Source organism: Lacerta agilis, chromosome 3 (genome assembly GCF_009819535.1).
Source record: "Lacerta agilis isolate rLacAgi1 chromosome 3, rLacAgi1.pri, whole genome shotgun sequence".
Classification (NCBI taxonomy): Eukaryota; Metazoa; Chordata; class Lepidosauria; order Squamata; family Lacertidae; genus Lacerta; species Lacerta agilis.
The window spans coordinates 27,563,615-27,707,066 of record NC_046314.1 but is presented as its reverse complement, the minus strand read 5'-3'; the positions used below and the strand labels follow the sequence as shown (position 1 = coordinate 27,707,066).

The following is a 143,452-nucleotide window of genomic DNA, read 5'->3' as shown; positions in this document are numbered from 1 at the left end:
TAGCATATGGCACAAAGAGTGGCAGTTGTTGCAGGGAATGGGCAGAAACAGGCACGCCACCTTGCCCCGCGACTGGGTGTCTAGGGCATGCACGTGTCATGTTGGCAAGTGTGCATGCGGGTCACATTGGCATGCCCTGTGGCGTGCAGATGTCACTCACACACATCACAGGGGCATCTCCTCCTCTACCCCACACCCTATACCATATTGTTCGGGCAGGTCCTTTGACCTCAAGATAGGCTTTATTGAAGTTGCTTCAGGGGAGTTGGAGACAAGGGAACTTTCCCTTGCATAAATGTTAAGTCCACTTAGGATCCAAGTCGGTGTCTGCAAAGGGCCTCTCCATTCTCCATAGATGACTGTGGAGAACATAATAACTTCCCAGGTGAATCAGACTGTAAAGGTCTGTCTGTTTCAAATGGCGGCAGCCGATTGCCTCTCAGAAGTCCATAACCAGGGCTTGACTGTCTGTCTGTCTGTGTCTGTCTCTCATCTGGTTCTCAGGTAATGAACAAAGATGTCTAATCCTGTTTTGTTTATTTCAAGAGCACTCAGCAATGTGCTAAATACTTTTCAGTCACAGCCTTCAATTGCAATCTAATTTCAGAGTGCCTCAGCAAACAAACACTCTCACAATTGCACTGAAATTAGATTGTGGGTAACAAACGGCTTCCGGTTTGGTGCCGGATAATGGCGGAGTGGAGCTGAATCAGCTCCAGTCCCCGGGGGGTTTTAGGGGACTCCTTGTCTGCGCCAAGGGCCCCTTAAAGCCACGGGAAGAGCGTCCCGTGGACCGCGGCCTCGTGGGTCCCAGACGTGCCGTCTCTGCTCTTGATTGACCCTCGTAAGGGGGGGAAATCAAGCGAGCGGAGCTCCGACACGGGACTGCACCCCCCCAGGAGATCAAAGCAGCGATTCTGCCAGACCTGAGCACCAAGCTTTTCCTGCTAACTTCAAAGAAAAAAGAAGAACCCCGGCTGCTGTAAGTACGGGACTAATTGGATTTACATTTGAATAATTGGCAACCGGGAGGGATGTTAAAAGGAAGCCCGTTCCTCTCCTTTGTTGTGCAGAGGAGGTAATTAAGCTTCAAGCGGCTGCAGCTGCATCACTAGACACAATGTGCTACGAAGCACTTTGACAGAGAAGATGGATTAAATCCCAACTTGAGGGATTGAAGATTTTGGAAATATCTCTTCTGTGGCTTTTGGAATTATTTTTGGCACCCTGTCTCAGGGAAAATGGCGCTGGAAAACTAATACGCAAGATGGAAAATTACTGACATTTGACACCCTTTGTTTTCTCCAACCATGCTTGCTTTCGCTTTTAAACTGATTCTAGATCCGGGTATTACCCAGGAACAAAGAACAATCCTTCTGCAATTGGAGTTTGTGAATCGGAAAATGGACTGGTTAGGACGTAATTTCAAAGAAATTTGTTGTGGAGCAGGAGAGACCAGCCAGATCTGGGAGAATTTTGATAACTTGGAAGCAGACTTCTCCAGGGAACTGGGGGAGGTGCTGGAGAAATGGGACGAATTGATTCAGCAACCCCAGGTAAATGGACGGCCCTGGTGTAGTGAGAGACACAGGGCTGATGTTTTGACTGGAGCTACGAGATTCAGTCTCTGGAGTGGGAGTCCAGAGATGAAGGTGAGAAGATTTTTGAAGGCACAAGTGGAAGGAAATCAAAATTGCGAAATGGAGTTGCTGGGAGAGGAGAGCTGGTGCCTCTTGAGGCGCCCAAGGAGGAGATTTATAAATTATAAGATGATACTGAACAAGGACAACAGAGGGGAATGTAAAGATGAATGGTGGGGGGGCATGGGAGAGAGCAGAAAAATGGTGAGAAGGGGAATAGGGTAAAAATGATAAAAATTGAATTAGGATGGATTTATGGTACCCTGAAGATAGTGTGTTAAGATTTTAGGATTTTGATGTTAAGTTTTAAGATTTTGATGTTATGATTTTGGGAATTTTGAATTAGTGAAGAGATATGTAACTGACTAATAGCAGCAGCTTAAGTGAAAAGAAGTATAAGATTGATTTAAGAATTATTTCATGATACTATAAGATGTTAAGTTTTTATGATAGTATAAAAGGTTGGATAATGAATTGTAATGTTAAAAATGGATGTTACCAAAGTATATTAGTATTGAAGGCAGAGGAGGGAAAGCGGGGGAGGTCCCTTTAGAAGATCAGAAATTAGATTTTGTTAAGTAGTAAGAGATGGATTGGTGTTCCAGTTTAGGTATGTATTGGTTTTGGTTTTGTTTTAATTGTTTTCTTTGTCGATTGTGTTTATGTAATGTGTTTTTTATTGTGTTAATGTTGGTGTTTATGTTATGTTATGTTTTTCTCTTGTTTTATTGGAAAATAATAAAAATCTTATAAAAAAAAATAGATTGTGGGTAACAAAAAGCAGGGCTCTGTGGAGGCCACATAGCTAAGGGAGGTAAGTAGGGGTAATTAGACACGTTCTGGCATTAACTGCGGAGAACAAGGGTCACTGCATCCAGATGCAGTCATGCTTGGAGCAAAGCCATTGATTAAATCTAGAACCAACCTATTAGGCGTTCCGGGGCAAGGATGGGGAAACTGCGGCCCTACAGATGTTGGGGAACCCCACCTCCCATCATCCTGGCCTTTGGCTATGCTTGCTAGGGCTGATAGGAGTTGGGAGGAAAATAGAGACTTTTAAAAACTCTCCTCAACTGACCCTCCTCAACCCCCCATTTTTTGGTCGCTTTCCAGCAAAGCATTTCGCATCAAGCAAGCCTGCTGGGCCTGTGCGCATCTATTCAAACGCACTTCTAAAGCTCAGGCACTGGGCCTAGGGGCAACACAGCCTGTTTGGGTCCGGCAGGAGAGCAGCATGTCACAATACGTGAAGCAATTGCGCAGCCTTGGGAAGCAGGCTGACGATGGCAATTCTTTGAAAACAACACTGTATGCTCAGTCTCAAAAACAACTTTCTTCATGTAGTGATGTAACCAGCCCGTGACAAGCTGGGCACCTTGCCAAGGGCACTGTTGAACGCCAGTTGACACTCCTCTGCAATGCAGAGTTATAAATAACATCCAGATAGCACAACACTCAGATACAGAACCACACAGTCTCATTTGAATGCGGAATGTTGCAGAGAACACAGGATTTCAGGTTGTGACCAAGTACCAGTTCTCATTTATACCAGTTCTCATTTATGTCTCACAAACACCTGCGCAAACACATCCGTGTTCAGTAGACTGATATAATTCCAGGATCTATGAAAATAGATTTAAAGGCAACATCAGACCCTCCAAGTGTCCCTGTTTTACCAGGGACAGTCCCAGATTTACAGAAGCTGTTCTGTTTTTTTATTTGATCCTGGAATGTCCCATTTTTCCTTAGGACATCCCTATTTCCGTTGGAGAAATTTTGGAGGGTATGGAGTTATACGACTCTCGAGCCAAGGAGATAAGTAACTATACAACCATTAGAAGACATCCTAAGGCAGCCCTGTATAGTTTTATTGCGTTTTTATATGCTGCTGCAAGCCGCCCAGAGTAGCTGGGGCAACCCAGTCAGATGGGTGGGGTATAAATAATAAAATGATGATGATGATTTTCATCAGAGAAATGTTGGAGGGTATGCAACATGGAACACCTGTCTGCAGCAACGGGCAGCACAAAGTAACCCAAGCAATCAAAAATTTGACTAGGAAAGAACTGAAAGAGAATGAGAATCAGAAACTGCAAAGGGAGTCTTGTGTCTCCAAGAGAGACCTGGGTACAAGGGCAGAGCTCGGCATCTTGTTTCTACATGACAGATCCATATGCGGATGTGGCACAACCTGCTTTGTAAACTGAACAGCAGCTTGTCTCTTGGGCAGTAGTCACATGTTGCTTGTGTGTATTGGCACTCGTGGGATGGCGCAGCAACGGGGGCGGGGCTGCACTGCTGGCCCCACTCCTGACATCACATCCCAAGGCTAACCCCACCTCCCTGAAATCCATGCATAGCAGCTGCCCGCAGCTGGGACCACAGTCACAACACACAGGCATTCACGGCTGGGTTTGGTCCAGGGATGCGACATGGGGGTGGGACTGGCACAGACATCCCACTCTTGCTTCAACGCAAATGCCTTCTCTGTGAGTAACACATGGATGGCACTAGTGGCAGACCTGAGTAGAGGGACGTCTCTGCCCAATTCTCTCTCTCACGCACACACGCACACACAAGCCCAGCACAAAGAAGGTTTTGATTTTGGCTCAGGAAAGGGGAGAGAGTGAGACGCAGAGGGCCAAAGCAAAGGGACTTGATGGCATAATAATTCTTTGAATTATTGATTTCTGACGCAGCTGTTTTATTTGAGCATGAGGTAGGGACCACATGTCATATAGCCATTGAGAAATCCATTTGTTTTGTTACAGCAGCTACATTATGAGGAAACTGATCTCTCCCAGTTTATTAAAAACATTCCTTTGCCAAATTCTACTGTCATACCTTTCCAGCCATAAAGTTAAATATTCCTCTGAAGATGTTTCATTGAATATCCTCTCCTTGCGTAAGCCAGTAAGTGAATAAATATTGGTGTAGTAGTTATCTAACATTGTATTAGTTTATCAGAAAACAATTAATGAAACTCTAGCTGAATCAGTTTTGATGCAGAATGATATGAATTATATTAATGATCCCGGCTATTAGTGTTAATGTTTCATTCTGAGAAGAACAAAAGTATAACATTCCTAGAGTTTCAGAAATGTCCCAGAGTGAGTGAGGTAACTGATCTGATTATCAGGCTGACAATAATTTACTTATATTGTTGTGAATTTTGTTAGCAATATGTTTTTGAAACATATGGATAAAACGAGGAAAAAATCCAACAAAGTAGGCATCTATATATATAAAACGCAAGTGTCTCTGCATCCAGTCCCTGTGTCTCTGGGTTTGCGCTACTGAGCATGTGCCCCACGGACACAGGGATTGGAGCAGAGAGACAATCGGTCCGGGAGCAGCGGCAGCAGTTGAAGCGGCGGTTGAAATGGAACGCTGGCGCACCAGAGGCTGAAGGGCGGCCGAGAAGGGAGGACACGCTGCCACTCTCGCCGCTGGGCAGAAGGAGGAGGAGAACCGGGGGGGCGGGAAGCCTCCCGGGAGATGATGCCGCTGCCGCTGCCTCCACCGCCGCCTCACCCCCCTCACTTCCCCACCCACCGCCCCACACTCCGAAAGGGGCTGGGAGCCCCACACATCCGGAAGGAAACCTGTTCTACCTTCGTGCAGTAAGTATGTTTAGGACAGGAACAATAAAAGGAAACACGCCGTCATTTCTCCCCCAGGAATCTTAACGCCGTGTAGGGAGCGCATGGTTTGCCCTGCTCCCTGCACTTCAGGACTTTGGGTTTTGTGTCAGAAATGTTCTAGCGCCCGTTATTTTAATGGGTTTAAACCACTAGTGGCTTAATAGTCCTTTAAAAAACCCAGGAAAAAACAGAGTTGAATTATGTACTGAAGGACACAGAGCTGAGATCCATAAACCTTTTAGGATGGGCAATAAATTAAACAGAAAGTTGCTTCTTTAATACAATATATAGCTCCATTAAAGAGAAGTTATGGGTCCTTTAGGGTGCTGTTATTGAAATTAAAAGATGGTGAAGACTCATTTAATTATAAGGTAGTAATATATATAAATGCACTGAACAGTGAAAACCTCAGAATGCCAGACTATTTTGTTTGACAATGTGGTTAAAATAAACAAACTTGGGTTCATGGTTTCTAGAATCACTGAGTCTAGTCTTATCCAGATGTTCAAAAGGCATACAGAGAATACACACGTGGGAAGAGTGGGGAAGCAGTGACAACATCCTCAAATGACCTGCCTTTCGTGTATTCTCTGCCCAGAGCCTGTGAATATACAAAATTTATAGTCTTGGTTGCTTTTGCTGCAACAGACTAACATGGCTACCCAACAATAAATGTATACATGGAAACATGCACATACTCAGAGACTCTGCTTTGGGGGGCATACTTTGGTAAAGGGAAAATATGGGTGGGCAACTGTCATGAGCCCCTTGGCAGCCCTAGATGGACCAGGAGGAAGAGGAGGAAAGGGGAAGTTTGAGGAGATAAGGGGCTGGAAGACTTGTCCTCCCCTTGTGACTCTAGATGTCAGAGAGGGGAAAGTAGTTCTGATGGCTTTCTCCTCTGCCCCTCCAGTGGAGCACACAGCCTCACCAGGGAGAGGAGCAGACTGTGACCAGCCAGAGGGAACGGCAGATCAAGAGAAGATGGCAGCAGAGCTGCAGGCAGACGGTCTTGTCATGAAGAAAAAGGCATTGCCTTCATAGGCGGTATCAGACACATCAGCCCAAATGGAGTGTGCATGTGTGCACACAGCAAATTCTTGGGTCAGCTCACCCTGCCTCATCTTTAACAGCTTGGCAGGAGGGCAGTGTGAAATGTTGGGACAGCTTCATATCTTCTGTTACGTTATGAACCTCTTACTTTGCTCATGTTCCTTGGAATCTTCTGGAACTTGTGCTCGCTGTGGAATTTTCACCCCATCAGCCTGAATGGAAATCGCTTCCTTGCTTTCAAGTAAGAGTCCTTGTTGTGTTTTGGAATGGGAACCTGGCAGCATCCACCCCAGGACACAAGCCATTAGTGGTCAGGACCAGTAGCAAAAGGGGGTGTAAATTCCACTTTTGTATAGTAGTCTAGTTTTTTTTCTACATCCTACACATTTCTCCCACGCTACTCTTTATCCTCCATTCATGCAAGCAAGAAGCACGATCAGAGTTCAAGGGCACATTCCAGCCAGGCAAAAACCCTTGGAACACCAAACAGGACCAGAGAGGGATGTGGCCTGGAGGAGGGGTGTTGCCTAGAGGACCACATTCAGCTTGTGGGCCTGAGGTTCCCCACCCCTCACCTATAATTTTACACAGATGGACTGCAGGACCTTTCTTCCTGTTTCACTTGCTTTTACTCAGGCTAAACCTGTTCCTATCCCTTTTTAAGATTCCACACTAAGAGGAACATGTATCATCCGACTTTGGCACATACATTGTGGCCAGACAAGCCTGACAGCTGAGCTCACATCAGGTCAATGCTCATGTTTACAAGCTTTGAAGAATGGGTTTGAGATGTGAAAACACAGGCACAGGAACTCCGGGGATCACAGCACCAAGGAGGAACTCGAAACAAAAAGCACTCAAATTTGGTCACTCAAATGTCAATACTCAGCTTGTACTGTTCTGGGAACAAGCACAGTGAGCCATTTGTTTCTGCCCATGCGCACTTGATAGTAAATATGGCCATGAGCAGAGTATGAAAGCCTTGTGGAAGCTTATGGCTGGAGAGATGTTTGTCTAGATCTTCCCTGTTTTCTTGTAAACGTTTCTTTGCAATTGTGTCAGGCAAAGAATGTATCATGGGAATAAGCTGACAAGGAAGAAAAGCAGGGTGGGAGAGGAAGAGGGACCTGAGGCTGAAAACCTAAACAAGTCTTCAACAGTTTGAAAAGACCCTAATAGTATTTTCATTCAATGAGTCTCAGCCCCTGTTTAAAAAGTTGTAAACATCACAGAGGTAAGAGCATTGCCCCACCCATTGCTTGAGCTCTGGACAGATGGAGATGGCCATTCTCTAGGCAAGTTTTCTGAGCACAACTTAGCCTTACGTTACTTGACAGTGACTCTCAAAGGTCTCCAGTAAAGGACCACAAGAGCAGTGCTAGAGTCCCCTGCGGATGATGAGTTGGTTACAGCCAGCGGATCTACTGCAGCTGAGGGAGGAATGAAGCACCAAAGACTCAGTTCCCAGGTGTGGGGAACTATTGGCCCCTCCAGATATGCTCCACGCTTACTGGGGGGGGGGGTGTTGAAGAACTATTGGGAGGAGCACAGAGAAGGTTCACCACACTAACCCTGAAGGGATAAAGCTGCAAATTATAGTTTTAGTATTTTGAACCTGAATTCATTGTGTGAATTTGGAGTTCCCCTTACCAGCCTAAACCAGTTTTGTGGGTCTGGTCACCTCCTTCAGCAACTTGCATAACTTGCTAGCAAACTTTGACCCTACCACTCCCACCAATAGAGATTAAATGCGGTTTTCTTACAATCTGTGGGTGACTCTCTTGACTGGCCCATGATGCCTTTGACATCTTTTTTCTCTCTTGCGCCCAGCATTTCATCATCATAGGTGCAATATTAGTTCGGCCTATAGTTCCTGTACAGAATTACTTTCATGTTGGAGTGCTATCCTCTGAAATTGTTTTGAGGTTTTAGCTGCCTTTTCAAGGTATTTGAGGAAATGAGTTAAATCTCAGAATAAAGAGCCAGAACTAAAGATGGAAAGTTCTTTTCCACTAAGGCCCATCTCACATCCTTCCATGTTCTGTGTCTAAACCAGTCTCTTCCCCCCCCCCCCATTCATATTCTTCTAATCATTTTCTCTATTAGCAACAATAATTTGGAAGTTATGTGCTGAGAAGTGTGATTTCCACAAAACTGAAGCTTTCTCGCGAGGGAAGACATTGGGGTCCTCTGGGAAAAAATATTAACAAATCACTTCATGTTCTGTTTATTTCATATTAAGATGTTTATTATAATTTCAACACATCAGATATCAAATCCATAACATTCAATTCACACATTTAAATAAATTAAAACCAAATCTCTCTCACTCTCTCATACACGCACAGTCTCTCTCTCAATCTATGTAACATGCTAAGATGATCATTTGGAAAGGCAGGTTTCCTGCGGAATCTCCTATTCAGGCACCATGGGGATTAAACACAACTTTGAATTTCTTCCTCAGCTAGAACACAGCGCATTGGATTGCCATATATCTGCCAAATTATGCACAAAAGTCATCCAAGCCTCTTATGCTCTGTGATGTTTGGAGCTTTGAGGGTTAAAGAAGCTCAACAGTTCGCTCCTCCCACAGGGATGAGGATGTGTCACAACATCCGGGGTTATCTGCTGTATGCGATGTCTTTGTGATTTATGTGACACACCATTTATTTCCAAGTCAGTCTTCCTTTCGCTTTTGAAGAGGCCGGAGATGTCTTCTCAATCTCTGGGCAAAGCTCTGTAATTTATATGCTTGTAATAAAGCATACTTGCTTTGAAACAACCCAGACGTTGTGGGAGTTTAATTGCTGGCACGAAAGGCACACATACTGTTGCGCAAGAAGAAGTTTGAAGTTTGAACAGAAACTCTGCTAAAGCACTGGAGAAGCAGGAGAATGCAGAGGAAGCGTTGCTGGACACCACTCCAAGTGCTAAACTGGTTTTAAGGCTTTTCCAGTTAAAACCCAAAGCCGCACATGCTCCCTTTTGGACCACCCAAGCCCATCACTTCTCTCATAGACCTTCCAAGGAACTCAGACAATCTTGTTCCCACAAGAGCATCATCAAGCCTCAAACTCGATGACCTAAGTCTGGCTTTACTTTCGTCAGAGTCTCTGACAGAGACAGACTTGCACACACCTATATTACACATAGGAAATGCAGCCTGTAAACCTACAGTATAGCCTAGCATATTGCAAAATCCTTTATGTCTAAGGAAGCAGTCGGGAAGAACCTGAAGGAAGGGACAAATATAGTTGCTCAGCTGAGCGGCTGCCCAAGGAGCCAAATGTCACAACGTTTGATGCATTTCAAGTAATGAAGACCTTGGATTTAGGAGTCATTGAAAAGACAGTGTCTGTGGCCTGCAGCAGCGCTATAGAACTGCCAGTGCAATAAAGCCCAAGTGGAAAAATTGTTGAATGACTCAGCATTTCCCAGCCCTTTCTTAGATGCCTCCTATTGATCCCATTGACTCTCCTTGACTTGCAGTAGATGCATTGTGGCAGAAATATGACTTCAGGGCAAGGAAACCCTAGAGAGCTGCTTCCAGATAATATAGAATACACAATGGTGAGCATGTTGGGCTAGTGATATAAGGCAGTTTTCTAAAAGCTTTCTTTGTGGCTGATTAAAACCCAGACAGTTGTTGTGTCCATTCATTTTTACCACTCAGCAGTTAGGCACGCCGGGGGGGCGGGGGAGTTGACACTCTGCGGATGGGCACGCAATCGGCATCACCTGAAATCACCCTTAGCTTTACTTCCTCCTCAACCCTCTGTGCAATTAGCTTGCAGCTGTTAATTAACATCGGGGGGGGGGGCATTTATTGTATTTGTTTAGCATAGTTATTATCCGCGCTTCACCAAAGGCCCAGCCCGGTGTGAGTTGTGTTATAAACAAAATCTGCCCTTTGTAGGTTCTCCATCGGTAGGAAAAAAATAACAGAGGCCAACCAGAGAATATTGAGAAGCAAAGCAGCTAGTAAGCCTGATCTTTATTAAAGCTGTTGCAACAGGGTACTCCCCTCACACATAGGAGAGCGAGGGAGGACCTAGAACAAAGGTGTGCCTGCCCTTATATAGATATTTTGAAATTCCCTGTCCTGGAGCTCAAGACCACCCCTTCCATACATCATACATACATCACACAAGAGGTGGTCTACAGCAGAAATCTGAGTGCGTTGTTTATTGCCCAAAGTGGCTGGGGAAGCTCAGCCAGATGGGCGGGGTACAAATAATAAATTATTATTATTATTATTATTATTATTATTATTATTATTATTATTATTATTATCTCCTGTCTGCCAGGTTATATGATAATGCCTTATCTGATTGCCTTTCCTGGTAGTCTGGCCATTCCTTTGAGGTGGTAATCACTTAATTCCTGAGACAATGGGAAGGTTCCCTCACCCCCTCCCTCCTTGCAGAGACACATTTGGTCAGTTTTAGGAGTCAAAATGGTTTCAGGACTGTCCTCTCAGACATGTGGCCTTTACATTCATGTACGTGTTTGCTTGGTACACTTATCATAGCTGTCAACCCACTGCTATATACATAGCTGTCAACCCTCCCTGCTATTTCCCAATGCTATAATAAGGTAATTTCCTGCAAAAAAGGGAAAGGTTGACAGCTATGACACTTATGAACATTTATTATATATCCAAGACCTTAAAGTTCCTATAACAATTGCAACGCGTCAAGAAACAATTAGACACAATAGACAGTAAACGGTTAAAACAGCAACCAACTGATAAATTCGTATGCAGAAAGTAAACAAGCTTTGCACATTCCCCCAAGCCCTGGATTAAAAGAGACACCATGAAAATGAGCTGCAGTGGTGATGAAAAGAAAAGGACTTCTTTAACAGCGTTTGAAACTACAGCGGGTACAATCCTGCTGCTACGGAAGTCGGCACAAAACAACTTGTGGAATTAAAAGAAGCAGCGCTGCAGTCAAAGAAAAGGGCTTTGTAGTTGTGTCATACAAGTGTTTGTGTGTGTGTTTGCCAGGTTTTAAGATGTGAAAGGAATCTTAGGCACTTTGTCCTTTAGCTATTGATTCCTCAAGCAGAAAGAGAATTCCAAGTTTACGACCAAGCACATCCTGCATTTCTTTCCACGTATCTGAAATCTGTTCCGAACTGCTTCTGAGAAGTGGGAGGTGGCTCATCCGGGCCAATCAAAGCACACCACAACTTTGCTGGCTTGTTTAAAACAAAATAACACAACCCACTGAGTGGCCGCTGCCAACTGCAGTTACATACTTCATTATTCCATGCCCCCTTACACAGATATGCTGACTGGCTGCCTTGCCTCTCTGATGCAAATAGGTTTTCAAAACCACTCCAGGCCAGGAGAAAGTTAATACATAACAATCCAAGCAGAGAGGCAAACTGTGTTAAGGAAAGCAAACATCAGAAGGCAAGATAAAGGAACTTTCAGGCTGCACCCCATTGAAATCAGTTCCATTGAACTCAAGTGTGTTCCACTGAACTCGGCAGGCCTTTTTTCTCCTGGTCAGCACATAGAATAGAAAAATAGAATTGTAGATTACTACCACCTCTTATCACTTCTGTTAATTTTGCCAAATCCAGGAAGCTGAATAATTTTTCTTGCCATTCCTGTATACTAGGTACTTCTTGTGTCTTCCAGTAAGATGCAATCAAAATTCTTGCAGCCGCTACTGCATACAAAAACAAATTTCCATCTTCCTTTTTTACTCCATCATCTAATATACCTATTAAAAAGGCTTCCGGATTTCTTTTAATGTTATATTTCAAAATCTTCTTGATTTCTTCAAAAAATTGTGTCCAATTTTTTTTAATTTTACCGCAGTGCCACCACATATGAATGAACGTCCCTGTTTCTTTCCCACATCTCCAACATAAATTATCTTTGGTTTTATACATCTTATGGATTTTAACAGGTGTAAGAGGTGGTAGTGATCAAAAATTTAATCAAAGATGGGAGAAATTTGGAATATATATGAAAAACCAGTGCCCGAATATAAAAACTTGGATCCATTTCTAATATTCTGTATTGGTAAAAAAGGGAAGGAAAGATAAAAAGTTGATAAATTCACATGAATTTTAGTTAAATGATTGGAAAACGCAGCAACGAGTATATTAAGCAACCCAGGAGGAGGGCAGGCGGAAGCCTAAGTCAAGTTTACAACTAGGTATTATGATTTATGATTAACTTGAATCGGTTATGATTTAGTTATTTAAGTAGTGAATTTTGATATTTTGTTAATAGATAGCATGAATGAATGAATGAATGAATATGTATGATTTGTTTTGTTCAATTTTCTTTTTGATGTATTATGGTTATGTGTGTGTGTATGTTTGTTTTGTTGTGTATTGTTTTTAATGTATGAATGTTATAATTCTCAATAAAGATTTATTTTAAAAAAAAATAGAATTGTAGAGTTGGAAGGGACCTCGAGGGTCATCAAGTCCAACCCCCTGCAATGCAGGAATCGCAACTGAAGCATTCATGGCAGGTGGCTGTCCAGCCTCTGCTTAAAAATCTCTGAGGAAGGAGAGTCCACCACCTTACAAGGGAGCCCATTCCACTGTCAAACCTTACCATCAGAAAGTTCTTCCTCGCGTTAAATTGAAATCTCCTTTCTTGTAATTTGAAGCCATTGGTTTGGGGCTTCAGAGGAAGAGAAAATAGTGGTTTGGGCTCCTCCAGGGGAGGAGAAAACAAGCTTGCTTCAACTTCCGTGTACAAGGCGGACTTCAGTCATCTTTTGTAATATTGTTCCCCCCAAATGAGTCTTCTAGATTATGGATCTTCTCAATTTTACACCCCCTAGACTCGGTGCCCTGTGCAGGGGAACCACCCACACCACCCTAAATCCGGCGCTGCCATGTGTCAGCCCTTTAGATATTTGAAGATGGCTATCGTATTTCCTCTCAGTCTCCTCTTTTCTATAAAGATGGCCCAGAATTTCCCTGGCAAACCAATCAGTCATCTATAATTGTTCCATAGCTAATATGTTCACATTTATTATCAGACAATGTATTCCTGATCAGGGGCGTAGCAAGGTAAATTGGTACCCGGGGGCAAAAAAAAAATTGTCACCCCCCCCCCAGAGACATAGGAAGGTCAGGTGGTACCCGGTGCAGAAAATTTCTTGTCACCCCCCCCCATTGATCCCCACCGCAAAAATGGTTTTACGTTATTTCATATTTTCTTACAAAGGAATAATAACAAGTAATAATAATAAAAAACTTTTATTTATACCCCGCCCTCCCCGGCCGAAGTCGTGCTCAGGGTAGCTAACATCAGATACATAACATTGGTATGAAATCAAACAATAATTAAAACACCTCCTAAAAACATCTCAAAATCAAATTAAAGTCTAATTAGATGGCTTTCCATGGGGTTAGGGTTGGGAACAGTAAGTGCTCCACTAAACTGAAATTTCAGCCTTCACAACATAGGAAAACAGCCAAGTAAACAGCTTTTTTGGTGGAGGAGGGCCAAGATATTAACCGATATGCATGAAATTTCATATATAGCTTATATAATCCCTAGTATAGTAAGATAAGACCTTTGGAGCAGGCATTTTTTTTTTAAAAAATGTTTTTTATGAACCGCCCTAGTAGGGCAGTAATTGTTCCTTGATAATTTGTCACTCCCTCCATTATGGAACATGGGGCAGACCGCTCCCTATGCCCCCCCTTGCTACGCCCCTGGTCCTGATATTATCTTGTCATTAACAGAGGCCCCACTCAAGCGCCTGCAAATTTACATGATATGCATGGTTCTCTTCCTGCTTTTAATTGTCTGGGTTTGATACTATTTTTGTAGTTTGGTTTTGAAACGTGTATCTCGGGGACGTCTTTGTGTGTGTGTGTGTGTGTGTGTGAGAGAGAGAGAGAGAGAGAGAATTTCAGTCAGAACTTGAAAAGGGCATTACCAAACACTGTTAGGCTCCAGACAAAATACTGAAAGAGCAGCACCTAGTGACAGAATGTGGGGTTTACCCTGCTCCACTGAATTGAAATTTCAGCCTTCACGACATAGGAAAATGGCCAAGTAAACAGTTATTTTCGTGGAGGATGGTCAAGATATTAACTGATATGCATGAAATTTCATATATAGCTATATCATCCCTAATGTAGTAAGATAAGACCTTTGGAGCAGGCATTTTCAAAAAAAAAGTTTTTTTATGAACCGCCCTAGTAGGGCAGTAATTGTTCCTTGATAATTTGTGCCCCCCCCCTTTCCTACGCCCCTGCCAGCCAGCATGGTCCATGATCAGAGCAGTTGGGAGTTTTACTCCTACAACATCCCAGTTTGGTGGGGAAGGGGGAATGAGTCTGAATTTTGAATTCAGAAGTAAGTAAAAGGAGCTGGGTATGTTTTGGCCTGCGAAAGAGTCGACACATATTGTCAGTCTCAACCTCCTTCTAAATTGCCAAGTCGACACATATTGTCAACCTCAACTCGTTCTAAATTGTCATCAACCCGCACCTATTCTTACCTTCTCTTTCATGAGATCCAGGGGGAGGGGTGGTCATCTGTCATCATGTTACAACTAACAACAAAAGTAGCAGGTGCCAACAAAAGTAGCAAAGGTTTTAGCGAACAGGATATCACGTCAGGAGTGAGTGCACTCAACTCATCCTTCAGATTAAAGATAACTGCAAGATCTACATCAGAAGGCTTAGTTTGGTCAGAAGTGAATACACATTTCTTGAGTTAATGCAAAACACATTACTTCTGGTAAATGAGCCTGCCATAGTCTCTAGATGGTTGTGATCATTTGCGCCCCAGGCTTTTTAGACTTGTCCACCCATGTATGTAGACGGGTGGTGCTGTGGGTTAAACCACAGAGCCTAGGGCTTGCCGATCAGAAGGTCGGCGGTTCAAATCCCCGCGACGGGGTGAGCTCCCGTTGCTCGGTCCCAGCTCCTGCCCACCTAGCAGTTCAAAAGCATGTCAAAGTGCAAGTAGATAAATAGGTACCACTCCAGCGGGAAGGTAAACAGCATTTTCCGTGCACTGCTCTGGTTCACCAGAAGCGGCTTAGTCATGCTGGCCATTAAGACCCGGAAGCTGTACACCGGCTCCCACGACCAGTAATGCGAGACGAGAGCCGCAACCCCAGAGTCGGACACGACTGGACCTAATGGTCAGGGGTCCCTTTACCTTTACCCATGTACTATCTGAAACCAAAGAGCTGCATTGGTTGCCGGATGTGAAATATACGTATTAGCATTGTTTTCAGCTCTCCTATCCGGCTAACAAGGCCAAGGGGGAATCTGACCTTAAGAGAGCCGCTTTGAGATTGGGAAATCTTAATCAGCAGTTTTACTAGCCAACTGCAGAGCTGTCTAAGGCATGAAGGGTTGGGGAGTCATCCATGCATGTAACATGACACCCGAGAGTCATAAAGCAATTAAACTGAGAAGTCCACTTGATCCTGAGTGATAATGCCTTAAATGTACAGTTAGTCCCCTTGCAGTGAGTCAGAGAAGCAGTCAGGTGACATACTGGCATCGGGTAGGTCTGGTTACAAGGAGAGTGAACTAATCTTTTTTTCTTTCCTAAGGTCAAGTACTTTAAAAAAAAAAAAGCACTCGGGTTTTATCAAGCATTTACAATTGTTTTTCTCAGTAGCTAAAAATAGACAGAATCTCTTCAGGGAGACAAAATGACCCACTGATGCCTCAACATTTATCAGAAGAAACAGGGCCAGCCCAGTCTAATATGCAGTGCTGATGGTTGTCTGAGGCGTCAGAATTTACGAGCTACTGATTTTTCTGGGGGAAACGTGAAGGGGGGGTGTGCCCACACACTGCTCCAGAATCTTGGGACAAAAGGGGAAAGAGTGTCTACACACACAAACACATGAACATACACAATTCCCAACTAGAGCCACCTTCCCACAATCTAGACACTTAAAAGTAAAGGCTGCAGTCAAGAACATCTTAAGTGAGGTGCATATTGAGCATATCTTTGCATATTTGGGTTTATGAGTATACTATGATTCCTCACTAAAGCTGTTCCTGACTGCAACACCTTTAGTGAGGGGACACAGTACACTCACAACTCCGTACGAAGTATGAAGAGAGCAGCAAAATACATTTTCACCTAGGCCAACCATATATTTTGAGCCAGGGATTCCCAACACCATGCCTGTGGACCCACATGAATCCACAAAGGCCTTCCCTGGCAACCTGCTGAAATTAGGCTTTTTGCCAATAAAAGAAATTGCAGGATGTGTGTGGTGCCAACAACAGTTTATTCCATTTTCAAATGTACCCACTGGCCCAAAGAGGTTGGGAACCCCTGAGGTAACCCTGAACAGAAGTCCTCTTAAGGCAGGCCTACACAAGTTATGACCCACACTAGTCTGACGCCTGTATTGGGCCAGATATGATCTTGGCAACCTCTTTGTTTTTTAAGTCCAACTCAGCCAACAAAAACAGCAAGTTTGTCAATGGTGGACTTCCACAGACAGCTGGCAGTGGGTTGCTTTCAGCTGGGTGGAGCATGCATGATGCAGGCCCCTCTTAAGTGAATTTCAGTGCACCAGTCTTCCGTTAGCAACATATTATCTGAGCCTGGAAGATAAAATTAGACTTCCCAGTGGTAAACACTTGGGAAAAGGCACAAGCCCAATTTTGCCAAGGGCGGGCGGCACTCACCGCAGGGCCTGCAGTGCGCCCAGTGTGCGTCTTCTGTGCCCGCAGGCTCCACATTGTCGGCTCGGTGCCTCCCCCCCCCAGCTGTAGGGCAGCTGAGGCCCCGCGGTGTGCCCCATCCCTATGGGCGCTCCGTGCCCTGTCCCATCCCTATGGGTGCCATGCACCCCGTCTTGTCCCTATGGACGCCGTGTGCTCCATCCCATCTCTATGGGCACCGCGCACCCTGTCCCTGTGAGTGCCGCATGCCCCACCCCGCCCCTATGGGTGGTTCACCCCACCCCTATGGTCAGTTCACCCCAGGTGCCCGAGAGGCTTCCTCCTCCACTGGGCAAGGGGCACATGTGATGTGTTATGGGTGCATTCCCTCCTGGATGGTTCCTGAGAGCAAAGCCTTTAAAGCAGTAGTGGTCAAACTTGGCCCTCCAGCTGTTTTGGGACTACAATTCCCATCATCCCTGACCACTGGTCCTGTTAACCAAGGATGATGGGAGTTGTAGTCCCAAAACCAGCTGGAGGGCCAAGTTTGGCCACTACTGCTTTAAAGGAACCGTAAGAACCAACTACAGAATGAAATTAGTGGTGTTTTTGCACGTGACCATTAACTCCTGCAGGGACAGTGCTGGAGACAACATGTAGACCCGTGCATACTTCTTAGGGCTTTGACTTTGGTGCCAACATTTTGTATATTCTACACAAAACATTAAGAGAACGATCATGTGCACCTTTACTTGGAAATGAGTTCCACTGGACTCCATGGGACTTACTTCTGAATAGACATGCATAGGATTACACTTTAATGTTACATTTTTGTGCACTTTTACCCAGGGGTGCACAATCAAGGGGGATTAAACCTCATGTGACACTTTCTGTCACTAACACTCTTACCTATGTGCCTCCACCTTAGATTTTTCCTGATGAGCTCACTCATTTCCACCTATTACTGATTTCTCTTGGAATGACGGCTCACTGAACTCTGTGAGAATTGCTTCTGAGTAAACATGCATAGAATTGGGCTGCAAGACTATTATTTTGCTTGGAATTGTTGAGTGATGTGAAATATCTAAGATAAATAGCTCACCCCACCCCCACCCCTTCTGACCTATTACCATCATTGGAATTGAACTAGAAACTTGATCCGGCATCGCTTCTGCAGCCTCATGAAATATTGGTACAGCATGTCTGCCAAACATCTATTAATAGACAGCTTTTTTGCCTCTTCCACGGGGCAACGCCACAGTCATTCTCACTTCCTTTCAAGCCCTCCTCACTCCTCCTTTGATACTTGGTGGAATTTCAGGGAATTGATCACAGCGATATACCTGGTGATTTATGAAATGTATGGCGTTATGGATAGCCCCTGGTTCAGGTTCTGGCCTTATTCGCACCTACTTTAAAATGCATGCTATGGGGATCAATGGAACTTAGGACAACATGACTCTCAGTCTGTGGCTTTCAGTATATGCAGAGGGCCCCAGTATCCATGCAGCTATGAAGTTGCTTTTCAGTGGCACATTGCCTTAAGTATATAGCCAGCATTAACATCCCTCTAATGTGCATGGTGAGAAGTACCTGTTGGAAATGTCGCTCTCTTGGGACAGCGAACTCCAAGACCCCTGAGTGTCTTTCTGATGGCTCTCTCTGGCTGGCATGTGCCTTCAGTCCAGAGTGCCTAAAATATGCGACCCTTCTCTTATGAGAAGAACACACAATCTTCTAGCATCACACAGCAAGAAGAAGGAAACATCCATAGAACTAAACTATGTTTATTTTCAGTCAATGTACAGAGACTCCATAATCACGTCTGTGTTCTCCGAGCTCTGGCAGAACAAGAAGCAAACTGCGACACAGCAGAAGTGAAACAAAAACTTACAATAACAACACTTAGACGGAAGAGATAAGACAGTCTTCAGTTCCCACACTCTCTCTCAGTCACTCATGTGATTTCCACAAATCATAATAGCAAGCTGTAGCAGCTTAGGCTACTTAAAATCCTAACAGAACCATCTATACAAAAATAAAATAAAAAATAAAAATCTTGCAAGCTTTGATGGTGAGAAGTACCATCTATACAAAATTAAAAATAAAAATCTTGCAAGCTTTGATAGTGCTTCTCACCATGCAGATTAGAGGGCTTGGCTTGGGTGTCCAAATGGCACTCTTCACTGTAAGTACTCTGATACACTCCTTCTCACTGAAGCTGCACAAGTTTGCTTCGATGCATCATTGTGGTGGCAGCTATCCACTCTTTCCTAAAGGTTAGGTGCAAGCAGGGCTCCCCCCCCCCCCAGCCGGAACTCAGTTCCAGAACCTCTCAGGTGGGCGTCATTGCCATTCGAAGAGAACTAGGGGGAGGTGTTCATGGTGAGTTCTGGCATGGTGAGTTTTCTGTTTTAGAAAAATAGCAAGTGTTGATCCAACCCAACCATCCTTATTTTCCTGCATCTCTATAGAGAGCGCAACGATTCACTGAAGCCTTGGGCCAAGTATCTGCAATCTCAATAAACGGCTTAGCATTCTACCCACACTCAGCACAGCAATATTCTGAGAGAGAAATAATTTATGATTTGAATCTAAATCAGGTCACAACAAGCCAGCTTACTGGCATTTTTTGAGAAATAGAGATCACTGGAGAATGCCTCATGGTGCCATCTCAGAGTCTGAAGAGATCAGGCTGTTCTCTTCTAAGGTGGTTAGGTGCCTTCTAGGCAGAACAAACCAAACTAAAGCTCCATCTTAAGGTAGCTGAGATGTCCCCCTTTAAAGCCTTATCCCAGATTATTCCAATGCCCATTGTCTCACCGAAGCTTCCAATCACAGCTTCAAACCCAAAATGAACTCCAGAGCAAGTACACTTGCAAACAAACAGGGCACCACGTGGCTCACATGAAATGTGGACTGCTGCAGACATGGCATAAAAAGCATATCTTCAGGCTTTGTAACACCAAAGCTGGACTGCAGCCACAACACAAGCTGAGAATCCCTGGAAGCCTTATGAGGGAAAGGATGAGAGCTTTCAAAACTAGTTAACCCTCCTGTGGCGTTCACCCAAACTTCGGATTGGCATAGAAGGTGTTAAAAGGGAATAACCAGTAAGAACCTTGAGGGGGCGGAGTTATGTGGGATATATAAACCCCTCCCGGGGAAGGAAGGGGGTCTTAGTTCTTAGGCCTTTTGGTTCGTTAGTCTTTAGGCTTGTCGTTGGTCTTTAGCTAGGGGGCTTGTTGTGGGTATTGAGAGCCTGGTAGAAGGGTGGCAAGGGAAGGAGTAGGAGAAGGGGTGGGAGAATTTGTTGGGCACTGTTGTTAACAAGAACACAACCAAGAAAGTACTGTTTATTCAGAAACCACATGCGTATGTACTAAACTTCAAATAAAACAGTTTTGTTCCAATATTCTCCTTGACTGAACTGAGTGAAGTAAATACCAGACAAACTGGTTGGTGGCAGCGGTTAAGTAATAAAGTGGTGAGTGCAGGTATCAACGGACCGTTAAACGTCTGGGGGACCTGTGCAGGTTGAGCGAACCGCCACAAGTGGTGGCACAGCGGTGGGATCAAAAAGTCCAGTGACTGGAAAGAGAGGAGCAATACACCTGGAAGGGGGAGAGGATAAATCTGGAAAGGATATTATCCCGTCCTAGGGTGTAATTGTGGAGACTCTTGATCACCGTGAGGCTGAGAAAGAATTAAGAACTGGTGATCTCAAAAGTTATTCTGGCAGAAAGGTTTAAGTTGTGGTCGGGGGAAAGTACGCTGGAAAAGGTTAGAGAAAGAACCTTAGGCGTGACTTTGAGACCATAGTCTTGGAGAACCTAGCCCAGAAAACAGAGAGAGAAAAACGTTCTTTTCTTTAATAGACTGTTCGAACTCCTATTTTTAAGAAAATGCCACCCAAAAAGACTAAGAACCCAGTGAGAGAAATCTCTTACGAAAGCTCTGGTGAAGAGAATGGGAATCCTCAGGGGGAGGAAACTAGAGTAGAAGAAATGACTACAACCCCACCCGAGGTAGAGGTTCCACAGTTCTCAGAGGATTTTGAAAAGTGGAAATTAGTACAAGAATATAACTTCAAATTAGAGCTTGAAAAATTAAAAGCTGAGCAGGAAAAAGAAAAATTAAAAGCTGAGCAGGAAAAAGAAAAATTAAAAGCTGAGCAGGAATTAGAAGCAGAAAAAATGAAATCTGAGAAAGAGGAGCGAATGAGGGAAAAAGAAATGCAGTTTCAATTGGAGATGAGAAGATTGGATGTGACTGCAAGGGAAAATCAGAATAACAGTAACAACACCAATGGGCAAACACCTGTGAAAGTAGATTTAAAACGTTTCCCAGAATATAAAGATAAAGATAGCCCAGAAGCTTTCATCATTTCATTCGAACGGGCGTGTAGGGACTTTCAAGTTAAGGAGGAAGATAAAATGTTAATTCTGAGGGCTAGAATTAGTGGTCCTTTAGTGGAAATTTATTCACAAATGAGTGAGGTACAAGCTAAGGATTTTGAGGCATTCAAGCAGCTAGTTTATACCAGATTTGGGATCACTTCAGAGCAATTGAGAAGGAAGTTTAGGAGTGTGACCAAAGTGCGTGGGGAGACTTTTGCCCAATTGGGGGCCAAAATTTCAAATTTCCTTAATAAATGGATAGAGCAAGAAGGTGCAGACTCAGTGGAAAAAATTAAAGAAGTAATAGCACTGGAACAGTTTTATGAATCCATCAATGGTCATTTAAAATACTTAATAAAAGAAAGACACCCCACAAGCATTGCAGCAGCTGCACGGTTAGGAGATGAAATTAATGAAATCCGAGACTATGTGTATGATGGACCCAGATATGGGGGGAGGAATTGGGAGAACAATAAAAATAAAACTGAACAAAATCGAGGAAAATTTACCTCAGACTCCAATAAGGGAAATTACTCCTCAGAGAAGGGGCCCAATGAAAAGACATCCCTACAATCAGGGAGTGCTGAGGGAAAAGTTAATAAACCCAACAAGACAGATCCTCCTGAAATCTTTTGCTGGAAATGTGGGGAAAAGGGACATCGGAGGGATGAATGTTGGCAAGGAAAAGAGAAAATAAAAAGTCCCACAACTACAAAGAAAACATTTTGTGTCCAGGCTCTAGAGCAGGGCCCAACTGACTCGGTTGTCATGGCAACCAACTGGAATACAGTTGAGCAAGGGCCTAATGAGGTAGCTGAGGCCAAGGTGCTACATTGTTATACCATCCTATATGATGAACACTTATTACAAAGTGCTGGGGAAAATATTTGGGTAGAGGGAAACAAATACTGTGGGCTGAAGGATACTGGCTCACAAATCACAATCCTTCACCCTGATATAGTAAAATCGGAGGCCATCATTCCCGGGAAGACTATAAGAATAAAGGGAATTTCCAAACAACCTGAGGTACTACCGATGGCAAAAGTTAAAATTGGATATAAGAGTTGGTCAGGACAGTGGGAAGTAGCGATCTCTGAAGAGATTCCCACCGCAGTTCTTATTGGTTGGGATTTAGTAGAACATGTGCGGAGTGCTTTTGTAGTCACCAGAGCACAAGGGAAGTTATTGTTGCACAGGCCTGAACAAAGTGATACAGTTGCTGTAACCACTAAGGAAGGAGAGCAGCTGGGGGGAAGGGTGTCTATGGAAACAAGAGACGCTTCTTTATTTCCCCTGACTATTAGTCAAGCCTCAAGCTTTATGGAAAAACAAAAGGAGGATTTAGAATTAAAACCCTATTTTGAGGCGGCAGAGGTAAATAAAACCTTAACTCCTGAGAGCCCAGAACGATTTAAGTTGGACCAAGGCTTATTATATAGAGAAGTTCTTATCAACCCAGCAAGGGGTGGAGGACCGATTTTGGCAGCACCAGACTACAGGCAAGAGTTTACGGTGTTTACGGATGCATCCAACGTAGGAATCGGGGCCGTCTTATGTCAGCCGGGGCCGGAAGGAAACCACCATCCTATCGCTTACATCAGCAAGAAACTGTTACCGAGGGAGAAGCACTTATCTACAATTGAGAAAGAGTGCCTGGCAATAGTATGGGCTCTGCAGAAACTAAAGCCATACCTCTGGGGCCGAGCCTTTACCCTATGCACAGACCATTCTCCATTGATTTGGCTTCGAACTATGAAAGGCAACAGTAAGTTAATGCGCTGGGCTTTGTTACTACAGGATTTTAATTTCACCATCAAAAGCATAAAAGGTTCCCTTAACATCGTCGCCGATGCCCTATCCAGGAGACCGGAAATTGAAGAAGAAGAGTGAACTACTGGAAAACCTTAGTAAAAGTGTATATATGTTGTTTTGGGGGGGTGGACACCCATGAATAATGAGGATGTTCATGTATTGCAACTGACAGTTGATCAGGAGGTCACTTGGCAAAGTGAACCCTCCTGAATCAAACTTTCTAAAGGGGGGAGGTATGTGGCGTTCACCCAAACTTCGGATTGGCATAGAAGGTGTTAAAAGGGAATAACCAGTAAGAACCTTGAGGGGGCGGAGTTATGTGGGATATATAAACCCCTCCCGGGGAAGGAAGGGGGTCTTAGTTCTTAGGCCTTTTGGTTCGTTAGTCTTTAGGCTTGTCGTTGGTCTTTAGCTAGGGGGCTTGTTGTGGGTATTGAGAGCCTGGTAGAAGGGTGGCAAGGGAAGGAGTAGGAGAAGGGGTGGGAGAATTTGTTGGGCACTGTTGTTAACAAGAACACAACCAAGAAAGTACTGTTTATTCAGAAACCACATGCGTATGTACTAAACTTCAAATAAAACAGTTTTGTTCCAATATTCTCCTTGACTGAACTGAGTGAAGTAAATACCAGACAAACTGGTTGGTGGCAGCGGTTAAGTAATAAAGTGGTGAGTGCAGGTATCAACGGACCGTTAAACGTCTGGGGGACCTGTGCAGGTTGAGCGAACCGCCACACCTCCTCTCTCTCATCCAGTGTCCTTTCACTCACTTATTGTCGCTTGCAGTGTTTTGTTTCGTTCTGTGGACCGGAGCTTGTGTCTGTATCGGCCTTTGGACCTATACCATTTCTGTTTGTGTTAGGCACTTTTGGCACAACAAAATAAAGAGGCAATGAATGGATTCAAATTACAAGAAAGGAGATTCCAACTAAACATCAGGAAGAGCTGTTGGACAGTGGAACAGGCTCCCTCACGAGGTGATGCACTCTCTTTCCTTGGAGTTTTTAAAGCAGAGGTTGGCTGGCCATCTGTCATGTATGATCTTGTTGAGATTCCTGCATCGCAGGCGGTTGGACTAGACAACCCTCGGGGTTTTTCCAACTCTACATCCAATTCAACATGCATAAACATTGCTAGATCATAAAACGTTGCTAGATAATTTTGACAGCTGTAAACATTCAGACTCCTGTGTGCGTGTTGCAATCATCTGCCGTCGTTGTGATACCACATAGCCCGGTCAAGTGTGGCAAAGGCAGCATGGACCATTCATGGGAGGATGTCATGATCTTCTCAGTCTACTTCAGGATGTTGTTACTTCAGTAGTAACAACAGGAGGCAGGTGTGGCAGGGGATTCAGCATATTACCAACTATAAACCGAACCTTGGTGTTGTTGATGGTGATCCTTCACTGGCAGAGGAGCTTAATTTCTTCTTTGCATGCTTTGATAAGGAGCCACCAGCCCACAGTGGCCCCTCACTCACTGTAGAGGAGCATGAGGTGAGGCAGGTACTGAGGGAGGTGAATCCGAGGAAGACTGCTGGACCTGATGGCTTCACTGGACAGGTGTTGAGGGGCTGTGTGGTCCAGCTGGTGAGGGTCTTTACCAAGTTCTTCAATAAGTCCTTACACCAGTCTATTGTTCCACCCTGCCTAAAGTTGTCAACTATTGTTCCTCTGTCTAAAAAATCCACAATTAGCAGTTTGAATGACTGCAGACCGGTTGCACTTACTCCGATTATTATGAAGTGCTTTGAGAGGCTGGTACGCAGCCATATTATTTCCTGTCTTCCACCGACATTTGATAGCTACCAGTTTGCATACAGAGCAAATAGATCCACAGAAGATGCCATCACTACTACTCTCCATGCTGCTCTGTCACATCTGGAGCAACCGGGGAGCTATGTGAGGATGCTGTTTGTGGATTTCAGCTCTGCTTTTAACACTATCCTCCCCCATAGATTGATGTCCAAACTAGAGGCGCTTGGACTTTCTAACTCCATTTGTCTCTGGGTTTTGAACTTTCTGTCAGACTGCTCTCAGAGGGTTAGAGTAGGGTCATATGTGTCCAAGCCCTTAGCCTTAACATCGGCTCCCCACAGGGTTGTATGTTGAGTCCCCTGCTTTATACCCTCCATACATATGATTGTACAGCTACCCATCTTAGCAACAAAATCATCAAGTTTGCTGATGACACCACTGTGGTGGGGCTCATTTCCGAGGGGGATGAGTATGCCTATCGAGACGAGGTAGAGGGGCTCTGTGGTTGGTGCGGAGAAAATAATCTGGTCCTTAATATATCTAAGACCAAGGAACTGGTAGTGGACTACAGGGGGGGGGGGGAGACGGACATTCAGCCCTTGTATATTGGTGGGAACTGGGTGGGGAGGGTGGCTGTATTTAAGTTTCTGGGTGTTACTATAGAGCAAGGTATGACCTGGAGCGCTAATACCATTGCTCTGGTAAAGAAGGCCCAGCAGAGACTATATTTCCTCAGACTTTTAAAGAAGAACAATCTGAGTGAGAGACTGCTGGTGTCTTTCTATCGAGGCAGCATAGAGAGCATTCTTACATATTGAATCTGTGCTAGGTTTGCCAGTTGCACAGTCACCGATAGGAAAATGCTGCAGAGGGTCATAACCACAGCCCGAAAGATTATCGGTCATCCTCTCCCACCTTTGGACAAATTATATAGCTCCCGTTGTCTCAAAAAAGCAAACAACATTTTACAGGATTCATCTCATCCTGGATATAGTCTGTTTGCACGGTTGCCTTTGGGCAAGAGATATAGAACAATTAAATCAAGAACGAATAGACTAAAAAACAGTTTTTATCCAAGAGTTATAACTATTTTAAATGCTGTAACCAAATGATATGATCTTGGGGAGTCGTGATGGATGGTATGTATGTGTATGTGTGGCTGTAAATGTATAAATGCGTATATGTGGCTGTAAATGTGGGATGGCATTGAATTTCGTTGTACTATGTACAATGACAATAAAGTATCTATCTATCTATCTATCTATCTATCTATCTATCTATCTATCTAGTGTTGTAGTTTGTAACTGAGATTCCAAGGAGCATACACAAACACAGCTTGTTCACTCGACTGCTTACCTCACAGTCCCACCACAAATGCTTTCGCCAAGTTTGTGTTTGCAAGACTTTCAAAGGTTTTAGAGTCTGAGTGCTTGTTAGTGTGGGACCTCTGCAGCTATAACTTGGACTGTCTCCTCCAACATTAATCTCCCAGTATGCTGAGATTAACACCCAAGGTTCTTCTCCAGGTGTCCCCGGAATTATTATTTTTTAAAAAGGGAAGGTGGTTAAGGTGATGGCTTTTGCAGCTATGGTACCTCAGCTATGGAGAGCCAGTGTGGTGTAGTGGTTAAGAGTGGTAGACTCATAATCTGGGAAACTGGGTTCGTGTTTCCACTCCTCCACATGCAGCTGCTGGGTGACCTTGGGCTAGTCACACTTCTTTGTAGTCTCTCAGCCCCATTCACCTCACAGAGTGTTTGTTGTGGGGGAGGAAGGGAAAGGAGAATGTAAGCCGCTTTGAGACTCCTTCGGATAGTGAAAAGTGGGATATCAAATCCAAACTCCTCCTCCTCCTCCTCCTCTTCTTCTTCTTCTTCTTCTTCTTCTTCTTCTTCTTCTTCTTCTTCCCTAGGGAGATTTGTCTGTGCTCACTTTGATGCTATGTTGGTACCAAATATGGGTGAGCAAATTCATGCATTTTGGTTCCTCTCAGTTTTGTATTTTCCAAGCGTTAGGTTCATTTCTCTACATGTCCACATTGGTTTGTGATGCCTTTCGTGAGCCATCCCCCCCCCCAAAAAAAAAAGTCCTCAAGAAAATCCCTCAGGACTTCGGTGCAATTTTCCCTAATATACACCATTTTGCAAAGCAAGTTTCCCTAATATAAAGCATTTTTTCCATGTTTTTTTCAGCGATCTATGCATTTATATGCACACTCGAAACAAGTATATGCATTTTGTACAAAATCCCTGTGTGTTCAAGGGCACTGTGGAAAATTTAAAACAATAGGTGGCATCCTAGACCCCACTGCTCCTACCAGAAAAACCCATGGGCAGTGTCAGTGCCAGGCCCTGTTAAGTCTTTGCAGTCCTAGCTGTTGCCTACAGTTTCTAGATGTTGACAACAGCTCTCCATTGTAGGATATCTGCTAACATTCTGACAAACAAATCAAGGCAGACACAGACACGAGGCTGGGTTCATAAAGAAGCATTTCTGCTACGTAACACCCTGTGTAAAACTGGTATGTCCATGAAAACAGCGGATTCTGCACAGCCAAATACAGAATGAAACGCAACTACAGATTCACTTAAGGCAGATTGGAGAAAATGGCAAAGTGAGCTATGTCGCCTCCTCTAAAATCTGCCAAATATACTACCAGCCTCTTCTCCCCTAACGCTGGCATGCAAGAAGAGATTGTTCAGGATCGAAAGTCAGGCTCTCTTGCACTCTTGAGTCCCTAGGACAAGAAGCCTGCAGCTTTTTGACCATGCCAACAAGTACTTGGTAAGAAAAACGCAACACAGAAGACATTGCATCAACAAGCAAGGTATGTGGGAAGTGGCTTCTTAAACCTAACCTCTAGCAATCTCAAAGCCTTTAGCTCACCTAATGTCAGTCTCTAAAAATACAAGTTCTCTGTAGGTAGTGATAAATCATGACGGAAAAAATAAATCGGGAAGGACAGCTGTACGCCCTCCTGCTTTTCCTCTTCTTCCATTTGGTAATTATATTCTTAGGATCATATTCAACTTCTCACTTCCCCACCCCCCTACAGTTGCTGTAGGTAGCAAAGCAAATCTGGGAGTGGAGGGAATTCTATCCTAAGCAGCATGCTTTAGGGAGAGCCATGTGCAGAGGAGAGCAGTCTGTGTTTCGGGCCACATATAATTATTCCTGAAGAAGTCTGATACTGTAGTCAGGTCCATTCACTGAATGGTTACTGTCATAACTAATTCAGTAAGCTGACAGCATTGGCACAGTTAGCATTATTGCTATTATTATTGCTCAATCACATAAATGCTATTAGATCAATCGCTTCCCCTCTCCCTCCCCCCAATTAACTTTAAGATATCCAAGAATGTGCTCTTTAACACTGTTGTAAATCCACATCTCCAAAATATCTTCATTTCGGCTTCCTGATAACTGAAATAGCACCCTTTGTGTACAATTTTGCTCAGTCTATGATGGCACGGACGGATTTCAGGCACCCATAGGGCCTACTTTGTCTTGCTTTTCACCTGAACCCTAAGGACTGTCAACCAGAGCCAGATGCAAAATGGAGCATGGAGCGGTGAGGGAATACAACATACTATTACAGTTAAGGAAACTGGTGCCTCCAAGTTAAATGTTCAGCTCAGGAATTTGTTTGCAGTACCAGAACTGAGTTCCAAGTCTCATCACATGCACAAATCCATGATGGGTTTTCTCCCCAAGCTTCCTTCATCTCACCAGACTAATTTAAGGTGTGCGGGAGCCTTCTTGTAATTGCAATTGTTGAATGATTTGGAGAATTCTCACTGATCAAATGCAAATCACTCAGAGATCTACCAGTGGATTCCCAATCTGCCTTATACCAGATCTAGAATGTGTGTGTGTGTGTGTGTGTGTGTTATTTTCAGTTCAGATGAATGGGTTTTCTCTTCCACTTATATACCAGGACTGCTCTGCCTTTAAATATGTTCCCCTCCCCCCTCTGATTTACAATGCTGTGGGTAAATAAGAGAGCCTGCTCCCACAAATTCCTAGTAGAGGATTTACTGATCCATCAGAACGGTAGCGTTCGTCACAGTTGAACCAACGGGAACTCAATACCGCATCACCTGTTATGGAGTCAACTGATGGGACCTATGCTGAGGACTCTCGAGCAATTGCTTAGTTCCTAGAGGAGCAAGTTAAACTTCCAAAGCGTGTCATCATGTTAACAGAAGGAAAACACGTCTCTTCCAGAAGACAGAACATGAAATTTTAGCTGGGTTTGTTTACTGTACTCTCCAGTGCCAACTTCCCCAATCATGTCGTATAGAAGCACTTTTCACCCTTATCCATAAACAGCAAGTGTTGTTGTTGTTTTCTTTTATGTAACCATTTTTCAAAAATGTGGGATTAGATCCAAACTTAGCTGTGGGTAGAAGAGCTCCTTCTGACCACAGAAGGCTTTTGATCCAGTGGAGCGACCCCACTATCAAAAAGGGGAAGAGGTGATTTTCACTGGATCTCCCTAACACTGCAGCCCCCTCCCTGCCCTGTTCTGGAGGTTTCCTCCATTCTCCAGAGCAGATTTTCAGAAGGGAGAAAATGAATCCATGAAAACCACCTGTCCAGCACCCACCCCAACTTCTGTTGGAGGAAGCATACTCTAGATCTAAGCCATGGAAAATCAAATCTTACAAGGGCGATGATTTGAGGATGTGTCAGCTATGCAGAAATTCACACTGAAATAAAGCTGAGGCCAACAGGTGTCACAGTGATCACCACTGCTAAATGTGGGGGCAGTCATTTACAACAGTGAACAGAAGCCCATACTTCCTACTGTGTGGGTTGGATCAGCACAATGGATCTATTATAAATAACCTTTCTGCTCTCAGCTGTCCTATTCCCAAGAGACACAAAGGCTATCTTGTGGACTGAAGAACTCCTTGCCATAATTTAGGGTTGCCATACTTCAAAAAGTGTAAACCCGGACCCCCCCAAAAAATGTTGTTTGGTTTTTTTTTGTTTGTTTGTTTGCAAAATCTCGGGGAAAAATTGAGCTATTTTAAAGGAAATTTGCCAAAATCTACATTTCTGACATGGGTTGCCATACGTCCAGATTTTCCCGGACGTTCAGCGATTTCTGCCTGGACCAGTGCCAGATTTACGTATAAGCTAAACAAGCTATAGCTTAGGGCCCCACTCTCTTAGGGCCCCCAAAAAATTAAAGGAAAAAAAAACCTGGATGTACATTTCCAAAATTGTATTTCAGTTCAACAATTACTTTGGTAAAATACATATTTTGTTATGTGCAAATGGCTTTAGACACCTATTAGGTCCATAAATTACCATATAGTATATATTCAACACAAAAAAACAGCAACAATTTGTTGTTGACAAAGGACAGCTGGACATATAAAGGGCCCCATTACCTTCAGTAGCTTAGGGCCTCATCAAACCTAAATCCGGCCCTGGCCCGGACACTGTTTCCGACAGCCTAATCCCCGCTGTGTCAGGGAAATTCCGGATGTATGTCAACCCTCCTGTAGCTCCAATGTAGGGAAGTCTGTGCCGCGGCAGAGGCAGAGTTAGGGGAGCACCAACGGTTCAGCCACACTGGGCACAAAGCCTCAGAGGCACCGTAGAGGATGCTACAACTATTATTTAGAATGGAGTGGGAGAGGCAGCGGGGCGCTGCATTTTGGTGTTGCACAGGATGCCACTGAAATTTCAGTCCCCAAGGTTCGTCACTGGCCACGGATTACAATTAAAGGGCAGCAAGTGGTTGTTTGGTGGAAGCACCAAAGCTCAATCATAAGAGCATCTGCTCTGCAATCGGAAAGTCCCAGGTTCATTTCCATGCATCTCAAGGTAGAGCTGGGAATGTCCTCAGCCCCAAACCCTGGAGTCAGTATGGGCAATGCTGAGCTAGATAGACCAGTGTTCTGACTTGGTTTCCCCATCTGCTCTATTACATTTAAAGCAGTATCATACAACTTTCGTAACAGCCAGAGCTTCCTGGCAACTGTTAAGGGTGATGAGCATTATTAGGAGACCCTTGTTCCCCTCAGGAAACCATGCTGGGAACTGTAGCCCTATGTGGGGAGCAGAGGTCGCCTAACAATGCTCATCACCCTTAACAAACTGTGGACCCCAGCACTGGTGTAGGGAGGGCGGGGCGTAGGGGGCGGGGCACCCCGGGCAGCACGATCCCGGTAGGGTTCCATCTCGGCTGCCCCCCCACCCGCACTGCACGCCCCACCCCCAGAACACACACCAGCCCTGCCCCCCACGTGCTTCCCGCCCCCAGTGCCGGAGCATGAAGCTCCACCACTGGACCCCAGGATACTTTGGGGGGGGGGGAGCCATGAATGTTTAAAGTGGTACAATACTGCTTAAATGTAAAGTCTAGGCGGTGCCTTGGTCTAAAAGCTTATGTTCTGTAGTGGCGGTGGTGGTTGTTATATTTTTAGAAATAGTGGAAATGTCAGTTGGATTTTATCTCACACACACCCTTCACCCCACTGCCAGTACATTCACTAAAATGGGTCATTTCTGATTGGGATTCGGTATTTCTGTGATATGCAGAGCAGCCTCCCCCAGGCTGGTGCCATCCAGATGTTGTTCAGACTCCAACTCCCATTTGCCCCAGCCAGCACAACCAACTGTCGGGGGGTGGGGGTGGGAGGAATAATCCAACAACAGCTGGAGGGTGCAGGGTTGGCAAAGACTGATACAGAGGGACAGAGGAGTGGGTCTCTGTCTGTGAATTCTGTTAGGGGGGAGGAGAAAGAGAAAGAGAGAACATGTTTTCGGGTCTAAAGACATGTTAAACCTAGAACATGAATCAGCCCAGGTCCACGGTGCCCTTTAACTGAACCTTGGTATTATATGACCTGCCCAAATGCCTTTCCTGTTTTCCTGAGCCAGAATGGAAATAAAGAAACCAAGTGAGAGGCGCAGGTGTTTAAACTGAGCGATGTTATTGTGCATCGGTCATTCCAAAGAAAAACCCCATAGAAATGAGATGAGTAAGCCCAACATGTAAGCTTCTGACTCCACTGCTATTCGTTTCAGTTTCAGCATAAGCATCTGTACAATTGGACGTCACAGCTGTGCTTTAAAAGCTGGGCATGTCACTTTGTCATATGGGTGAAAATCCACTCAAATTGTTGGTGTGTTGCTAAATATGACAGAACAATCAGAGAGGTCATACACAACCTGCTATTCAAGTTTCTAATCTGTAGATCGTTCTATTTATGTATCTCTAACAGGGAAAAGATTATTTGTTTAAATACCATCACATATCAAGCAGTTCTTCTTCCCCAGGCACACTATAAATCCAAACAGTATAAAAATTTGTCTTTTTCAAATCTCCTTCTTTCCCTAAACTTGGACAAGTTTGGACAGGTGTTTTTTCATATACTGTATATTTTTTCGAGGGGTGTAAAACTGCAAGACGTAATTCAGTATCAAAGCCGAGCTCAGGAGTTCATTATCAAAGTAGTTAAGTTCCTAAAGAATCAGAACACAGGGAGTCCGACCACAGGTGAAAGAGGACTATTTGTTGTTGCTGTTTAGTCGTTTAGTTGTGTCAGACTCTTTGTGACCCCATGGACAACAGGCATGTAAAAGAGGACTATAGCTCTGGGAAAAGTCAAACTTCTGAGTCTGGTATCTCTGGGGATATCTCATAAAAGGTGAGACAATTCAGCAGATTAAACTTAATTCATTCCCAAATCCTAAACACTAATTTTTCTGTTAACTTGACCCTTACATAGCCCATTATGTAAGCTAACACACTGTCTGCACAGAGGAGGAATGAGCAGGGAGGTTGCTGCATTCCCCTTCCCCTAGCCTGGCCTTTATATCCCCTCCCCCTGTGAGTGGCAGGGAGACTGGTTTGGTTCTATGCGCCTCCCTCTCCGAAATGAAATGTGGCTCTCCCACCTGAGAAAGAAGGCTGGCTGCAGGACTGTATTCTTTCCTATGACTGTTTTATAAGTGGTACATAGATAGAGAGGATCACACTTCTCTGAGATGGAGAAGGTCAACACTTATGATTACCTAGGAGCAGTCCTTTCATCATCATCATCATCATCATCATCACCACCACCACCACCACCACCATCATTATCATCATCATCATCATCATTTAATGCGTAACCAACCGCTCTCTGAAGAGTTTGCCTTCTGTGTGAATGGTATACATCTTCTATGAGCAAAGAGAGCTGCAATGTTAACCCCCTCCCCCAAATTAAGAGTAAAGGAGGAAAGGCCTTCCTAACCTTTAAATCTGTGATACAGTATAAAGCCTAATCAATGCTGCGTGTCTCTTACAGCGATGTCCTACTACAATCTACCCCACATAAAATTTGGGGAAGGGCCATTTCAACAGCTGGGCTTGCCCCAAAGAATGGCATCACAAACAAAACCAAGAGGAAACCTTAAAAAAACAAAACAACTATTCCCGATTATATTATCCTATCTTTACTCAAGAAAAGAAAAAAGAAAACCAAGTAAACAATCAGATTTAAAAAAAAAAAACTTGGCTGAGGGGAATCGAACTTTCTCCCACTTCAGCATGCTATTCCTGAAACTCTAGATTAAAGACCTTACCCAAGACCAAGGTGACTCAGTGTCTTCAGACTGCATCTTGAGATGCTCTCTTTCCTCCATTACCAGAGAAATATTCTGCCCAGGGGCTGTTAAAGCTTCTGCCGGAATTAAAAAATGCTGCCTTTAAGTAATGCGTTGTTGACAACAAAGATCCAGAGAAAGTAATTTCCCTGTGATCAAGTTTGCTTGCGAATTTAGCCTGCTCAAGTTCTTGGAACCTCAGCCAGGACAAGAAACATGAGCTCTGTAAGGCAGTGCACACTCACTTCGCAACTGACGCCTCAAGTAGCCTTGTTAAGTCATAAGCCTCCCTGAAAAACGGAGGTGTTTATCTTCTTCTTCTTCTTCTTCTTCTTCTTCTTCTTCTTCTTCTTCTTCTTCTTCTTCTTCTTCTTCATACACTCAGGGGGAAGAGCTTCCAACAAGATGTACCTCAGTTAGACTGTTCAGACAGTGACGCTTCAACTGGGGGTGAGGAAGGGGTGCAAGCTTGCATCACCCAGTTGGTGGCTTCTGTGGAGTGGCAGAAAACACTTCAGCCAGCATCAGGCAATGTATCTGCGTTCCCACACACAAAAACCCAGATCCCTCTGCCCATACTGCAGCCTTCAGCACTGTATCCCATACTGTCCTGAAGTCTCCATACTCAGGAGAAGCTTTTCAGGGACTGCACTGGGTAAGGTCAGCTAAAAAAAATAAAAATAAATAAATTGGCTGACCACCTTTCACGAACAGAAATGCTTTCAGTTGGCCTAGATTCTCATACCAATGGGCCATGAGGTGGTCTGTAGAAAGATTAACTCTTCACATTATTTATTATTATTATTATTATTATTATTATTATTATTATTATTATTATTATTATTATTATTATTATCTGACAGAGATCAAGACCATTTTGGCCAGATGATCAAGCAGGCTAGCAGAGCTCTGATGTGGAGTCCATGATTTTCATAATACAGCATTTTAGCAGCCGTCTCATTCCCCCCCTTTTTGCTTCTCAGCAGGCTGATTTAGGGCCCATGATTTTCGTAATTCCTTTTGACAGTAATATTAGGGATAGTGAAGAAATTATTATTATTATTATTATTATTATTATTATTATTATTATTATTATTATTTGCTACTGGGAAGAAATGGATAGTTTGGGTCTCCATAATTCTCAGATTGTAGGGTACTTGTATCCAGATAATCTTCATGTGCTAGAAGAATCACATTTATGTCCAGGCAGCCAAGTTCCTGTGTGAGATTTTTTTTCCTAAGCACATCTGGATATTTTTAGGCATAATCAGCATGATCTTGTAAGTTAAGCACTTCTCAAGCCTCCTGGTTTCATTGGTGTACACTGTGAAGCAGCCCTAACCTTAATTTTATCCCTTTCAGCAGGCTGTTGGGCTTTCCCCTTTCCATTTTTGCTGAAATGATGTAAGCAGGATTAGCAAAAGGATTCACAGGGACTCGGTTTTCTGTTGAACCTGTTTCGGAACAACTTTCCCCTCACAACTCCCTTCCCAACACACACAATGGTGCCCAAAAACTTGAAGGAACATCCCATCGTGTTCTGAAGCTGGTCCTGCCCACGTGTCTCCCTTCTTACCAGGAACAACACAGAAAAAAATAAGTAGTGCCCCCCCCCCCAAAAAAAGATAATGATGGCGTGCACACCCGGCACCAGTGTGGCAGATGAACCTGAGGCAAAGGGCCTTCGGTCTCTGAGGGGCCTATTCACAGGGGCATAAAAGGTAAAGGGACCCCTGACCGCTAGGTCCAGTCGCGGACGACTCTGGGGTGCGGCGCTCATCTCGCTTTACTGGCCGAGGGAGCCGGCGTACAGCTTTCGGGTCATGTGGCCAGCATGACTAAGCCACTTCTGGCGAACTAGAGCAGTACACAGAAATGCCGTTTACCTTCCCGCTGGAGTGGTACCTATTTATCTACTTGCACTTTGACGTGCTTTCAAACTGCTAGGTTGGCAGGAGTAGGGACCAAACAACGGGAGCTCACCCCGTCGCGGGGATTTGAACCACCGACCTTCTGATCGGCAAGCCCTAGGCTCTGTGGTTTAGACCATAGTGTCTTTGAGGGGCCTGTTCACAGGTGCATAAATCCCTCAAAATCCCATTTGCTCTAATTCCTCCCACAGGCCTGTATAAAAAGCACCACCACAACTACTACTGTAATTGTAGAGATAACAATACACCATAAATAGTTGTCTAAATGCCTGTGGCAAAGTTTATAGAATTCCCTTGCAGCTCAAGGGCAGCATGTATGCAGACATTGGCCTCTCTTGGTTTGGGAGAAGGCAGGAGCTCGTTCCAACCTTTCAATCTTTTCCAAGAAGAGCCTAGCATGTGCAGAATGCTTCACTAACAGAGTGAATAATGTCACAATTGATTTGAGACCTGCCTTTGGAAGTATGCTATGCATCCTTAAAAACTGCAATGATTTCCTACTGGGTCAAAGCTCTCGCTGCTGAAATGCGCACATTGTGATTCTGTTTTGCACCAATTCTGGTTAAATGTCCCAGTCCGTTCTGTCCTGATGCATCTCTTAAGTCAATCAAGTCAGCTCCATAATTATAACTCATGGAAACGAAATGCAGACTGGTGCACTAATCTTTATTGATACATCTGTTGTTCCATGTGTAAAGGATGTGAAATCTTTCCACCTGGTTATATAACTACTGTTACTATTTATAGTGAGCTGTTACAAGCCGATTCCCAGAGTCAGTGCTGAATAAATAATGGTGACTGTATACACTTTGTGGAGTTCAGTATTTGACCACAATTCCCAAGCAAGTTCAGCTTGATTTTGCTTTAAAAACACACCATATTATCCTAATTTGGCAATTACTCCACTAGTGGTGCAATCAAATTGATTAGGGGTGAGTGGGAGAGATATTCATAAGTACTGATTTTAGTGTGCACAGAGACTTAACATTATTGCCTTTGAATTCAAGAGTAATCAAGATTTGGGATTAGAGATGGGAAGGCCTGGAAAAAAACTGAATTTTGGGGGGGGGGGTACCAGGTTTTTTTCCCTTTCCCCCCCAAAGCCTTTGGGAGAAAATGGGGGGGGAACCTGCCCCCCTCCCCCAAAAAATTTCCAGTTTCTTTCGAAAGGCTTCCCATCTCTATTTGGGAGTGAAGGTTAAAGGAGCATTCAGCTTCAAAAGCCAAAACTGAAAATGTTTATTAACTGAGTAACCAAACCAGGCAAAAGACAAATCACATTACATAATCTGATCAGGATGGGATCATTCTAAAACAGCTTGCTGGATAGAGTAGCTACCACATGGGTGTAGTTTTGGTCCTCCCTCCCATGAGTTGGTGCATTGTGAGGTATGTCCTGTTACCCCAGGGTATTCCTACTTCCATCTGCGGCATGGTGGCAGGCTCATTGTTCCAAGTCTAAGCCTCAAATGAAAGCAAGCCATTAGACTTCCACATGACCATTTTTATAAGGTGGAAGAGTCACTACCCATAACATTTAATCCGAGCAGGCAAAACCTAAAGCTGTCAATGTTCATTGACTTAGAGTGAGCTTTGGGGTAGACCTTCATGTTCCCCTTGGGCTAGATGCTGCCAAGTAAGAAACTCCAATTTTGTTGGAGCAAGCCTACTCCACCAGCTCTGAGAATTTACAACATGAAATAGGTGTCAGAACCATGCAATGACTGTGAAGACTCTTTCATATGTGACAATAGGATCAATGGTACTTGTCTAGATGGTCCTAACCACCCCCAGCACCCTTAATAAATACATTAGGAAGGCACAGGGATTTCTTTTCTTTATTGTTACACCAATATCCTAGATGAGGAACCATGCCATTGTCCTAGATCAGAAACATGGGATCTGAGGAGGGGAGTTACATTCCTCCTTTTGGGGGGAAAAAAGTTCCTACAGAAAAGATGTGACCATGTAGGAAAAACCCAAACTTTGGCTATATTCTATAACAACAGTGGCTGCCAGGGTGTGGAAGAGACACACAGTCAAACTTTGATAACCGAAAGAGCATTAAAAAAAATATCTAAGGGTTTATGTAAAATCAAGGCATGTTGCCTCAGCCCTCTCCCTCCTCTCAGGAACCAAAAGAGGATGCAAAAGTTGAGGATTCAAGTCACTGCAATGACGGAAAACTCTCTACAAGTGGAACGGATATTTGGACAATGTTGGACAAAGTTGGAGCGCCATAAACAGTGCATGAGTTTCAGTACAGAGGTTAAGCAGCAGGTGCATGTCTTTTGACCTATGGGGGATCCTACATACAATTTCACAGTTGTCATTCGTGTGCTTTAAGGCCAGTCCAAAATTAGTTTCCAGCTAATTTCCCTCTTTGCCTTACAAAGGATCTGCACAAATCACGGCACATGTAGTAGAGTGGAACTGCCCTTCCAATACTGGCATTGCTGCTGCTTATCTAAGGTGGGGAGGGGGGGCATGTTCAGGAATGCTCCTTCCGCTGCACTCACATGCCCCCAACCATGCCACCTTCCAACCCCAGTACCCTACCAGGTAAACAGTAGCTCTGCAGCTCTGCCCCACTGCATGGGCCCCTACTGGCTCTATGTGTTCCACTTAGTGAAAGAGGCAGATCTGAACCACTGCTGACTTCTACAGTTTCAGAGATGGGACAGCCATTGCCTCTTTGTCTCAGTACCTCTTGGTTCAATCTGCAACCCGTTTCGCACCCAGCACTATCTAATCAAATCAAGGCTGCTTTTCTTTTTATGGGGCATCTGCATGGTATCATGATCAAAACACCTTTCCCCTGTTTCCTTCCCCTCCCCCCAAGCTCAGAAACCCCCCCCTTTCTTTTAGTACAGTGGTACCTCGGGTTAAGAACTTAATTCGTTCTGGAGGTCCGTTCTTAACCTGAATCTGTTCTTAACCTGAGGTACCACTTTAGCTAATGGGGCCTCCCGCTGCCACCACACCACCACTGTGTGATTTCTGTTCTCATCCTGAAGCAAAGTTCTTCACCCGAAGTACTATTTCTGGGTTAGCGAAGTCTGTAACCTGAAGCGTCTGTAACCTGAAGCATCTGTAACCCGAGGTACCACTGTATAGTGAAAAGGCAGAAGGTGCAGTAGGTTTGGGACTGGTATAGATAGCTCCAGCCATTTCCATCTCTATGGCCCTTCTTTCCTCTTGCAGAATCAACTTTCTTGCTTCCATTTCCAATAGCATTTCTTCTTATCAATTTCTTTTCTGAAGTTGGGGAAGGAATCATGACCAGGAATCAAGTGAGTGGGGAGATGGCATTTAACCCTTCAGCCCTCCCCCCCCCAAAATCCCTCCTCCCACTTTTGGGGAAGGCGAAAAGGGGACAACCCACTTGTTTTGTTTAACATCCAGCTGTAAAAACCTCTGGGATACAGTACTTGAAAGCTTGACAAATATTTTGTGATGCTTTAGTTGGTCGTACTCAAAATTAAGGTATTACCTCACTATTATTTTTGAAAGGTTTTACTGATGGACTGATTTCTATGTATTCCCACAAAAAGAAACCTCAAACCCACCAAACAATAGACCACTTAATGAGGGGCGCTATTAAATATCAGAGAACTACTAAATGCATCCTAGGGGTTGTCTTTATTTGCACAGCAAACCTGAGATGTCTTAGGGTGGGCAGTGCAACAAACCATCTGTTTTTAAACAACAATTTGATATTAACACTTCCTTTAACTAATCACCAGTTCATTCAGACACCTTCCTACCTACTAAAATGTTCCGACTTTTAAAAACAACTCCAACCGTCTGCTTTCAATATTCTCAATAAATCAGAAAAGGTCACTATAATACATTTCTACATATTACAAAAAGTCTGCCTCTTTAAAATTATGCAGAGCAGCCAGCAGTCCTGAGGTTAGGATGGAAAGCTAGCTTTCATTATAATAAGTACATATAAGGCACTCTCCACTGGGATGTTCTCCTATGTATACCTGTCACGAAATGAATGCTTTTGAGCACATCCCATTCATTTCTATGGGGTTTGCACTGGAGAACATCCCAGTTAATTCTGCCTTTAGCACTCTGCATAGAGCAGCTTAGCAATGCTATATTTGCTAATCAGTAGCAATTTTCTAAGAATGAAACTTTCTTTTTTTACTACACTGGCACCCTAGGTTTACAACAACACGGAGGAGAGAATCTACATCTACATCTCATAATTTTGAAGCTGTGCCACAAGTGTCTGGTTTCGAAACAATTTGTATAATATATACAGCAAAAACAAAAGTGGGAAACAACAGAAATATTATGTAGTAGCTCCGTCCCACCACATCCTCAATATAACGGGAGTTACTTTCTTAGGTTCATTAAATTACAAAAAAAGGTTACTAACAAAAGTTTGGAATTATAAACATAAATTGGTCAAATAAAATATAACTTTAATACAAATATTTCAAAATTGCCTAACGTTTGTTCCTGCGAAGCAGCTCCTTTTGCAAACATTGTGTGAAGAGCTCAGTTCTTTTCCCCACCCTTCCCTCTTTTCTTTCATGCAACTCATTTTATTTGGTCAGAGAAAAGCCAGCTTCTTATGCCGCATGATCATTTCCCATCAAATGTGCCTTCCCGTCAGAAAGAAGAGGGGCTTGTCTTCTTTGGCGTTGGCTGTTTGGAACTCGTCTCTCAGTCGGAATTGCCATTCGTCTTCGAGTTCCAGTCGGACGACTGTTTGGCGCAGCGAGTTCCTGTCTTGGCATATGACACATAAAGTGGCACCTGTGGAAATTATCGTTATTATAGGTTGTTGTTGTTTTTTGTCATGTGTGCATCACTTTCTACATTTCCTGCTCAAAAAAAAAAAACTGACTGCAAAGGCCTCCCGGACTGATGTTTTATTGCAGGTATATTCTGCAACAATTAATAGCACATCAACAGTGGACTTATTCTGCTTTACTAGTCCTGTGATGCTTCCCCAGTGCTACCACATTATTGCAACCAAAGTGAGACAAAAGAAAAACCCAGAACACAGTGAGCAGCATGGATATGCACCACATATAGGATATGCACTGACTGGAAATGAAGCGGTATAACCGCCCCAAAACATTTTCAGTTACAAATAGTAATGAAAACGGGATCTTGTTTTTGGCCTCCCTGATAGCACCATGGGCACAAATAATCATGAGTGGGTGATGAAAAGGATATCTGCAGGACTGGGAGAGATTGTGGCAGAAAGGTATCAATTTTACTGCTTGTAATAGCTTAAGAGAAAACATAATGAAAATGTTATATAGATGGTATCTGACACCAGTTAAGATAGCTAAGATGAACTCTAAAATGTCAGATGTGTGTGGGAAATGTAAAGTTGCGAAAGGTACCTTTTTTCATATGTGGTGGTCATGTCCAGGGGTAAATGCTTTCTGGGATAAGATTTATAATGAACTCAAGAAGGTAATGAAAATTACCTTTAGTAAGAAACCAGAGGCATTTCTTTTGAGCATGACCAATGAAGAGATACCCAGTCAGGATAGAGTGTTTTTTATGTATGCCACGACAGCAGCTAGAATCTTATTGGCAAGAACCTGGAAGGGTGAAGAGATACCAACAGTGGAAGAATGGCAGATGAAGTTAATGGAATATATGGAACTCGCAGAACTGACCGCTAGAATCCGAGACCAGAGGGAGGAGAAGGTGTCGCAAGATTGGAAGAAATTCAAGGACTATTTATTTAGATGTGTTAAATTGAATGTTTGAATATTTGTGCAGAATTATTTAGAAGAATCGGCTTTAGCAGGTTAATATTAGATAAAATGGTTTAGAAGAAATTTTGGATGTGACAGAATTAATGGTTTAAGTAGAATTTGAGATATAGGATATAAGTTATGACCTATATTGGAATAAGTAAATTTAAAGAGCATTAAGAAATTGGGTATATGTTAAAGGGTTAAGAAATAAAACTACCTAAAGAGTATATGTGATTTTAAAGGCAGCGGAAGGAACAGGGGAAGTCCCCTGAGAGAGAAGATATAAATAAGAAGATAAACAAAGATAGGTGTTTATTAAGGTTTGTATGTGTTTCTTTTTTCTTGGTTTGTTATTTTATGTTCTCTATTGTTTATTATGTATTATGTTTTATTGTGTTTATGTTTGTGTAATGTTGTTGTTTTTTGCTTTGTTTTATTGGAAAATAATAAAAAATCTTTATAAAAAAAAAAAGGATATCTGCAGAGGTCCCAAGTGGCTTACAATCATAGAGCGCATACAGATAAAATAACTGCAAATAAAACTGAGTTGCAGCCAGGATAGCTGGTGAGAGTGTGGTGCTGGTAACACCCAAGGTTGCAGGTTCGATCCCCTTATGGGACAGCTTATTTGGACTAGATGATCCTCAGGGTCCTTTCCAACTCTACGATTCTATGCTTCTATGCAACAATAAGGTCAGTATAGATAGCAACATAGGCCTAAAATCTAACCTCTCAATTAAATAACAATTTAAAACAACAAGTGCCATTCAAAGGGGGAAAGCGGTCTTAAAGGGGATAGACCACCCAGTTTTTTTGCTCACATCTTCCAGGGGTTCCACTGGAAACTGTCTAATGCGCCCCTCCTTCTGCCCACATCTGCCATAGGATTGGAGTCACACTTTCCCCCATTTGCAAAGTAATTACTCCTATTAAATCTTCCTCCCTTTGTTGAGTAAGGCATTATGAAATTATCTTTGGAACACTCAGAGCTCTTGCTGACAACTGAAGTGAATACTTGGCCTTGTGCCATGCCCTATTTTCCTTCTCCCCAGGCAATATCTGTCCCAGCACTGAACAGCCCCTTTTCCCAGGAGCTCCTCTTTCTCATAAGCATTATGTTTGGCACCGAGGATGCAAATCTGAATTCTTAATGTTTGCTGGATTTTGAATGCCAGAAAAATGTTTGTTTATGTTCAGTCACTGGAATTTCCACTTCAAAAGGTGGGGAGGTAGGTGATGGGAAAGACTTGGGCTTCAGACCTCGAAGAGCAGCTGCCAGAATAGGCATTGGGCTAGGATCAGGGTTTCCCAAACTTGGGTCTCAAGCTGTTTTTGGATTACAGCTCCCATCATCCCTAGCTAGCAAGAGCAGTGGTTGCGGATGATGGGAGTTGTAGTCCAAAAACAGCTGGAGACCCATACTTTGGGAAACCTTGGGCTAGATAGTTTGACCTGGTAGAAGAAAGCTTTTTTAAGGATCACACATTCAAGTCTTCCCAACCGCAGCAAGGTTGTGAATAGGGGTGATGGTGGCACAAAATTTTGACCTGTTCATTTTATAACATCAAAGTATTTTAAATAACTAAAACAAAAGGGGAAAAAACTGGCATCAGTATATCTGCAAATGATAGTAAGGCATGGATCAGAAGGTCCCCTCCGCCCTCTTTCTCACAGCAAAGATGTCAGAAACAAGTCATAGCTTGTTGTGTCAGCAATACTTGGTTCTTACCTTTCAGAAAGTGGAATTTCTTCAAGAAGTTTGCTACCACAAAGGAATCACAGAGGTACAGCAGTAGTCCACTGAATACCATATCAGAGCAAGTCACATTCAGAGAATGAGGTCGGGAGCTGACATAGCAAACTGCAATCTGATTGCAAGGGGAACAAAGGCAGGCATTATGGTCCCCTCAGTCTAAAGCACAGCTAATTTTAGCATGATCAAACTACTGCGCCCAAAGAAACATCTGCAACCATTCAGAATATGAACATTTTGAAACGGCGTGTGACTCTTGTCGTGGTGAATAAAATTTGTTTTATTTTTTAAAAATCATTTATGCATTTTTATAACTTATATACACATCATACAATATCCATATTTTATCCCTTTTCCTAGGACTTCCCAGTCCATCTCTCCATGGCATTCTAAGTAAACCTTGGAACCAAAGGGGGTATTGGGTTGCTCCCAACTTTGGTTTCGTCTGGGTTTTTCTTTTTGGTTGGGCAGGGGGTTCTGAATGTCTGCTCGTGGGGGGAAGAGGAAGGGAGTATGGCAGAATAAAATAAAATTTGTTTTGCGCCATCACAATGCCGCATGGCACTGAACCCACAGCTCATAGCATGTGCACAAGGCTCCTCAGAAGAGCATGAAGGAACAGCTCATCCTCCTTGCACCTGCACTGGAACCTGATCCACTTTGACACACGTGCTTTTAAATATGTGTTGGCAGGAGAATGTCCTACAGACATGCACGGGGAGACAAAGGAAGCTGTCTATCATGCTCAATAAATGAAGAAACAAACAAACAAAAATGCATTACCTGGGGTCCCAAATTAAGGTAGCAGTCCACGGATAGCACTGGATGGCTGTAGTTTTTCAGCGAGAGAGGGAAGAAGCGATGGCTGTGATACTGGAGGTATTTTTCGAGCAGCAGCTGAGCAGGAGCAGCCAAGAAAGTGTGCTTGCTGTCGGGAGCGCATATGTACTGGGCTGGGGCGATTGAAACGGGGTTATCCGACACCTAAAGGGGAAGCGCGATACAGGGGGAGTGTGACATTCGGATTAAAAATGCAAGGGAAAGCTCCCTACAGGTTAATACAATTAACACCAGTGACAACGTTGGCCACATATGGATGGACGGCTTATAGACCGCAGACTTTCTTTGGATAAATAGAATGATATTTGGGGTGAGTTTACACAGAATGTATTAGAGTCGTTAAGAGTCGTTTAATACAAAGAAATTTCAGAAATAGACTGGAAAGAGAAGTGGCTGAATTGCAACTAATCACCAAACTTAAAACCATGGAGAAACCTGGTCTGAACAAAGACATTGGATTCTTATTTCATTATACATAACAAAGCTATCTTTAGCCATCTCACCCCTTGCCTTTCCCTGCAAGACTAATTGCAGCCGTTAAGAGTCATCATGCATGCACACGAAAGCTCATACCAAGAACAAACTCAGTTGGTCTCTAAGGTGCTACTGGAAAGAATTTTCTATTTTGTTTCGACTATGGCAGACCAACATGGCTACCCACCTGTAACCAGAATGTATTAGGTTACTGATAATTTTATGTGTATTAGGATAATGATATACACACCTGTATATTAATGTATGGTAACGTAACAGTATTTCCCCCCCTTCATTCTCTTTCTTTCTTTCTTTTCTCACTCTGTATCTTTTTATAAATGAAATTCTTCAAATAAAAAACAATGAAACATAGGGTCCTGTTCAGGTCTTCAAGACCTCTCTCGATTAGTATAGCAAAGAGGGCAGAGCGAAGACGACATGACTAGCTGGCCTATAGAATCATAGAACTGGAGAGCTGGAAGGGACCCCAAAGGTCATCTAGTCCAACCCCTTGCTAAATCATCCATGCCCTCCACCATTTACCTGTCACCTGGCCGCAGTGCTCTCCATGTATTAAGGGTGTGGGGCACGGTGAAGCTATGCAGTGGGGAGCCTCCACTCAGGCACAGGTTTCCCCACATGACTTAGAACCTCATACCATCTGGCTTCACATCGTTTGGATGCATGTGCCCTTCTAATTAAGTATGTGTTGGCAGGAGAATGCCCTACCGATGAGAGTTTTGACTTCAGCAGCACAGGCCCTTACTTGTGTCACTACCACTTCACTTAAGAACCATTCGTAGGGAGACACAGGAAGCGGACTTGTTCTGAGTCAGACCATGCATCTGTCCAGCTCAGTACTGTCCACACTCATGGGCTGCAGCTCTCCGGGATTTCAGACTGGGCCTACCTGGAGGTGCTGAGAACTGAACCTGGCCGCTTCTGCAAGCAGTACTGGTGCACTAGCATGAAGCTAACAGCCTCCCCTCTAAGAATCACTCAGCCTTTTATTTTTTTTGGAGCCAACAAGGCTCTTCCTGGAACGGTATACACTTACAAAAACAACAACAACTGCTCAGATAATAAGATTCTTATCAATTGCTGCAGAGCATGCAACAAAGAAAAACAACGATAAAATAATGCTTATCATTAGTATTCTTTGCTGTGAACTGCATAATCTGGATTCTAAATAAATACAAATGCTCCCCCCACAGCAGACTATCATCCTCTAAAACGAAGAAGAAGAAGAAGAAGAAGAAGAAGAAGAAGAAGAAGAAGAAGAAGAAGAAGAAGAAGAAGAGGAGGAGGAGGAGGAGGAGGAGGAGGAGGAGGAGGAGGAGGAGGAGGAGGAGGAGGAGGAGGAGGAGTAGTAGTTTGGATTTGATATCCCGCTTTATCACTACCTGAAGGAGTCTCAAAGCGGCTAACATTCTCCTTTCCCTTCCTCCCCCACAACAAACACTCTGTGAGGTGAATGGGGCTGAGAGACTTCAGATAAGTGTGACTAGCCCAAGGTCACCCAGCAGCTGCATGTGGAGGAGCAGGGAAGTGAACCCGGTTCCCCAGATTACGAGTCTACCACTCTTAACTACTACACCACCAGCATGGCAGGTGAGGAGGATGAAACAGAGCAGATAACAGTCTGCATTCGTCCCTCATCATGGGAGGTTTGGAAAGGCTGAACAGGATCTATCTGTTTCACATATTCCCAATGAAAATTGAAAACAAGCCGACATGCACAAATGAGTGACTTTGCCCGTTGCACCAACGTCTTTCCTTTCTCTCCCCCCGCCGCCCCACTGTATTATAAGAACAAAACAAAAAGTGGGAGATTTCGCAGAAGTTTCCGAATTCTGACCTTTGACTTAATATGAAAGGACCTTTGCCCGCCTACGGCAATTTGCTTCTTCATGACACTGAATCGGTTGAACCGACAGATCAGGAGGCCAGCGCTGTGGGCACGCAGGTTGAAGTCCACATCGTCACACACAAACCTGTCGGGCGGAGGGGACGCAGAATGCAAGAAGCAATAGGCCTTCATTAGCTGAAGTGTTTCAAACTGCACAGACATCACAATGGTGGATACAGTTTTAAAAGGAAGAGTGTAAACCAAGACATCAAGTAAATGGGATGACATTTGACAGAAAAGGGGAATCAGTGCTCTGCCAGGCAGCACTGCTGCAAGATTAAGGACCAAACCCCACATAGATAAACTGTTTATAATTCCCCCCCTCTAAATTAAATAAGCCAGGTGTGATATTGAAAACTTTTGCACATGATGCCAGTGAGGGATTCAAAGAAGTTATTTTCATCAGGACCACAGCAGGAAAGTAAAAGTAAAAACTTCCTCCTCGCCACCTGCCAAGATTCCGATAATTGTCACCTCCCCTAAGAACTGACATTTGCATTTGTTTTAATGTGCAAGTTAAATGCAAAGACACATTAATCACCACATCTGATTTGGCCCTGTTTATTTCATTTTATTTAGTTATGTTTCTCCGTTGCCCTGTGCAACGAGCCTGTAGGCGATGTGCAAAGGAAGAATTGACGACACATCAAAAGAAGAATTAGCAATATGTTAAAATACAAACTTACAATATTAATCAAGCCAAGCAGCAGAAATAAATGAATATCGACACCAACACAATCATATAAAAATTAAAAGACGCCCCCACCAGTTAAAACTGATCACTGTCAACTGAATACAGACTAAAAGCAAGATATTGAGAATATGTTAGAAGCCCCCAAAGGACAGATGAGTATGTACCTGGTGCTGAAAAGACATTAAAGGTAGGTGCTAGACAGGCATCCCTAGGGAAAACATTCCACAAATGTGGGGTACCATTGCAAATACCGTCTCTCTTGCTGCCATTCTCTACTTCAGAATGAGGAAGCACACACAGAAGGGACTCTTTATATGATCTGGGGTATGTGTGGGTACTTCTAGGAAAATACATTCCATTAAGTACAGGGGTCCCAAGCCATTTAGGGCTTGGGGTTCAAAACCATCACTTTTGACCTACAAACTGGGCCCAGAAAAGCATTAGAAGTCAGTGAAACTCTAAAACAACAGAGGGAGGTTACAGCTCCTTAGGGACTATCAGATATAGTGTGGCTTATGCTATGAGAGACAAAAAAATCTACTTCATCAGCCTTGCCTCACCTGTTCTGGTTATACTGAACGTTCTGCGTTAGGTCCACGTTCAGCATGATAAAATCGTGAACATGGCAGCAAGAGAACGGCTCCTTGATCTCTCTGCTCTTGGTTTTACTTGACCACTTCCTCATCCCAATCAAGGCATAGTGGGTGACATCTGGAGTTGATTCAATATGCTGAAGAATTTGCTTCAAGGAAATGTTCCTTTCAGTCCATGTGTATTCGCTGCAAGTGGCCAGAGAAACAGTTCAAAATCAGATCACTCGAGGGAGCCTAGTCAATATGCCATCCCAAAGAAACCGCCCTTTACCTTTTTCTGTCACCTGAGCAATCCATTTCTACAGCATTCCACATGACACAGGAGTCATCAGAGATGACGATGAAAGGCCAGATGTCTTGGGGCTTAATGCCTAGCTCCTCCTGCCGATTTCGCTCAAGCTCCAGATTGTGGTAGGACAGTTCCTTTATTAGGAAGTGAGCAGCACCTAAAACCAATCGCCAAAAAAGAAAGAAGCAAACCACACACTGTAACGGGAAATCAACATTTTATCTAGAAATCTTTTGCTGTGTCATTATCTCTCACCCACACACTCGACTTTGTTTTATTCTAAGGCTGACAGCAAATTCAAGTATTTTTAGACTGAAACATGGAAGTAAGTCCTGCTAAATGCAATGGCTTACTTTTGAGTAGCCATGTAAATGATGGCATTGCTTTTTAGTTGATTCATTACTTGATTAAATTTGAATACATGTATGTTGTTTTGACATATTGAAGGGTGAGGTTAGATTATCTTCCTCTCTGTTTTGTGCTTTGCTGGCATCTGAATACATTTTTATTTAAATAAGCTTTTGATTCTGTTGTTGCTGATTTTAATCTATTGTGTGTTACTTTTGACTCTTTGCGTTCCTGCACTTTGATGCTGTTTTAACCTGGTGATTGTGTTTCAATGGTGGATTATTATGCTTGTTTTGATATTTCACAATCCGCTTTGATATCCTGTTTGAAAATTTCCCATAGGCAGCTGGTTAGCCACTGTGAGAACAGAATACTGAACTAGGTGAGCCATTGGTCTGATCCAGCAGCCAGGCTCTTAATTCATTCTTATGCTCCCCCCTCCAAAAAGGTGCCAGGAGGCTATTGTTTTGGTTCCATCCCACCAGGGAAGCCACTCCTATAACCAACCAAGGCTTTATTTAATTATGCAAAAAAAATCATGCCATTTAGACCTCACTGCATTCACACAGCTGAGAATTTCACCATATACATACCCACTCCAGCACTGTTGAAAATACTTGGCAGAACAAGCATGATGTGATTGGGCCAGTATTTTTTATATATTGCCATTTCGTACTCTTTGACGACTAGGACGTGCAAATGGCTGGCCCCATCCATTGCATGGTAAAGGTTAAAAAGTCCATGTTCGTGACGTCCAGTTGTGGGAGTAAAAGTAGGGCTCTTTATATAATCTTGGCTCTATAAAGTTAGGAATCTGTGTTATTATGGCGGTTAATATAAGCAGCAACAACAACAAAAGCTAGAGAGAGAGGAGGGTCAACAACTAAATATATTGGCATTGTTTCATTGTAATCAACAGGCTTTCACCAATTTACACAAAGCTGAACAGCTTACCTGCTAGCTAAAAATTTCAATACGTTCATGACAAACCAAACCAAATGAAATGAAATGAATGCCTGGATCACTTCGCTTATCATATTCATTGTTGGATGAGCATTTCAGGAATTTTGTACTGAACACCCCACTTTCGTGTCACGGAAACCTCTGCTGGATCGAAGAGGTGCAATTTGATACAACCCCAGGTTGAGATGAATGAACTGAGGTCCCAGGGTCCTCTGAGGAGCATTTGGTTCCCCGGCTGCCAACCCAAAGGCCAGAGAGGTGTGTGAAGGAAGCAGGGGTGGTTTGCCTTAAGGCACTCCTTGGGAGAACTGAGCGTGGTGATGGTTCCACCATCCTCTATCCTCCTTCAAGGGATAGGGACTGTTCAGTTAACTATGGCATGACACCGAGCAGAGCAAAGTAATAAATTCTGAAGTGCTCTTCATAACGAAGCCCTTAAACCCTTTTAGAATTCTACAACAAAACTGAACTTTGACCAATCCAGACACTATGGCCTCAATACCAAGCTCCCCCCACCCCACCCCGTCCTCCCGCTTTGCTTAATTTTCAGCCTGATGAAATATTATGGTAGACTCAAAAGTTTTCTGTTTTCTGTGACATTGCAGGTCTTCATAATTTTTCCCCAAAAGAAGTGGCGGTACAATGCTTAGCCATGCCTGTTAGTGTAATATTCCATATGCTTAGCTTATGAATGGGTGTCTCTCCGATAAAAAGCCCATTTATTTGGCAGGCTGTATCCAAAGAAGAGGAAGTCGTCATCGCTGCTGTGAAATAAGGGGTGCCACTTTGTCCCTGCCCATCACTCCTTCTCTCCTCTACTACACCATTGCCTTCAAGGCAGATATCTCATAGATATCTCATAGAATCATAGAGTTGGAAGGGACCCTGAGGATCATTCTAGTCCAACCCCCTGCAATACAGGAATATGCAGCTGTCCTTTGCAGGGATCAAACCTGCAACCCTGGCGTTGTCAGCACCATGCTGTAACCAACTGAGCTATCCAGCTAAAGTCAGCATAAAAAAGAGTTATATGGGGAACTTTGTCTCTTTGGTGATCCTAAGACATGCTCCAAAGAGCTATGCAGCTCTACTAAAGGCCTATTTCAGTACTGGACAGTTTGCATGCTGCCTTCCTGTGCAGCAGAGATATTATACAGAAAGAACAGCAGGTACTTTTACAATTATCCAGAAGCACAGCCAACCCAGGGCAGGCAATTTATATCATAACCCCATACGAATGCAAAACAAAGTCTTTTAATAGCTCACACTGATATTTACCTACCTTATCAGTGACAAGAGGCAATCTCATACTTTCCAGCTGTCTTCCCGGATGACTAAAGACAAAATGGTGCTCCTTGGACTTAGGGATGATGAAGTGAAGCTGAATTTCCTCTCCAAGCATGGAATAGGAAAAAGCAAAAGCGTGCAGGGTGGATTCATAAAGCTGAGGAGGGAGAATGACAGAAGCATAATTCACCTCGCCAGCTATGGCATTGATGCACATGTAGTAGCAAATTAAATCTTGACAAGGTCAGGGAGTGCCATTTATGTAGAGATCAGTGGCCATTTATGATGATGTATTTGGAATGCAGACTCTGAAGGAATAGCGTCTGGCATTTGTGTACTAGATACTTTTGTATTTTACTAATTCTGCCACAGTTCTACTGCATCCTTAAAAAAAATTACTAGATTATATACACTTTATGTACACAGATGCTCCAGCTCTAGGGTCAAAGGTTGGACTTTGCTTAGTCTGTCATGGTGATGAGGACAATCTATGTTTCTAACATATATTAGGTTAAAAGATATAATACTTATATAAACTAAGGACAGGGACAAACAAAGATACAACTAAATTAACAAAATCTCTTTAGGGGTCTTTGCAGCAGACAAGAAAAATCTAGCAGCTCTTGCCGTTAATATTTTGCCAATAAGCAGTCAGCCAAATGCCATTCAATTGTCCTTCCTGCATATCTTAAGAGGATGGGAGTAAAATAAGGTATTTTGATCATCTTATAGAGTTATATTCCAAAAAGAGTGAATGTTTCTATTGCTCCCTTCCCACAAGGGCAGATCCATTCGTTATAGGGAGTAGCTTAAAAGCATCCGTCAAGTACAGCAGAAGGGGAACAATTAAATCTAGCCCTAACACAGGGTAGCCAATATTTGAGATCATCCAAATAATTGGCCTGACCCTTAGAAAAATCAGAAGACAAACCAAGATGAATGGGAGAACAGCTGACAGAAAATAATGTACAAAAACTAAACTAAAAGGGCTCTAACAGTCTTACCTGGTACCTGGGATTAAAGCCCATATACTGATGACACTGCTCACAGTGATGGTAAGTGTTGTAAGCAGCGTATTTGGATAATCTCATCCGTGTTGTCTGACGACGCATATACAAGTCCTCTTGTTTTCTGCTTGCTGTACTATCTGTATAAATATATTTTGATTGTGTCAGTTAAGTGAGCAATGGCCAGCGCAAAGGAATTGCCCCATCCTTGAGTATCTTCTGACTGCAAAATTACACTGGTTGCAATAAAAAAGGAATCTGAAAAAAAGTTGCTATTCTCATGGGAGTGTTGACATGTTTACTGTAAACTTTGTTCTCAATCTATCCGTCTATATGTAAATAATTTCTGTAGCCACCAACATCTTTGAAAAACATTTCTCATGCTGTTTGACATAAACCACTGCCATATGTCACTTTAACTGACGTATTTGTTTCCATTTCAGTTCAGCTTTAAAGGTAACAAACGAGGCAGTAAATGTAATCAGCTCTGAATGCTCTACAGTGCTACATATGTGCTAAGATTATTATAAATATTGATATTATTTGGAAATCACAAATTTTCCTGTAGGGCAGGCATAGGGAAACTCAGCCCTCCAGATATTTTGGGACTACAACTCCCATGATCCCTACCTAACAGGACCAGTGGTCAGGGATGATGGGGATTGTAGTCCCAAAACATCTGGAGGGCCGAGTTTCCCTATGCCTGCTGTAGGGGGTTGAACTAGATGACTCTCAGTTCCCTTCCAATTCTATGATACTATGAACTTGTTCACTAGCACCCTCTAGTGGCATTGCTAAGTCCTCCTCAGAGTGTGCTTCTTACTGCTTTATGCTATAAACTGCCCTCTGAACTTCAGATGGATGCATATAAATAGAATAGATATGTGCATGATATATGCATGTGTGTGTACACACACACACACACACACGCACACACCAAATAAGTCACAGCATTGTTCTAGTTTTAGCAAGATTATGGCCACATCCCGCACCACACATTTAAAGTGCTCTTATACCAATGTAACACACATGGCTCCCCCCACAAAGAATCCTGGGAAACATAGGGTGATGATGAAAGGTGTAAGGGGACTCTTAACAAACTACATTTCCCATGAAACCTTTGGGAGAGAATCCATGACTCTAATAGAGCGCTTTACATTGATGGTAACACCAGTGCCCAAATTACAGCTCACCAGTCTCAACAGTTCACAAATCATACCTTGTGGCAGTTTAAGAAAGAGACTTCCCATTGCTCCCTTCTTCTTCTTCTTTTTAATTTCAGCCATATGCTGGGGACTTGAGGAATCAAAAGGCAAACACTGGGAAAAGGTGGCTATGAGCAAGGTGTACTCCTTTCCCCACCCCCTTCCAGACATTGTTAGACTTCAGCTCCCAATTTTTGCTGGCCATGGGTCATGCTGGTTGAGGCTGATGGGGGTTGAAATCCAAAAAATGGCTGGAGGGACTCAGGTTCCCCATCCCTGTCATATGAGTTTTAGGACTACAGCAATCAAGGGCAGATTAGAAAGCAGAACTAGCTAGAGAGATTAGTGATCTCACTAAAGTCCATAAATACTTAATTCAGGATGTTGATGCTGTGCAGATTGTACTGAATGCCCATAATCCAAACTGAGTGCCATTTCCCACACTTCTCATCAATGGAATGCAAAGAAGAAGAAGAAGAAGAACATTCTGATCAATACATTCTAAATGAACTGTTTTATGGCATGAAAGCTCATTACCAAACAGGTGTCTGGTCAGAATAACTGAATAAATAACTAACCCTGACTTTCACTGCTTGTTTTCTGGACCCTTGAACAGATGAGACTTGCATCTTCATATTTTGGATCATGGATCGTGTAGTCGAAAGGCATTTTCTTGAATGTTTCCGGATCGGGCCACACATCCCCTGACTGGTGATAGTACGGCTCTGATTCTTCTTTAACATCTAGGAAAACAAACTCATGCTATGCACACATAGGAAAACAAACTTATGCTATGCACACTATTATACCCTTTTCAGCATTCAAAAATGCAAACTCAAAAATAATTATCTATTCAATACAGAAGGAAGGAAGGGCAATCCTTATTGTCTTTGCCTGAATGCCAGCCTTTGGTAACGGCTGTGTTAACTGAAGACTGAAATAAATGAACATGGAGGGGAGATTAAGAGCATAGCAATAAAACACTCAACTTCTCATTAACAAGAGAATTACAGATTATTCATCCAAGGTTTGACATGTAGGACATACCAGTATTGATCTCCTCTTCGTCATAAACGTCTACTTCTGTCAACCGAACCAGCATTCTAGATAAAATACTGAGGAACTGCAGATAGGCACCTGTCTTTCCTATCTGTAAAGATATACACCAGAAACTTATAGAAGTAGCTTATGAAATCTAAGCACATTAAAGTATCATATTTCAGATGCCTGAAAAGTCAGGTAACCAACGCAGCTTGATTCAAAGCCCAGGTATGATGACATTCCTCATACATGAAACGGAGAGGCAAAATTCACAATGATATAATAATAATAATAATAATAATAATAATAATAATAATAATAATAATAATAATAATAATATGGTGTCCCTGCTCTTGTTACCTACCTGTGGTGGTCCACTCAGTAGCAGCCTCCTTGGATGAAAGGTGTCCATCCTGCCTTCATTCCTGTTGTTATAGTCCATATGGATCGGTTTGGGGACGGTCCACTGGCGATAATATAGAGACTGCTCAGTGCAGGTCATCATCTTACTCATGAGCGGGCGGAAAGAACTGGCCCACATGACCGAATGGTAAGGCAAGAGGGACGATGACTTGGGAAGCCCTGTGCTGTCTGCAGAAGTAACCATGTCATGCACCAGTTTGGGCAAGTAAACGATGGGGGGCTGCTGGGATGCTTTGGTCATGGAGCACTGAGAGGCTTGCAGAACGAAAGAGCTGTGGGCAGGTGCTGAAGAGGCAGAGGGGGATGAGAAAGGGGGTGGAGACGACGAAGTGATGGAGGCCTGAGCAGCTTTGGCTGCCAGCTTTGAGTCTTTGTCTGCTTTCAGTCTCTGCTTTTCGGAGTTATTCACGCTCTCTTCGGTGCTGCTGCTGAGTACCGGATGGGGAGACTTTCCCACCTCCCCTGCAGTTACCAAAGGAGGAGATGTTTCACTGCAGAAAGCTGTGCCTATGGACAAAACCCATAACTTAATAAGAGTGCTCTGTTAAATCATTAGTGGCAACTGAAGGCTGCAATATCCCCCTGACCCAATATATAACCCCAGAGATAATTATTTATCAGTGATAAATACAAGTGGAAAGGTAGACTGTGTGGTGCACTGCTCCACTTGAGCCCAGAGAGTGGCTTTTCCCTTACTGCATCACAGTGAGGCTTCCTTCAGCACACAAAAGCTAAGGCGCAATTCACACAACCACGTCAAATGCAGTGAAGTGGAGATTTCTCAGGGGAGAGGTGAGTGTTGCCCTTATCATGTCCGTCTGTCTGTTTGTTTGGCCCCCTTTTTTGTATGAGTGATGGCAGAAGCCAAGCAACCACAGCATTAGCAACATGGGTTAAATCATTAGGATTTCGGTCCCCAATGTATATATTGTAAAGGAGTCATGCTGATGTCTTACTTGATGCTTTAGAAGAGACAGAGGAAGCTGCAGAATCGTGTGAGCCAGACCTTTCTCTTTTGACAGGGCTTCTCTTTTCCGAAGCGGAGCCTATTCCACGATTGTGAAGAAATGGAAGTTGTGTTTACGTTTGCTGGACATGATCCATCTAACTTAAAAATGCAAAAGACTAGAGAAGTAGAGTAGGGGCGAACAGCCTACCGGTATATCCTCCTCCGGATGTTGCTGGACTCCCAACTCCCATCAGTCTTGGCCAGCATGGCTAACAGCCAGGGGTGATGGAAGCTCCCAAATGTCCCCCGCCCCCTTTTCAGATCAATGGTCCTATGGATATCCCTTTACCTTCTGTTACTGTTTCTTCATCTTCGTTATCAGTACTGCTTAGCTTCTCTGGGTCACTCTCCAGGACATCATTGGCCCCTACTGCTTTTTCCACGGGGACTTCGGAACTTACAAAATAGGCTGCCAAGCCCAGTTCTTGCTCCAGGGCTGTTCTCACTAAGCAGGAGGAATTTATCAGACGTAGGTCACAGTACCTCAAGGACCTTGGTGGGACAGACAGGAAGAGAGGCAGACTGAAAGACCAGGTGAATTCTACAACATTACTGCAATCATAACTGAAAGCGCTTATCTGTTGTCGTTTCCTGTCCATCTGGGACCTTTAGATAAAGCAGCGTGGCAAAATCCTGTTGTGTTTCAATAACACCTTGACTGCTGCAATTTAGGGCTCGTCCACACTTTATTTTGAACCCTATTTTATGTGTGCTGCTTAATTCCCCTGGGTTCAAGAGATTCCTTGTTCCATGGTTGTTTCTTGCAAAAATCCAGTCTTAGCCACTGAATCCAATCTTATCTGGAAATCTTAACCAAGCTTCAAATCAGTGGGCAAGGACGGAATTTTGCAAGACACAGCCATGGAACAAGAAGAAAGCCCTCTCCTGAGAGACATGTGTGTATTTCGCATAACTATTTTCCAATTCATACGTGTGTGTGTGTGTGTGTGTGTGTGTGTGATTACCTTGGGAGTGACTCTCCTTGGGGATCCATTCCACTAAAAATCAATATGCAAGGCAGTCCCTCCAGTTCCAAATAAGTCTGAGGCTTCCATTCGGCATCTTCAATCTTCTGCCAAATCTGCCAAAACATTTGAAACACACTGTTTTATAGTTCACTCTAGAGAAAGAGCTGCTGTACATGCGAGCTGTCATAATGCGGAGTTGTGGTTAAAAACTGTGAACCATCAAGTCCCTAGTTCAAACCTCAGCTGAGCCAAGAACATGCTGAGTGGCCCTGGGCAAAGTATGGTCATTCATTCACCCTCTACTCCCATTCAAGAGTACGGTTAAGAGAGGAACATTTATTTATTTGTCTCTTTATCTACGGTACTTATAATCCATCTTTTGACAAAGTCCACCACAAAGTGGCTTACATGTTTAAAATGCAAATCCACAGATAACTTTTAAAAATATACAGTCAACAATAATAACAAGATTCCCATGGAAGAGCATGCAGCGGGAGCAGAGGTGGAGTGAGTTGTTACATTTGGCAAACTGAAAAGCTTGTGCTGCTGGAACAATCAGAAGAGAGCGATGTTGAATTCCTCCTATGGAATTTACTTCCAAGTAAACAAGAGAGATAATGGAGAGTCAGAAGGCAACAAGCCAGCCGTTGGAGTGCATCCCTTCTTGGATGCTGATATCAGAATATGTATCAGAAATTGTGGGTTGCTATCTGATTTATTCTGATATTAATCTGATTTCAGTCGATTGCTGGATTTTATGTTTTAATGTATTATATATTTTGATGTTAGACGCCCTGAGCCCAGTTTGGCTGGGGAGGGCAGGATATAAATATATTATTATTATTATTATTATTATTATTATTATTATTAGAGGCACTGGGCAACCCTAGACATGTCTACTCTGAAATAAGCCCCATCAAGTGACTTTTATTTTCTCCGGTGAGGAATACATTTTGTCAATGGACACTGCTAACCAACAGCTGTCATGGAGTGGTTGGATGCAGAGGAATGGTGGAAGGAACCAGCTGGAGAACCACCAAGGGAAGAAGGTCAGAATCCAGGGAGTGGTGGTAGGACAACAATGAGTGGTCAAAGGGAAAAGAGGGGGGAACTGGGAGGAAGAGGTGTCAGAAGCTGAAGAGGTAACAGGGCTTAGTGAGCTGGGAAAACCTGAGGCAGAGAGAAGTCCAGAATCAGAGGCAGAAGCTAAAGCAGATGAGTGGAAGGAGGGAGGCCAAGAGGCAGAGATGAGTCAGGCTGCTGAAGAGTCATGCGTGTCTCCCCCTCCTGCTGTGACAAGTTCCCCTCCTTGTCTCCCAGAACCAGAAGAGGCATGAAAAGAGCAGAGGAGAAGTTGGCTGCGCACAGGCGCAGTCTCCGATTGCTTGAGGAAAGCCCTGGAGAGAAGGGGACTTAGATGGCTTTGAGGAGGCGGGGACTTTCAGTCTCGGCAACTGGTTTTCATGGAGTAAGACCACTGGGGAATGAGCTGCTTTGCTCATTAGGCCTGACACTCAACCAAGTCTGTGGAGATCATATTTTTGCTAATGAAGAGTTAACTCCAACTTTGAGCTGTGTTATTACTGACCTGTAGGCTCCTGTGACATCTGCAGTAGTGGCTAGTCCATTAGAGAAAAAGGAACATGGACACACCAGCCTCAATCTGCCCTCAGCCACCCCACACCTGCCTGCCTTCTGACTTGCCACTGGTCCAGGATGTGACCCTGCTTGCACTGGCTCTGGCTCTGCCTACTGCTGGTTTCCTTGCCTTCTACTTCACCAGTCCCAATGGGCACCAGCCACCATGGGCATAATCTGCACAGATGAGGTTGGAACTCCAGCTGGAGCAGAGCTGTTCTGCTTATTACCTTCAGTTGCTCTATGAAGTGCTTTCCTATGGTGATCCCAGAGTTGGGATTCCCCAGGATGATTTCGAAATGGTCTTCGAGGGCTAACCTTTCCCTCACGTGGTTGAGGCGCTCGTAAGCGACCGCCGCCAAAGGTATGCACGGAATCCTTAGTACTACCATCAGCCCATGTCTGTTGGGGCACTGGCGTGAAGAATTGATGAGGTTCTGAGCGATCTCTAGAGTTTCCACCGTGGTGTAGTTTTTCATCTGGGACAAGCCACACACCGCCATCATGGCTGCGGAGTAGTGCTGAACAAGTACAAAGGTCCTTATCACAGCGCTGTGCAGCCTAGGAAACCTGAAACAAAACAGAAAGCCGTGAGAGCCTGTGCAGATGCTTTGCTTGCAAAAAGCGATGGAGCCCTTGAGCGTAATTGTGGTGTGCAGGGGGCACCGTTATTCCCTCTGATGGCAAACCTGAATGACTGAATGCTTATTGGTTGGGAAGTGAAATGGATCCACCCAAAAAGAAGGCTGTGGCTTCTATATACTTGGGGGACCCCCTCAGTATGCAGAAATATGGGGGAATGCTCCAGAAAACAAGAGCACTCAGCCAAGGAGCTTTAAAGGGCAGGCCGTGCCTGGAGAGCATGGAAGAAAGGTAAGTGTGGATAGGCCTTAAATTACTTTTTGATAATCTGCCTGACACAATCCAGCCACTTAGCAGAACTGTGATGGCAATGCATGTATATATCAGGGGCAGATCTAAAGGAACAAAGAATGCTGTCAGCCATTCAAACCTACCGTCTACCTGCCAAGCTATATTGCTTTTTTAAAATGTTAACCACACTGCAAGGCAAACACGGTACCTTTTCCCCAAAGCCATGACCATTGCTTCAAAAGAGCTGTCGTAACGAAGCAAGGGAAGGCTGTGTCCAGAAAGAGTGGATTCGATAAACTCAGACAATCCGTAGTACTTCTTGTTTTCATGGTACAAGTCCACACCCTTAAAATAAATGACAGTGACTATTAACGGGGTCATCCGTGGTGATGATTTAACAGTTCACCAATCCAGTTATCGCATTCTTGCAAATATGCACAGGGCTATGAATAAGACCCTGTCCCTTCTCTGTGGCCAATACTACCTACCTCCTCCACCATGATCCTCACCAGTACCCACTCAGGGACGGATCAACTGTGCAAGCAGTTTAGGCAGCACAATGCACAGAGTGCCTGCTGTGCCAGACACGGCGTGGATATTGGGGTGGAATTCAACACTGCGCTATTACAATTGTTCCATCGGTGCAAGTTGCCAGACGGAACCATCTCCCCTCTCTTCCCACCTGGAAGTTGTTCTGACCCCCAACCAGGGATGGAGAAGAGGGCAGAGAAGCTCCAGCTGCACTAAGCAGGACTCATTGTGCTGGCTCCCCACTAGAGAAACTGTTTAGTTGAATCCTGACCCAAGTTTTTCTGCCTTTTGCTGCTAGTGCAATCAGCATCCTCACTTACTAGAGCAGAGCTTTCCAAACTTTTCACGTCGGTGACACACTTTTTAGACATGTTATCATTTTGTGACACAGTAATTCAGTTTTACTAGCAAACCAGAGATTAAACTAACCCCCCTTTCCAGGCTTGGGAGGAGCGCAGGTTCATTCACATGACACACCTACACACTGCAGCCGACACACTAACGTGTTGCAACAGAAGCTCTGCACTAAATAATCTGTTCTGGGATAGCTCAGTCAGCAGAGCATGAAACTCTTAACCTCAGGGTTGTGTGTTTGAGTCCCACATTGCGGGGGGGGGCGGATACTGCATTGCAGGGGATTGGACTAGATGACCCCCATGGTCCCTTCTAACTCTGCAATTCTGTTATCCTTTATAGCCCAGCATTTTGGTGGCGCTGCAGATGTACTAGACCACAGAGAATATTATGTGTTTTTTTGTAATCAACAGATCCCAAATTGTGCCTTCAATAAGGTTCTGTTTTGGTAGGAATAAAAGTAGAAAGGAGAGAATCATGGGGTAATGGAAATGGTAAAGGGATTCAGAAGAGCCAAGGGAAGTGACCGGAGATCAGCAAACACGGATGTGAGCCCCATCATTCTGCATAATAGCTTTGCTTTGGAACGTAACACTGTGGTCGTTAACAGTCAGACCAGGCATTAAAGGGGGAAAAGAAAAAGCTCCCATAGATCCTAAGAGTTAACTTCTTACATTGTTGTATAATGACGGCCAGTGGATTTCATTATATGGGCTGATGCGGGTGTGTTGCGTCTGCAGGGCATAGGGGAAGGAAGTCACGTGAAGCGTCACAATATTTGGAGCGTCTTTCACCTCTCTGCAGTTCAGCAGCCTGTCCACAAGCCCCATGGCTGGATCGGACTGAGGATAAAGGCTGTGAACAGCACTGTAAAAAAAAAAAAAACAAAAAAAACAAGCAAATGAGAGTGCACAATGTTACTATATGGCCAGTGCTCTTTTTCTAGAAAAGGAGGTGCCGGAACTCACAATGAACGCCTTTCTTAGAATGGCAATGGAACCCACCTGAGAGTTGCTGGGACTGAGTTCTGGTGAGTTCCCCCTGCAAAAACCCCCTGTATATGGCAACCCCAACCTTCTCTGACCATTGGCCATGTTGATGGGAGACAGAATCCAACCTCTGGAGGGCCACAGGTTCCCCATCCCTGACACAGGGTAAAATTGATACATATGCATCAATTAAAAACAACAACAACAACTATCAAAAGAGTGATCTTTGGGTCACCTTTAATGAAATTATTATTATTATTATTATTATTATTATGAAAGCACTTTACTACTCAGACACTGTGGATGCATTTTTGACAATGACTGTAATATAAAGAACTGAAGTTGTATTAAGGAAAATTGTTTGTAGTGCAGCTGTGGTATCACACAGCCAGTGTCAAAGGAAGCAGATTTGTCTTTGGAAAAGATTGTACAATGCAATATAATTGTCTATTGCAACCGATCTCTCATTGCTAACATCATAATCTGGGAAGGGAACTCTTTCTTACCTTACAAGGTCCCAGTGAGCATGGTCATGGATCAGCACAAATAGCGTGTGTGGATTCTGCATCGAGTTTTGTAAGAAAGCTTTAAACTTAGTCTGGGCTTCTGCATCGAGTTTGACCACATGTTGCTCCACCCTCTGCTTGGTAAGGTGCTCCTTCTCCAAACCAAGTTCCAACAACACACCTAAAGGAAGACAACGAATGACTATCGGATAGTCGAAAAGCAAGCGTTGCCAACTGTGATTTTTGTATGCATTTTTCAGCAACCAGCACCTGAATGCCAGAGGTGGAACAGTGTCTGCTGGTAAGTCACTTCCGAAGGAGGGACGCAGATCAGAAAATCAACTTTCTCAAAGGAACCCAAGTCAAGGTTTTGAGTGCTGGAGTCTGCAATGGAGCAAACATGGGAAAGCAATTTCTGAGCCACTGCAAGCTGGAAGGGGCGGATCTGATGGTGCTCAAGGTTATAACCTAGAGGAGAAGAGAGAGAGAGAAGAATGGTTGAAAGAGAAAGAGAGTCAGACCTTAACTTTATTTAAATATTCACAAGTTTTTATCTCTATTATTTATAGCATGAATGTTATAGATAGCCATGTGAGATATGGAGCAGCACACCTAAGTTTGCTTCAGCTCTCTGCTCTAGAACATCGTGATCTGATCACGTGACTCCACAGGGGGAGATATGCACGGAGGAACTTGCCTTGGAGCAAGGTGCTGGGGCCGCATGGAGGCAACTAGGGGTAGTCAAAGAGCTATAAAGTATGTCCAAGAAAAATAAAAGGCCCAGTTACATAGGGGAAAGCATGAGTCCTCTATTCCCCATGCATTTTGCAGTCTGCCCTTTTGTCAGAGTTGCTTCATTCTTGCTTTTTTCTAAAGAAGGCCTGTTTGCAGAATTCTCTCTGAATATTCCCTACCATTGTGTGTGTGTGTGTGTGTGTGTGTGTGTGTGTGTGTAGCGGCCCCTGTTTTCCCTGTCCAAAGCTCCAGAATAACACCAGGTTTGCGACATTGTGGAAAATGCAAAATAGCAGACAGGGTGCAAACACAGCTGTTGCTGTCGCCATTGCCACTTCCATCACCATTAGGTGAATAAATCTCTTATGGGGGAAAGCTGTGCTCTTGCCACTACTAATGGGAGGCCCTTCTCCCAAGAAACTCTTGGCGACCTGCTCCCCACCACCAAGAGGTTTGGTGAAATGGGCCCAATTTCTCTGCCTACTGCTTCCCAAACAAAGGGTAGGAGCAAATGCAAGTGTGTACACAGACAGGGTACACAGACATGGAGCAAATGCAAGTGTGTACACAGACAGGGTCTCTGCAAGGCGAACGTTCCACTCCAAATGCCTTGGAGGAAAGGAGTGAGAGGGACACAATTCTGAAAAGGCAAGTGTCCTCATATGTTACATGCACAAACCACTTACTCGTGCAAACAGCTGTTCCAGCTGCATCCCCTGCTGCTGGTTTGTTCACTAAAGCAGAGAGTGAAGATGAAATGTGGGACCTGTTTTCTTGATAAAATTTGTCCAGCAACACATCGACATCACCATCTGGTGGAATGAAAGGGGGAAGAAACGGCCACCATTTTTTGTGTTATGAAAACCATTTAAATCTTAGCATCTCCCAAGCCATGTAACCTGTGCAAAGCAGCATGACATGCAACAAAAAGGCTAGGCCCCTGTCCTTACACAGAAAGAGAAATATTTAAAGACCGTGGACGGGTTCTGGCATGAAATCCTGCAAGTGCATGATGTGAAACTTGGGGCGAATATTCTAACGTGGCATTTGGTCAGATTTTTGATAACTGAATCAAAATCTCAGAAAGTCTTTCAGACAAATGCCTCTTTATAGATATCCCATCACGTACCTGGGCAGAGAGTACTGAAGAAGGCCCCCAGAGCCTCTACTTTCCCCGTAACGAGTTCATAACTAACTTCTTTCTGGTATTCCGCTGGACTGAGCATGCTTTCAGATAGTATTCTTGCTTGGTACTTCCCTAAGAGACATGATAAAGGGGGAAGGGGTTCACATGCAACTGAGACACTTATACATCTAAACCAGAGTTTTCAATCAGTGTGCTGGGGCACCCTGGGGTGCCTTCAATGATGGTCAGGGGTGCCGCAGGCAACATTGGCCTCTGTCCCTCCTTCCTTCCTTCCCTTCCTCTGATGCTCTCTCATGTCTCTGCCTCCCAGAGGCTTGCATGGCTGTTTATTGCAGCAGCCCTGGCTATAAGCTCCGCAGGTGAATGGTGCCTTTGGGGTGGCTGTGGGGGCAGCTCAGAGATGAGGGATGGCAGCAGCAGATGCACGGAGGACCCCCAAGGAGAGGGGAGAGGAGAGGAGGCTGAGGGAACACTCCACAAGAGACAGTGTTTGAAAAAGTGTGAGTAACTGCCAGCTCTGTAGGCAAGGGGTGACATAACTGGGCTCCTGAGCCCCACAGGGGTACCGCAGATAGAATGTAGTTGGTCAAGGGAGCCGTGGATTCAAAAAGGTTGAAAACCTCTGATCTAAACACCTAAAGGCACATAATACAGTTATCTTCCTGAAGCTAGGCCAATCTGGGTCTGGTTGGCTTCTAGATGGGAGATTACATCAGCTGCCAAGTTCCTTGGAAGAAAGGTGGGGGGGTGAACTATTCTCACTAACATCTGCATTGCCATATACTATGGCCCCACAGATTTTGTCAGAGACATGACTCAAAGAAAAGTAAGGAAAGCAATGGCCAAACACAATCTTTAGGATCACAATTTAATTTAGGTACACCATTTCTCCCACAAATGTGCGTACAGCTTTTACCAGAGATAGAAAACATGGTGACTCCCAAATGTTGCAGAACTCCAACTCCCATCAACCCCTGCTAGGATAGCCAATGATCAGGGACTGTGGGTGCTGTAGTCCCAAAAATTATCAGGAGGGCACTACATTGGCTACCCCTGCTTTATAGGGTCACTCTACCCTACTTCGCTTCACTTTCTTTGGCCATTTCAAGTGTTTCTAAGTGACACCTGACAGTCAATTCCTTTCAGAAAATTATTCAGAAACCCGAATATTGAGTAGAATCTAAAGAATTAGGGATAGAACTCATTTAGCCTGTTTGAAAGTAGCATCATTGTTGGTTAATTCTATATAATGCTTCCTCTTTAGCGGTGCACACTACAGTTTGACCACTACAGTGGCTCCATTTCTTGCCACAGGACAGTGTGGTCATCAAGCCAAACTAAAGTTGGATGAAGAGGGCAGTAAAGGCAGCCCATGTGGTGTAGTGGTTAGAGAGCTGGACTAGGACTTGGGAGACCAGAGTTCAAATCCCCACTCAGTCATGAAGCCCACTGGGTGACCTTGGGCCAGTTACTGTATTACTGCTTAACAGGGTTGCTGTGAGAATAAAACCGGCAGAGGGAGAACCATACACACCACCCACAGAGGAAAAGTGGGATATAAATGTAAAATTAAGGGCTCATCCAGACTTCCTTACCACTGAATCAGAGCACACAGCATTCCTTTGAAAACCCGAATTGACCTTTGTTCCAATTCAGTGATAAAGAGTGGGTTTTCCTAGGGAAAGTGGTAGGGCAATTAAAAAAGTGCTCAGACATGTAGCTTTAGAGTGCAGACCTGTGCGTGGCACAAAAGGAAGCCTGGGTGAGCCCATTGTTGGATGCAAACCTAAAGACTGAAGACCCAAATATGTGTGCAGTGCAAAGGCAGAATATGCTATATAAAAACAATGGATGCAAGTGTCCCTGTTTTCCAGGGACAGTCCCAGATTTACAGAAGCAGCCTGGTTTCTGATTTGATCCTGGAATGTCCCGCTTTTCCTTCGGATGTCCCTATTTTCACTGGAAAAATGTTGAAGGATATGGATTTCAGTGACCCCCCAAGTCAAGGAGATAAGTAACCTCATACAAGAAGATAAGTAACCTATACAACCTTTGGTAGGCATCTGAAGGCAGCCCTATATAGGGAAGGGTTGTTTTAAAAAATGTCCAATGTTTCATTATGTTTTATATATTCTGTAAGCAGCCCAGAGTGGCTGAGGCAACTCAGTCATATGTGTGGGGTATAAAAAAAATATATGATGATGATGATGATGATCGAATAGGACATCGCTATTTTCATCAGAGAAATGTTGGAAGGTATGCAAATGTGCTCTCGTACATCACCAGGTATATGAAATTCTACTTTGTACGTGCCAACAGTTAAAGCCTTTTGCCCATTAGCCTGCTAACAGCTGGGGCAAAATCCACTCCATAACAAGAATAGGTCCACGTATTGCTTTAGCAGCTCACCTGTTACAGCAATGCAAGAGTCAATAGTTCTGTTTCTACAAGCGCATATGATCACCACATAGTTGGTCTTCACTAGCTTTCCCTCAACGAGCATCTTAAACATTTCTGAGAGCCCCTCCGCTAAAGAATAGTTGCACTCAATGATGTGGACACTGTCATTACATGAGCTGGCTGCCAGTCCCGCCAGCCAGGGAAGCTGAGCTGATGTCACTGGGGCAATTGGGCCAGGAACCTGAGGGAAAGCTTGTGGGATGGCCTGCTGGTATTGACGAATTTCAGAAAGATGAGACTCCCGCCATGAACGCATGAAGATCTGTTCCAAGTCCTCAATCAAAGGCACCTGGTCTGAAGCTATGGAAACATCAACATGGCATCAAAAGCAGGCAAATGTTAGGACTTAAATCTACTAACACAACTAGATCTTGTTGATATTTCCACCCCTCCCATGGCGAGAATCTGGTGGTCTTATGTTATGAGAAGGAGGGGGCGGAAACTGCTCTTCTGTTCTTCCGCCCCTGCCTGCCTGACTCAGTATGAGAGAGACTCTTATCTTTGTAGTGATAAGATGGCTGAGTGAGAACTGTAACACTCATGCAAGCCTGTAGACTCTGTAGTATGTAGCATCTATTAGAAATAAAATAAGGTATGCTTCAAAACCTCCACAGCTAGTTTCCGGATTTGTACTCTGCTACAGTCTGCTAAAGTCTGGTGCTCACAATGAGCAGTTGTGAGTCCACTGCACCAGGACCTGTTCACCGGGATCGGAAGGTCGGTGACGGTGCTCCAGTTGCCTAGCCCAGGCGTGGGCAGGACTGGGCGTACTGACAGGTCTCCCCTTGCCATGCTCTGAGCATAATTAAAGGATTAATGGTTTTGTGTTCACGCATGTCATGCCACAGACTTTCCTACACTACTGCAGAAATGATCTGTTGCTTTTGCACCAGCCAAGACAAATTCTGCAGCATGAGAAAACCACCCGCAGATCTTGTGCTCTCTATGTCCTTTGTAGGCAAAATAGGTAGCCTATAAATTATATGCAATCCCCAGGTAATTCAAGAACTCCACAGTGTTCAATTTGCATCTTATTGTAAGTGATAATTCTAGTCCACATGGCAATGGATAATATCAGGAGATCATAATGCTTGGTAAAATATGGAGATACATTTATAAATATAATAATAATAATAATAATAATAATAATAATAATAATAATAATAATTGCTTCGAGAAAGTTTGCATCTTTCTCATTAGAGGTTCCACTATTACTATTTCTAATTTCAATGCAGTTACTACCAGAATTTTGACAGATACAATCAGACTTGTTCATATTGCCCTCATTTTTAAATCTGCACTGGCTGCCTATTCACTTCCAAGACATATTCAAGTTACTGATGCTTACCTATAAGTGGCTTGGGATACAAATACCTAAAGAAGTGCCTATTAGGTGAGCCAATTCTGGCTTGGGTGTGGTGGTTAGGCACTGGGTAAGCCTGGATCTTTGGTGGAGGGGAGGTTGGAACCTCTGCCTGCCCCTCCTTGGGAAAGGGTATCCTGTTAAAAGGATCCAGGAGGAGTGGCTCTGTCTGATGCCCAGGCTAGGGCATACCACTCCTCCAATGGGGAACCTGCAGGGGGTACCCCTAATTGATGTAAGTCATAGGGCTCCCCCCCCACCCCGCTGGTTTTGGTTTACCCTTAGACGCACTCCCAGCAGACAGGCTGGAGTGGAATAGGAACTGCTTACCCAATGCCTACGCCAAACCAATCTCTACTGTAACCAATAAAGCTGTGGCCATATTCAAGCAAAAAACCAAAAATGCTGTTGTCCTGTGTGTGGTTATTCATCCCTCTAGGGAACTGTGGGATCACGGGGTCTTGGCACGCAAGTGCCGATTTGCTAAGGGACTTTAACTTAGTGCAACGCTGAATTTCAAGTAGTGGGCAGGATTCACTGTTGACAGAAGCCTTGTACAAGGACTTCTGCCTGTGCAACAGGGCAATTCCCTCTCCTGGGAATTGGCTCAAGGAGGGTTCAGGAGAACCCCAGAAAAGCACATGTTTGGGAGGAAATGGAGATTGTTCCATTTGGCAAGCCTGCACATCTGGAAGAACTCTACTTTAAATGCCCCCCTCAATGTCTTTTTCAATTACCGTTTGTAGATTTGCCTATTCATATCAAAATATTTGCTCTCGTTTGAAGGAGGATAACTCACCAAGTTGAACGAGGTAATAGACTGTTAGTAAGAGCTGCATCTCCTCTGAAATTGGCTGCATTGTGGAGGCACCATATTGTTCATAAGCCCTAGAGAGAGACTGCGCGTTCTTGTAACACGTATACAAAAGAGGACTCACTATGACATCACTAAGGTTCCCGCAAAGGTAAGGAAAATTTCCATGCCCTGTGAAACAAAGTACAACTTATTAGATGCCAGGTATCCAAGGCAAGATAATTGAATGTCTTAATAGTTCAGGGGTTTTTTTAAAAAGAAAAAGTAGGCCGCACTTGTTTTGAAGTGCTTGTCGTATACACTATGTGACATGTTACCTTTAAATATGACGGGCTTTGCTTTAAATATTTTAAGCAAGTTATCAGGAACTGAAACTGGCTCTCCAGAGGCCACCACTGGAGAAGACACTGGTCCTGCCAAGGGAGCGTGAGGTAAGCAGGACAGCCCTCCTCCTCCTCCTCCTCCTCCATCTATGAATCAATTTAGAGAGTTTAACCAGAAATAAATGACTGCAGCATAGATACTTGTTAAAATGTGCTGACTGAAGCGGGAAGGACAACAATCCACTTCCACTTTCAAACCCTGTCAGAGCCAAAAGTAAAACTTAAGCACCGATTGCTCCTGTCAGTGCTGTCCTTCCCAACCCAACAACTTAATATAGCAGCTGTCAGAGCTCTTAGGTCTGCTAATTTACAAGCAGGCATGTGCCCAGAGGCATTTAAATCATCATCTCCATCATTATCATCCTCACTTACCATTTTTGCTTCTACTTGTGAGTGGTGGATTGGGCTGCAAATTCCAGGCTTCATTGGATGAGGGAGACTCAGGTGACCATCCTTTGTGGCGTTTTTTAGGAGGCCCTGGGTTTGCTAAAGTGCCTAGATAACATAAACAATCCAGAAAAACTACTATTTTAAAAGGACCCACATCTTTCAGGAAAAGCACATGCCTGAACACAGAAATAGATTATATATATATAATCGCTCTGCCTCTGCACAGACCCAAGGCAGTATGCAAAAACTAAATACATACAAAAATAAAACTCCACCCAATATCAATAGTACTCAATCTATGTTTATTCAACAAATGAAGCAGATTTTCAAAAGTTAGAAATGGCACGTTGTGTCCCCAGCACATTGTGTCACCAGCAAAAAACAGCAGAGAAGAGCATAGATCCACAGCAACTCCTAGAGAAGTACTAGAAGATACAAACAATAGTGGATGGAGATGCTTACCTGACCTCCCAACAGGTGAGTCCCTGCTGCTTATTGGGAGGGAGGAGGAGAGGAAGGCGGCGCCAGGGTGGTTAGTTTGGTGCAAACTCATCAGCCAAGACAATCTGTTGCTCCTGCCAGTGCATTTTCACCACACCACCCTCCCTGCCACCTCACTCCTCTTCTTCCCAGGAAACAGCTGCAACATCCCTGCCAGGAGGTCAGGTAAACACCTCCACCCCTCCACACTGCCTGCTACCGGTTACGAAGAATGCACAACGATATTAAACAGTATCATAGACAATATGAAGAACAACAAGACCTGGATCTACCGTTTTCACCATAGCTGTCAACCCTCCCTGCTGTTTCCCAATGCTATAATAAGGGAATTTCCCGCAAAAAAAGGAAAAGGTTGACAGCTATGGTTTTCACTGGCAGACCTCCATTGTTTATACTGTCCATTTCTGCCTTCAAACTGAGGACAGTAGCATTTGAAAAAGAAACACAGTACACCAAATGCTGCACCAGATAGCAACACCATTATTTTAAGATCAGGTGTCTGCTGCACACTCATATGATCTGCCTTACCTCTTGGGCAAGGGAATGGCTTACATTGCGAATATTCAACCTTATTTGATGGCTATTTGAGTAAAGCATGGCTTAGGTCCAAGCTGTCTGAAAGACCATATTCCCTCATACAAATCTGCCTGGGTTTTGAGATCTTTGAAGGAGGCCCCTTTCTCTGTCTCACCATCCTCACACATACATTTGATGGGGATGTGGAAGAGGACCTTCTTGGTGGCTGCTCCCAGACTCTGGAACTCCCTCTCTAGAGAAGCTAAACTGGCTCCCTCCTTGTTGTCCTTCTGCTGACAGGCAAAGACTTTCCTGTTTCAACAGGCTTTTGGGAACTGGCTGCTTTTAATTAAAGGGCTGGCGCTGTCTTGTTTCTATTATAATTGTTGGAATATATTAAGCATATATATGTATAAATGTTTAATGTTTAATTGCATTTTAATGATTGACTTACTATGTTTTAGCAGTTCTTGTTTTTATCTGTAAGATGCCTTGAGTCCCCTCAGAGAAAAAGGTGAAATGTAAATAAATATATCATAATAATTGTAATATACCAGAATACTTTCTGAAATAACTCCTCCTTGAGCCACCACAACAGCATGATGCTACTTTTTTTTTTGCAAATAAAGTATAATGTGGTATCACTGGGTATTGAGTTTCCCTGTTCCCATTGCATTGCAGGTAACTGTTATGTCCTCCCCGGATTATTCTCAAAGCAGGGGATTTATTTAGATTGCAGAAGTGGTGAAACACCTGTTCTGCAATCTTCAGAGAAGTCACATGGAGCTGTTAAAAGTCCAGCAAAACCAAAAAATCTTCCATGACTAGTTTGGCCCTTAACGAGTGCAGGTTTAGAACCTTATGCTAAACATTAGGGTAGGGGGCTCTTTTATTTATATTAAAATTCTACCACACGATGGCAGTACGAACCCTTTCAGCCATTCATTTATCTTTCTCTAGCAAACCCACAGGGAAAAGCCCCAGGGTCAATCAAAAAACGAGTACTGTAAATCCCCTGTCAGGGTCTCTAGTTGACGTATGTAAACAAATCTGATAGCTTTCTTAAAAAAAAAAAGGACTGAAATCAATTACCCAAATGAGCAAGCAATTTGGTTCTGTCCACAAAGCAAAGTTAGCCCCTGGCTAAGCAGATGAAGAAATGAAGCAGCTTGCCAGAGCTGTCTAGTAAAGATTGCACTAATGTTTATTGTCCTGTACTTGTTCTATGAATAGGAGACTTTGATTCCTGGCACTGTGTACTATGTTCGTGGAACAGGTACAGCACGAGAAGTGTTGCTCTTCACTAAAAGTGCTAGATTTCATTCCGGCAGCCCAGAATGTTAAAATGTGTCCTTATTAAGTTGGTTCAGAACTGGCACATGTACTGATTTAAAATAATTCTCAGAGCAGGGAGGGCAATCCACTTCAGAAAGATTCAGCTGACCTTAAAGCCATCTATTTAGAAATTAAGTCTCATCAATTTCAATGGGGCTGCTGTACAAATAATGGTTGCAAAATATACCTATTATTTCAGGTGGCATTATAACAGTAGGGACACTGACTGAAATCCCCACTGTAATATTTCTTGCTGAATTAATGCACATCATGAAATCAAAGGACTGCATTTTATTTTTAAGGAATCATACACCGCCCTTCAATAAAAGTATTTCCAGAGCATGTCACAATAAAATAGTAAAACTATCATATTGCTAGAGCAGGGTTTCCCAAACTTGGGTCTCCAGCTGGTTTTTTTGTTTTTGACTACAACTTCCATCATCCCTAGCTATCAGGACCAGTGATCAAGGATGATGGGAATTGTAGTCCAAAAACAGCTGGAGATCCAAGTTTGGGGAACCCTGTGCTAGAGGTTCAATTAACACCCACCAACCAAATAAGCTAGAAATACTTCAGAAAAACTGAATGTAACGACAATGTTAAAGAATAGAGAACAATATGAAGAAGGTACAGTAAATGAAGTTTATTAACCAGCTTTGTAATACAGAAATTAGGAATATCTGGTGGCCAAGTGGCATAGTAGCTTTTCCTGACGCCTAGAAGAAACTGTACATTATTTTTAAAATAAGTTTTGTATACATTTAGTCCTCCAATCAACTGATAGTGCGAGAATGTCTATCTTTGTGTGCTTTGTAAGACTTTTACAACAAAATAAGCAATAAAAGAGGGAAATCTGCAATAAAAGAACAAAATACATCAAACAATAAAATGATAGCTGCAAGTGAATGGTCTTTGCCTGGTGTTGAAAAGACATCAGAGTAGGGGCTAAGCAAGCCTCTCAAAGGCCAGCTTTCCAACAGTGGGGAACATCCATTGCTCTGGTCTCTAGTCCCACCCAGAGAATGTGGCCCCTGAAAATTTCCCAGAAAGAAATTTGGCCCTTAGGAATGTACCACACCATAATTGTCATGGGGCTGAGCAGTAGTCTTCAAGAAGCACCTTCTGGAACCAGTTCTCCAGGTAAACATTGCCCAACCACAAACTATATCCCTGCATATATTACAAAGAGGCTCAAGACCAAGCTCAGCTGAGGCTCATATGTGCAGTGTAAAAGGCCACCCATAGCGCCATAGGCATAGGCCATGCAGGTGTTTTACCTGCTGTTAAGGTACGAAGCAACTCTATGGACAAATCAGTACCAGGGACAGGGCCGTTGCCGTGTTGCCGTGATTCTCCCTTGAGAACAAACACCACCTTGTCTTTAAGTAGTTCCCAAAGATTTGTTTTACACCACCAAGTTTTTAAATGGATCTTATTGTTGAGCCCTATATGTGTTTTAAATCTCACATTTTATTATATTTATTCAACCATTTTGTTTTTAACATGTTTATTGTTAAACTGCCTTGTGAGGGCTTGCCCTAAAGGGTGGGGTGGGAATATATTAAATGCATAAGCAAAGGTACCTAATACTGGTGGTCTCGTCATGGAAGAGACATTGCTTTTCATCGAGTGTTGCTGGGGAGAGTCTTTGCCGTTGTAAACTGGCAGGCTTGCTGTTGTTGGCAGGTGGTCAGGCACTAGGTCAATGAGAAAGAGAGTAATTTTGGAGGGGCTTTCTTGATCCGTGTAAAAATGCATGGCTTTCAATAATCCAACAGAGCAAGCCCTTACTTGCCTTAACAGTTCTGTGCTGGAAAAGAATGCCGAGGACTAAACACTGACAAGCACCCTGCAATCTTGCATTTGCCTACTCAGAAGTAAATCCCGTTGGATTCAAGTGGATTTGCTCCCAAGTAATCATGCATAGGAATGCCGTCTTGAAACGATAACTCAGTTTTTTTTTAAAAACCTAATGGATTTTATCTAGAAAAGGTCTTCATGCTCTCGTCAACAGAAATGGCTCCAGTGACAAGAGGGACTTCAGTTGCTTTCTAACATAGCCAAAAAGGCAGTCACAAGCCACCAGCCCCTCCTGCATCATCTCACAGTGAGTATATTTTAGGGCTTGTCCACACAGAAAGAGGCTTTCTCAGGGGCTGCATATGTACCACATATAACTGAACCACACCACGCTGCTCATGCTCACACATAGAATGGCAACTGATTACAATCCACAAAGACATATTGTTGTATCTCCACCAGCAGCTATCCAAGCCAGTCTTCCCCAAACTGGTGCCCCCCAGATGTTCTGGGCTACAGCTCCCTTCAGCCTTCAAAAATATATGGAGGGCACCAAGCTGGGACAGACCAATCCAAATGGTTCTTGCATGCACAGAAAGAAAATGGGAGACTGCAAGAAAATGGGAGACTGCAACAAGCTAGAGAAGATTCAGTTACCCATCTGTTGCATCCCTGCTTGAACTATGGGATGTGTGGCTATAACTGGCTCGTTCATGACAGGTGCTGAGGAGCCTGTATTCTCTGGAGGTTGGAACAACAGGTTGGAAAAAGTGCTGGATGAGGGCTGCCGGCTTCTGAACTCTATCAAAACAAGAAACAAACAAGATGCTGCTTATTCAGTGAGAACTGCTCACTTTAAATCTGCAAACCTTTTATAAAAGTTGAACTTCTGTTGTTTTAGCAAAAGGCAGATTCACATACATTATTAGTTCAAAGTGAGGAGGTAAACAATTATTGTTCATATCTAATAATTGATATTTACATCAATCCGGTCATTTGTAAGTATTTCACTTTTGCCCAAAGTGTTCAATGCAACATCTTAGCTCCATGAAAATTCTATGAGGTAGTTTAGATGAAGGAAAGCTAGGCTTTGCCTAAGACTAGCCAACAAAGGTCAATTCATATTTCTCATGAATAAACATCTGGGTTGTCTCTAACAAGGTTTACTCAGAATGAACCCACTAAAATAAATGGATCTAATTTTGTCATGCCCGTTAATTTTAATAGGCTAAGGCCGAGTAGAACAAATGTTGGATACTGCTTGCAGTTGTAAACTCTATGAAGCATAAAATAAATATGCATATCTGGAAATCGACAGCAGGTGTGTGCCACAGTGCCATAGTTGCCCCTTGATGTGCTTGTACTACATGTTCCTATGGGTTGTCACACATGCATCTCTGTCTCATTCCCTGCAATGTTTGCCACTGTAAGCATTAATCTACAGCATATTTCGAGAAGCTGTTTGTTCACTCTACCTTTGGACACCTGTGAATATTCTAACCAAATTTTGCCCGACAGTTCTTAAGGTCAGGGAGCAGACTTTTTCGTTTATGCTTGGATAAAACTGGACACCATTTTGAATCAAGATGGCAGACTGCACCTTTCGAAACTAGACCGAATTTTCAGTTTCTTAGAATTCCTGAGCAATGCCAGGCACAAGGCAGCAAGTACATATGCAAACAGCAGATTTGCTCACCCCAAAAAGTGCAAATTGGACATGAGCTTCGCAGCAGCACAAACACTAGAACCTGCGCTGCCAACATCAAAATCCAACATGCAGCCATTGCGTCACAGTGGCCTGATTTAGGCATTTACCTACCAGTAAGTGCCTAAGTGAGTGGACTTGCCAGTCTGATTTGCCCAATCCTTCCTTCTCAAAAAGAAAAAAAAGAAAAAGGAGGAAGATTGAAAAACTCACTCGTGCATATGGACATATTCCACTGCAGGCATACGGAAAGCACAATTGCTTCCACTCCCTGCCCCATCTACCAAGGGGCTGGTTAGGTTTATCAGGCTAGTTGGTTCAGAGTAAATGCTTACATTTCTTTTAAGTATTTTTATTGGGCTTTTAAAGAATTTTCATTGATCCCCTCAATTTCAGATTTATTTCTAAGGAGTCACATATCTAAACCTCCGGAGGAATTCCAGAGCTCCAACGGGACAGGTTCATTATCTCACCTGCCCCCTTCCAGCAGATTGCAGATCCTTTGGTAAGAGTTCCCTGTGCATTCCTCACCAGATAATACTTTAAGTGTTTCTGTTTCTTGGGCTGAGTGGTCAACTTAAGATTGATGTGAATGGAAAACTCAGTAAAGTAGCAGAAGCCTTTCTTGCCGCAGCCGATACAATTGCCAGAGAAACCTGATGAAATAAACATACACAAAGATGGGAGAGAGATAAGCGACATAGTACAGATAATGCACTTCCAAGTTGTTTGGTGTGGCTGTTGGGAATTTATTTTTTCCTCTCTCTCTCTCTCTCTCTCTCTCTCTCTCTCTCTTTCACACACACACACACACAAAGACACATAAATGTTGCAAGGGTGTCAACTGTTTCTAAATAAATGCCTGCATTTAATAACTCCCCCGTCTCTTTAATTTGTAGTTTTAATGACATCTTGGAGAGGGATGGAAATCCCATTTCTCTTTGTTAAGAATGCCAGACAGACCAATCAATAGAGTGGTGGAAATGGGAAAGAATGACAAATTGATGTCATGGGATGGCCACAAAACTTGGTTACACGTTTTAGTTTTTAACAGTAGTGATCAGAACAATTAAATACCTATTCACAAGACCATTTTAGCATGTGAGTAACTCGGGGAAAATTTGTTATGTTGATTTCTAGCCGCTTCAACATTCTGGGTGCTTGTCCTGTGCTTCCACTAGCATTAGGCTTTGGACACACCAGTAAATATTGCTTTTCAGACATCTGCAGCCATATTTCAAATTCCAAACATTACCTCTATTTTGTAGGCATCTTATTCAGGACTGAGTCAAAGTCAGGTAGGGAAGCACATTTCATGAAAAAACACCACCCTAATGAAACACACATACCCTCCTTAGTTTGGCAATTGTTTGGGGAGGCCTGCATTCAAAGTAAGAGCAGGAAACACGACATAGAATTTGATTGGGTTTTATGACATCACCCTATAGCCAAATCTGATTGACTACATGGTATAGTCAGGAAACCTATTCGGAATGAGCGTCATGCTTTTTATCCTCACTCTGATTTGGCTTTGTCAGGTAAATCTGACCGGATGTGTCACATTATGTCATTGTGTTGCTGACTATCAATGACTATCAGACATGATAGCAATTTTATGTTGTGAATTTTATGCTGTGAGCCTGAGATCTATGGATAAATGGTGGTATATACAAATAATAATAATAATAATAATAATAATAATAATAGGATTGTCTGACATAGAAGCCTCTGGTTTTCAAATAAACTTGCACTGAATATAAGGGGGTAACAAGCAGTGAACAGTATGTGAAAGCAGGGGGTTGTGAAACACACCCTTTCACCTTGAAATACTTTCATGGGTGAGTTTGGGGCAGCCTTACTATACTATGATATGACAGCAAGCACAGGGGTCAAAACCCAACACTAATCTTACCAGCAACTCAATAAATGGGATGCTCATTCTGCATAATGCCTTGGTTATACACAAACATCTGGACCTAGCACATAATAGGAGAGGGCTGCTCATTCTGTAAGCAAGCTAAATAAAGCAGATTTTCCATATACATTGTAGATATGGCAAAGGTCAGGAGAGCCGAGCTATCCAGTATGCGTTCCAATTTATCTGTGTCACAAGGCTGAGCCTGCAAGATGGCTAGAGATCAATATTTGTAGTCTGACAGATAAAGCCCTTTCACCTCTAGGTCATCAGTTCAAAACCAACCTGCATCAAGAGTGACCGACGGCTGTTACAATCTGATGAGTGTTCAGTGGTCTATGTTAATTACATTTGGCTGACTCCACCAGACTACATCTGAGAGACTAGCGTCCCTCTTGGGTGCTGTGACATTTGGAGGAGGGAGGCCAAGGGCAGGTGGGGGGGGGAGGAACTATGGGGAGGGAGAACAACTGAGCCCTCTATTTTACATGTGGTCCCTCTATGTCAGCTTCCAATGTTCCATTTTCCTGTTCAGGCTTTACAAATGTCTGAAGATATAATACCAGAATGTGGTAATGGCCATCAACCTACACAGCAACGAGACAAATTCGTGAAGGATAAGACTATCAATGCCTACCGGTCACAATGGCTATATGCTGCCTCCAGGATCAGACAGAGCATGTACTAGTTGCTGGGAAATAGGATATCCCTATCTTCATGGGAGAAATGTTGGGAGGGTATGGGATGGTCATTCCAGTTGCTGTACCTTTAACGGGGATTTGATCTGTAGCCCATGGGGCAAAGAAGACAAACAGAACAGCCTTGCAGAATGCGGCCCCCACTCCCCTGAGTTCAATGAAGAAGAAGGGTGGGAAAAATTGAGGATTCTCTTTTCCTGCCAAAAGAGTTTTATAAGTTTTCAGCCTGCCGGGCAGAACCAAGTACTATCCCATATTCCCTAGGGATGGGGAAGATGAAGAGCAACACCATGCGTCGCCAGGTTTCAGCAAGAGGGGGGTCCTTCTGGCAGCAGTAGAAGTGGTGAGGTGGCAGGGGGCAGAAGGGGGGGAGGCATATTCCTGTTTCTCCTCAGATGGCATATAGGGGCACCCTTGAAATAATAGGATAGTGCTTAGTTCTGCATGGCAGGCAAAAAGCCTCTAATGCTCTTCTAGCAGGAAAAGACAATGAATCCTTAATATTTTCCCACCCTGGTTCTTCATCCCCCCCCCCCCCCGGAGAATTTTACCGAGCCTTTCTACAAGTGAGCATGGAGATAAACCGTGCAAATGCAGCTCTCTGGCAAAAGGGAGGAAGATGATAAGAGACAAGAGCTGCACTGTTTATACGTCAGGACTTTCCTCAAGAGAGTAGAAGTAAAAATAAAAAAGGAAAAATAAGGAGGCCTTCTGGGGGAGAAGGGCAGGGAAACAATGGCAGGAGGAGGGTGCCCAGTTTACAGAGCGCCATCCCTGGAGAAACAACAACAAGCAGTATTATGGCACCTTAAAAACTAAGAAGTTTACTACAGCATAAACCTTTGTGAATGGGTGCTCACTTCATCACATACATAAAATGTAATCCTCAGGTGGCAGCTATGATCTTTAAAGTGCCACAGGACGCTGCAACCGACTCCACAGAATTTCCTCTCAGCAAGATAGGGATGTACCCACTAGGTTAAAAAGCCACCGTTTTCATCAAGACTTTTCATTATTCTAATACAGAGTGGTGAACCCGTGATCCTCCGGGATGTTGTTGGACTACAACTCCCACCATCCCTGACCACTGGTCATGCTGGTTGGGCGTGATGGAAGGTGGAATCCAACAACATATGGAGGGCCACAGGTTACCCATCCCTGTTTTAATTTCTAATTTTGGTCGGCCATTACTGAAAAATATTATCCCTTGTTGGCCCTCGCCTTTCTTTCATTCTAAAGAACTGAATTAATAGGTTTGCAAGATTTAGAAGTTTATGAATGTTATTGTTGCAAAAAGCTTGGGAAGCTGTTAAGTGGAGGAGTGAAAGGCAACAAAACAAGCAGGAAAGGGGTCTCAGCGCCCCATGCAGAGAGCTGCAATATTTTCTGTCTTAATATATGGCACTGATTTTGAGATACATAGGACATGTGTTTCCTAAAAGTACCATGAAAAGCTTCTCAGAGGAAGTTCTCTCACACTGATGAACAAAGACCACTTAATAGCTAGAATACTTGCACCTCGCAGGGAGAGGGTGCCAGTATTTTGCATAAGGCTAGACAGATTGGTGTTTTTTTAAAAAAGAAGAAGAAGAAGAAACCTCTAATATGACCAACACAAGTTAAGTCATGGAGGCAAGCAAGCTGGAACCACCAAAGCAACCTTCTAAACAAAATCAATAAACGGACTTGATTTATGCCCCACAGGCATTTCACTAGCTTGTCATGAATATGAAACAGAAGTCAAAGAGGCTACTCAGGAAATTACTAAATGCACAGATATGTTTCCTTCCGAGCCTATATATGCCCTGTGGGCATATCCACAGACAGTGGTGGAGCCAGCTCAGAAACGCTCAGGAAACCATTTAAGACACTTTTGGATGGGGTGCATTTCCCTTTTGTGAACAGATTCCTTCAAGATTATCAAATGAGATTAAAGAAGAAACAGGGTCCCCTGCTTTATGAAAACAAATTGGTGGAAAGAAAGAGAGAGAGCAAGAGAGCCATACCAAAGTAGATAAATAAAATTTGATTCCATCAGTTTAAAGATATTGAGCTTATTTGCAGGCAGGGCTTGATCTGAAGCCAAGCTTACCAAGCCTATTCCAGCTGGAGGGTGTTTAAAGAGAATCCAGATAATTTCCGAGTTGGCTCAGCAGTACCTGTTAGGGGCTATATAGGAGTCAATGAATTTAGTTGTTCCACTGCAAGAACTCTGCCCTGAGATGCGTAAAGGGTTGTGGTTTTTTAAAGAGCATCTCTGAATATCTGCAGAACTTATTTCCTCACCTATTTATTGATTTGATTCCATTTATCTCCAACTTCACTGAATTCCAGGGGGTCACAACTAGATGACCCTTTGGGTCCCTTCCAGCTCTACGGTTCTATTATCTATGACTATCATCAAAGTGCAGGGGTGGAATGACTGGACATTCGAGTCAGGTCTGATACTTGTCATTTCCTCTTTTCAAAAACTACTGCTAGGAAATATCAGGTGTTTTGGCTTCCACAAGAAAATGCTTTTCATTTAGAATTTGAATTTTTGAAATCCTCATTCCAATTCCAAATCATTCATGGATTGGGCAGAATTCATTGTCTCTTGGTCTCAATTATGTAAAATGTGAAACATAATTTTAAAGGTTTAGAAATGAACACAGAAATAACTTGAAGGGCAATAATCCAATGTGTTAGCTGCACATAAAAAGCATTTTAAATAACTGCTAAACCTGGTCCTTTTGTGTGTTGACTTAGAAGACACACCACAGTGTTCAACGGAGCTTACTGCCAAGGGAGTGTGCACAGGATTGTAGCCTTAGCGTTATTATTACCAAATGTTTCTTACTATTTCCCCCCCTCTTCTGGTTTAGCATGCAATTAACACATATACTACTTCCTCTGTGTTAACAGCCTTAGGAACCTTAGGCTGTTAATAGCGCTAGCCATGAATGGGCTGAGTGGTTCAACATTACTGCTTGTATCTTTAAAATGACAACGCACCACAAATTTACAGCCCTTTTAATTCCTTTACGGTCGCAGGCCAATTGTACTGTGACCCATCAAAGTCAGCAAGATCTCATGGCAAGACACATTATTGCCAGATGAAGTTATATACTCCACCGCTTCTCACAAAGCTGGTTGTAAACTCAGATCCCAAATTTATTTATACTGGGCTCACATTGCATCCTTTTGATTTTTATTGGCATCGCTTTGTAGCTCCTTGTTGCCTGGCAATATTGTTAGGCGCAACCCTAACAGCAAATGCATTTACTCTCAAATACATAAGAATTCAATATGGTGCAGAACACCATATGTGAAGCTTTCAAGAACTGTGCGTGACAGAGCACCAAGTAATTAGAGTTTCTTCAAAGTTAAATACCAGGCCTAACTAGTAGCTTGGGAAAATTTTATTTAATTGCCTCATTTAGCGCTCATTACATTTTTTTTCCTCGCCAGAGTTTGTTTTGTACCAAGATCCTAACCCACTCACACTAATTCTAACACAGTAGACAATCATCTTTCCATCCATCACATGTGTATCTCACTTTTCCTTCCAGTGGCTTAGAGCAGCCTACCTAAGGTTAACCCTGTCTCTTCTCCTCACAGATCAGTAAAATACGTTGGGTAAAAGAGAGCGAGAGGCTGACCCAAAGTCACCCTTCACAACTAGACCAAGTCCAAGAGCAAGGCTGCATACACCACACATTTTAAGGCATATATTCTTCCCCCAAAGAAGGCTGGAAACTGTAGTTTATGCCTCAGAGAGCTACGATTCCCAGCACCCTTAACAAACCAGTTCCCATAACTCTTTCTCTTGTGAGGGGATGTGTTTTAAATTTAGGGCATGCACACAGCCCTAGATTCAATCTATGCCACAAAGGCCCTAAACAGTCTGCCATATTTCCAAGGTACTATGCTTAGAATTGCAGTTATGGGGCATGAATGTTGAATAGTTGGTGCAGCTAGGACTGGACCTCAGGGAGCCACAACTAAGAGCCTCTCTCCCAGTGTAACTACTCAGGGAGAGGGTGAGTGGGAATTTAGCCCTGACATTTGAACCCGTTTTTCCCTGGTCCTAACCCACACTCTAACCACTACAACCCACTGGACAGGGGTTGTAGATAAACAAACACTATATATATCATAAAGAAGGTGATGAGACTGAGAAAGCAGCAGGGAGTAGTGTTGCTATATGTCCAGAATTTCCCAGGCATATCCTGGATTTGTCTGTCAAAAATAGTGTCCGCACAGAATATCCAAGGATCGGTTAAAATGTCCAGGGAAAACGGGGCATATGGCAACCCATGTCAGAAAAAAGGCTCAACAATGTTTGTGTCCAGATTTTCACTTTTAGAAATATGGCAACCCTAGGGAGCCTCTGTTTCCGTGCAGCCAACTTTACTGATGGGTTGCTATCACAAACCACATCTCAAAAGAGAAGAGGAACAGGTTGTATATCAACACAAGATGAGATCAAAGACAGCTGGGCAGTGGAAATGTCCATAAATGGCCTAGTAATTCAAGGTGTCGCCTGAGCAACTGTAAATGCAAACTGATCTGACAATGAGTTTAACCTTGGACTGGATAAAAGGTAACGCGGCAGCTGCAAGATACAGGTTCGCTCCGTACCTTTCCTTAAGCTCAGCCATCTGCACAGAAGGTTAAATTGTTCAAAAACAACGGCAAATACCAGGAATCAAAATGAGATGGGGCTAATCTTGTCACTTCCCCCTGACAACAGAAACTGGAAACCGTGGCCCTCCCGAAATGGTTGATCTCCAACTCCCATCAGTCCCAGTCAGCACGGCAGGTGGTTAAGGACGATGGGAGTCATAGTCCCACAAAATCTTAAGAGGGCCACAGGGTCCCCACCCTTGACTTACAGCAACGCTGGGATCACAGCCACCACTTACCTAGCAAGGCATTGCGCCCGTGGTCATCAGGCAGAAATCTCTTATCTACGGCACACACTAAAAGGTGATCTGGTAAGTTTGGTGACTTGGCGCCAACCAGTAGAAACCCTGAAGGCACTTCAATTGGGTCGTTTGAAACTGATGCTAATCTCAAATCTTTACCAGCCTGGCAGAAACCTGGAGGAGGAAAAACAACAACAACACTATTTCAATCAAATTATATAGGTTATTTATGCACTGGTGGAATAAATTATACTCTTTTGAAAAGAAAGGAAAAGACAATAGCCAAGGTGTTTTAAAGAAATAAATTCCTCTCAGAACTGTGGGTCCAGGATAAAATTAATAAATCCCCACTGAATATGCACGGTTGCATCTACATATCTCTCATTATTCTGATTCAGATGTATAAAGTGGTGAGGGATTGATGCAGAAGTATGGACAGCAAAACTGCCTAAGCTATACAAGTTCAGAAACAATCCCATTCTTTCCTTTCACTGTAACACAGTGGAACAAATGAACAAATGAGAGGGGAATATTTGCATATGCATTTTTGAAGGAAAATGGCTCCAATAACGAAGTGTGTGTGGTGTGGGAATAGAAACAGAGCCAGATGGGTGGGGTGTTGTTGTTGTTGTTGTTGCTGTTGTTGACTCTGGTCACCCAGAGAGACAGGTGGACAGTAGCTATGAGGGAAATTCAGGATCATATTGTCTGAAGATTTGTGCAAAACAGTAAGCAGGAAGTGGCCAACCGGTTAATATAAGCAAATTCAGCATTCCAAAGGGGGTAAAAAACTGCAGTGGTGAAAGCACACGGGAAGGACAATGGCAAGGATGAGGGACACACTGAGTGGCATTTGTCCAAACATATGCAAGGGCCATCACAGGAAAGTTAGTACCCAGTTAATGAGGTCCTAAATTTCACACAGAGAAACCAGGAAATGTAGCAACAACCAGAGACAATAATTGGCGAGACATGGGAATGAGGCAAAGGCCAAACCAACGGCATGTGCTCTTTTCGGCGCCAGATTGCACAAAAAAGGAGCTGCTACAGACATGCCCTGAAGCACATCCTTTTTAAAAAAGAAAAAAGAAAAGAAATTAGTACACATGGATACTAGATCTCTCAATAAATAGCAAAGTGCAAGTGACAACATAAACAAGGGACTTCAGTAGGCTAGCCAGTCTCAGGACTCAGTCTAAGGTGGCAATGTATCCTATTTTACAGTCCTCTTAACTGAAGAGCTGTCAGGTCTAATTCCGGTTTAAAAATGAAGAACCATAAGAAGAGAGAACCAGGAATTGCCCAGCAAAAGGGAGCCCCTGGGCAGCAAACCAATCAGGCGCATAGGTTACCTGCTCAGTCTTCTTCACTGTGGTGAGATGTATTGTATTTCTATTTAAATTGTTTAAAGTAATTATTTCTAAATTTGCATCTGTGCATATAAATTAACATATGCAATTTTAAATGCGACTCAGGGCTTCTACTTTTTGCAATGTACATGCCGCATCCCGTCCAGAAGGAGCTAAGTAATTTTCAAGTAAAAAAGATGGGCACTGAATTAATTGGAAATAAAGACTGCTCTTTCACTTTACAGAAAACAAGTCTGGTATGCAAATGCTCATTAAAAATGAATATCTGAGCATACCATTCAAAATACCCTAAATTTATCTTTACATCATCCATAGATGTTCTGGAATGTGCCATTCTGAGTCATGTTTTGCTAACAATTATACAATAGTGCCTCCATTCTCAAACTGTAAAAATCTATGTTCTGAGTAATACTTTTTTAAGAAGTTGTAATAATACCAAATGTTTTAAAACAAGTCGACCCAAACAGATGAAAAGCAATCCACAATTATTATTATTTTCCCCCAAATCTTATTATTCTAAAGGTAATTTTTCATGCAAAATTCAATCTGCAAAAATTTCATTGTGACAGCCTATTTTTCACTGAGAAATTCTGAGCAGTACCATTTCAGACTTCAGGTGGGGGCTCACATAACTGAATGTACCTTCATAATTAAAACTCAGTGCTACTCTGTTAAGTGAAAAGCAGGGTGTAAATAGAAGACAAATGTGATATCTCAGGGAGACGATTAGACTAGAACTACTCTCTCTGACTTTGCTATGTGGAGAAATAAATGCACAGCAAGACATTCAATCATGGGGGCTTCCTCTTGCAATCCCAAATAACGCAGCCTAAACCTCAACTAGGCCTCAGAATTAAGCATGGATCCCAGCGAAAGCAGCAGAAATGATGCAGTCCTGATTAATTTAAGTCCACAACTGAATGTAGCCATGCCTAAGGCTTGCTGGGTTGAACTCTTGGGTTTCATTCTGTGTGAAAGGAACAACTCTTAAGTCAAGCATCCCAACTCTATGGGGCTGAAGCCTCTACAGCCCTCCACCATGTCCACTGGGAGACGGCTCAGCACCCCCAATCTTGAGGGAGCAGAGAAGGCCTGAAGGAAAGTCACCCTGGTGCGATGTGGAAAGGCGGGATGTCGGCCCGGGTCGACCAGAGCAGCCTGGTGCAACCTGGTCGGCCTCTCCTGATGCAACAGTTGTCATGTGCACACGCAATGCTGGGTGCAACTCGGCGCATGTGCTCTCAGTCATCTGTGTGAAGAAGCCGCTTCATCTGCGTGCACCTCTAAAAGTGCCACCCAGCTGTATGAATTTCTTACCGTCAGTAGTGCAACCACCTTCAGGAGGCGGCTTCATCTGATAAGTGATAGGGGGGCTGCTTGACTCTGAACTTTCCTCCTCTTCCTCCTCTTCCTCCTCATCTTCCTCATTATCCACTCTGTTGCCTGCTAAAAGGTATCGTGAGCACAGTCACCAGAGGTCAGGTAAATGGTGCATTCAGATGAGAGGAAATAATGTTTCTCCCCCTTTATCAGTGATAGCTGTTTCGCAAGTTCAGCTGCAGGTACCAAGCTTCACATACGGCAGTGAGGACTGCGCTGAGTTAATGAGCTAAACAGTAGCTTGAAACAAATCTTAGGGCAGCTTCCGACTTTACAGAAAAGCAGGGAAATAAAGAGAACAGGTGTGAGTTTGGTGAAGGGGAAGAAAAGCACCCATAGCACTTTCCAGAATAATAAGTCACTCAACTCACAATAAATGACATGTGAACTGCTTCCATCAAGAGACACAGCATGTTCAGGTGATATGAAAGTGGCCTATGATTTTTGAACCACGGTGAGTCTCACAGACGCAAGGAATCAAGTCAAGCTGCAGTTGTGGAGTGACAAACATGCTTGTGTGAACTCACAAGCACCCCAAGGGGACGGGGGCGAATCCACCAACTTCTCACCTAAGGTTCTTGTGAACTGGTCCACTATATCTTGTCCTGTGCAATTTACCTGATCCGGTGGAGCATGACTACGAAACAGAGTTCAACAGAACCCTGCTTCCCTCATTCCCACACCAGTGCAAGATCACAGGTACATGTGCAGGGAGAATGAGGGGGTCCCGAAAGGAATGGGATATCTTTGGCGTGTTTCCCATATCCACTTCCAGCCCTGTCCTCCATTCGCCATGCAGGTTGCTTGTGCAATAAATCCATGGCACTGAAAGAGGAGGGCTGTCTGGGGATATTATTTTATTATTTATTTCATAAAAGTTACTGGTACACGCTGTGTGATTGTTATTGTTTTTTTAAAGAAAGAAAACCTAGCGGTTTAGAAAAATAGCTAAAACAGGAAACTCAAGAAAAATTTACAACAGTCCTTTAAAACATGCAAAAGTTAAAATGCTAAAACAGATTAAAAAAACATCTCAACTTGCCATGCATGCTAGTTAGGCTTGTCTAAATGAAAATGTTTTTAGCAGGCACTGAAAAGAGTGCAGTGAAGGTGCCTGCTTGACATCAATAGACAGGGAGTTCCAAAAGTCTAGGCACTGCAACATTAAACGATTGTGAAGTTCCCATTCAGTATAAGAGCCAGTGTGGTGTAGTGGTTAAGAGCGGTAGACTCGTAATCTGGGGGACCGGGTTCGAGTCCCCGCTCCTCCACATGCAGCTGCTGGGTGACCTTGGGCTAGTCACACATCTCTGAAGTCTCTCAGCCCCACTCACCTCACAGAGTGTTTGTTGTGGGGGAGGAAGGGAAAGGAGAATGTTAGCCGCTTTGAGACTCCTTCGGGTAGTGATAAAGCGGGATATCAAATCCAAACTCTTCTTCAAACTCTTCTTATAATGAGCGCTTGCACTGCTTACATTCACATTGGGGGATGTGAGGGAAGAGGACAATTGCACAGCACTGGATCGAGGCCCTCAAATACTCAAGATGTATGCAAACTATGATTTTGAGATGCCTTTGGTGTATTCATAGTGCCAGCTTAAACCAATATTTGTAGATCAGCTCTTCAAAACTTCAAAAAACATACACAAACCTTTTTTCCGGCAGCCATTATAAAAGCACGACCCCCCCCCCCCAGAACTGCATCAAGCTCTACATGTTTTGAGGCACTGAGAAAACTGGGCCAGATTCAGAGGACAAATAAAACCTTGCTTAATATATTCAGTCAGGTTACAGCTATTGATGTGTTGGTGTTTGAATTAAACATAAGGCATACATTAAGCATGAATAAAGCACAGGTTTGATATAAGCCACAGAGCATTTACGGTAGTTAACTTGGTACGAAGCAGTCACATAAATTTTGACTGTATGCCGAAAGGAAAATGGCAGGGAAATCTATGAAAATAACACAGCTGTTCAGCAAAAAACATCTAAGCAAAGATTACAACCACTTTGAACATCAGTTGTTTTGCTGGGCAATGTAATGCAAAAGACGTTGCCTGTGGTCTGAAGTCCGGGAGTGCCCTTTTGTTCCAACGGTTTTGCCTGAAAAGGTTCAGAAGCAGGCTTCGTGGCAATCAACAATGGCAGGCACAAACACCTTCAGACACTAGTCTATTTTATTATTGTACTTTCAGCCGGCAATCGTGTATATAAAAGAGGCAGACTGCAGATGAAATTGTTGGGAGAATATAAACTAATACTGCCTCTCCATCAACTACACAATTTTTAATTTATTGTGTCTGTTTTCAAGACGGCAAGAACACATTCCCTCTCTGCCGATGAAATAAATGGTTAGCTAATGAGAATAAAATCTGTCCAGATATCGATTTTTGTGTTAGGCTGTGTACACAGGCACACCAAAAAGCACCTGGGTAAACCATGGATCTCTCAAAAGCACTAGAATCCAACTGTAGAATTGGAAGGGACCCCAAGGATCATCTAGTCCAACCCCCTGGGCCATGCAGCTGTTCCATATGGGGACTGAACCTGCAACCTTGGTGTTATCAGCACCATGCTCTAACCAGCTGAGCTATCTCATCCAGCTATCTACTTTTTAAAAATGCTGGATACAACCAAACTCCGTTCCTGAAACTCTTCTGTAATTGCCCCTAGACTCTGCCCATCTACCAGAAGTTTTCATTTCAAGAATTGGCAGTATTTTTAGTCCAACTGATTTCAATAAGAATTAAACATGTGCTTAAATCCCTTCCAATGAAATGAATGGTTTTCTAAATTACTTTTATAGCTGGGTTGTTCTCATTATTATTTTGCTCAAGTGTTAACTGTCTTCTGGCCCTCTAATAATGAGAAGATGATAAGGTGGGACTAGGAAGACCACTACGCTATTCCACATAGGGATGCCCTGGCATTTTGTGGACATTTTATTTTATAATTTTAAAATCTATTTGTGAAGTGTGAGCACTTTCCTCTCTATCTCTTATGGAAGGGCACATTTTGCAACCCCCTTGTTATTTTTGGTAAAAGAAATGGCAAGCAGCCTACCCCTCGGAAGCAAGGCTATTCCCATATTGCACCTCGATAGGCTATCATTCTCCAGCCACACAATAGCAATTAGGCAGTATTAAAGCTAATGGGCAGTTTATACATATTTTAAATGAAATAATTAAATATTTTTTCCTGCCCTGTCTGCGTGCATGCTTTTAAAAATAAAATAAAATAATAATAATATAATAATAATAATAATAATAATAATAATACTCTGGATAAAGGCACTTAGTTCTTGAGATACACACACACACACCAGGATTAAGGCCCAGTGATTTGTTAAATCCATTAACAAGTGTGAAAAGAGTTCTTCTGTTTTAAAACAAAGACCATGTTCTGGCAGCATCTTCTCCCAGTTGATGTCATAACCCCCTTTTGTGACATCAGACTTTGTTGAAATTTAAGGTTTCATGAAATCTAAGGTTTTCCACATGGGGAGCAAGCAGCGAGAGCAGATGGACACTTAAACAATGGTGATGTTTTTTTCATGCAAATGTCCTTGTTCAGCATGGAAGAATGGAAGGAGAGAGGGAAATATGTGTGCAATGGGAACAGATTTGTTCCTAAATAGGGTTTTTTCCATAGGTGGTGAGTAGCTATATCGTTCAAAACTATTTGAATAATATTTCAATTATTTTTCAATGCAATTGCCTAAAGACCCCGCCATATTGCATTGATAATGATTCTCTCCACGCCGTAATTAGACTGCTTTGAAAGGAAGTGTGCTCATGAAAAGAACATACAAAGGCAATACCCTTCAAGCCAATAAAGAGAGACCAGCAATTAACAGGAGGAAATAGTTGCACCAGAAGAATAATGATGCCTGCATACTGTCAGATCCACAGAGGTTCCTGAAGTTTAGCAGTAAAACAAGTTGGCTTGGTGGGTGGTGAAATGATTCCAGTGACTTTGCTTGGGGGATCGGAATATCATGCTTGAACGTTTATTTATTCGACATTTAATCAACTTTCTGTTCCACCCTTCCTCCCAAAGCAGCCAAGGACAGCAAACAATAAAACAGCAACCACCACAACAAATAATGATTAAAAAAATTAAAAACAATCAAATATAATTTCAAGGTTGCCAGAAACAGTTATTTTCAAGCCATCAAATGCCTGGGTGAGCAGGAAATTTTTTTCATTTAAAATTCCAGTGTTAATAACTTGGGAGAAAGATGCCCCTAACCAAGGAAGACATTCCATAAATGGGAAGCCACCACCAACGAGGCTTTGTTGCAGGTCAACACCAACCAAGCAGCACCCAGTGGCGGCTCTGCCAACTTTGTGTTGGATGTGGACTAAATATTCAGGATGATCTCTCGATCATTAAAAACAAAACAGGCTAAATTTCTACTTGAATAAAAATGTCAAATGAACATTTCTTACCTTCTAGAGAGGAAAGGTGCTGTTCGGCTTCTAAATACAGCTGTGAAAAAACCGGCCTAGGAACTAAATTATTGGACCGGAGAGAAGCCTCAATAGAATTATGCAGCACTTCTTCAAAGCGTGTGGTCTTGAGCTGCCCAGCATAAGAATTTCCCATCTTCTTGGCAGTTTGAGGAGGGCTTGTTTTATTTATTTACTATTCCAAATGAAACAAGAAAGAGAGAGGGGGGAAAGGAAAATCAAGTTTTGTCCTCACAAACTAAAGAAACCACTCAGAATGCCCAAGAGGCATCTATCCTCCAATTAGTTTGACATTCTTCTTGATAGGGCAAAGATGATGGGCAGCTGGCAGCACTCACTGAGCAGATCCTGCAGGTAAATGACAGGAAGTTACATAACTTATAGCTTACATAAAAAATAAGAAGCACAACATCATTTTTAAAAAATACTAATGGAAGATGTAAATGTAATTACTCTGACAGGCTCAAAAGGGCATAACAGCAGCAGCAATCAAAACATTTAAACTGAAACAGATTTTTAAAAGGACTTTTGTCTGGTGCCAAAAAGATATCAATGCATGCACCAAACCAGGTAAACTTCCTTATGAAAGCAATGCCAAAGATAGGATAATGCCCTCTCTCTGATCACCTCCTGCCTTACTTCAGAGGGTGAGAGTACTCATAGAAGTATATCAGGGGGGGAAATGCAGGCTGGTGTCGGAGTCAGTCCCACTGAATTCAGTGGGGATTGACTTCTGGGTGAATCAAGATGCCAGATTTAACCTCCCGTTGCTTAAAGCAGTGTTTCCCAAACTTGGGTCTCCAGCTGCTTTTGGGCGACGTCATCCCTTAGCTAGCAGGACCAGAGGTCAGGGATGATGGGAACTGCAGTTTGGAAACAGCTGGAGATCCAAGTTTGGGAAACACTGGCTTAAAGTCAGACTTCAGCAGAGTTCCCATGGGCAGAGGCATCATTTAATTGTGTCCACTTTCTTTGTGTAATATATATCCCACCTCTCTCAAGGCATCATCTGATGACAGCCATATTTCAAGGGATGAGTCACATGTCTGAAGGAGCCATTCCAATATCGAACCCCACAGACAAGACTTGTCATGCTGCCTCACATCAGCTCAAAACATAAGGCTTGCCAATGAAGCTGGCCCACCCATTCATACACAAAGTTTACAGGTGATGAATAATTGAGTGATGAGCAATTGGCTGGCGTGCACATATGTTTGTGCAGAGCACCCTGAGGCAGATTTAATGCCTGCTGGCTTTAATTTCCTGTTGCACTTTCTTCAGGCTTAGGGGGTTCCTAACAATAAAAACAAAATATAGTACACCCAAGCATCTGATTATCTGACATATTATTTTGCCGTTTAGAAAAATGAGCAGGGCACTGCCACAGCAGAGCAAATAAAAAATCCCTATTTCTAACCATATGAGCTGGTTGCTTGCATATATACTGCGGAAGCTAAGGTCTCGAAAGCCCTTGCAAATCTCTTGTCACCAGTATTGGGTGACAGCTACAAGCTGGTGACCCTGAATGTGCTAAGTGAGTAATAAAATGGGCAACAGGAAGCTTGACGTGCTGGGCCTTGTTTTCTTGTGCTATTGAACTCTTCTAGATCTGCTGCTGCGCAGACTGATGCCTTTCGGTCGCTCTCAAACACAAAGGGGCGGCACAGGTCTGTGAAATTCCAAACAATGGTGCTCGCTTTGGCAGCACATATACTAAAAAGTGAAATTCCAAACAATGATTGGGGGGGGGGGCTGGCAGGCTGTGTTCAAGAGGCTCCATGTTAACAGGAAATGGAGAAGGGACCTCAGGTGGTCAGCTCTGAAACCTAAGTTCTGATGACAGAACCCTATCATGATGCTATTCGCTGCATTTGTAGAATTCTTCAATATATATATAGGGAAGCAAGAGGGAAGTAAGGGAAGTAAGAGAGAGCTTGAAGAGCAATTTAAATTGATTCCTGCATTCCAGGGGGTTGGGCTAGATGATCCTTGGGTTCCCTTCAAATTCTACAATTCTATGACTTAGTGAAGGGGATAGAAAATGAAAACCGCACTGGAGCTCATCAGCAACTCAAAGAATGAATCTACCCTTCAAAAAAGCAGTTTAGGATAATACCGTACACCAGAGATCACACAATATTATTTTGCAGGCAGGAAAGTAACTGGCAGAGTAAGTGAAGAATGAGATTTTGCAAGACGAAGAAAGGGGATTTGAACTGAAGTTCAAATCAGATTTTGAACGGAGATTTCTATGCTGCTCCTAGCAGGCATGGAAGCCAAATTCAAGTTCATTCATCACCAAGTTTGGTCACACCCTCATCCACATTTTTAAAGGCAAATTGGATTGCCCTGGGAACTGTAGTTTATTAAGGGCACTGTGAACTGCAGGTCTGTGATGGATTATCTACAGTTCCCTGGATTCTTTGGTAGAAGTCACGTCCTTTCAGTGTATGGCATATATGCAGCCTTACAGTGCAGTTGTGACATACGTAATTCTAAAAACCAGAGTTCACAGATTAGAATCTCAGACTGAAGGAACATTCTGGTCATATGTAACGTCCTTGAATTAGGGGACAAGTCTCCTTGCATTTCTGATAAGGGAAAATATACAATGCCCCTTGAAATACAAAGTATGTTTTGTCAAATTATACCAGGAAGCCTAAATAACAGAAAATGCCTCCTCTTATGCACACAAACACACACCAAAATAGCAGCAGTGCTTCAAAAGCACCTGGCATCAGACATTGTGAAGTTTCAAAGTGGAAGCGTTACTAATCCAGAGTGAGCCATTTTTTGCCTTGAAGTGAGAACTGTCAGTTCCCAGACACCCAGCCATTGTGTTTACTCTTTATTTTGCCCCTTGAGTCATGGAGAACAGCTCCCCAATCAATTGGCTGCAAGTCTGGAACAGAAACAGCACTGCAGGCTAACGCCTAATATATGATATGGCAATAAATACATTAGGCAACCGAGCTGCATCCTGTAAGTGTCTTTTTCTTCCTCTCCTACAGGAAACACTGTATTCTAATGCAGATTTCTCGTGCTTCTTAACAGGATCTCATAAATGCTGCAGGTGTTACTTTGGAAATAAAATAACTCCTTTAAGTGTCTCTAGTTTGCAGTTCTCCAGGCAATGTCTTTTAATGCCTAGCCCAGATCCCAGAGTTTTTGACTGCCATCCTGGAGCTTGTTTCAACACCCCCCCCCCCCCGCTTCTTCTGCATATTTTGGAAGAAAGTAGTGCCTCTGAGCTAACAGACCGCAATCAAGGTATGTTTGAAAGAATGGCAAACTTTAAATAAGTGGAGTTTGTTAGGCAGGAGGAGAAAGCAGAGGAGGCGGTGTTAGCAAATAAAAACAAGGAGGGAATCACTGCAGTTATAGTCCCGATAAGAAGAGGAGGACACACTTCCTCAGTAATCTCCTGTGTATACTAGCTTTGGGACTGCAATTTCCCAGAGCTTGGATCCGAGGCTGTTTTCCTAACTTGGTTTTGGCATTCCCCACATCTGCGAGGTGAATGTAAAATGAGCATTAGCTGGAGAATGTGTGCTCAGGTTAATATCTTTCCCCCACACTATTTATAACCTCCAGTTGCACACTATCAAGCTTGACCGCAAGGTGTGGGTTTTATTACATCACTTGCAAAAATGCCCCATCGACACTGGAAAACATGGGTCACACTCTGTGGGCAGGGTGACATTTTCACATCCCACAGGTTTTAACCGTGTATTGAACGCAACAGGATTTAAGTGTGCTTAGCTTTGGGCGAATGGTGCCCGCTAGCTCTTTATATTTAACTTTCAATGTCACAGTGCCTCTTCATGACCTTAAGACTATATAATGCTAAAATAGACTAGTAAGCCTGGACTCAATACAGTAGGACTTACTATCGGTACTAATTAAACGTACTTTGGATCCCGCTACATCTTGATATTGTGATGCTAAGGATCTGTACCTGCAGTGTTACCAATGCAAGGAGCCTGTTATTTTTCCAACCCACACAAAGGCACAGTTCCTCTGCCTCTGGAAACAGCATCCCAGGTTCCCAGGTCCTGCTGAACTGTTATGCTTCTTCACTGGGCAGTTGGTATAGCAACTTCAGTGCAGAGTGTTTGCTTATGTAGGCTTAAAACATGCGTTCAAATCTCATCTAGGCTTTAACAGTGGCTTCTGGAAAGTTGCCCTCAGTCCAGACGCCTTTAAAAAAGGACGAGGGAATAAGGATGACCTGCCTCAGAGCACGAAGCCCCACAGAGATGTGATCCACACTGGGATAAAACACGGACTCAAGAGGCAGTGGGGAAGCGAGCTGGATGTTACTTCCCATTGAACTCAGCAGGGCTTACTTCTGAGTAGAAAGGGTTGAATTCTCAGTCAACTACAAGGTAGCAACTGGGAATGCATGAGTTGGGGGGGGGAACCTGAAATATTAATCATGTGTTTTAGTTTATAAGCTCTTAAGGCACATAATAATAACTTTAGACCTTTCCTCTAGCAGTGTAGACTAGCCTTTTAATAAAGGTATCGAGGCAGGAGAGGGATACTCTGAAAATTAGCATTATGGCAGGCAGGTCTTTATGGGGTGGGGTGGGGGGAAACAGAGCATAATCTACACCTATTAAAAACAAATATATCTACCTTTCTGCCTTCCTTCTGTTCTTAGTTTTCTATTAATAACTTGCATAGAAATTCAAGATGAGGACCATGCTGATACTAGCTTAATTTAAACACATTACTCCTATAATTTCTAGCACTTACCTTATGACTGCGTATGCTTTTAGCGGCAGCCGGTGTACTGAAATCCAAGTAATCCTACTGAGACTTCTAAGAAAAGCAAATGTGACCTTGAGGTATTAGTTGCTCCAACAAGCGCCTTCCATATCCACAAGGTACATTGATACTATAAGCACTCCTATTTGAAACTGATTTAGCCATTTCAAACTCCACCCCTACACACACCTCCAATAATCCTTGGAACTGTTTCACTGAGAGAGTGTTGAGAATTCTAGGCTAAGAGGTCCCCAACCCCCTGACAAGACTCCCATTGGACAGGAAGGGAAACAGCAACTAAAGTAGTTTGCTTCTGCAGTTTAGACATAGAATCATAGAATTATAGAATCATAGAATTGTAGAGTTGGGAGGGACCACCAGGGCCATCTTCTCAGACTCAAAGCATCAGGACCAAGAAGGAGATGGTCACATAACATATTTTCCCTGAAAATAAAGTTTTTAAAGTAGCAAAAAGTAGCCAGGTTTTCGAAACTGGGAAAACATTCCCTTTATAGAGCCAATTGCTCTTGGAAACCTGAAATCAAAATTGTACAAGGACAAAGTTGGGGCTTAGAAATTTCCCCCCTCTATGTCATCTTTCATCTAGTTTCATACAAATCTAACTCCAGAAAATTGCAAAAGGAGGGAGCTTAAAAAAGTAAATAAAATCCAATCAAGGCATTACTTTCTGAACATGTGTATCGTGAAATGAAAACTCCCCTCAAGCATTCTGCCATTTGAAAAGCCTGTGTTTCTTTCCTATGACATGAAGCAGAGCTAGAAAGCAAGTAATATTTCTGCGAGCAACTGTTAAAGAGATATTATAGGAAAACATATTTGAAACTATGTTTCTTGTGCCATTATAACAAGGCAGAAGCATGAGTATAATCATAATTCTGGAAAAAAATGATGGCATTATGAACTTCAATAGTCCATGTAATTAAGTTAAGGATGGGCAGAGGTATCCGCAGGTAGACTATAGGACGTTTCCCCAGCAGACTACCTAAAGCTTGCTGGTAGCTGGGATTCCTGAAAATAATGTAGAACTACATAGTCCTTGGTGTAAGTGACAAGCACTTATATTCTCAAGTCAAGAGTGCCCATTCAGGACCACTTAAAATAAAGCAGTTATGTTCAACCACTCAGAAATACCAAGTAGGCACTCTCTTACTTTGTGATTTTAGAACACACTGTTGGACCACAGGGATCCAAGTAAAGGGAAAAAGAGAGGCCACAGAAAATTGGGAGTCAGCCCACACCAGGGCTAGATAACATAGCTCTTCACAAAAAAAAATCTCACCTGGAAAAAAAATCTCAGTGACACAAGAGGAAGAAATAAACATATGTTCCCAACATAACAAAAAAAAACCCACTATACCTTACACAGCTGAGGTGTTCAGGCTCCCAAAATTATGTCCCTATGTCAGCCTCATGATTTGAATCATCGTGCACTGAGCACTGCCAGAGCACTTGCAAAGGTGGTTGATAGCTGCCAACTCCAGCTCTGCTGGAGTTTGCCTCCCTTTGATTCAGAAGAGAGAGCCTGTCAGCCTGACTGAGTAACCCTCTGGAAACAGTGCAGCGTGTGTGCAACTGAACACTTGGTCAGGTCATCATGACACGAACATTCTTCTGTGACAGCAGAACAGAAGAAGGATTCAAAGCTATCTCTGTTATGTTCTGTGGCCACGACGGAAACAAAATAAGGGCTACACCATAACCCAGCAAGCTGTTCCAGAATCTTGTGGGTCCGATGGGCTAGATGATAAATGGAAGCACCCCCCCCCCAATGTCTGATTAACACTGAAGTGTTTTGTTAGGTCATGTTGCTCCCAGTCAAGTACTTACCAGTCTGTCAGTCTGAGGTACTATTAACGTCAACAGCTCCCCCCCCCCCCGCCCTCCCAAACACAGGCACTATTCCCTTTTGGAAGGCAGAGGGCTGGACTTTGCACTGTACAGTTTAAAAAAACTAAAACTTCATTGGTGTGAGTGTTTGTTTAAAGTGCTGTCTTCTTATAACATGGAAGGAAAGGCCTCTCAAGCAAGCTGACGTGTGGATCTGATATATGAACCCCTAGGTGAGTATCTGGTGTGAGAAAACATAGGGAGCTATCTTACACCAAATCAGACCTCTATGGTTTCTCAGCTTTACCTGGAGATGTGCACATAGAAGAACCAGACCTGACACTCACATAAAAGAAACACCTAATTTGCTTTAATAAATTTATATACCACCCTTTAACCGAGGATCATAGGGCGGTTTCCAATATAAAAAGCAAAAAAATGCATAGTGTGCAAAACAAACAAAATAGTAAAACAATAATGCGCACGCACACACACACACACAGTTTAAAAGGCCAGTTTTATTTGCCAAAGGCCTGGGAGAAGAGTGGTGTTTTTACCTGGCGCCCAAAGGTATGCAATGAAGGCGCCAGGCGAGCCTCCCTGGGGAGAGCATTCCACACACAGGGAGCCACCACAGAAAAGGCTCGTTCTCGTGTTGCCACCCTCCCGGCCTCTTGTGGAGGAACATAAAGAAGGGCCTCAGATGATGATAGCAGGGTCCAGGTCGGTTCATATGGAGAGAGGTGCTCCTTGAGGGACTGCGGTCCTGAGCCATTTATGGCTTTATAGATCAAAACCAGGACTTTGAATTGGGCCTGGAAACTAATTAGCAGCCAGTGCAGCTGGACCAGGTTTGGTGTTATATGCTCAAAACATCTTGTCCCATTGAACAACCTGGCTGCCCGAAGTTTTCAAATCGTCTTCAGAGGCAGCCCCACATACAACATTTTTGCAGTAATCTAACCTAGAGGTTACCAAGGAAACCGTTACTTCCTGCAGAGATGTCATACCTTTCATACCACAAATGCTTTCTGTAACTGCTCTCTTCCTGAACGAAGCTGAACTCATAGTCTTGAGTGAAGCGGCCAACCCACACACGAGAATGTTCCTAGACGCAGCTACACCTTCTGTTCGTAATTACAGGGATTTTACTGAACTGGATATTAAGCACTGTGAGGAAAAAGTATATTTTAAACACTACGAAGGGACTTTGTCACTCTCCTGTTCCAATGGATTTTATTTTTGCTACCAATTTTATTGTTTTAATTATTATTTGCATTCTTTGTTGATTTTGTAAGCCACCTGGGATAAGCAGTTATGAAGGCTGTATATCAATGTGTTGCTTAAATAAATAAAATAATATTAGTTACTGATTTGGAATTTTGATTGGTAATTATAGGCAGTTTTCATAATGGTAGTAGTAGTAGTAGTAATGAATTGTTTTAAAAAATAGTGGGGCCCCCTGTAACGGATGTGGCTGGTAGTTTGGGATAAAATTCAACTCCAGGTGCACCTTTCATTGCAGAATTTACACACAAGTTGACCTATTAACATAGTCCTTCTGGGACATTGCCACCTGTGCAATAATAAACAATGTCCTCCAATTTCAGCCACTTTTTATTTATCGTTTTCTTTCTATCATATAAGCGAAACTGCTTGGACACAAAATATCCCAATATTTTTGCTACTGAAGTGCTTTTTTGTCACAACCAATGGAAAGTATTGAGGTAAAAAAAAAGTCTGATAGAGTTTTTCAAACAAAACTAATCCAAAGAGACAGTTTAAAAAGTCCTTCTGACATCACATGCATGAATTTGCTTTGGGATATTTTACTACTCTGACGTACACTGGAATTTGGCTTGGGGTAGTCTATTGTCTAAAAATATATATGCAAGTTTCTTTGTGCTGTTTCTAGTTATGTAGGTTTTCCAGAAAATTTTCTTATGCAAATTACAGTACTTTGCACGGGGGGGGGGGGGGGGGGGGAGGTGGCATCAAAATATTTTGAGATGCCCTAGAAAGTGGTTTAATTCAGCACATTTATTTTACCTGTGTAAAACAAAGCTAAAAAAAACCCAACCCAAAGTACATCTGTCCCAATACACCACAAGTATGGGCAATATTTGAGGGGAGAAATTAAAGCATACTTACAGCACAGTCCTAACTGTGCCTACTCAGAGAACTAAGTATCTGTCAGTAAGTCTCAGAGTGTTCAATAAGTGGGGTTAGGATTGCAGGCAGCCTTAACAGGATTGAAATGTTGTGTTATTTATACATTTTTACTGGGATACTTGTAGAAAATTAAAGATGATGTTGTTGTTATAGTTGCTGTTGTTGTTATTTAAATTTGTATACCACCCTCCATCCGTAGATCTCAGGGCAGTTCACAACACAAAATCAAAAGATAAAAAACACACAAAATACACAAAATACAACTTTGAGACTGTCAGGTTTGCCTATTATTGTATATGCAATTGGCATCCATTCATTGCTAGTCATAAGCTTGTCCAATGGTTAGGGATTAAGAATGCATACATTAACTAGGCAAGTTTTACAACAACCCTGTAAAGTAAGCTAGTAGTTCCCAATTAGCTACTGCGGACCTCCTGTTTTCCAATAGCCAAACCATGGAACACATACTTTTGAAAATGTTGCAATTGGGAAGCACTGAGGTAGACCTATATCATCCCGCTATTGAAGATAGTGGACTGGGGAGGGGGATGGGAATGAGAAATAATGGGTTACTTAAGGTTGCAATACTGTACACATTTACCTGGGAGTAAGTCCTAGGTGTTTGTTTCTTAGTAGACATGTACAGGATTTCACTGGAGTTGGAATCCAGGAACTTCTGCAGGGCCACAGGTTCCTACCTCCTGCTCTAAGAGTGACATAAATGCTAATAATTATTAGTATGAATCACAGCCCCCACTTTGCACCCCACTCATAAATGATGGGAAATTTCAATGAGCAATCAAAATGTCAGTCGAACTTGCAATTGCATCACCTATCAAACTTAGTTGTACAAAAGTTTCTGTTCTGGCACCATGGCAAACAGAAATGTGGAAGAAATCGAGACAGGCTATTAGTGCCTCATGGAAACCTATGAATTAGGTGTGTCTCTGTTGCTAAACTTATTTTCAGAACCCTAAAGCAAAGCACTGAAAAAAACTATAAAAATAAGGTCGTTTTGACCAGGGAAGCAAGAAAAAAAAACACCCCTTATAATTATTGTAACAGACGGTGATGAATCATGCCTAAGCAAATCCTCCCATTCCTTTTCAATAGAATGCATTATTAAACTGACAGATTATTTTACAAATGATGCAGCCTTTGCCAAGAAAGTAGAGCTTGTTTTCATATTGAGATATATGATTGACATCTGGTGAACTAGGGTATAGGAGGAAAAGCCTATACCCATACAATTTGCATGCTCTGCTCAGAGGTTCTAATGACCACAGGAAGTCGGGAGTGAGGCTAGTGGGCAGGATAATAATAATTAATAATTAAGAATAAGAATAAGAATAATACCCCGCCCATCTGGCTGGGTTGCCCCATGCATTCATTGTACAAACCATGTCAACTGATTTGGGACTGGAAATTTTCCAAAGAGCATCAATAACGCTATCTAATACACAAGTGACTTCAAATCATCACTAGCATTAGGATGACCACCTTTCACCAAGTCGCCTGTACTACGTATTGAGCAAAGCCTTTCTGAGCGATGAAAAATTGTCCGATTAATTAGCACAGCCCATAATATGGTTACAGCCTGGACTAGCTCTGCTGAGAAAGATTCCAGATTCATTTCACCCTTTCTACACAGTTCCAAACCCTCTTCTCCTTGGGAGAACATAGGAGCATGTGCTAGCAACTGCTGGGAGCTGCCTAGAACCTGAGTCCAGCATCACTTCTGATGCTGGACGTGGAGCTGACAGGTGGGTTGTGGCAACTTCAGGACGGCCAGGATTTTTCTAGCTTTTGGTTTTCTTCTGGGATGGCGAACTGCCTTAATGCTGTTTTGGGATCGGTCCAAGTTTTGAGGCTTCTACCTTTCCCAGCCCCACATTTAGGAGAAGAATAATCAGCATCAGTACCAAGTACCTGCTGGGAGGGATCCTATTTCCCCCTCCCTCAACACTTCCTCAACAGAGACACTCCCTAGGTTTCACTGACAACTAGGATGAATCCTTCAGTATTCATACGGGAGTTGTCTCTGGGGTACCTCAGGGCTCTACGTTTGAAAACCTCTTGCCACCTATGGGATCTCCCTACCCGGGTTCCCAACTACTGCAGTTTGCCTTCCCTTTAGGCAAATAAGTGGCACACTTGGCTTCACTGCCCAGCCCTCTGTATGACAGGAGAATAAGCAAACAGTTTCCTCTTCCACCGGAAAGCTTTGTTCTCTCCTCTTAGTCACACCTCTTAAGGTACTGATACACTGCCAGAGTCAACGAACGTTTAAGCACATTTAACTTTATTAGGTAACTAGAAAACATGGATGTCTTGGGTTATTACTGGTACAAATCTTCTCATGTAATTCAGCTTTGTTATAATATTTCCTGCATCCCTTTAGCAATGGTATTGACCTTTCCTCGCATTCCCCAAAGCCTAACCTCTCCTTTTCTCTCTCTCTAACCTTCCACCCCCAACTGCCAAACCCCCAACTGCCTTTCAACGGTTTCCCCCCCCCTCCTTTTAGAATGCCAACTAGCTCCGCCTCCCAGGGAACACCTACCTAACATGGGAGTGATAGGTTAACCCCTGATGAACCTGAATCATCAGCAGGCATTATTCCGCCACACCTGCTTCATAGAAGGTCCCAGGTCCTGACTCTGATATCACAAGATAAAAAGATATCATAGCTAGGGTGGGAGAGGAAGAAAGATAGAAAAATATCCTCAAAGCAGCTTTTGGTTAAGATGCTTCCTTGCGCTTCTCCAGAAAATATGAAGACCCAATGTGACGTAGATTTGCATAAAAATGCATCTGCTGATTTCTACATATGTGGACAAAACAGCACCATAATTTAAATAGAAACACAATGCGCTCTAATGGGGGAAGATTGTGATCAGGTGTCATGTCTTCCTGCTCAATTTGCTGCCCATGTACTTAACAATAGATGGGCAGCTTCAAGGTCTCTTGAATGTATGCTTGCCCTTTCCCACATTCAAATAAGTGATGATGAATAAATTATATAGCTTGGATAATTCAACAACATTTGGCTGATTGGTTCATACATACAGCACAGAATTCTGTGCTAAATCACAACCCTACTCCCAAAGGTTCCAGTGGGGAAAGCAGTATATTCAAAACTACTTTTATTTGCAATTTAAGCAAACACTGAATCATAACTATGTAGTCATGAAGTTGTGGACCTTGTACTGACAAGCCTTTCCATGGTTGCTGGCACTGTGATCTGCTGTATTAATGTATTAAGGCTGCATGCTAGCACATTTATGGGAAGCCAACAGAAATTAGTTCCAAATGATTATGTCTAGGGTCAGGTCAGAATAAATTTTGATCAGGCACACAATGTTAAGCTACAGCATGTTATCAGCATGTTATCAAGTATCAAATATAACAAGCCACTTTATTTGCCTCAAGTCTGTTGTTTCAAACCAAAGGTCTTCCATGCAATTGAATGTTTGTTTATTGTTCGAATGTGCCAAGTGCACTGTTTTATGGGTCTGGGTGGGTTGCAAGGCAAAACAGCGGCAAAAACAACTTTGGAACACTTGTACAAGAACTCCAATTTCCCCTGGACAATTTTCAGGCAACAAAGAAGGAAACATATGATGCAGTGCCCTGATGACTTTTTGTCAGGTTCAGCTCTTGAAATGCTGCATAAACACCTTACATTTAAAGCATATTCCCTGCTCCCATAGAATCCTGGGAACTGTAGTTTTCTAAGAGTATGGGAAATGGTAGCTCTTTGGGGGGAGGGGGTAAAGCACAGTTCCCAGGATTCTTGGGAGCAGGGTGCTTTAAATGTAAGAGTTTGCAGTCCTGAGGGTTACCATGTCAGAGGAGCACAAATGTTCCAGAAATATACTACTTGTATGCATTATCAATTAAATATCTGGCATGTGGCCCCTTTAAGAGAAATGCCACCCACAGAAATGCCAAAGAGAAAAGATACTTAATAGAGCAGGTGTACATGCTATTGAAAGACCTGACTGCAATCACAAGCAAACTGGAAGAAACCAGGCACAAAACAGAGAGAGGCAGGATATTGTCTGCCTTAAAGAAACCATAAATGTGGGGTGGTCTACTGTATTTCTAGAATGATACGATGGAGCTAACAGTAGAAAATGGTCTATTTCTGAAAGGGGAAAGGATTGTGACCTCAAAGGCATTACGGTATGTCCAGAGATATTGCAACGGGTCCATGAAGAAGACCTTGAGATGGAATTGTGCAAATGAAGGCCAAGGGACACCTTCCGCTGACCGAATGCACAAAGACAGGAGATGGTCGGAACCTGTAACACTTGTGCAAAACACACAAAAAACACAAAAAAGAACACATGATAACTAGGGAGGTACCCAGCAGAGCCTGGCAGCAACTGGTTACAGATTTATTTAAACTGGAAAGAAAACGTAACGATCTTAAAGTCGATTTGAAATAACAGAATTGGAAAAACACCTCATTCAGAGCTATAATAACCCACCCAAAGATAGTACTGTCAAGGCATGGCATTTGTGATGAATTATTATCTGTCAACGGACCCCAACATACATCTGAAGAAGTCCGTAAATTTGCAAAAAGGTGGGATGTAAGCTCACACCACCAGCAGCTCACACTACCCACAAATCAATAGTCTAACATATTTTCAGTGGACATTCTGACACATTCCTTTTTTCCATACCCAACACCTGTGCAAAAGGGTGCAAAAAACAACAACAAAACATGCCAATTTTCTCTTTCACATAGCTATGCCCTTCCCTGTTTACAATGACTAACAAATTACCCTCGGGGCCAAAGGAAACATGACATTAATTGCATGGCTGTAATTAATGTGTGTGTGTGGTTTACCCTCAGGGAAGCCTGAGCATCTAGGAGACAGGCTGGGGAGTTTGTCCTCTCCGTGCCATAGCTATTCCCCTTCCAAGACCTGTGAAGCTGCTGCTTGCATTGGAAGGGAAACCCCCATTGGTGACTAATCCAGTCTGGGCCTTAGTTACTTATGTTCCTTCCTTAGTCCCCCATCCCCCCCCCCCCGCAACACACACATTTTTGTTTCTTTGTCAATGTATGTGGGGAGGTTAGATGACACTGCACCAAAGCAAGAATTACCCCACACTTTACAATGCATTTCCCCCATTGCTTTTTTTTAAAAAAAATACAAAAACGCTAAAAGTCCAAACAAAATAAAAAATAAAAAAATCCTACCAGTAGCACCTTAGAGACCAACTAAGTTTGTTCTTGGTATGAGCTTTCGTGTGCATGCACACTTCTTCAGATACCAAGAACAAACTTAGTTGGTCTCTAAGGTGCTACTGGAAGGATTTTTTTATTTTTTATTTTGTTTGGACTTTTAGCGTTTTTGTATTTTTTTTTAAAAAAAGCAATAGACCATGTTCTAGGGAGGTAGGGTATAAACAGCTAGAGCTGTAGAGCCTAATGCCCCAGGATACTACATAAAGCTCAAGTGGTTGAGAGGCCTTGTGATTCATTCTACACCCTGAATCCCCCCCCCCCAAAAAAAGAACAGAAAGAAATATGATTTAAACTTGGGGGGGGGGGAGAAAACACCAACCAACAACCCCACAGGATAAATATATATTTTTGTAAAAATGGTAAAGGACATACTGTTCTGTTTGTGGAAAGGACTTCTTGACCTGTAATGGCTTAGAAAACTGACTGTGGGTTTTGAGGTATGCCTGAGGTTGCCAACCTATTTATTAAAACTTCTGATGAATACACACACAAAAATCATCCAAAGGCAAAAAAAATTGTAAACCCACAAAATGTCTCATCCCTAAATAATACCCTGGGGGGGGGGACAGCAAAGCTCTATATCAATGCTGTGTTTCACATAGATAGCAATCTTTATAATGGCCCTGGAAAATTAGCTTGACTCTTGCCGTAAGGGTAAATTGTGTGGTAGTCAGAATGGGCGGGAATCTGCAGGTTACTGGCTAGCCTAAGGCCACCCACCAAGTGTGAGACTGAGCTAAGGGCATATTTAGGCATGACAGCAGCTGATCTGCCCAAATCACATATAAAGCAGGGTGGGTTTTTTCCAGCCGGAACTCAGCAGAAAGTTCTGGCACTTCTTAGGTGGGCACCATTGCTATTATAAGAGAACAAGGGAGGTGTTCATGGAGAGATCCAAACACCTCTTTTTATAGAAAAATAGCACTGGGTATAACCTAATTTTAGAGCCAATAGGGCACACAGATGGGGTTCACTAAATCTTCCCCTGCCTGTGACTACCCTTCTTGCAGACTGCTCTCATCAAGTCCCTTTTCTCCTCAGTCAAGCTCTCAGAAGTAAGATTGGCTGTAGAGAATAACTTGAGGGGAGAGGTTAAGAGGGTAGTTGAAGAAGAAGAAGAGGAAGAAGAAGAAGAGTTTGGATTTGATATCCCGCTTTATCACTCCCCTTGAGGAGTCTCAAAGCGGCTAACATTCTCCTTTTCCCTTCCTCCCCCACAACAAACACTCTGTGAGTTGAGTGGGGCTGAGAGACTTCAGAGAAGTGTGACTAGCCCAAGGTCACCCAGCAGCTGCGTGTGGAGGAGTGGAGACGCGAACCCGGTTCACCAGATTACGAAACTACCACTCTTAACCACTACACCACACTGGCTCTCTGGAAGGACTGGACTCTCTCACCAGCATGTGCCAAAGGCTCTAAAAGTGAGACTACAGCCCTTATTTTATGCATAAGCATGGCAGACCGTACTGCATGTTATTCTGCCCCTCTACTTGGAACCAAAGTTCCCAAACTCCCCCCACCTCCACAAGGACCCCTTGAAAATAATTTATTTTATTTATTAGATTTATATGCCACCCTTCATTGTAAGATCTCTGGGCAGTTCACAGAATAAAATACAGGTGGGTGGGGTTGCAAAAAATAAATAAAGAGCTTTTGGGAACTTATACACAATGAATTTAAAAAAAAAACTGTTCAAACTAAAGTTTAATAGAAAACACCCTGAAGCCTTCCTATTAGGCATAATGGCACCAGGCATCGCAAGCGAGAAGGGAAGGATCTTTTTGTATGCAACAACGGCAGCGAGGATGCTGATTGCCAGGGGATGGAAAGGAGATAAAACTCCATCAAAAGAGGAATGGCAAGTAAAAACGCTTGAATACATGGAACTAGCATGTATGACGGAAAAGATCAGAGATCGTTCAACCCAAAAGTGCAAAAGGGAATGGGAAATTTATAGACAATATTTAAAAGAACAGTGTCCCCATATAAAAAACTTTAGAATGCTTTGAATAACTCTCGGAACTGATTAAAGTAAAATGAAGTCAAACAAGATTTAATAAGGATAAAGTTTATTGAAAAAGAGAGGCAAGTAATTAAGAAAACAAAGAACCCATATCAAGGAAGTCGGATGTTGGTGGAACATTTTTGTGAATTTGTGATGCATTGTTCTATTGGGGTTTTTGTTTGTTTGTTTGTAAGAGATGTATTGTGCTTCTTTTGTTTTGTTTTTCTTTTTTTCTTTTTTCAAGCTTTTGTTGTGTGTGTAAGTGTTGATTTTAAACCAATAAAGATTAATTTTAAAAAACACAAGTAAATAAGTAAAACAAAACAGCAAAACAAAACCCGCCCCCTTCCCACAGACACATTTAAAAGGCTGTGGAGTATTAATAATCCAGAGGCCTGGTTGAAGAGGAATGTTTTTGTGTGGCGCCTAAAATATATATAATGAAGGCACCAGGAGAACCTGGTGGGTGGGGGGGGGGCACCACAGAGTAGGCTCGTGCACGTGTTGGCACCCTCTGGACTTCAAAAGGAGGAGACACATGAAGAAGGGCCTAAGATGATTACAGCACTGGATAGCTCAGTTGGTTAGAGCATGGTGCTGAGAACACCAAGGCTGCAGGTTCAATCCCTATATGGGACAGCTGCATGTTCCTGTGTTGCAGGGGGTTGATTATAATTCTATGATGAATGCAGAGTATAGGGTGGTTTATATTGGCGAAGGCAAGTACTGTGGTCCTGGGCCATTTAAGGCTTTATATGTCGAAACCAGCACTTTGAATTGGGTCTGGAAACTAATTGGCAGAGGGTCTTGATGGACGCCCTTAATGACTTTCCTGCCTGTTGCAGCGATTGTAATTCCACAGAATTCAAATGGCGGAACACAACATAAGAAATAAAAGAAGCAACAAAAATAGAATTAACAATAGGTACAATATTTAATGTGACCAATGTGCCATCTCTCACCTTCAGCGTCAAATCCACAGACATGTTGTGGATCACATGAATGAAGCTTACAAACTACTGGTGGTCGATGGACAACTGTTTGGGAACCCCTGTAATAGGATATGCAGTTACATAACTAAGGCTGAAAGAGAATCTGCGATATGCCCAAAGCCAGAAAGGAGCCCAAGACTGAGATTTGATACCAATTTTCCTGCATCCAAGTCTCCTATATCTCACCACTGGACAAAACCACCCCCCACCCCAACAGGCACGCCTAGCAATTACATTCAACATGAATATGAAGGTTTTGAAGCTGCAGCAGCAGGCAGCAACAAGCTAATTTTAATTAATTGAAGCGCCAACATGTCCATTTTAATTTATGTGCAGCATCTCTTCTAAACAAAACAGAGATGAAAATTTTACAGCACAATTGTATGTGTGCTTTCTCAGAAGTAAGTCCCACTGCATTCAATGGATCTCACTCCTAGTTAAGTGCATACAGGATTGTAGCCTTAGCATTTATCTTTTTAAAAAGAAAGGATGGCTTGCTCGTGTTGTGATTGCAAAAGAAAGTATGCTGTTTTCTTCTAAGCTATTGTTTTCACTCACAAATTGGCTAATTTAATTAAATCCATATGGTTAATGAATTGAGACAGTGGTGGGAAACCCAAGGCCTTGCAGATGTTGCTGGACTATAATTCCCATTGTCCCTGACAACCATCCTTGGTGGATGAGGCTGATGGGAGTTGGAGTGCATAGTTCTCTCACCAGTGAACCAGAAGTACTTCAGCTGGGTGACAGCCCCGCTTTAAAGGTTTGAGGTGATTGTGATGGTTTAACATTCCACACGTACCACTAAGGTTAGCCAGCTTTTGTATAGTGTGGCAGCCATGGGTGAAAATGTGTGAACAGCACAGCGCGTTGAATGAATTACGCACAGTCTGGCAAGGGACTGGGAGTAACTACTTGAATTGTACGCTCCCAGCCGACTGCATGCTGGGCTCAGGAGCCGGCCAGGCTAAAAAGATGGCAGGAGGACCTGAGGGAAACCTCCCCCTACCCCGCCCGCCACGGATTGGCCAATTTGAATGGATGGATTTGGCAGGAACCTGTGAGCCTCCACAGTGGCAGAGGGGGATGGGGAACAAGCAAAGATGGCACGGCGCATCCAGGAGAGAAAGGAGGCACCTCGTCGCCACTCAACAGGAAGGACGGTAAGCAGCCATTGTGTTCCCTGAGCCGTAAGCAACATGCTGGAGGTTGCTTTTTCTTTATGTTCTGCCTACCAAAAGTGCCTCTTGTCTTAGGCCACATATAATCATAGAATTGTAGAGTTGGAAAGGACCCCAAGGAACATCTAGTCCATCCCCCTGCAATGCAGGAATCTCAGCTAAAGCATCCATGACAGATGGCCATCCAACCTCTCCTTAAAAACCTCCAAGGAAGGTCCTGAGGGAGACTGTTCCACTGTCAAACAGCTCTTACTGTCAGAAAGTTTTTCCTGATATTTAGTCAGAATCTCCTTTCTTGTAACTTTAACCCAATGGTTCAAGTCCTATCCTCGAGAGCAGGAGAAAACATCCACACCATGCATTTAAAACACTGTGGTACCACTTTAAACGGTCATGACTTTCTCCGCAAAGAATTATGGGAGCAGTAGTAGTAGTAGTAATAATAATAATACTTTTATTATTTATGCCCTACCCATCTGGCTGGGTTTCCCCCGCTACTCTGGGTGGCTTACAGCATATATAAAAAATTGTAAAACATCAGACATTTAAAATTTTCCGATACAGGGCTGCCACTATGGGTGCTGAGAGTTGTTAGGAGACCCCCTACATTCCCCTCATACAGCTGCCATTCCCAAAGTTCCCTGTGATAAGGGATTGCTAAATCACTCTGCGAATTGTAGTTCTAGGAGGGGAATAGGGGTTTCCAGAATGTTCTGGGGGAAGCTGTGACTTTTGAAAGTGGTGCCATAGTGATTAAAATGCATGGTGTTAAATGTAACCTTAGTTACGCTCTTGGGTTCTTAAAATAACCAGAGGCCCCAAGGCCAGAACCTCTCTTCATTAATTAAGCAACAAATCCACTATAAGTCCTCCAAGTTCACTGCTGCTTCCTAGGGAAGCCTTTTTAGCAACCGAGAGACATGTTAGGGAAGAACAGCCTCATGGGTATAAGAAATGAGCTTTAAACAGGGGGCGGGGAGAGAGAGAGAGGACAAAAATTACATAAACAGAAGAAAGAACGAAACAGCATTCTGGAGAGACAGCATGTACAGCACAACTTGTTGCCTCACAGACCACAGCTCAGCACCTTGTGTTGTCCATTAGCAGCAGAACTGGCCAGAGAGTTCTAGTATCGAACACAGCAAGAAAATACAGTCTGAAGGGGGTGATTACAGAGCAGGCGCCAAAAGAAAATCATTCCATGAATAAGTGCCGACCTGCTATAGTTTGAGCACAGTTTGAGGCTACGTTAAAGATTAAGTGTCTTACGTTTATCTTTAATGATTAACTATTCATTCATGGTGAATGAACTGCAGTTTTACACAGCAGGCTTTTTTTTTTTTGCCAAGTACGATATTTCAAATCCAACAAAGATGATATCATCGTCACCAGAATGCCAAAGTTAGCAACTTCTCATACCTGAACATGGAATTGAGGCACAGTTCCTTATAGATCCTCCTTATTTTTACAAGGGACTCCATCAAATCCACCACAAAATCATCTGTCCACAGATATGTTCTGCAATTTGTTGGTGCTTTTGTTGTTATCCTATGTAAAAAACAAAAAACAAAAAAAACCATGAGGATCCATGAGGATCTGTACCTTGGGTTAATGCTTTTGTGGTGCTGGCAAGTACCAGATCTACTGTGCAATCTACCAATGTAAGCTTGAATTGGGTGGTGGTTTGGGGAGACCCAATAGCAAAATCGATAGGATGAATTAATTTTGCTGGATCTGACTTTTACTCACATCCCACAGAAAAGAAGAGCATGCAGGTGTTTGTGTGTGTGTGCTGGCATGCGTGCACATGCTGTGAATCTTTCTATCTGCCTTGCAGAGTGTGGATGAGGTCAGGGTGTCCCAGGGGAGGGAAGCTGGGGTGGTGCTCATGGCTCTTTCAAGTTCCTGAATGTGCCCACGGGCTCCCCAAAGTTTGGCAACATCTGGTGCAATACCTCACAAAGCTGAGATGAGAGATGAGCCATCTCTTGGACAGAAGATAGTGAATCATTTTTACACTACTACAACACTAGCCTAACATTGAATTTTGCGGTGCCATGCTGCCAGCAAACAGTGCAACTCATGATAATCACATTGCCAAAAGTAACTGTGCTTGAGGCAACAACTTGAAAGATCTATCAGAGGATTTCCAGGCCAAACCCAACTTTAGTATCGCTGGGTCAGAGCAGCACCATCTGTATCCATGACCTGAAAGGGGCTTTTTTGGCCTTAGGGAAGGGAGTTGAGTATGAGGAAATGCAGCTTGCAATAGCTGTTAGCTCTTGAGCGAGAGCCAAACTAACTTCAGATCACTCCCGTAATTCCTGACTTGTTTAAAATAAATACATAGTTGAAATGCAAAGTGTGGGGTGCTGTGGGATATAGCTGTGTGGTGCCTTCTCAGCATGCCACCTTCACTGGAGTGGTGCAGACCTCTGCTAAACCATTTACAAATGGAGAACCTTTGCTTTTTCTGTAAACTCTGATCACTGAATGCCACAAAAGCTATACACTGTTCCCCCAGCTTATATTTTCACAAATGCAGAGGTAGTTTTGCTGGCTGATACAAATGTTCTTTATCTGCTCTTTATCAAGCACACAATACTTTCAGTTTCCCCCACCACTGTTTCTTCTCCCCCCCCCCACCTCCACCCCCTCCCCCTCCCCGAAAAGAGGCCAATTACATGGCGGGGGGAGGGGGGCGAAGGATGGAGTTAGATAACAGTGTTTTGCTGTTGCTTTGATGTCCACAGGCATCATCCTCAGCTACTGACCAATGAAAACAAAAGAAGGCTCTCTGGGCTGCTGCAACTCCCAGCTATTCTTCTCAGCACCTTTTGATATCCCAAAGGGTCCCATACCCTGACCTTTGCTCTCCCTCACAAAGATCTCATTGGAAGAGTTGTCAGCCATGTCAAAAATTCTTTCCAAATTCAGCTATTCAGCAAATGATTTCTTTACTTTTCCCATCACGCCATTCTCTTTTAATGTACTCCTCAAGACTCAAAATGCACCTTCCTTCCTACAAGGGAGAGAACCTGTTTTGGACACATAGCAAACCATTGATGGATGCTTGATTTAAGAGTTTCTAATTTATGCAGGATTTCTTTCTCACTGACACATGCATTCATCATGTCTTTCTTCTCGGTGAGAGACCACCATCGGCCATACTCACATTATGCATTCTAACTTCCTGGGATATATTTCTCGATTGCTCCATACAGCTGCTTTAATTCACCCGCGCGGGGTGGGGATTCTCAAAGAGGAGAATAATATCTGCAGCTGTTGTGTAATCCCCAGAGGATAAATTACCAGAGCAATAGCCTTGGGCAGGAAGGCTGTCAGCATACTGACCCATGAGGTGGGGGCTAAAAGGAGTTCCAGTCTTTTGCCCCGAAAACACTGTTGTGGTTTCCCATCTGTGACAACTGACCACTCCTATTTATAAATCTGAGGTTGGGGCGGGGGCCGCAGCTAGTCTTGAGACGAGACTTAGGTGACGAGGAACTGGACTATGGCTCTTCAAGACTCTCCCTGAAGGATGTCTTGGGGACACAAAAGGAGAGGAAGATCCAATTAACCTTGACTCTGAGAGGCAGTGTGGTATGCTGGAGCATGTGTTTGAACTTGGAGCAGAGAGATCTGAATTCAAATCTCCCCTTGGCTCCTCTGCTGACCTTGGACTAGGCGCTAACATGCAGCCTGACCTACCGGTATTTCACATGGTTGTTGCATAGTTTAAAAGGTGTCAGCTCATGCAAGCTGCTTTGAGCTTCTTGTCGAAAGGAAGAGCTATAAATCAGGGATGTTGCTAGACTACAGCTCTCATCATTCCTGGCAATGCTGGCTGGGGATGATGGAAGTTGGAGCCCAGCAACATCCGGAAGGCTGCAGATTCCCTGGCCCTGGTATAAATAAACAAACAGTCCGCCATCCCTTCCACCCAAGTTACCAGAATCTGGAAAGACTGAGATTCAAGCAAAGAGCAGATGTGGTCTAGGGAGAAGATGCTCAGTAAGGAAAACAGCACAGATGGAAATGGTTAGCCAATAAAATAGTCCTGATCTGAATCCCGATCTCATAGTTGGCATACATTTTTTTTTTCAAAAAACAAAAACATGAGAGATCCTGTTCATTGGTCTAATATGGTTTTGGGGGGACAATAAGGACAAGAGTTACTCAGTTCTGCATTTATTCCATTTTATGACTTTATGCTTTAACTCAACAGTTCATAAAGTTTGATTCTCCAAAGTTCTTCATTTTTTAAAAAAAGTTTTAAATACCAGCAACTCGTAGCGGCTACCTTTTCCCATGCAGACTAAGATGAGTTTCAATAAATTCCAAGGAAGCCCTGCTGGTGGTTTATCAACCAGTGGCTTATAGCTTAGTTACAAGAGGGAGGAGGCCTTTTTCAGTGATAACACCCACCCCCTGGAATGCCCTCCCTTCTTAGGGTAATGTGTAAGGCAGAGACAGTAATGACCTCTAAAAGCCTCTTAGAAATGCATATATTTGCCCAAGTTTTCTTGGATTCTTAATTTTATATTTCTTTTGTTTTTGTATACTGGTGAGTTTTATTTGTGATACATAATTGTTTGGTTGTTAATTTGTTATATTTTGGGTTTTTTACTGTAAACTGTGTAGAGATTTTTTTATTATACTGTAACATTTTTAATAAATAAATAAATCCCCCCCCCACACACACACACTTTAGATTTCAGCATGGTAAAGTCATCACAATTGAATCTCTTCTCCTTGTTCAGTGATAATTTAATCAAATGCACCCCCATGTGGTAACATCTGAGATTTATTATTATTAATAATAATAATTAAACTTCTATACCCCCCTTCATCTGAAGATCTCCGGGTGGCTTACAGTATAAACAGTACACAAAAATACATGCCATAATAACAAACAAAAACAAGTTTGGAGTTCTAAAATACTGGGAGATGTTCTGCTTATTTTAGCAAAGGACATGAGGTAACTGTAAGAAGCAGAATGGTTTTGCTAAATTACAACAGGCTGGTCCATTTCCATTCCTAGAACTGGATTAAGGAGTTGTGGGTAATATAGCAATTAAGAAACATTTTCCATAGACCCTGGAAAGAAAGTCAGGGTCATGAGTTTATAACAGCTCTCCAGTGGTTCAAGCAGAAGTCTCTCTAAGCTCTACTACTTGAAATTATTTAACTGGAGAGAGTGGGTTGACCTTGGATTACTATGCATGGAAAGCACATAACCTACCATTGAGTCATTCCTATAATTTCTCTCACTGGGCCACCTGAAGTCTGCTGGGCTCAGCAACACCTCTCACCCTGGGCTTTTTTCTCACCCAAGTATCCGATTTTTATAAAATATTAAAAATTGGACCTCTGCTGCAGAATCTGCAATCTGCAGGGCATGGATCAGACCCTCTCTAACCACCTCCCCACAACTTGGTGCTCCACCGGATGCCTTTCTGGCAGCCCTGGGGAACACCCAACAAGTGTCCTTTAGATATTATTATTATTATTATTATTATTATTATTATTATTATTATTATTATTATTATTATTATTATTATTCAACAATGTGCTTAGGAGATTGTTCCATCAGCACAAGCATTTGTGTTTGTCCAACAGAAGGATCTCCTCTCTCTGCCTGTGTGCTGTTCTGGGGGTTATCCTGACCCACTGGCGCAGATCTGAGGAGGGCGCTTGTGGAATTTTTTTGTGCTGCCTCCCATTAGTACAATGAGTTTGTTGAATACAGCCCAAAATCAACAGAAACACAGAAACTTTGTTAAACAAACAAAACAAAACAAGTACCGGTATATGCTATTTTGATATTGGGTTCTTATTTCAGTTTACATTTCAATAATACCGAACTCCCAATAATTTATATTGTTGATTTCATCCTGTACCTTGTTGTTCCAATACAAAATGATGACTGAACACTTTTCAATAAAGCTTTTGTTCTCCTTCTCTGATTCTAATAATATTTGTGAGTTTTAGCATGTATGCTACAGCTGCATCTCAAATCTTTATCATCAAATTCCTAAATGATGGAGGACTCTTCTATTTCCATTTTTTGGTTAACCACCATTCTGGCCACTTTTAGCTGGTGGATAATTATTCCCCACTCTCTCTTCAAACACTCAGGTTTAGACATTACCAAATAAAATAACTATACTCTCCAACTAAGGTAAAAGTAAGGTGAAGATCCAGTCAAAGGTGACTATGGGGTGCGGTGCTCATCTCACTTTTCAGGCCAAGGGAGCCAGTGTTTGTCCACAGACAGCTTTCCAGGTCATATGGCCAGCATGACTAAATCTAGTACAATGGGACACCGTGATGAGTGCCAGAGCACATGGAAACACCGTTTACCTTCCCGCCGCAGTGGTACCTATTCATCTACTTGTACTGGTGTGCTTTTGAACTGCTAGGTTGGCAGGAGCTGGGAGAGAGCAACGGAAGCTCACCACCGTTGCGTGGATTCGAACCGCCAATCTACTGACTGGCAGGCCCAAGAGACTCAGTGGTTTAGACCACAGCGGCACCCATTTCCCTACTGTCGAACTATATCCAACTAAATCCTACTGTCCAACTATATCCTGCCATCTCCCAATAGGATTTAATATTCACACAAACCCTCTCAAATACCTGCTCTTGCACCTCTACACCCCCAGCACGTGTCTTCTACTTTTGGATATACTGTATGTGACTTAATCCCTGAGGTCTTTAATACCAACTAAGTTTAGGTTTTTAAAAACAAAACTGTTTTTAAAACATAAGCATTTTCCCCATAAGGAACTGCCTCCCTACATCCAGTTCCAAGAAGCTTCTGGTCTCTCAACATTTAAACTCCCTCTCCCGTTGTTTATTTATATGCCTGTGAAATGTGGAAGTGAAAATGACAGTGCGAAGTAGCAATCCCATCCCGATATCCTGCCCTGCAGGCAGTGGTTATAACACTCCAGAGCTTATAGAGGATTGTGCAAACAAAACAGAACTGCAGTTGAGGGAGCTCTTTGTAAGGCTGTGTGGACAAGCCATTACACTACAAATTCAGGACTTCATTCTCGTTCAAAGCAGTGCTACTTTTCTCCAGATTCCCAGATCTTGGAACCATGCAGACTAGATTTCCCCCTAGTCAGTTTTAAACTGGCTGCATTGCTTCCCATGAGTTTAACTTAAATCAACTTCTGTCTTAGCAAGTGGGCAATTTTGAGTTTGCGTACACATAAAGTTAGAATACGCAATCAGCAATGGTCATAAGGTATTGCCGCCATTCAACCATATGTTGGCATTGAGAATAGACAGCCACTCTGTGCAGATGGTTACTTCATTCCTGTGTATTTCTCCAATGATCTAGCATTACTTTAAGCTGACTATTTATTGAATGCCAGCCTGTACAAATAATACTGGCCAACCACAGTCTTGTGTTTGAAAGAATGCTCTTCCAGGTCAAAAGGAAAGGGGGCATATTTTAGAGCTTCTCTGTAGTTTATAACCCTTTGGACTAAATCACTCCACATCTTTGGGCTGACAAAGATTTAGAGTTTCTTGAAGACAATGGCTTCAATCCATTGCAAAGTTATGCACACTTAAGCCCCAAGGATTAAGCACATATTACTGAGCCCCGGGTTCCTGCCTTTTTCCTTCCCAGGCTATGAAGACAGCTCTTTTAACCCCTTCATTGTAGCCAAATCACTGTTTTTGCTCATCTCACCAACACTGCTCGTTTGGAAGTATTTCTATACTCTCGACACACTAAATTCTCGAAGAGCAACCACTTTAATCCGCTGCAGCAAACCCAACAAATAAAGACTTGTGGCATCTTGAAGACAAATGTGCATATGAAGAAACAAGTCATCATAGGGGTTCCCACTGTTGCAGAACGAAAGAAGCAAAGAATCTTGCTGCACCTTCAGAACAAAGAAAATTATTGTGGCATAAGCTTTTGCAACCTCATAGTCCAGTTCAACCAATGCAACAGGCCCTTTCGCTTAAAAAGAAAAAAAGAAAAAAGGCTTGCTACAATAAATACACTAGTCTTTAAAGTGTCACAAGTCTCCTGATTTGTTGGGTTGTAACACCCTCACACTTTTTTTTAAGGAACCTTTTGTAAGGTAATGATCAGGGGATGAAATTCTAAACACAATGACCTGGAAGGAAGCACCACTGAAACCAGTAGGCTTTACGTCTTAGCAACACACTGTTAATATGCTTTCATTTTGCTCCGATTACACTTTGACTGTTTATCATGTTGTGTTTGAGTGTTTCACTTTCTTTTACACCATGCTGATAGTGGAAGCTGAATATCAACTATCAGACTATAGCAGGGCCACTCCAGTGGTGGTGGAGCAGTGGTAGAAATACACTGGAACATCCACAAGTCATTTTGCTTTACTGTATTGGTTGTTCGGCAATGCTTCCACAAAGTTACCTCATTATTGCCATCTAGAGGGGCACTCCTGCACTACAGTGCAGTAAAAGCAGGACCAAAAAACAAACCCTGAACATTTGTGGTATAAAAGGTTATAGGATTTCAGTAGGAAGTTACAGGGCATGTACTAAATAATAATAATACTTTTTAAATTTATATCCCACCCATCTGGCTGAGTTTCCCCATCCATTCTGAGCAGCTTACAACATATAAAATACAACAAAACATCAAACATTAAAAAACAATATATTCTATACAAGCAACAAAGAAACCAATAAGCAATAAAAACCAGTAACAATAATAACAATAATAATAGTTTACAGTTATGCCCAAATTAAAGTAACCGCCAACCCCAACTAAACATTTAACCAGCACCAATCCAACAAAAATGAAACAGGGGAACGAAAATTAGAACATTATAAAAACACTTTAAGTCCACATTTTAAAAACACTATAAGTCCACACAAAATCCAAAAATTTTGCAGACACATGGCATTTTGAAAAGGGGATCATAAAACCATGAGCACAAATAATCAAGAATGCCCAATAGAAAGGATGTCTGAAGGGGCCTGTAATCTCAGGGAAGAAACTGGGAACACACCAGTGGGAAAGGGCATAGGATTAATTCTACACTACACTACCATTCAAAAAGCATGTTTTCAAAACAATGCTCCTTAACGAAAAGCTGGAATAGCCAATCATATGCCAAGGAGAAAACTAACAGCTGACCAAAAATGAAGGGAAAGATCCACTCAGAGTTTCTCTTATGCAAAGCCCCACTGAACTGCACTGAAGCTGTACAACAGAATATACCTCATGTAGGTTTCATTCACAATATGGGGACTGCACAGAGAAACGTCCTGGTGAATTGGGCTCTCAGATTCAAAGGTATTTTGTCTGTTTTAGAAGTACAACTTTTGAAATGTAACAATACTGGAGAAAGGGCCGTCTTAAGGAGATCGGCCGCCATGGCGCAATGATCCCTCCGGCGCCCCCGGCTTACCGCCTCTCCGGCGCTTCCCGCTCACGCTTGCCGCCCCTCGGGAGGGGGGTGGGCGAGCGGGGGATGAGGGCCGTGGCGCTGGAGGGTCGCAAGGGGCGGGGGCTTTCTCTCTCTCCTCCGCCTCCCACTTTTTACCTCGCAACACAAAAGGCCTGCCCCCTTCCCTGCTGCCTGCAATTAGATAGAGGGAAGAACGGAGGGCGGGAGGGTGGCTTTCTTCTCTGCGTGCATGCAGTGAGAGGAAAGGTGGGTGGGAGATCCTGAGCCTCTCCCACCCAGCGTCGCAGCCTGAGGGTTTATGGCTTCACCCGTCGGGAAAGGAGGGAGCAGCAGCAGCGCCCCAGCCATCGCGCCTGCTGCAACCGAGCTATGCCGAGACCTGTTGACTGCGGCGATGAGCAGCTCCAAGCGGAGGGATCCCGACGGCAACCCAGCCATTCGTCGCTGAAGCGGACCTGCCCGACGCCTCCTGCGCCGCTCTGCATCTCCTGGGCAGACGGGCCATAGGGGAGCTCCTCCTTGCCTGGCTGCGTTCACCTTGCCAGGGTAAAGGGGGCAGGTGGAGGCCACCGGCGGGGCCGCGCGGCTCCCCCCCCCGCTTGCTGCGCTCAAAGAGGGGGCTGGGCGGCTGGGGAGCAGCCCGCTGGGGAGCAGCATGGGCGGCAGCGGCTGTGCCACCGGCACACAAGCGTGCGAGCACCCACCCGCCCGTGGGGTTGGGTTGGGGAGGGGGCACCCGGTATCACGGCGGGCTCGCGGGGGCACCACCAGCCCCAATGGACGAGACGGCCCTGACTGGAGATTACTTTTACTTGGCTCTTGATGCCATTGACTGGATAATAGCATGGCAGCAAGTGGTTTCTTAGTTTAGGAATAATGAAAACCATCAGAACCCCCAAGTTCTCTCAATAAGTCAAATGGTTTGGGAAATCAGTTTAAAATGGGCAACATGGGCCATATCATTCCAAATCTGAGCCTTCTGTACTTTCTAGCTATTAGCCTGTGAGCCTAATTCAAGGTGCCGGTTAATATCTTTTATGGTGTAGTCATCTGCTACTAAGTTCCACTGACTTTAAAAGGACACACCTGCAGATAAGCGTGCACAGAATTGCAGTATAGCCCCTGCAGGGCCGGCCCAAGACATTTTGGCACCTGAGGCAAACCACAAAATGGCGTCCCCTCTCCAGCAAGGGATGTAGGTGTGAGTGAGACCTACACCAGGAACAAGAGAGGAATAAAGATCATCAGGATTTGCATCCTGCGACCTGAGGCAGTAGCCTCACCTTGCCTCATAAGTGAGCCGGCCGTGAGCATAACATAGAAAAGTCTTAAGATCTGTGAATACAACCTTGCTCTATGCACTCCTTTTTATTTAAGTAAATTAGATTAGTTGGGCACAGATACGGATGGGTGGACCTGTCCATTTTGTTGGGCACAGATTAGTTGGGCACAGATACGGATGGGTGGACCTGTCCATTTTGTTTTTCTCTGTTTCTCATTTTCTAATCTTAGATTCAGTTTTCCACATTTCTACATCAATTTGCAACTTCTTTTAAGGTCCTCATGAAAATTCATCAGTATTTTGCTGTGAATTTCTCCTATTATCTGCATGTTTGACTAATATACACATTTTTACAAAGCATTTTCCTCCAATATAACACATTTTTGTATGCTATTTTCACTAGTATATGCCAATTTATGCACATTTTACCCTGGCATGTACATTTTTGTACACCTTACTTAGCTAGAAAACTGCATTGCAAAATTCAGAGATTTGCAAATTTCAAAGGATGGCTATGTTTCACAAGTATTGCTTCAGAAAGTGCAAATTAGGTAGACTCACCTTTAATTGCGAAATGAATCAAATTTCACCCCATCCCTAGATACAAAGTAGGATATTTCCTGCTGCTACACCTACATTATAGAAACTATCACTAGGGGAATGTTTCTCTGTTAGCTCTTCTTTCCATCAGGAGAACAGATTTTCCCTTCAGAGAGTTTTTAATCACTAAAAAGTGGCTCAGTCAGGTTCGATTCTGCTGTTTGCTTTTATAATTTTAGATGGTATTTTTTCTTACAGGGCATCTGTCTTCATTTTAGAACAAGGTACTGCTGTTTGAATGCCACTTAGTGCATAATTGCATAAAAAGCAAAGAATATATAGTATCACAAACACTAATACGGTAGAAATGGTCCTTATTGTAAAAAATAAAGTGAGGAAAAGTATTTTAAAGTATCAAGTGGACTGCAGATACTTTATTTTTTAAGCCTGCATGTCTAAATACAGAATCACATAATAAAACAAAAATAAGAGTCTATAGGAAACCAACAACAATGAATTGTGCCCATCTGATGCAAGAATGCTAGACTCAAATGTGAATACAGCCTTAAGTTGAAGTATTTGGATTTAAACAATAATGATAAAATGTCCAATCTAAATGCACTTCTAATGTGAGCCAAAGTAGTTTACTATCAGACTTGGGCCAGACATATCTAAATCTAAATCTCTGTTTAGTCTGTCAGCATCTCTTAGCCCAACTTCCCTGTTTAGTCTGTCAGCATCTCTTAGCCCAACTTCCCTTATAAAATAAAGCTTATACCATCACGTGTAATAAATAATTACGAGCATGCACCTTCAAACAATGGGACAATGGCAATAAGACTAAGAATTCAGCCTTCATTAATAGGGCTCCCTTTATAGCTGACCTGACTGCAAGGCAGTATTACAACTGAACGATTGTACAAACCAGGTTACTCTCAATGTGAGCTTTTTCTGTGTCTATGTTCATGGAACACTCTGTATGAAAGCAGAGAAGTAACAGAAGACCGCAGTTAGCTGTTGAAGGATATCCTAAATTATTCCATTCTCTGTTTCTTACTGTGTTTTATCATTAAAACAATATGCATGATTCTAAGTAAAGCAAGTTAGAGTGTGAGTCAGGAAAATAAATCAGGATTCTGAGAATGCCCTTGAATTTCTTGCACTGATTACAAAGCTAAAGCCAGGGGTGGGTGTCAGAGAAACTCCCCCCCCCCACCTCTATTAACTCTGAGTAAACAAAGAGTAAGAGTGCCTTGCCTTAGTTGTAAAATAGAGGATTTGCTCTTGCCCCACATGCATTCAAAACTCCCACTGGTTTCATCAAAATGAGGGAAGGGGCAAAAGTCCAAAGGGGTAGTGCAGTTACACACTGCAGTTAATATTAATGCAATCAAGAAATGTAAAAGTCTGGATGTGTCAGTGTGGACTTGTCACAAATTAAGTGGTTTCCCTATTCTAGGAATGTTCACAGATGAATGGAAAGGAGTGACAGTGAAATAGACCAACATCCAATCTGACACTAATTACACACACGCATTAACAGCAGTTGCTGTGGATTTCTTTCTCCTTTATAACAAAAAAACACAAAAGTGGGGGGTGGAGTGGAAAGAATCAGCCGCTTTATCTACACCCAAAGCTACTCAGCGCAGGGTCTCCAGCAATCTGCTCCCTAAAACTCAGCAGCCATTTACCACTTTACTGCGCTCAATTTCCTTGGAAGTTTTGATTTCCCCACCATTTCCTTAAAAGTTTTGTTTCAGGAGGGGGATGGGGGCAGGTTGGAATCTGGGCTGAGAGAGGAGAACTCAGTTCATTCAAAGAAAAAGAAAAACATTACAAAAGGGAACATAGATTTATGTTCCAGGTTCCCCATGCCCCAGGTTACGCACTTCAATTTCATCAATAAAACTGCAAGGACCACTTTGTAAGACAAGAAAGGTTCATCTAGTTCATTTTACAGTCTCTCCCCACACCCCTTATTCTTTCTAGGTTGCAGAGTATAAGATCTACACACACACACACACACACACACACAATGTGCACAGGCATCCAGAAACACTGGCTCTCTGCCCCAAAGAGCTTACACTGAATATACGGCAACACAACATGAGCAAACAAAACCCATTGTAAAAGTCAAGGTTCTACCATACAGCTAAGATACTCATTTTCCTTCTGTGGGTCCAAAATCACTGGATAGCAATGGTATTTTCTTTCTCTCTCTGGGGCAGTGCTTCAGATGCTAACCCTACCCTCTTTTGATGCTGATTTCAGACCTGGATGCCCCCCTCCCTTCTTACATGGCTTCTGCTCATGTCTCTATCTCCCTCCCCCTGCCCACCCCCAGTTCTGTTCAAGGGAATGGAATTCAACCTTCTCTCCTTCCTGGGTATTCTGAGTGGTTCCTACCTTCCACTTAGTGACTCTTACTTTTCCTTTCCTTCCTTAAGATTTGCAAAGTGGAAAAGAATTCTGAAAGGGGAGACGGTGGGAGGGGAGAAAAAGAAATCTTACCTCTGAGGCTCCCTTTGTTGCTTGGAAGCAGGCAGGAATGACAATTAGGGAAGCATTCACCTCCTTTTACTGCTAGCAGCGTGCTCTAAAGAAAAGGATAGGGATGCTGCTCTGTGTCTCCTCCCTCTTCTCCCTGTCCCACCCTCCTCCTCCTCCTCCTCCTCCTCCTCCTCCTCCTCCTCTCATGCTCCCTCCCATCCATAGCCTGAAAGACAGCTCTCGTTGACCTCCTGCTTCAAGTCACTTTTCACCATTGACCTCCTGCATCAAAGTCTCCTCTCCTCTCCTCTCTTGCCTATTGAAGTTGCAGCTCCTAGCTAGCTCACTTTCTGTCTCCCCATATTCTACAGCACCGGTGGACAGGACAAGAGGCAGATCTGGAGCTACTGGGAGATTTCTGGGTGAGATGCAGTAGACAGGCACAGTTTCTTATTCTCAAGAATTAGGCTACTGGGAAATAGAACAAGAGGAGGAGAACAGAAGTGGATTTTGTGTGTGGAAGCCCTTGTGATACCTGGTTCCGATACCGATCAGAAATTCCTGGGTACAGCATGTGCTTGGAGGCACCCTGTTCCTTCATTCTTAGCATATTATCTCCCCAGCCACGCCGCTATCTTGCACCTGGCTTCAGTTGGCCAACCTAGTAAAATAACGAAGTAGTTTTAATAAAAAAAAATAACAAAGTAGATCCCACAAGCCTAAAGTCTGCCCATGCCTCTTCTTCACCACCACTGGAACGGCAACACACACCACAATCTAAGCATGCCTATCCTGCGTTATTTATTCACATAACCACTTTTAGATCTTACACCAGTGTGTGCAATCCTTTATCAATTGATGGATTATTTCCTAACCCACCACTCACCTTGTACAAACTGACTGCTCCTGTTCCAATACAGCCATGGGGCATTCACCACCAGATACATGTGCCATGTGATGAAACTCATTCCATTCATTCAGTGGACACCAGCTGGATCTCACTCCATTTGCCTATGCAATCCATATAGATAAAGTTAGCTTCGCTTGAAACAGATGAACAGCTTGGTTTTGTGAATCTATTCCATTCCCCACGTCTTGTTTTCTGGCTACGGCTCCAACTTAACTGTCAGAGACTGGCTGGACACTGAGGAGTGGTGGTTAGATTCTGATGAGTGGGCACTGGGAGGAGAGGGATGGAGACTGACTTGAAGGGATCTGTGCTCTGGGGGAGCCTGTAACAGGTAGGAGATGAGTGTCAGAGGCAGGGGGAACTGAAGGATTGGAGAATGAAGAACAGGTACAGGAGGATGGAGAGATAAGTCAGACTGGCATAGAGTCAAGGGCTTCCACACCTCCTCCTGCTCCTGTTCCTGCCCCCACCTCTCCTGCTCCACAATCTCCCAGGACCCATCTGCTTCCCATCTGTTTCCAAGTACCATTTCAGGTGCCATTGATCTAGAAAAATCCTATATAGTTGGGGACCAGTATACCTCAAGGAATACCTAACCCAATAGAAACCTGCATGGGCTTCAAGCTCTGCTTATGGGGCCACCACCTGCTGACATGAGAGGAATGGATCTGTTCTGCAGTGGCTTTGTCTCTGGAATGCCCTCCTGGTTTCAGAACATCCAGTAACTACACTGCTGAATTTCTGGCACTAGGTAAAAACACTTGCTTGTTTACCCAGGCAATTTAATCCAGGTTGTGAGTTGGACTGCTGCTGATCTTGACATTTGCCTTCAGCTGAAATCTTAGTTGGTTTTAATCTGCTGGACTCTTACATACTGCAGGGTTGTTTTAAAGTTATATATTCTATCTTCTGCAGTATTGCTGTTAGCTAGTTCAGTTTCTTGGATTTTTATTTCACAATTCCCGTGTAGTGCTTGGGAAGTTCATTTTAAAACTGAACTACCGGTAATTCTAGTTCAAGACACCCTGTCCAAAAAGGATCTAGCTCCAGTTCCAGTTTGTAAAAATGTGTATCTTCTGCATTCACTGAAAGCTGTTTAATGCAGATGCCAGGCATGCCTGTGTGATCATGTCTACATCACATATTTAAAGCACCTGCCTTCACCCAAAGAATTCTGGGAACTGTGGTTTAACCATGGCAGTTACAATTCTCAGCACCCTTAACAAACTACTCAAGATACACAAACTCAGGATTAGATTAATTTTAAGGGGAAGAGAATTCCAAGGATCAATACAGCTTGTTGTAAGCTGCATCAAGAGGAAGGATAACAGACACACTTTTTAAAAAGAAAGAAAGAAAGAAAGGAAAGAAAGAAAGAAAGAATATACCGCTCCTGTGAGAAGTTATTTTTCACCTACCAAGCTTCCATGCCAGATGTCTTTCTAAATGAAGAGCTGTTTTACATCCTGACAACTCTGTTTAAAAGGATTCCACCAGCCCCCACCAGGTTGCAGCACGTGGTTACTCTCCTCAGAAACATTGTGTAGGGAGATGAATTATATGAATTTCTCCCCAAGCATGACAAGAGTTTGGAAATTAAGACAGTGAAATCAGATGCACACATCTGTTAATGAGCTTTTTTTTTTTAATCACTAGAGTGCAACTGTCCTTAAGGCTGCTCCCATTCCAATTAGTGTGTGTGCATGTATGTACATCTAGAGTGATTAAAAAAGGAACTTGTGTATATATTTGTATGGCTTTTAATAGGCAAATCCTGAAACTTAGACATTGCCATGGATTCTCTAGTACAGTACCACTGTATTCGCCTGGGCTCCCTAGGCTTTACATACAGTCTCTCAGCATTACTTCCAAGAACCATGTAAGGTCAGCCAGGACTATTTCTACATCTTACAGGCAGGCAGGGCTGAGTGCCAGCAGCTTGCTGATGGTCTCTCAGCAAATCTGTAGCAGCCGCAACATTTTAATCATCAGGAACTTCCTGAATCACAGTTCAGTCTATGTAACATCTGCTTTCAAACTGCTATGGTTTTCTATTTCAGGGATGGGATAAGTATTTTGCTCAGTTCTTTTATCATCTAACATGGTGCAATAAGAAATACTGTATTCTTTACCCATTCCTAAATCAATATTTATTTTGCATTATTGATGGTAAGCAGTTGGCCCTGAAGCCTTTTGTGTGCTTTCCAATTCATAGGTAATTGCCACAAATATCTAACAGTTTGCAGTAATTCAGAAAGCAAATTGTGTGTCGTCTATGTTTTAACATGGCAGAAGAAATGTTAGCAATCCGGTAAGCACTATTTCTGCAGAAAGTATGGCTTATTTATTTATCATGTTAATATTCCACTTTCCCATCCAATGCTAGAAACACACAGGGTTAGAGTGAAACATTTAAAAAATCTCAAATGATTGCTCAGATGCAATGCAGCATTGCAGAAAGCTGTATAACTTATAATAGAGAGTGATTATAATTAAGTGCTTAGGAAAAGTAACCATTAAGCAACTGGGAAGGATCAAGTTGCCAGCTATGCACCCAGTCTTGAAAATGAATGCATGTCAGTATGCTATAATCCCTTTTCATATGTAATCCTGTCAAGGGATAAAAGGAACATCACAAGCAGGACTTTTTCAGGGGGAACTCACAGGGACTCAGTTCCAGCACCTCTCAGGTGGGCACCTTTGCCATTCTAAGAAAACAAGGGAGGTGTTCATTCTGGCACCTCTTTTTCTAGAAAAATAGCACTGATTATAAGTTTTGGTTGAGCAAAATTGAGGGGGCAAAGCTTCTAATGGAAGATCCCACTTCAAAATAAAGGGGTGGTGGGGCATATGTTTCTTCCTGGAAATGCATCTATGCAGGGGCGTAGCTAGCCGTTGGGCTGCCGGGGGCGGCAAGCCAAGCGGCACCCATGGGGGCGGGGCGTCGCTCTGTGAACATGACATCATGACGCATGCACACGGAGCGACGCCTCCGCCTGGGCCAGCTGGCCCGCCCCTCTCCCGCTGCGCTCCGTGAGCGGAGCCGTCCCGGGGAAAAGAGAGGGGTTGGGCCAGCAAGGGGGGTGTCATTCCCCTCGCTGGCCCGCCCCTCTCCTTTCCCCCCGGGCTGCGCTCCGTGAGCAGAGCCATCCCAGGGAAAGGAGAGGGGTTGGGCCAGCAAGGGGGGTGTCGTTCCCCTCGCTGGCCCGCCCCGGGAAAGCCCCCTCTTTCAGTGGCTTTTTTCGCCACTGGCTGGAGGCAGGCCGTGCGCTGCTGCTCCCAGGTGACGGAGGGAGCGGCGGCGCGTGGGAGTGGTGGGAGGGGCCGCCGCTTGTCACCCCACGTGCCGGCGTTCGTTCCGTTGCCCCGGGAGCAGCAGCACCGCACACACTGTGCGCTGCTGCTCCCAGGGCGATGGAGCGAGCGGCGGTGCATGGGGGTGACAAGCGGCGGCCCCTCCTGCCACTCCCCACGCACCACCGGTCACCCTGGGAGGAGCAGCGCTGCATGGACGGGGTGCTCGCTCGGCTGTGCGCTGCTGCCCCCGGGGTGACGGAGGGAGCAGCGGCGCGTGGGAGTGGCGGGAGGGGCCGCCACTTGTCACCCCACCCTCCCCTGTCACCCGGGGCGTACTGCCCCGAACCGCCCCCCCTAGCGACACCCCTGCATCTATGAATGTGTCACCAACCAAAATATCACTACGCATAGAAAACTAGCATCAGGAAGAGTTCAGAGTTAAAGGTGAAATAAACTCATGTAATGTGAATAAAAATTCTTAAAACAGAAATAGTAGCTATTACATATTAGGATTTTTATTTTAGCAAATTGAGTTTTTCATAAATTCACTAATGGCAAACTATTATTTTTACAGGGAGTATGGTATTTTAATTACCTTTTTTTCTTAAACTGTATTTGTTAACTGCCTTGAGTAGAGGTAGTATAGAAACTCTCTCACACACCCACACATACCTTCTAAATAACACGTGTTTTTCCTAAACATAGGATGTGAAAGCACACCTCATTAAAATTGATGAGACTTTCCAGCAAGGCCCTATGTCAGTGGTTTTCAACCAGTGTACTGTGGCACCCTGGAGTGCCTTGAATGATAGTCAGGGGGGCTGCAGGCAACACTGGCCTCTGCTCCTCTTTCCTTCCCTCCCTCCTCCGATGCTCTCTTGGGCATCTGCCTCCCAAAGGCTTGCACAGCTGTTTGTTGCAACAGCTCTGGCTACAAGCTCTCCAGGCGAATGGTGCCTCTGGGGCTGGCCCGGGGGTGCTTCCCAGGCCCCTGTGGGGTAGTGTGAGGAGGCACCTCTCTTTGAGGGGGGGGCAGCTCAGACCAGGGACAGTAGCTGCGGCTGCCCAGAGGACTCCCAAGGAGAGGGGAGAAGAGAGGAGGCTGAGGGAACACTCCACAAGTGAGTGAGTTCGAAAAGGGGTGAGGGGTTGCCAGTTCTGCAGGCAAGGGGTGACATAAATGGGCTCCTGAGCCCCACAGGAGTGCCACAGAAAGAATTTAGTTGGTCAAGGGAGCCGTGGGCCCAAAAAGGTTGAACACCTCCTGTGCACACAGTGCCACAGAACTAAATGGGATATAGTTCTGAATAAATATACATAGTATAGGGATACATTTGTGTTTGGAAGTGTACTAAAGCTGCAGTTCTATATAGGCTTACTTGGAGAAAGACCCATTAAGTTCAGACTCACATCTGAGTAAACACACAAGATTGTGCTGGGAATGGGGTTCATGATTGGGGTAGCCAAAGAATAATAATTTTTAAAAATGCACAGTATTTTTCAAGAGTGAAATTACCGCCCTCTGGTGGAAAAGGAAGCAAATTATTTGAATTAAAGTAAAGTGACCCATCCTTCGATGCAGGATGACCTGCTCATTATGTATTTTGTATTTTTTATATTGTAGTTTTGTGCTGTGCAATCTAGGGATATAGGTCAGTATACAAATTTAATAAATTAATAACTTTAATAACAATTTATTATACCAAAGCATGCTATTTGCTGGTTCCAGGCCTATTGCTAGGAATAGTCTCCTGTCTTTTAACATGAGCCATACTGAATCAGGACAAAAGGCACGGCTATCTCAGCATCCTGTTCTCAGGTTCACTTCCCGCTTTTGATTTCCAGCACCGGCTATTCAGAGGAATACTACTTCCGACACTAGTAGTCATTGGAAGTCTTATCTGTCATGAATTTTCCTGATCCTCTTTTCAAGTCACCCTAGCTAGCTGCCATTACATCTTGTGGGTACATACTCCTTAGCAATTGTGTGCTGTGTGAAGAACTACTTTATTTGCCTGAAGTGACAAAGGCTTCATGCTGCTGACTAGCTGGGGGCAGGTGGGTATCAGAGATTCCTAATTTATAGAAACAGAATCTATTAGGGAAGTGCCTCCATCCCCCTCTGCTGGCACCAATACCATACAGAGGCTGTTATACCACTTTGATGTCAAAAGTAGCACTTGGGTGAAGAGGGCAAACTACACGGAAATAATCCATTGTTGGAAAATCAACATTCAACATGCCATTGGTGGTTATAAGCGGCGTTTCTAAAATATGCCATGAGGTGCATGGGGTACATGATGATATGGGAGCGGGGAAAGTAACTGCTTGGAGGGTTTGTTTGTTTTCACAATCAAGCGGTATATAGAATTGTACAAACTGTAGAGTTGGAAGGGATCCCCAAGGGTCATCTAGGCCACCCTCTTGTAATGCAGGAATCTCGGCGGCTGAAACATCCCTGAAAGACGACCATCCACCTCTGCTTTTTAAAACTTCCAAGGAAGGAGAGTCCACCCCCCAGTTCCCATGTTGAACAGCTCTTAACTGTCAGCTATACAGGCGTTTTAAATGTATGTTTTAAGTGCAATACACCACGTGACACTAGAAGGCGATGGTGAGCCTTATGCGAAATTGAATGTACAGTATTTTTTTAAAAAAAAAATATGTTTTTTTATTTTAAAAAAGGACAGTGTGTGTGTGTGTGTGCAGATTCCACCTCAGAAACTTTCCCCTGAACGTTTATTCGGAACCTCCTTTCTCGTCACTTGAAGCCACGGGTCGAGTTCCACACCTCCAGAGCGGGAAAAAACAAAACAAACAAGCGCCGCTCCCTGCATTTTGGTGGGTGGCGAACCTCTTCTTGGGTACTCACCTTGTCCTATTAAGTGGGCCAATTGTTGCCATCGCTTTCAATGTACCCTCTTACGACCGACGGTGGGGTATAAGGGTAACAGTTCGTGAGGCACCGGTGAAATGAAAAGGCCATTGTGGGCTGTAATGCGGCGCAACCCCACAAGGGTGGCTCTTTTAGGGGTTGGGGGGGGAGCGCCTTTCCAGGGAGCGGCCCCCGTGAGGCGCGACTGTGAGGGCAGGCCTGTTCGGAAAGAGGCGCCGGGGAAAGGCCGGCCCTTCCGCCGAGGGAGGCGGCGCTTCCTTCACCGCAAGGCCGCTCAGCGGTTTGCTCCTCCGCCCTGTCAGGCCCCGCCGGAGACTCCACCTCTGGGGGGAGGGAGAGAGGGCGCCCAAGATGGCCGCTCCCGTTGTGGGGCAGAGCCCCGAGCAGCCGTCGGTGCTGCTCCCGCAGCTCTCCATGGACCTGCTGCAAGTGAGTGAAGGCGGGAGAGCGGAGGGGGCGGGCTTCGTGCGCCGCTTTCTCGAGGCCCGGCATCGTCGGCTGCTTGCCAGCTCGCGAAACGGGGCACTCTCTCGGGCTGCGGCGGCGGAAGGTGGGAAGAAGGCGATAGAAGGGTGTCCTGTGTGGGGCCGGAGGAGCCCCGGCGGGTAATCCTCGTCGTCGTCCCTTCACCTCAGCTCGGGGCAGCGAGCGCTGGCTGACGTTGGGACTCCAGGTCGGGGAGCGGGCGGGTTGGCCTGTGCTGCCCGGGAGGGATGAGAAAGGGCCTGGGGTCGCTGTGTTTTTTTGTGGGGTGGAGGTGGGGACGGGATGTGATTGTGTGAAAGAACAACTTCGGGAGAAAGAAAGAAAAGGAATAGGACCTTTCATGGAGTAGAATGGTGGACGTGTCTCCCTAGCTCACATTCACACAAACACACGCACGCACGTGTCTTCTTCCCCTGTCTTCCATCTAGTTAAAACCATGCTGCTGCTGCTGCTGCTGCGTTTACTACTTGGTCTGTGGCTGCATCCTGAGCCCCAGCCGTACCATTACTAAGCCGAACCTTTAAAGGGTTCGGTCCTCTTTTTTTTTTTCTTTTGTGATTTTTCAAGAGAATGTTGGGTGTCACGCACATTCTTCGGTGTTGAGGCGGGCTCGTTTTTTGGTTCGGTTGCTTGTTTCGCGAGTCATTCATGTTTACGCCGTTTTTATATTTCGAACCCCCCTGTGGTCCTCAGATGAAGGTTGGAATGCAAATTTTATAAATAGGTAAAATAAATAAAAATAGTGTTTTGTGAGATAGTGCTGAATGAAGCATTTGCCCATTGCTCCATTTCTCATATCCTACTAAGTCATGGCCCTATGCAAATTGTGTTTTTTATAATTAATTAATTAATTAATTAATAATATAATTTCTGTTCTGCCATTCATCCAAGGATCACAGGGTGGTTATTATTGTTATTGTTTAATTTCTGTACAACCCTATGAGGGACGCGGGTGGTGCTGTGGGTTAAACCACAGAGCCTAGGGCTTGCCGATCAGAAGGTCGGCAGTTCAAATCCCCGCAACAGGGTGAGCTCCCGTTGCTCTGTCCCTGCTCCTGCCAACCTAGCAGTTCGAAAGCACGTCAAAGTGCAAGTAGATAAATAGGTACCACTCCAGCGGGAAGGTAAACGCCGTTTCCGTGCGCTGCTCTCGTTTGCCAGAAGCTGCTTAGTCATGCTGACCACGTGACCTGGAAGTCGGCCAATAAAGCGAGATGAGCACTGCAACCCCAGAGTTGCCCACAACTGGACCTAATGGTCAGGGGTACCTTTACCTTTACCACCCTATACCTGAAGGTCTCAGGGCGGTTCACATAAAATATCAAATACATAAAATCAAAACAACAACAACCCAATTAAAAAAAACCCAAAAAGAGCTTATGATATAAAAACTCATAAATGCATAACAGAGTGACAAACAAAAACAATACAGTAACATTCCCCTTCAGCTGTGAATGACAAAGAAGATGAGTAGTGGTTGGACAAGTAAGTGTGTCTAAGGAAATATTGACAATCATTACTAGTATTACACACTGAGAGCCAGTGTGCTGTAGTGGTTAAGAGCGGTAGTCTCGTAATCTGGTGAACCAGGTTCGTGTCTCCGCTCCTCCACATGCAGCTGCTGGGTCACCTTGGGCTAGTCACACTTCTCAGCCTCACTCATCTCACAGAGTCTCTCAGCCTCACTCATCTCACAGAGTGTTTGTTGTGGAGTAGGAAGGGAAAGGAGATTGTTAGCCACTTTGAGACTCCTTCGGGTAGTGATAAAGCGGGATATCAAATCCAAACTCTTCTTCTCTTCTAGTAAGATACTGAGAAACCTTGAAACATCTTTCAGTACACTTTGGGGACTTGAATGTATTGTCAGCAGCATATAACTTGGTTGTATAGCTGACACCAAATACCTATGATGAAAGTTAGTTTATTATGTGAACTGGTCATGTGTTTCCCTAAGAAGAAATAATATTTAATTGCCTAAATATTTCTTATAGGCACACATTAAAGTTGAAAATGAAGATGATGTACAGTTTGTGTCTTTTAATCACAAAGAAACACCCTTTGTGAAAATTAAAAGTAAAAGTAAGTTCTTTCTTTTTCCCCATTCACACCTGATGGAATTTCTTTCAATAGAAACTCATTTCATATACTGCAATCTACATCTAAGTATGTTTGTGATTAAAATTCCGAGTATTTTGAGTAGGAACTGCTGCCCTGCAACTTTCTATTCTAAAGTTTAGTACATGTGAAAGTAATGCTAAGTTTATACAAATAGCACAGTTAGGTATTGTTGTAAAAACTTGCCCATTCATTTTTAACTGAATGAGCTATACTGTGGGGTAAGGGACTGGCGTAAAGGCAACCATCTCCTATATTCTGTCATCACTCAATGGGAAAAGGAAAACCCACTGCTCTGAAGAACACAGAATGGAGCAACGCCACCAGTGCCCACCAATCATGGGCCATGGAAGTGACAAGACCCATGCCAGGCAAAAGCAAACCATTGATTATAATTGCATCCAGGTTATTATTGGGTTTTGTTTAACAATCCACAGTTCCTCAGGTTTGACACCTCAGGGAAATTTTGTTCGTTTAAAAGTAGATGTGTTATCTTTGTAACCACGCAGGATATGGGGAGCAAGTTAACCCAGGGCTCATGCAGGCTCATTCATGTGACAGGAAAGAATGGTTCCCCATTACATATGAATTGGCACAGCGAAAAGGGCCTGAGCAAATTTATGGCTGTGCATAAAAGCCAAATGTATACTGGCTCGTAATTGTGAACGTTTATAACTGCTTTGAGGTTTTTTACAATCAAGTGGTATAGACATTTTATTAAATAAATGAATGAATGAATGAAATGAAATATCCATTTAATTTTCTGTTTTATAACAATTATGCCCTTCCTGTAAAAACCTGACAGTCTGAAGGCAACCAAATTCCAACTTGCTTCATTGTTGAAGTGACTGATCTCAGGCAGGATGGTTTAATTTATCACCATATTGAACAGCACTTGATGATACGCGTGAACTCTTTTGTCATAGGCTAACAAACTACTATTTAACCCTGTACAAGTCTATAAAACGCAAAGCCCCGCTATGATGATCATTGGTTCATTTGACCATGAGATTCATGGACCTTGTCAAAGTCTCACCAGAAGGAGTTCTTGATTTAAATGAGGTATCTCGGACACTAGGGGTGCGGAAGCGAAGAGTGTATGATATCACAAATGTGCTGGATGGAATACATCTTATTCAGAAAAGGTCCAAGAACCTTATCCAGTGGGTGTAAGTTGATTTTCCTTTATGGCTTTAAAACAAGAACTGAGATCTTGTATTAATTAAGTGCAGCATTACTCTGTCTGTACTTTTTATGGATTGGACACGTACTAGAGCAATGTCTACCCTTCTGAACTCCCTCCTGTTGCATATCAGACAAGTGGCATCACTATTATCTTTTTTGCTGCTATCAAAGATGTCAAGCTCAGCCAAAAGGGGATAAAAAAAACCTTTCCTTTCCCAATAAGCCCAAGTAAAGATTTTTATCCCAGTCTGATTATGTACTGGACTTCAAATTGTTTGTTTTTATACATGTTTCATTGTTTCTGTTTTTATAGTTGAATCACTTTGGGATGTTTTATGAGAAGCAATTCAGAAATTATATAAATAATCTTAATTGAGTAAATGGCACTTGTTTGTACATGGGTATTTGATTGCAACCTTAATTGCACTACCTTATGCAACTCATATTATTAAACAAAGGTAGATTCAGTATACAATACAGAAATATAACATATAACACACAAATACATAGTCTGATCCTTTGCAGATGTTCATGAGCTTAGGTGTGCCAAACTGCAGAGAACTAGGCTATTAGTAAGTATTTTCTAAGGCTGGGCTTCATTTTATGAAACATGTAGCTGCCAATTGATAAATGTTCACTTCCAAGAGTTGACCATGTTCTTACCAAAAGCTCCTCTAGACATTGGTATGTAATGCAATGCTGCTTCTTTTTTTTGAGTGTGTGTGAAAGTCTAAAAAACTTCATATTCTATTTTAGTGGATCAGATATTAAGGGTATTACTATCAGGACACCAGAGCACCAAAAGTTAAGAGATGAACTTTATGACTTAACAGAAATGGAAGAAGCATTAGATGAATTAATCAAGGACAGTGCTCATCAATTGTATGATTTAACAGATGACAAAGAAATGGCAAGATATCCTTTTTCTTAAGCATTTGTAAGAGTTTTGACTTGCTGGCGTTGAGCAACTGAGATTAAAATAGCGCTGGTACTTCTTATGAAAACATACATTCTACTGCCATTGAAATTCCTTAACAATCACGTACACTAGCTTATGTAACCTATCAAGATATCCGTAGCATTCAGACATTTCAAGAACAGATTGTTATTGCAATCAAGGCTCCAGAAGAAACCAAAATGGAGGTACCAGTTCCTAAACAAGTAAGTGCATCCTGGCATGTTTTAAATCACCTGGGTGGGGTTGGATGGCAGTTTAACAAACCTAGCTGCACATGTTTTAAGGTCAAGCTTAAGGTAGGGGGCAGGGACTTGAACCAGATCTCCACCCTTAGTGGTATCATGTTCCTCTCCCACCCTGTCTGCCCACCAACCTGTCAGCCTCAGAAGTAAAGTAAGGTTATAGATGAGCAGCATCTATAGCAAATGGGATTTGGGACCCTTCTCAAACTTTTTGTGTGAAAAAACAATTTACTGTCCAGGACCTTAACTTGGTTTTCTCAAATATGTCAAGGCCTTGAGTTTTGCAACATCTCTACCTTTTATGGCAATGTTTACTGCAGCATGGGTCCAACCCTGCTCTCAGCCAGTGTTGGTGTCTTGCAGGACTGCATAGAAGTACGCATCAAAAGCACAAAGGGACCCATTGATGTTTATTTATGTGAAGTGCCGTTGGAGGATCCAAATACTGATGTTTTGAAAAATATGGATAACATTTCGTGTGAGAGTAGACAGGCAATGGATAATTATGGAGGTAAATATGGTAATGAAATCAATGCTTATAAAAATGACATGCAGCAGTTACAAGTTTCCTGCTCCTTGGAAATTTGGTTAAAACCTGTATAGGCATAAATGCATGATGTCTGCTTATCTACAGGGATCTTACTTTTTTATTTGAATGATTTCAATAGAATTAATAAAATGATTAAGGAGTTCAGGGTAGGTGGAAGCTCAGTATTGACTAGGAAAAAACCTCAGCAGATAGACAAAAACTGGGTTAGAAAGAGCTGCCCCAATCTAAAGTTTTAGTCTTAAACATTACAAAACGCTTAGGTTACATTAATATATGTTATGTTTGTGAGTTTTTACTCCTCAAGTACACCCCACTGGTTTCAATGTGATTTAAGGCACGAGTTGTTTTTGGATTTTACCCCCATACCAAAATATGTTCAGCAGATTACCTGAATGTGGTTTGATATTCCAGTATATTCCTTTTCTTCAAATGGCTTGTCTTTTGTGTTCACCTCTACAGTGAGCAATATCAGAGATACGAAGAACTGCTAGCCTACTGAGGCATTTGATTACTGAACTTCCACTTCATGGACTTCTCTGGATGTGCTTCATTGAGAGCCAGTGCAGGCACCACAAATTTCTGTCTCAACTACAGTTAAGAGAACAAGAGCAGGCACTGGATTTGCCTTGAGCTAATATTTCTCCCCTAACCTTTCCTTTGGCACAGAAGTTGAAGGTAAAGTAGCATCTTGCCTTCTCCTTTTCATGCTGGTTTTGCTCTGGAATAATGTGTTCATAACTAAATGACGAAGTTATACTGTGCTGTCATGAAAAAAAATCCTTAAATTAAAAATCTGAAAACATGGATTAGGGTTATCATTTTATACAAGTCTTGTGTGCCGTATATTATAGCCACCCTAAACAATTTCATGTGTCATTAAATGGCCTCTCTTTAATCTTCATACATGGAAGTGGCAATAAACATGAATTAACTGCTTAATAAAAAAAATTAGCTCTTCAGAACTGACTGACACTGGAACAAAACATGCTCAGTAAAGGGACCATTTTTTAAGAAATGCACTTTAGTTCTGAAGCTGTACTTTTGCCCAGTGGAATTGTTAAACCATTATTCCACTGTAAAGATTTGGAAAAGTAAATGTTTCACTCAAGAACAAGACTACAGAAAACAAGGTGATTTTTGTTTTCATTTCATGGATGTTGTTCATGTGATATGCCTTGAGCTCTGTATGAAACTGGCTTGAAGTCCTGAAGAAGCTGAAATTGCTTGGTTCATGTGTAATATATGTATATCATGTTTAAATGGTTATCAGTAGAAATTTGGGCTGCCTCTGTACAGTAAAATAGAAATAAACACTAATTGATAAATACTACACATACAAAGCATTTGTCATATTTGTTTGACTATGAAGCTCCATTAATTTACAGTTGTTTCAAACCTTTCATGTATGAATTTATAGTTTATGAACTATAAATTGCAGGAGCAGTCAGAAGGTAGATTGAGGTCTATCAGATATGTTTTGGGTGACTCTTCCCCCAGCCCTGCCTAATTAGGCTGCAGAAATGAAGGAAATGGGGAGGGGGAGAGGAGTGACCTGGAATGGTTTTATGTGAAAGCACCATCTTCATTCCCAAATTCAAAGCATCAACCACTATTCTGCACTTGGCAGCAGCTCGTGGATCTTGGGTTTCTAGGAAAAACAACATGGATCCAACTAAAACATACATTACAACAGGGATGTTTCTTTTCATAAATGAAGCAGTCTTATGCATGTTTACTACTACTACTACTACTACTACTAATAATAATAATAATAATAATAATTTTATTATTTGTACCCCGCCTTTCTGGCTTGGTTTCCCTAGCAACTCTGGGCGGCTTACAGCATATCTAAAAACATAATAAAAACATCAAGCATTAAAAACCTCCCAGCACAGGGCTGCCTTCTGATGTCTTCTGAAAGTTGTGTCATTCCTTATCTCCTTGACATCTGAAGGGAGGACGTTCCACAGGGAGGGCGTCACTGTGGAGAAGGCCCTCTGCCTGGTTCCCTGTAACTTCACTTCTCGCAGTGAGGGAACCACCAGAAGACCCTTGCAAGCGGACCTCAGTGTCCAGGCTGAGCGATAGGGGTGGAGACCCTTCTTCAGGTATACTGGGCTGAAGCTGTTTAGGGCTTTAAAGGTCAGCACTGGGAGCCAGTGAAGATCCTTTAGGACAGGAGTTCTATGGTCCCAGTGGCCATTCCCAGTCACCGGTCTAGCTACTTGGAAGCAAGTCTCACTGCGTTCAAGGGAGTTAAGTGTACATTGGACTGCTGTAAAACAGTGGTGGGTTTTTTTTCTAACTTGGTGCATAATTAACATATTTCATCTTGTCTCAAATTTCAGAAATGTATGAGTACTACAAATTGGGTAACTGAGCAGTCCAATCCCAGTTACAGGTGGGTAGCCGTGTTGGTCTGCCATAGTCGAAACAAAATAGAAAATTCTTTCCAGTATCACCTTAGAGACCAACTGAGTTCCACAAGGAAAAGCAAACCATTTACCACTCTCAACTGGAGTTACTGAAAAAACAGAAAAACAAAAAACTTTCCAACCTTTCCAACCTACAGGCTACCAATCAAAACAACAAGATCAACAATATCGTCAATCTCTCACAGCAAACTCTTAGCCCAGCTGAGGAATCAATCCTTTCACGTGGACTATCATTCTGCCCTGCCAAATCCCCACACATGATTCAGTTCTATGGGGACTTGGAAGCATTTTTCCGCAGTTTACGCCTGAAGGAGTACTTCCAACATACACAAGAACAAGACAAAGAACAAACAACATCTTCACAACACAACATCTCTCAACCTACTGGGGAACATCCACCACCCTCCAAACACATTAATGAACAGAACATTGACCACCAACCACCACCGAAAAAATGTTACTCAGTTGGTCTCTAAGGTGCTACTGGAAAGAATTTTCTATTTTGTTTAGTCCAATCCCAGTTTGCCCTGGGCTGGAAAAGAGGGTTTGGGTTGCATGGAGGCATATCCGTTCATTGATTTGGCGCTCTCCCGTCAGTCCGTTAAATATGTGGGCAAGTAGAAGTGCCTGTCATCAGCAGACGTGCCAAAATGGGAGGAAAGGCTGAGCTAGTTTCGGCTCTGTTAGATCCTGAGGTGGCTCCATTATCGGTGCTGGTGGCATTGGTCCTGATCACTAGTTCCAAAGGAGTCAACGAGCAGGGCCAAAGAACACATGGACTGCACCACCTTATAGTTTCGTAACTAGTACTAAAAGTTCTCTGGGTTGTAGTCCAGTAATTCCTTCCATAAATAAGGTTAATAGAAGTATAGATTATGGACCATGCCATGATCTGTGTGCTTAAGAAGTAATGGTTGAAATTCTACCTCCTTGCTCAGCTATCCTTTGCAGACAAACGGGAACAATCAAGTTTTCTGGAGCTGCATTTTCATAGGTTGGTTGTAGAACAGGACTTCCGCAGCCTATGTTTCCATTTGGGAGAACCCTGGACTTAACACCCGTGAGTTCATTTGAGAACAAGAAATTACCTTGGCACCTCCTCTAGTCATTCCCAGATTTCGCTATCATGACATTCCACGGTGCCTTGGTTCTGCTCGCAATATAGGTTTTGGTAGCTTAAATTTCTCCGTTCCATCCCTCCACCCTGTTCCTATTACAGTTCATATGGCTTGAAGTTAAACTGTGGCTGAAGAAGAGAAACTGTGTACTGCGTGTTTCATTGATCCACCATATTTGATGCCAGTTAAACAACCAGAAATTGAATCTATGCAAGCCTGAGGTGATGCTAGTGAGTACCCATGATGTTCTGCAATGGAACATCTGAACAGATGTGGCATATGGCAAGCATTCATGAGTCCTACATAAGCAGGTGGTGGCAGTAGCCAGGAGATCTTGCCAAATGCAGTTCTTGTGGAGGCTCCAGAATAGAGAAACCACCTCATGCTTATGCATACCTTATACCCAATTTGCTACTGGAATGTGCTGTACGTGGAGCTGCTCTCACCTTCTGGCCGATGTTGGGTGCTCAGTTACCGGGTATATATTGCAGTCTGTTTTTGAACAAATATTATCAGTTGCTAGTTTGCTTCCTGGCTGAATTCAGTCAGCCAGTTTAAGGTATACAGTAAAACTTCACAGTACAACATAAAACATTTTAATTGTACGTTACCGAATGTTATGAGTGATTAGCCTTCAAAATGAAAAAGGATGGGGGAACAGAAGCCAAACTTCTGCAGATCGTTGAGGTGATAAGACTACCTAGATCCCACAACATTGTGTTTTATATCATGTTTGTGGAGTGACTAGAGTAAAACAGCCTAAGGAGAAGCTCACTAGAGACATACGACATAGACATATATGCATGTATTTGGTTGGAATTTCATCAGAAGCTAGAAGGGCTCCCACCTAGGGAATGTTTGGAAAATATGATGCTGTAATACTTTGTGTTTTTAAAGTAAGGATTTCTTACTGTATTTCCTGAGGAAGTTTGGACATAAATATTAGTCTCTCATAGCTGTCAACCCTCCCTGCTGTTTCTCAATGCTATAGCAAGGGAATTTCCCGCAAAAAAGGGAAAGGTTGACAGCTATGCTCTCGTCTACTGCTGTTGCTCTGGAGACTTCAGCTTTCATAATTGCCTTTTATATTGGGTTTAATTCAAGGTACTGGTACTTACCTTTTAAATCCCCTCCTGGTCTGATACTCACACACTTTAAGAGACACAGCTTTCTAGTTTAGTCCTTACAGCAGTTTCAGGCAGCTGCCCAGGCCCTGTTACTTCACAGTGGTAGAATTATAGAACTGTAGAACTGCAAAGTTGAAAGGGACATCAGCTGCAAGGACCTTTACCGCAATTACTACCAAATCCTGGAATGTCGCCCTTTGAGAAACTCAGGGCTGTTTTGCCCATGTCTTTCTGAAGAGTGCAAAACTTGCCTTGACAGCCAATCTGGCTCCTTGACTGACTGCTATGTAAATCATTATACAAAATCACAGTTGTCATGTAACAAACAGCTTTCTTACTCCAGGTGGCAGTCTTGTGCTTTTGAGAGAAATCAGACTCTCCCTTTCTATGCATTACGATGATTCCGGTGGTGCTTCTGTGGTGTGGTTTTTGTCGAGATAGCCAAATGTTTGTTTTGAGCGTGAATGGATTATTTAGATGACACATTGATAAATTGGTGTAGTCAGATTTATCTGTTTTAAAAGGCTGTGGTGTATATGGAACCCGCTGGCAACCCCAGAATATCTGCGAAATGGGTTTAGGTAATCGGGAGGACCATGGAAGGCATACATGTTGAGAGCTGAGGATTCTGCGGGATGTATGGGGGGGGAAGGGCCCCCCAAATACAAAAACGAGATAAGCCCGACTGCATGGTTGTCCACTTTTTTGACCACATATGTTCTAGCCCATTATTTTAACGGGTTTAAACCACTAGTCTTGTAATAAATAAGCACTGATATATTTGTTGACTATAGTAATTATATATTATGATCTTTGTACCATACCTATATCCCACAGTTACTCTGGGGTTAATTGCAAGATAAGGGTGCAATGGGTATAAGTGATTTTAAATGGGGGCAGCAATACGGTTTGCAGAATCACTGGAGGGAAAGTTGGGGGGGGGGTTAATAGGAATATCCTTCCTTCACCACAGTGCCAAGCCATTTAGGGATTTAAAGGTAAACACCAGAACTTTGAACAGGGCCCAGAAACAAATAGGCAGCCCATAAAGTCTCTCTAAACAAGTGAGATAATTATAAGGGGAGCACTATCCCAAAGTCTACCTGCCACACTTCACACAAGCTGAAGCTTCTGAACAATTCTGAAAGACAACCCCATGCATAATGCATTGCAGTAGTCCAAAAGAGCATGGATAACCATGGCTGGACAATGGATGCTGCTAATGTACCACTCAAAACCGGTGAAAGGCACTCCATGCTCCAAGGACACCTGCAACTCCATACATGACACTGGGCCTCTGATCTATCAGGATAAAGCCTCAGTTTGTTGACCCCCTTGAGGTCCATTACCAAATCCAGGCACTGATTCAGCCCTTCCACAACATCAGCTGACTTGAATGGCAAGGAAAAATATATCAACAAGCATTTGCTACGGCTTTAGTTCCAAAGAGCTCTGGGACTCCATTACTCATGCAGATCAGACATTGTTTATATTTGAAGTCACAGTCATCTAAAATAACTGGGTAGAACCACCTCAACCTAACATTTAGGGTAAAAGAACTAGACAGCAGCAGCAACCCCCCCCCCAAAAAAAGGTGAATGGAAGCATCTTTCATCTTTCTTTAGAGAGCAAACTGCAACCAAACCATTGTTTGTGTGTATTTTTTGGGATGTGCCTAAGTCCTGCTGAAGTGTGAGGGATTTGTCAGTCACGGTGACCAATGTCATGTTTAGTTTGTCATAAACTGTGTCTGGGCTATACCAATTCAGACAGCAAGTGGGGGAATCTCATGAATGGCTGCCCTGCCCATTTAAAAACTTGTGCCTAGAGAACTAGACGGTCGGTAAGGAGAATGATAGGCTGGAAATCCTCTCCCTAACAGGCTACTTTCTCACTGTAGGGAAGTTCCCTTGTCCTGTATCTGTAGTCTGAATTGGTACATTCCAAGAACAAGTTTAGGATGCAATGAGCTGTGTGCTTGGACTAGGACCACATGAAGTTTTCCCGATAGTGCCCATTTGCTCAATGAAACTGCTTAGTTCTATATCTAAGCCACACTTGAAAAAATTAGTTTCATACAGATCTATAATGCAAGCAAGATACTGTACTGTGTTTTGGGCCTCTGTATTTTGTACTGCAATTCTTAGGTTGTATAATATTTATGCTAAAGTTTTCGTTGCACTTTATAATATATGTGAATATCCTCTCTAAGGAAAGAGATTTTGCTTTAGCTAGGGCCAACTACAGTGAATAAATTTTAGCAGCAGTCCTCTGAACATTTGGCAGGCTGATGATGTGTGGACTACAATTCAAGTCCATGTTCAAGAAAAAGCTACTGAGACTGGACAGCTATATAACTACCATTTCCTCTATTTATAATAGCTGGGGCCAGTGGGGGAGACAATAAAAAGTTTAAGCCTTCAAAATGGTCATTTGATGTGAACGAAAGATTTAAGTGCCTAAAATTCAACCTCCTGTTTGTAGGTTACATTTTAACTATCCGGTTTCGGTTTAAGATTTCAGCTATGGTGTCTCAGATTGTAAGAATGCAGCTGGAAGGCAACACAGAGATGTCAAAATGTTCTCTGAATTCTAAATATATCAAACTTTCTGGAAATGTAGTTGCTTGGAAATCCACAAATGACAACACAAAACGCTTGCATATGGCTCGGCTGAAAGTATTTGTTTTGCTTTTTGTTTTGTTCCTTCTGCTGTCTCTACAGCAGCAATGAGTAGTTGATTCTCTCAAAAGTATAAATCAAGCTGGAGTGGTGTGAGCTAAGATGAGATTTTTGTATTCATCTGCAAAATTAACAGTGCAGTTTTCAGCCAACCACACATACACACACACAGACAGAGAGAGCATAGTAGAACCCACACACACACATATATAGTATTGGCAAGCAAGTGGATAAGGATGATCCAGCACATTGTGTACTTGGACTTTTGAAAAGCTTTTGTCAAAATTCCTCACCAAAGGCTCCCGTGTAAATTAAGCAAGTCATGTGATAAGAGAAGAGGTATTCTTGTGGATTGGCAACTGGTTAAAAACAGAAAGATGAATACAGAGACAGCTCTCACAATGGAGGGATGTAAGCAGCAGGTATCTATTCTGGGGGAAGGTACCGGGCCTATGCATTTTAACTTGTTCACAAATGGCCTGGAGAGATGGGTAAGCCAAAGCTACAGATAAGCTCACATTATGCAGGGGTATGAAAAACAAAATGGGATTGTGAGGGGCTCCTAAAGTATTTCTCCAAACCAAGTCAATGGGCATTAACATGCCTAGTGCTATTAAGTGTAAGTAAGTGTAAAATGAGAGAGGGGCAATAAATCCTACCACATGCTGTATAGATATGCTGATAGGATCTGCGCTGGCAGTAATTGTTTAGGAAAAGGCTGAGAACAGCAACTGTCCTATTAGTGACCTTTTGCAAGCTGCTATGCAAGTTTTTTTGGCTAAAGAACTGGGTAAAAATGCTGTAAATAAATAAATCTTGGCGTCGTGGTGGATAGCTCAATGAAAACATCAACAATGCAGTGTGGGGCTGTGTATAAGGCAAAATTCATGCCAGCGATAACCAGGAAAGGGGTTTAAAATAAAAATGCCGACATTGTAACAATCCCTTTATACAAATCTTGGGTGCTTGGAATACTGTATATCTTGTTCTGTTCTCTGCATCTCAAAAGGGATATTCTAGAGCTGGCAAAGATGCCACCAAAATGAGCAGGGGCTAAAAAAGGAGTGCCATGAGGAAAGGTTATGGAACATACGGGACTTTTTACTTTACAAAACAGGCAATTAAGAGGGTGTGTGAAAGAGGTGTCTTAAACTCATTAATGTTGTGAAGAAAGTGTACCAGGAGAAGGATCTCTCCTGTAATCCTAGGACCTGCGACCATTCTGTTGATTGGGGTGGTGGTTCAGGAGACACTAAAGTATTTATTTCACCTTGAGTGAGAGGAGAGGAAGGCCTCCCAGGGTGAGAGACTGGGAGAAGAAAGAAAAGCTCCCAGGTGAGAGCTAGAAGGGTCCATCTCTTTCTGGGTGAGACAAGGGTTAAGAGCGACCTTTGAGAGAGTTTGCAGTGCTTTCTTTTCTCTTCCTTTCCATGTTTTTACTTAGATTGGTTTATTTTATCTCACTGCCTTATGAAAAAGCTTTAATAAAAATCTTATTTTAAAAAAAGAGAAGTATTTTATCGCACAGCATATTGTTTAAACTATGGAATTTGCAACCACCGAATGTAGTGATATCCACCAACTTGGGTGGTTTTAAAAGGGGGTATTAAGGGCATGAAGGATAAGGCTCTTAATGTCTACCGGCCATGATGACTGCATACTACTTCCAGAATCTGACACAGAATGCCCCTGAAAACTTGTTGCTGGGAAACGAGAAGGTTATTGTGCTCAGGTTCTACTGGCAGGCTTCCTGCAAGCATCTTGGTTGGCCTGGTAAGAAACACAACACTGGACTCAATAAGTCTGATTCTGTAGGGTTGCTCTTACGTTTTGTGATCTCCCTACTACTGCAGCCCCATAACTCATTGTTCGGGTTACGAACTTAATTTGTTCTGGAGGTCCGTTCTTAACCCGAAGCCAGTAACTCAGTGGTTTAGGAAATAAGGTGCAATGGGCTCTGCTGCTAAGAATGCCCTGATGGTGTAGTGCTTGCAGAAATGGATGCAAGGTTCTTAAGTTCTTCACCTGCCTGGGGCAACTTTTCTTTTAGATATGTTTTAGCACCAGAGGCATGGAGAAGTGTGCAGATAAACCCAAAAACTTAGGAAAAGAACCCTTCAGGGATAGCAGGAAACCATTATTAACACTCTGGTCTGGGGATATTTTTGTCCCTGCAAGTGTGATGGACGCAGCTTAATGTTGGCAGCTTTCAAGGCAAATTATTTGGCTTGGGGACTAGTTTGATTGCTTTTTCGAACTTTACTGCCAAGGTTTGTTTTTTATCTGGAACGGAATTATAGTCTACTGGCTGTCCTGTGTGACCTTGAGCCAATCAGGTGGTAACTGATTCCCTGCAAAGAACATGTAAATTAGAGACAATTGCATGAATCTTTTGATCAGAACCATTGTGAGGCCTACTAATTGAATTTCAATCTGCTTTTCAGTTCTGCAGTTTTACTCATTAGAAAAGTGTCAAATTAATTAATCTGTCATTGTGCTAGACCAGGCTCCATTCACAAAGCGAACACTTTACTGTGTATTTGCCAGGCTCCCCAAACTATCCGAGTTAATGCAAAACTTGTCAGCTACTGTTTTTGCATCCTGCCCTTGTGTACTTCCAAGGCCCAGGGCAGTCATTCTATTTATCCCTGCACCA

The 143,452-nt window shown here is 43.1% G+C and overlaps 2 protein-coding genes and 1 long non-coding RNA gene across 9 annotated transcripts; 1 reads left to right on the top strand and 2 right to left on the bottom strand.

The window, feature by feature from the left end:
• Positions 1-33,454: 33,454 nt before the first annotated feature.
• On the bottom strand, positions 33,455-33,885 carry LOC117044601. The gene is made up of 2 exons (XR_004426303.1): positions 33,802-33,885; positions 33,455-33,633 (listed from the first exon to the last, which is right to left on the bottom strand). It is a non-coding gene; the product is annotated as an uncharacterized LOC117044601 (long non-coding RNA).
• A 5,215-nt stretch (positions 33,886-39,100) lies between these two features.
• On the bottom strand, positions 39,101-120,933 carry GREB1 (growth regulating estrogen receptor binding 1). 7 transcript variants are annotated; one of them, XM_033143113.1, is made up of 35 exons: positions 120,818-120,914; positions 109,915-110,075; positions 108,473-108,601; positions 88,796-88,991; positions 84,282-84,410; positions 81,592-81,768; positions 74,545-74,727; positions 73,024-73,167; positions 72,150-72,263; positions 68,197-68,319; positions 67,759-67,911; positions 67,427-67,612; positions 65,214-65,564; positions 62,787-62,915; positions 62,344-62,469; positions 61,193-61,390; positions 60,923-61,103; positions 60,102-60,294; positions 58,751-58,887; positions 57,900-58,239; positions 56,029-56,144; positions 55,353-55,555; positions 55,011-55,100; positions 53,996-54,561; positions 53,638-53,740; positions 53,169-53,333; positions 51,383-51,525; positions 50,374-50,535; positions 48,722-48,926; positions 47,763-47,937; positions 47,459-47,677; positions 46,154-46,289; positions 43,765-43,965; positions 42,958-43,096; positions 39,906-40,263 (listed from the first exon to the last, which is right to left on the bottom strand). In XM_033143113.1, the coding sequence occupies exons 4-35, from the start codon at positions 88,950-88,952 to the stop codon at positions 40,100-40,102; spliced, it is 5,808 nt and encodes a 1,935-aa protein (XP_032999004.1). In that variant the 5' UTR covers positions 88,953-88,991; positions 108,473-108,601; positions 109,915-110,075; positions 120,818-120,914; the 3' UTR covers positions 39,906-40,099. The 7 variants fall into 7 exon arrangements, with proteins under 7 accessions (XP_032999010.1, XP_032999009.1, XP_032999006.1 ...); XM_033143114.1 differs by having other exon boundaries at positions 109,921-110,075; XM_033143112.1 differs by lacking the exon at positions 109,915-110,075 and having other exon boundaries at positions 120,818-120,933.
• A 10,540-nt stretch (positions 120,934-131,473) lies between these two features.
• On the top strand, positions 131,474-134,239 carry E2F6 (E2F transcription factor 6). Its single transcript, XM_033143111.1, has 4 exons — positions 131,474-131,669; positions 132,442-132,600; positions 132,732-132,846; positions 133,895-134,239. Exons 1-4 carry the CDS (start codon positions 131,506-131,508, stop codon positions 133,895-133,897), a joined length of 441 nt encoding a protein of 146 aa, XP_032999002.1. The 5' UTR covers positions 131,474-131,505; the 3' UTR covers positions 133,898-134,239.
• The last annotated feature ends 9,213 nt before the right edge of the window (positions 134,240-143,452 follow it).

Bases quoted from the DNA above. Each gene is read 5' to 3' on its own strand.
- GREB1 (XM_033143112.1), bottom strand. From the start codon at position 88,952: ATGGGAAATTCTTATGCTGGGCAGCTCAAGACCACACGCTTTGAAGAA. The intron at 74,728-81,591 runs GTAAGTGGTGGC...TTATTTCATCAG, and splicing joins CGGGCGCAATGCCTTGCTAG to GTTTCTCTGGCAATTGTATC. The intron at 68,320-72,149 runs GTACCTTTGCTT...TATGTTATCTAG, and splicing joins GACGAGACCACCAGTATTAG to GCACTTTAGCAAACCCAGGG.
- E2F6 (XM_033143111.1), top strand. From the start codon at position 131,506: ATGAGATTCATGGACCTTGTCAAAGTCTCACCAGAAGGAGTTCTTGAT. The intron at 131,670-132,441 runs GTAAGTTGATTT...ATTCTATTTTAG, and splicing joins AAGAACCTTATCCAGTGGGT to TGGATCAGATATTAAGGGTA. The intron at 132,601-132,731 runs ATATCCTTTTTC...ACAATCACGTAC, and splicing joins GATGACAAAGAAATGGCAAG to ACTAGCTTATGTAACCTATC.